The sequence below is a fragment of the Zonotrichia leucophrys genome, chromosome 2, assembly GCF_028769735.1.
Source record: "Zonotrichia leucophrys gambelii isolate GWCS_2022_RI chromosome 2, RI_Zleu_2.0, whole genome shotgun sequence".
Taxonomy (NCBI): domain Eukaryota; kingdom Metazoa; phylum Chordata; class Aves; order Passeriformes; family Passerellidae; genus Zonotrichia; species Zonotrichia leucophrys.
Genome location: NC_088171.1, coordinates 133,677,549 through 133,821,727, shown reverse-complemented (window position 1 = coordinate 133,821,727; position 144,179 = coordinate 133,677,549). Strand labels below are relative to the sequence as shown.

General features: G+C 40.2%; 3 protein-coding genes and 1 long non-coding RNA gene across 5 annotated transcripts; 1 reads left to right on the top strand and 3 right to left on the bottom strand.

Moving 5' to 3' along the window:
* Positions 1-30,198: 30,198 nt before the first annotated feature.
* TMEM64 (transmembrane protein 64) lies at positions 30,199-42,103 on the bottom strand. Its single transcript, XM_064706534.1, has 3 exons — positions 41,240-42,103; positions 35,531-35,686; positions 30,199-32,839 (listed from the first exon to the last, which is right to left on the bottom strand). Exons 1-3 carry the CDS (start codon positions 42,005-42,007, stop codon positions 32,645-32,647), a joined length of 1,119 nt encoding a protein of 372 aa, XP_064562604.1. The 5' UTR covers positions 42,008-42,103; the 3' UTR covers positions 30,199-32,644.
* Positions 42,104-47,801: 5,698 nt separating this feature from the next.
* On the bottom strand, positions 47,802-73,605 carry LOC135443369 (uncharacterized). The gene is made up of 5 exons (XR_010438981.1): positions 73,402-73,605; positions 72,731-72,791; positions 72,533-72,581; positions 71,118-71,175; positions 47,802-48,645 (listed from the first exon to the last, which is right to left on the bottom strand). It is a non-coding gene; the product is annotated as an uncharacterized LOC135443369 (long non-coding RNA).
* A 179-nt stretch (positions 73,606-73,784) lies between these two features.
* NECAB1 (N-terminal EF-hand calcium binding protein 1) lies at positions 73,785-130,318 on the top strand. The gene is made up of 13 exons (XM_064703214.1): positions 73,785-73,892; positions 77,147-77,171; positions 86,841-86,949; positions 99,067-99,092; positions 101,473-101,570; positions 111,654-111,810; positions 113,013-113,120; positions 118,726-118,802; positions 122,518-122,571; positions 123,999-124,111; positions 126,095-126,172; positions 127,151-127,242; positions 130,129-130,318. Exons 1-13 carry the CDS (start codon positions 73,785-73,787, stop codon positions 130,155-130,157), a joined length of 1,074 nt encoding a protein of 357 aa, XP_064559284.1. The 3' UTR covers positions 130,158-130,318.
* Positions 130,319-134,109: 3,791 nt separating this feature from the next.
* Positions 134,110-144,105, bottom strand: C2H8orf88 (chromosome 2 C8orf88 homolog). 2 transcript variants are annotated; one of them, XM_064703584.1, is made up of 6 exons: positions 144,049-144,105; positions 141,894-141,999; positions 140,995-141,071; positions 139,528-139,612; positions 135,965-136,071; positions 134,110-134,304 (listed from the first exon to the last, which is right to left on the bottom strand). In XM_064703584.1, exons 2-6 carry the CDS (start codon positions 141,979-141,981, stop codon positions 134,266-134,268), a joined length of 396 nt encoding a protein of 131 aa, XP_064559654.1. In that variant the 5' UTR covers positions 141,982-141,999; positions 144,049-144,105; the 3' UTR covers positions 134,110-134,265. The 2 variants fall into 2 exon arrangements, with proteins under 2 accessions (XP_064559654.1, XP_064559656.1); XM_064703586.1 differs by lacking the exon at positions 134,110-134,304 and adding an exon at positions 136,762-136,817 and having other exon boundaries at positions 135,973-136,071.
* Positions 144,106-144,179: the final 74 nt, after the last annotated feature.

Below are 144,179 nucleotides of genomic sequence, written 5' to 3'. Positions count from 1 at the left end.
ATAGCTTTTCATTTTAGGCTTCCTTTAATCCCCTATAGCATCCTATAAAATACATCTCCATTCTACTGTCTCTTTTAAGGGAAGTCTCTTGATGATACTTTTTCTCTATTTCTGCTCAATTGGATTGTATCATATTTTTGCTCTTCAAATTTTCTCTTCTCAGGCTTTCAGTCTCATACCTCTTTTATCTATACCCATCAATTTATTTTCTTTTACCTACCCAATGTCTCAAATTCTGTCTTTGAAACAAAGACAGCAATTCAATCTTTTCAAGTCCTTGGGTTTATGAAAATCTGTAAAAATTCACTCCCTCACCCTTGGTGCTTTTTGTGTTATCATTTAATTTGCAAAAGATTTCAATATGTATAAAAATTAGTTTAAATGGTAAATATTACTGCATTTTTGAAGGTCTAAAGCAAAGCAAAATATGAATGCTAAGAACCCTGAGAAAAATTAGAGACTTATCTTTGAGAGCAGCCCTGCCTGGGATTAAAAATTAGACTTAAGTTAGCAATGTGTGATTGCAACCAAGAAAGCAAATCATACCCTGAGCTGCATCAAAATAAGCAAAGATTTTCCCCCTCTACCTCTTTCTCATGAGAATTTTTTCTATGATTCTTTGATTCAAAGTAAAGATATTTGCCAATGGTAGAGTGAACTGGGTTTCTGCTACTCCTTTTCTTAAGATGAGGGGTTATCTTGTCTTACAGGGTCTAGCTTAGCTCCTTTTGGGGAGTCTCACAATTTATGGAAGATGCATGTGAGGCAGTGCAGACCATTAGTGTGTATGTAGTAATAACAGCATAGAATAAAAGCATCTCCACTGTTGTTAAGCTATGCCCCCATTTATCAGCTCTGATTCATAGAGAACTATCGGACATTTAGGGATTCCTGGCTGGTATCAGTTTCAAATGCCTGGACCAACTGTTACCTGATTTTCATATAGTTTTCCATCTGAATTCTTATACTAAACAATTAAGGTCAGAAAGTGGCCACTCTAGAGCTTCTGCTTCAGATAGCAGAATGAAAGAGGCAGTCAGAAAGTGGAACAGAAGTAACAAAAAAAATCCCTAAAATATATAAATAACATAGAAACAAAACCCAACATTTTTTTTCAATTTCTTACTGACTCTCATAAGAAAAATGTTGGGTTTATTGCATCTGAAATATAACAGGCATTAGCAAACAGATTCTTTGAATTTAATTAATGGAAAGCCCTACAGTAAAGGAGAATACCTTCCAGTTGACCCAACATAAGAACATCCTTCTTCATGCGCATTTGAGATAAAGCCTTGGTGTTCATGCAAATTACTATCTGAATAACAAAAATGTTTAATGCATATGTATGATGGCAATAGCAAACTTCAAAACAAAACCTCAAAACAATTTTACTGTGAAGCTGTTACAGCTTGTTTTGAATACACAGAGTTGAAAAGCATTAAAGAGCAAGATGCTTCATTCCGCTCTAGCTATTCTGTACACACTGCTTGGGTTGGTTTTGGTTTTTATTTTTCTTCCTTTTGCTTTTCTTCTGTTGTTAGAGTTAGACTCAAAATCATAACATTTTAATCTCAAAATAAATCTTCAGAAAATGTGTGGGTTTGTTAAAAGCAGTGTCAACATGCCATGTGGGAAAGGATAATCTGTCTCTGTATAAATATTTGGTGTAACACTCCTACATGTGAAGGCTAGTGCAACTGGGCAAAGGGAGATGGAGGGGAGGATAAGAATTTCACTCAAAATCTTTTTTTTCCCCTCTCAAACTGAATGGGAAACAAAGCACTCTGAATATAGTGAGAAATGTAGATATTTTAAGGTTTCTGTAAAAGCAGAATCATCAGTGTCAGATGATGAGGGGCAGCTCTTAAATGCTTTCCAGTCATCTAAAGTGAAAACATTAGAAGTGTGTGCTTTGGAGCAACCTGAGATCATAAGATGTTTCAACATCATTAAGTGTCTGAATTTACCACGGTCACATATTTTTAAGCTTACTCAAAACTTTTTCCCTTGTGTTGATGAATGTATCCACCCAATTCTTCCTCAATAGCTTCAGCTTCTCTGGAGCTGTGACATCTCAATCCCAAACCATTCTCTACCAGAATAAATGCAGATGGACACCTGGGTTCCACTGAAGAACCTGCCACTGGTTTTGGCCCAAAGCAAAATAAATTGGTGGTTTTTTTTGACTCTGTGCTGTAATAATAGAGTATCTGGATTATTTTTCTGCCAAATAGATATGTTAATGCAACAAAATCAAATATTAGAAAACCAAACATCATGATATAAAGACTTCCATCAACTCCTTGGACTGTTTCAAGAACTCATTTCTGAAAATAATTTGTCGCTATCTGGATACTCAGAAACACCAAATATTCTTCATAATAATTTCAGCAATTTTGGATGCATAAAATAGTTTCAGTAGCAGCAAATGAAAAATATTTCTCACCACTACTTCCAACTCCTCTTCACTGATGAGGAACTCAGGCTGTCTGGTTTCATGTGAAGAAGCAAAGGTTTGCTGCAATATAATGAGAATAAATCTTCCTGGAAAGAAGGACCTGAAAAAACCCCCAAGAAACAAAAACCAAACAAAAAACTCCCCCAGAAATCAAAACCCCAAACAAAGAAACAAAAAACCAAGTGCAAGAAAATATTCAGGGATTTTCATTGAATGTTTTGAAGGGCTTGTGACAATAATTCCACATATTATGTCCTTAACTGCTTTTTTCTCCATCAAATAGAATCTCTGACCTGAAATATTTAGTAGCTGATTTCAAGACTAACTAAAAAAAGAAAAGGTAATATCACCTGCACCTTAAAATGCAAAATGAAAAATATTTGCCTCTGCAAAGCATACTTAAAGACTACATTTCAAACTAGTTTCTATGACTACCAACAATGTGCTTCAGGATATTTGGTTTAAAATGTCATCATTCTGCCATCGTGTGCCAATTTGAGGTACTGCTCACTAAGTGTGCATTTAATTTTGAAATCTTGACTCAGTTTTACAACTTGGACATTCTATCACTAGAAAAATGAATGCTGCAATATAAAGATCAGGCTTCAAGGACTTGTAATTATAAAACTGCTGTTATGCTGAATGAGAATGATTAATGCATATATAAAAAGTGATAAAATGACTGGTTTTGCTTCTTTTACTTCAGGACAAATGCTATATAATATAAAACAATTGGGAAACCAACAGTTAAACTTCTTACATTGGTAACATTAGCACTTTACATGAAGAAAAAAGAACAATTTCAGTGTTGGACTTTTCCTGCTTTGTCCTAGTCTCATTCAATTCCAAGCTGTGCAGAAAATGGCTCACCTCACCCCCCAATTAAGTCAGCTGCATCAGGTATGCCACATCAGATTACTCAGTTTAGCAGACTCCATACAGCACAAGATGGGAAAAGGAGGGAAGTCTGCTCTTCTTTCTGCTTAGGCTGCAGAACCCCAAAGCTCTTTCAGGGTCTGGGTGCATCATGAGACAGCTCCCAGCTCTGTACCAGAGGCTGGTGTGCAGTGGGTAAGCACCAGCCTCTCTCTTCTCTTCCACAGGGAGGTATTTGAGCACACACTCTTAAATCCCAATAACCAAGCACACACACAATGTTTGGGTTTTTTTCCTTTTGTACCACTGAACATCTGTACAACTTCATCTGTATAAAGTACCAACTCCTCAGCTTCTATTGCAGCCTTGAAGTTGAAACCTTTCATGCCACATAAAGAGGCAGCAGCCTCTTTTCTCCTCTGCTCTATTATAGTGCTAGACTATGTTGAGTCTGCATGACCCTGATCCCCTTACTGACAGATGTCAGTTTGCTGTGTAAATGCATTGCCAACATGAAAATGAATTCACACAGCACTGCTCTGTACTCCTGAGGGTGCTGGTTTTGGCTAAGATAGAGTTAATTTTATTCACAGTAACAACTACAGGGCTGTGGTTTTGATTTGCGATGAAAATAGAGTTGACAATGCAAAGATGTTTTTGTTATTTCTGACGAGTGCTTACACAGCAGCAGGGAATTTTCTGTTTCTCACACTGCCTGGCCAGTGAGGAGGCTGGGGGTGCACAAAGAGTTGGAGGGGACATAGCTGGGACAAATGACCTCAGCTGACCAAAGCCATTTGTCTTCCCAATTCCCTGCTATGTGCAATGGAGCCCTGCTCCTCTGGAGATGGCTGAGAACTTCTGCCTGCCCATGAAAATGGTGAATGAACTCCCTCTTTTGCTTTGCTTCCCTGTGTGACTTTTGCTTCACCTGTTAGACTGCCTTTACCTCAGCCTAGAAGTTTTCTCACTTTTAGTCTTGGGATTCTTTTCTCCACCCTACCAGTGGAAAGGCAGCGAGCTTAGTTGCCAGCTGGGGTTAAACCACTACACCAAGCCACTAAGTATATCACTTTAATGAACAATATAGATTAAAAAAACCCCAAAACTAAAACAAACACCCCCAAAAAAACCAAACCCACAAACAAAACAAAAAAAAATACCCAAAGCAAACAAAAACAAACAAACAAAACCAACCAAACAAAACTTAAACAAATAAAACAAAAACCAGACCAAAACAAACAAACAAGGCCAAAAATTGTTTAGGACCCTGTCATGGTTTGACCAGGAAGAAGTTGGGAATTCTGGGAAGCTGTGGTCAAACCAATGAAGGTTTTGAGTTTCATACTGACACCTGGTGTAGCCAGTGGGGTTTGGACACACCTCCGAGAATACACAGGGGTTAAAAGCAGGGCACTGCCCTGGCACTTCCTCTTTGGACATCGTCGGGCGAGGAGTTCAGATCTCTCTCCCGACCAGCCTGTTGCTGCTGGGCGGGGGAGGGGCCAGCCATGCGGTAAGGCCTGGGGCCTGGACAGAGGGGGCTTCGGGGGGGGGCTCCAAGGATGGAAGGGTGGGGGAGCCCCAAGAGACATCGAGCCCTCGAGCAGCCAGCCCCCCCCTTCCCCCCCCCCAGGAGAGCAGCCAGCGAGAAGGGGGAGGAAGACTGCCCGGCCGCAGCGGCAGCGTGTGGGCAGCATGCGTGGGAGCCGTTCCGGGACCGACAGACAGAAACTGAAAACTTTTAACCCTTTCTTGCATGATTGGGGCCTTGCAAAAATGCTAATCCTCCTCGAAGCTGAATAAGAAGGGAGATAAGAGATGAGATGTGGAGATGATTGGATGGGGAGAGATGATTTGGAGTGGCCTTTTGGCTGGACTTTTTCTTGTAGCCATGGACTCAGTTGTTCCTGTGACACAGACTGCATTTAGGGGGAGGCAGTGCCTCAAAACCAGGAGGGTTCATTTGTGAGGACCCCCCGGCCCCAGGGGGTTGGAAAGATATGGGGGGGACAGTTGTCCCAAAAGCAGAGACTGTGCCTTTTTGGAGTGAGACAAGGCATCCTTGAAAGACCACCCTAAAAGCAGCTCTGGCCATGTCTCGGTGGTGAGAGCACTGAGCATGGAAGGAACATGTCACAAGCGGCAAATGGACTTTCCGGGCGGTGCCGAAGTGACAAGGAAGCATCCGGGATTTCAGTGTGCTTCCAGAAGCCTATGGAACAAGAAGGACTCCTTTTCCTCTTCATGAACTGCAGTTTGAGTATACTAAAGTGTCGTGCCGGGCTGGGCAGTTGGTATTTTTGAGAGAATGTATTGGATTGGGAAAGTCAGGGAGTGGGGAGGAGGAAAAGTGGTTTTTGTAAGGTTTTCAATTTTTTTTCTTTTCCTTATAGTCTTTCCTATTTTTTCCTGTAGTTTTAGGTAATAAAGTGTTATTTATGTTTAAGTTGGAGCCTGTTTTGCTTATTCCTGGTCACATCTCACAGCAGACACCAGGGTGAGGCATTTTCATGGGGGCACTGGCTCTGTGCCAGGCTCAAACCATGACAGACCCTGATGAAAAAGCCCTCATAACTTTCATAAAACCTCGAATTCAGAAGGTATGATTGAAAATAAATCACATAAACTGTCCAGCCAGCTGCTACAGATCAAGCAAAACATTCCCTAGAAAATTATTTTAAATCTCCACAAGGAATCTGGACTATCCCTGCTCCAGCTGAGGTGGGTTATAACTGCTGCGTATGCATGTATAACCTTGTCCAATAAAATAACTCAGAAATGGGAAGCTCTGCAGCCTCCAGAGCTGAGCAACTCAGTACTACTCAGGCTGGTAAAATGTTTTACACCTGCTGCCATCCCACCATTGCTCATATTTGGAACTTTCCATGGCAGTTAGCCCCTGGTAAGCTCAGTACAAAGTTTTCTCACCAAAATCAGTAATTTCTTCATTTAGTCTTCTGCCCTTATTCCCCTTATGATCAGAAATGAGTTACCACTCATCCCTGGCTCTGTATTAGGATGATTTAACAAACTTCCTTCAAGATATCAGCAGTAATGACCCTAACCTGTTTAGCAGAATTCCCTCATCCTCTCTGAAACCTCCAATCAAACAACTAAAGAGAGAATACTACATATCTGGACACATGGAGCTAACTCTCACAGAGATCCCAAAGAGATCCACTCAGCACAAGCCACTCACAAACACTCTGATCTAGAGCCAGGGTTCTGGACTGAACATAGCCTGGCTTTAGGCTAAGGTATGGCAGAATATCCACCCTAAACCCTGGCCTTATCTGAGAGCACTTAGTACTGCTGAGTGTAGGAATTATTGATCAAGAGTGGGGGCAGGAGACTCAGGAAATTCTTTAAATTGCATTCCATGTAGGAATGGAAGGAGATGAGATGCTCCTCAGTGGGGCCCTGGAGAGCTGTGCTGGCAAGCAACAGCTTCATCACCTGACTCAGGGCATTCTCATGAGTATCTAAACACTACAAACAGTAGGGTACAAACAGCAGCATTTCCAAACTTCTCCTTGTCCTTCACCACATACAACAATCCCCTTCATTGAGTGTATTGGATCAATTAATAGATGATTATCAGCTACCTAAATCTGAGGAAGAGTCAGTAGAGGGAAGGAAGCATAATGGAAAATGTGTAGCTACTGAGTGAAAAAGCCAGTTTTGCTGAAGGTAAAAGCTGACTTTGAGTGTACAGGCCTTTTCCAAAATATTGTATACCTGAAAAGACAATGTAAAGTTTCCACCACAGCATCCAGGAGCTTTTGGTCAAACCTTCAAAGAAAGAAGAGCTAATCCTCTGCAAGAGTAGATGCTGACCCAGCCCCAAGGCCTGCCTTCAACACTTACTGCCCAGACTGCCCTGGGACAGCAAAATACCCTGCACAATTCCCAGCATGTAACATGCTGCACAATCACAGTGTAACTGGCTGTAAATCATGGGGTGAATTATATTCAGGAAATATATTCCTACAACTAACATAACCCCCCCACCCCAAAAATAACCCAAATCCCAAATTAGTCTGTAAACTTTGGAGAGCAATAAAATATGTCTACAGTTTTGACATTGTTATTAACTTATTCTAAAGAACTGGAAAACAATTTCCTGTAGGCATGATCCATGATTGAGAAAATAGTTTAAAGGGAATTTTTCTTTCCATTTTACAGCAAATTTTTAAATATCTGTCAGGAAACCAGCCTCGGCTCGGTGGCATCAGTGAGCTGCTTCACTCCCCTACAGTCCAAGACCTCCTGGTGAGCTTAGCAAGCAACATGAGCTTCTTTCCTTTTTTACACCAACACTCCTTACTGCTGGAACTGCAAAACACTTTCAACCTTCAGCCAAATTAAAAACACCCAGATATTTTGATTTTTATCTTGAGAGATAACACAGACAAAAAGTCACCTGAACATTCTGAATTCCGGCTGAAATGTGAAGCTTCTATTTCACATGCAATTAGTGCTGTCTGAAATACACATTAGCTTTCTTTTTGCTTTTGGAGGTCACAGATTATCTTTGTTGCAATTTATCCTTTACTCCAGAGATATGCTGTTCTGTGAGATAATACACATAAACTTTATTTAATCAGCTGCAAAACTGCCACTGTAGCTAAAATTCCACTGAGAAAAACAAAACCAAACCAAAACAAAAACTCAAATCAAAACTGCCTTAGCTCTACAGCATATCATCAACACTTCCCAGTAAAGCGATCAAGGAACAAAAACTATTTGACCTTTGTGGAGGAAAACACCAAACTTTTTGATACTAGCATCACTCTCTGTTTCTCTGCAACTGCTTGAACAATGGTATTCCTACTCTCTGACCTGCTGTCTAAGTCTTATTTGGTTTTCTGCTGGCTCTATGTTATTTTTCTGTTCTATGTTAATAGGAAGTTTAAGGTGTTTGTTTCTGGAACCATATTTAAATGTGGTTTTGTTGGCACTCTTGCTTGAGGCTGATGTATGCTGACTGCTACTCTTTGTTATTTCAATCCTCACAGTAGTTCATATTGCTTTAGTTTGTGGGGTGGTTTGACCCTTGCTGGATTGCTGGGTGCCCACCAAGCTATCCTATCACTGTCCTCCTCAGATGGACAGGGAGGAGAATACACAACAAAAGGTTTGTGAGTCGAGAAAAGGGCAGGGAGAGATCAGTCACCAGTTACTATCATGGGCAGAACACACCTGACTTAGGGAAATTGGTCTAATTTATTACTAATCAAAATCAGAATGCAGTAATGAGAAGTAAAACAGATCTTAAAAGACCTTCCCTATATCCCTTTGTCTTTCCTGGGCTAAACTTTATTCCCAATATTTTACTTGCTCCCTACCAACAGTGCAGGGAGAGAGGGAATGGGTGTTACAGTCAGTTCATCACATTTTGGTTTTGCCATTGGTTCCTCCTCAGGGAGAGGACTCCTTTGCCTGCTCCAGTATGAGGTCTCTCTAATGGGAGACAGGTTCTCAACAAACTTCTCCACTGTCAGTCCTTCCTACAGGCTACAGTTCTTCACAAAATGCCCCCATGTGGGTCCCTTACCATGGTGTGTAGTCCTTCAAGAACAGCCTGCTCCAAGCATGGGTCCTGTGGGATCACAAGTCCTGCCAGCAAACCTGCTCCACATGGACTCCTCTCTCAAGGGGTTCCAGCACAGGCTTCCCACAGGGTCACAGCCACCTTCAGGAATCCGCCTGCTGTGGCGTGGGATCCTCCACAGTCTGCAGGTGCATCTTTGCTTCTCTGTGGACCCCCTTGGTTTGAGTACAACCCACATTTGAGACCTAGCACACTGAAAGGCAGAGAGGGAGGGCAATATTTGCACAGTCTGAAATCTGGACAACCAAAGAGAGTAGTACCAGACGCCCACAAGCCGTAAAGCCAGAAGCCTTCTTGGTGACACTGGTTACTCCCTGCAGCTAGGTTCACCTGAAGCTCAAAAAGAGGAGAAGAGGCACATTTGAAGGAATACTGTGATATATGACTTTTTACTCATATTCACTGAAAGATGAATTTAAAGGGAATTCAGAACTCTCTGTGGAGGCCACAAACCATTAGCAAAAAATAAAAACTGCTGAAGTCCTAGGCTTATGTATGTCAGGTAAAACTACATGGTAAAACTGGCCTATCATTGCATATATGGATCTGCAAGAAATAAGAGTAACCAACTCTTCTGATTTATTCAGATTATTTTTTTTTTTTTGGCTGAAAGACTGAATAATGTACTACAAATAATTCAAAATCAAACCCAGTGAATGAGCCCACCACACTGCACACTTTGCACTGAGCAAGACATGCACAGCAGTACTGAGGAACATGACCTGTGGTAGCATCAGTGTCCTACAAACTTTTATTACCATGGCATCTCTGGTACTTGGCGAATAGCACAGATAACGTGCAAAACTTCCACGCATATTAAGGCAATAAGGATAGAAATTATTGATTTTGTGAAAACACCATTTCCCAGACGCTCTATAAGAATTACTGCAAGTGTAGCTTTTCTTGTTACTGGGATCATTTCTGCTATAGTATTTGACATAACGAATAATTTATGAGAGTTCTAATATGCATACATGAGTGCAGTTATATAATAGCATTTGCTGAGCATTTTCCTTTGTTGTGCTAATGGAGTTTTTGGCTTTCTTCTATTTTCATTGTCAAGTCAGTCAGCGAAGACAGTCACAGCAGTCATTCACAGGGACTAAGTTTACACAGCAGTATGTGTCATGATGCAAGGGATCCTAGCTAGTGAGAGCTGCAAGGGCAATTTCTGCAAGCAGAATGCAATCAGTGAAGAGAAACATGCCCAGAAATTCGAGCAATGATAGTTATGGTTTCCCTGTCATTTACAGTGACCTATTTTATTTCTGATTATAGCTGCTTAGAGCAGCAGTTTCAATGATACAAGGCACTGATGCTGTCACCTGGTGCTTCTCAGCCTCAGGGTGCTCCTAGAGCACTCCTCACACCAGCAGAGAACAGGTCTGCAGATCTCTGTGTGGGTTTGGGGCACATCTCTTGCTTTGTCCTTTGTGGCAAAAAAAGCCAGTTTCAACACTAATGCTTCCAGGATAAGCTATGCAAAGATTTGGTGACCATCACAAGAGCAGTCTGTCTGTGCCTGTGTGAGAGGTGATGACCAGGACATGCTGTCCTGGATGACTGCTGATGCTCAGTACCTCCTGGCTTCTCTCTCCAAAGTTACTTTGTGTAAACCTCGAAACTCTGCAGTCAGTGGTTCTGTTGTGCCAGCAGGAAAATTACTGCGCAGTACTTAGGCTGCTGCACAGTCCAGCAGTGCCAAGGGCCCCACAGCCCTTCTGTCAGGCTGATGGATAATGACAATGCAAGTGAGAGGGAGCCTTGGCACTGCTCAGCTTCAGGTAACTCAGAACCTACTGCCTGCTCCAGGAGGCTGGTCTTCTCCTGATGTTGGTAAAGAGAGGGGCAAATCTTTCCAAAATGCAATCTGGAAGAGGAGCCAAAGTGAAATACATGAATTGCTATGTCCCTGCCAGCTGTTCACTTTGGAGAGAAGTCTACAGTATTTTACCTTCACCAGCACCTTTGTGTCTGAGGTAACACTGAGTCATTCTGAGGGAATGATGATGGCATTTTGGGGGATGAAATGAGGCCCTTGCTCTAGCAAGCCTTGTTATAATAACATCGTGCAATTGCATTTCCTTCCAAAACCAGCCTAATCTGCATCCAAATATCCAAGTCTCCAGATATAATGCTTCCACTCATATTCTCCAGTACTCATAACTATATATATACATGTGGGATGAATATTCAACACTGTAATCTTGGCATTCCCCAGACTAGTTTAGGGAAGACAAATATAACTTTTGATCACGCTCTGTTCATGTGGAAAAGTTAGAACAGCTGCTGCTATTTCAGTTCTCACAGGCATGGGGTTAAATTACCTGCAAATAGACACAGCAAGTATGACCCAGAAGGCAGAGAGCCCAGGGAGCTGTGCTGTGCCACCTGCCTCCCCACAGACACAAGGGCTTGCAAGGGAATACCTGGAAGACAAGCTACAAGGCTGCCCTCTGTGGTGCTCACATTAGGGAAAACACCTCCCTCTCACCCCTTTAGAGATGGAACAAAGCCTTCACGCTTTTTGTTTGTTGTTTTGTTTTATGCATCTTTAAGGACTAAAGAAGTAGAGATGAAAATCTTATCCAAGAAAATTATTTGACCATATGAAGAACTCAAGGTCAAAATGGGGTGAAATAGATAAACCTTGCTGTGACAATTCTGAAATATTATTCATATGGGTTAAAGACTGGGAGAGCAAAACACATTCATCTTGGCATTTAGAGTTTTATTCTGTTCCCCACATTTCCTTGACAGATCTCCTGGTCCTACCTCATAAACTGTAAATATTCATCTGCATAACAATAGTAGCTAAACTCCAGCAGCTGGGCAAAGAAATAAAAATTCTTCCACAGGGTCAGTGAGCTCATTTTTAATGGTATGTGGAATATTTTATTTCTGAAAAAGTAATTTATTTTCTTAGCAAAAATATGAAGATAAGGTCTTAGAAATACCTGTGCAAAGCTACCTTCTCACTTCTGCCCTTTTCCATTTTCCTACTGGCTTCTGTCCTGGCAGTCAGCAAAAATATCACAGTATTTATACAGCCAGCAGCACTATAGGCAATGCAAAATGAATTGCAATAGACAAACAGAGAAAAACCTTAAAAAGGAACTATATAGGACCCTTGGGAAAAAATTAAAGCAGACAACAATTTTAGAAAAGAGCACATTATTAAAAAAATAATACTATTCTGTAAGACAAAAAAGGACAAGACTTTTTGGAGAACTGAAAAAAAATTATTTGCTCAACAATAATTTGTGTCTTGAAGAAATTATTAATCATTAATAGAGAGTTGGAAAATAAAGATGGAAGAAATTTAGGAGGTCATCTTTCTCAGTTCCTTTATTCCCTGGTATTTTGAACTGTCTGAGCTCTTTCAGTACAAGAATTGCCTTTGAGATGAACTTCTAAGATTTTCTCTGCCAGAGATATTCATGTAACATGTCTGAACAGAATTAAAGAGATATCCAAAACTAAGCTGAAGATTTCATCCCTGGTGAGATTTAATTTAGAGTTGCATGTGTTCTATCAGGCAGGTCAGAATAAATATAACAATTAAGCCAAACAATATTTAGTCCAGTTTTACACCCCAGCTGTAATATTATTGCTCTAATTACTGTCAATTTGTATCATCCTACATGGCTTGCTAAAGAGTGACTTTCAGCTTGTCATTTTTTGCAGAAAGAGCTTGATTGCAAAGTTAAGAAGATATGTTTCTCACTACACAGCTCCCATTTTCCCATATTTCTTTGAGATGACAGCAGGTAACTCAACCTGCAAAAATGAATAGGAATACAAGTCATACAAATGTCAACCAGGTATTGCTTCAGCGCATTTCTGCAGCATCAGTGTTAAAAGCCATTCATTGTAAATGTTCTGCAACTCACTGGACTGTGAAACTACTTGGAAAGCAAGCCTTGAAATTTTGCTTATGAAACATTTACACTGATAAATTTAATTTAGTATGTCTTTCAGGTAACAAGAAATGTACATTAAAGTTTTGAAACAATGGTGAGTGCAGCAGAAATGACAAAATCAACAACATAAATCTTATTGACAGTTTCCTATCATCCTAGTTTTCGGCTCATTTTAGGTCTATTTTTCCATTTTGTGGAGATTGATATTTAGAAAATAACTTCAAGTTTTAATTCCACAAAATATATAGACAGCACAAACTTTTCTCAGGGATGCAGTTATTCTGTCAGGGAAGATATCAGTGGTTGGTTTAAAGTGTTTCAACACTGTCCATATTTATTCTTGCAGCAGAGAAGAAAATGCAGTAACATAAATACTTGCATAAACATAAATCAGTGGAGACATGATTTTTTTAAAAAAAGCAATCTTTAGAGGCAGGTAGTCTTTTGCTTTACCTGTTATTTTCCACTCTTTAATCAAAGAATGCATTCCAGAAATCTATATTAGATTCTGATCCTGCAAGTAGGTGCAATATGTTTAAGGTCAAGCATCTTGTTGCACTGATTAGTTAATTTAGTTCTGTGTAGAATGAAATTGCACGATGGGAATCCTTCCCAGTGCTCATCTTGCTGTTCTCTCAGGCTTTGATACAGAGATGAGACACAACCAAGTGCAATACAGCTCTAAGTCAGCATGTTCCCCCTGGAGGTCAAGAAAGAAAAGAATTTTTGTTCTTATGGGTAAAAGCAAAATTACTCTAAAAGTACTCTTAAATCATACTACTATTTTAGACCCCCCAAAGACCAACTGCAGAAGATGAGAAGAGAAGCTTTTGGGTTTCCTGTTTATCTTAGTGTTCTAAATTAATCACTATCCCAAAAACCATGGGGAAAACTGCTAAGAACCTAAAATGTTCTCTTATAGACTGGAAGTGCTCTTAAAAGTTGCACAGTCTGTAGTTTAAAGAAACTGGACCAGACTGATCAGATAAAAAAGACATCTATACTAACACCCTGGTTCCAGAGGCACCAGAAGACAATGAGCTGGAGCAACGTTTTTGACTCTGTGACATCCAAGTACCATTCTAAAAATGCATGACCTTTAATTAAGAGAAGGCAAATGTGTTTAAACTTACTACATAATGATCCAGAAGTTCTCAGTCTGAAAATCAAAAAATTGAAAATCACTACTCTGAAAATGTCCAGGCAGAAATATATCAAACATATATTCCAAGTTTGACAGAAACAGTGTCTCTGTGAATCACTACATGAAAAACAGTTAATGTTTTGACTTAGACCTCACTCCAAAAGTCAATCCAGTGTCCAGATATGAAAACTTCCTTCTACTAACTTGCCCAGCTTACATAGATACAAATATATTTGTCACTGCCTAATTCCCTGCCTGCTTTTGGAAGCATGAAACCATGAAACCATGGTTTCCTCTTGAGCGTCCTTGGTTCAGACTTTCAAAGGATTATTCTAAGAGGCAATAAAAGAAGATGTCATAAAAAAGATGTCATACTCTCTATCCTTATTTGTTCCCTAGATGGTGACCATTACATTATGGCATTGAGAAAACTGTGTAACATCAGAATGCCTTGATCCATAGGCAGAGCTAAAAACTCACTTGAACAATTTTTGCTCTGCATTACTGCTAATGTATAGAATGCATCATGAGTGTTCATGCTATTACCTGTGCAGAATATTAAGAAATATTTTACTGGGTTTGGTTTCCCTAGGATGGAAAAGCAGCTGATCTTGGGGCTATGTTTTGGATTTGTGGTAACAGTGTTGACATCACGCCAGTGCTTTGGCTGTGGCTGCGTGGTGCTTACACAGTGCTGAGGTTTTTCTGCTTCTCATGCTGCTCTGACAGCAAGTAGGCTGGTGGTGGGCGCAGTTCTGAGAGAGGACACAGACAGTTCCACTGAGCCTGAGTGGCCAAAGGGATATCCCGTAACCATATGGGATGCTGTGTGTTTGTCTTCCCAAGTCACTGCTACACATGATGGAGCCCTGTGCTCCTGGGGATGGATGAACATCTGAGGGCTCATGGGAAGTGGGAAATGAATTCCTTGCTTTGCTTTGCTTTTTGGGCATAACTTTAGCTTTACCTCTTATTCTGCCCTTATCTGAATTCACACTTTTATATCATCTTGAATACTGTGTGTAGTTTTGGTCAACACAATATAAGAAAGACATTAAGTTACTAGAGAGTGTCCAAAGGAGGGAATAAAGATGGCCTTGAGGGGAGGCTGAATGAAGAGCAGCTGAGGGTCGCTTGGTCTGTTCAGCCTGGAGAAGACAAGACTCAGGGGAGACCTCATTGCATTCTGCAGCTTCTGTGTGAGGGGAAAAGGAGGGACAGACACTGATCTTCTCTGGGATGACCAGTGACAGGACCCAGGAAAATGGCCTGAAGTTGTCTCAGAGGAGGTTTAGACTGGGTATTATGGGGTGGGTTCGGCACTGGAACAGCTCCCCAGGGAAGTGGTCACAGCACCAAGCCCAGCAGAGTAAAAGAGGAATTTGGACAAGCTCTCAGGCACCTGGCGTGACTCTTGGGGTGGTCCTGTGCAGAACCAGGAGTTGGACTCAATGATCCTTGTGGTCCCTTCCAACTCAGCTTATTCTGTGGGGGGAGCATATGAGCTCCTGGATGGGACTTGGCTGCCTGCTGGCATCAAACCATGACAAATATTCATGCTGCAGTGATGCTTGAGCTTTTTCTTCCTCATCCTGGTAAAGATCCATACACTCACAGGTATTCCAGCTCCTGACTCACAGCACAGTTGAGTCATGTATTGAAAACTAGACACCATTTAAAATCTGAGCCTTGGGCTCTTACTATTTTATATAAAAACCAAGAAAATCTCCTGTGGACATTAGATACTTTGTTAATTACAATTTTGGTTTCAAAACTTTTAAAATTAATATGAGAAAGATGGAAACACTTGTTTTGATCTCCAGGTCAAGTAATTTTTAAAAACCTATTTTTTCTCCCAAGCATTTGGCATATCCATACTGTAAAATACTCACAGATATTCTGACTTTAAAAGCCGCCCAAAGACAGAAACAGTACTTTGTTTTGCTGCTCCCTGCAAGAAAATCTTTGACATTTATCCTAACAGGGCTGTAACAGCCTTGCTGAAATCATGCTGACTGGAGAATGCAAACAGTGAAGCTGTACTGGCTGGAGATTCACATGAGCTGAACAGAAAAAAGATAACTTTAGAGCTGTATCCTGAAGTAAAATACCAATGTTACATACTTAAAAACTAAACTTGAGAAAAAAGTGAAATTACTGACATGGAGAACATGTGAAATGGACAAATCAGGCCACTGGATTCCTACAGTGTGCAAAATATTAATGGGTAAGGTTTTTCAGAGAGTAAGCATCATGAGTTTGAAATTAGGTTCTGATATGTTGTTTTAATCCACAGTGAAAGTTATCTTATGCTTTTCAAAGCCACAAACATAAGTCATATATGTAAAAAAGAAAATAATGAAGGGGCATGATATTGGTTTGACCTACATCACTTTGACTCAGAAGTGCTAAAAGTGACCTAAAAAAACAACCAAACAAACAACAAACAATCAGACAACAAGTAAAACAAAAAACCCAACAACGAACAAAACCAAACCAAAAAACCCCAGCCAAACAAAATCAAAAACAAACCAAACAAAAAAAACCAAAACAAACAAGCAAACACCACAAAAAAAACCCAAAAACACCAAACAAAACCACAAAAACAAAACAAAGAAGAAACAAAAACAACCTAAAGTCAGAAATATTTCCAGATGAGAGCTGGGAAAGGCTCTCACAATACTATCCAAAACAGTATCCAATATACGGTTGAGTTAAAAAAAACCCATAAAACAACAAAATCCAGCCCAAATCTAGATACCACCTTTCTAGTGGAAAAATAAAGTGCTGTAGTTTGAGAAAAAAACCCAACAAAACTCATAGTGACAAAAGTTATATGTCTACTGGCAATTATTAAACAGCATCAAGAAAAAATTCAATGTGATGGAATTCAATTTTTTGAATGTTTAAACATTAGGAAAGTTGCAAGCATTATTTTGACTTGGACCAACTAGCACCTTCACAAACATTTACAAGCACATCTCAGAAGTTAGCTCCTACCATGATTATTCCCTGCAGGCAGATTGGATGCAATCATCCCTTTTTTGGAGATTAAACTAGTGTAACAGTTGGACAAGGGCTATTCTGTGCTAGTTGGTCTCAGTGTTGGAGAACATTCCCAGACATGTTTATTTTATGAATACCAACATAGCCAAATATTGCAAGTTATGGGTAGCTGAAGCTGAAATTATTACAAGAATGTGACCTGCAGAGATTTAAAAGCAGTTGATAAACAACAGGAGTATATGAGCTGATAAGCAGTCCAAGTGATGGAAGAGACCCAAGGGAATCTACAAAATGTTTTCTCCTGCAAGAACAACTTCTTGGCAAATCATATATTTAGCTACAACATTGTTTTTGTCACTGCAGCTAAAAGGCAACAGATTAGGCTGTATTTGTGAAAATAGAAGGGGAAAATTAAGTCACCTAATGATCAAAAAACAAACTTCATATTTATCACATGGAAGGAAGGCATTAGAATCTCTTGAAAAATGCTTAGAAAAATACTTTTTTGTTGGTGTTGTTGTTAAATTTTTGTATTATTCCTACTCTCCTTTTTACATATGAGAGCTTTTTTTCCACATGTGCTTAATTCCTGGGTAATTTCTATCCAGAGGGACTAGGAAATCTGTGTCTATGAGATTGCACAAACTGCCAAGCAATATATCTGCTTAGTAAAGTTTCAGGACAGTTTGCTCTCTTAGAGACATTGGTTCTGTTTAGAGGAGACTAGTGAAACATAAACAGCACAACATATTTACTTAGAACATCAAAGAGTTCCTGCTTATGATGATGGCAGTCTAACCTTGTCTTTCAGATTGCTGAAAGCTATTGGCAGAAAAGACAGGGTTCAGGAATGTAGGTAGGAATTAGTCTGAATCAGTCAGATTAAAGAGGAGACAGGACTGGTTCCATTTCCAGTGGCACATTTACTCTGTGTTGTCAGCAGGTGAGCCCAGAAATAGGATCTCACATCTTTGATGTTGATTAAAAAGTTTACTCTACAGATCTCAAAGTTCCAGACAGCAAATGGTGGGATTCACTGAATCAGGTGTGAGTTATGTCTAGCAGACATCTGGGCCAAGTCACACAAGGATCCTTCCACAGTCCTGCAGAGAGCAAGGAGCTAGGCAGGAACAGCAAGAACAGGTCAGGGACTGCCTCATTACCTCCTCAAGGAAACATCTTTCCTATGATCAGGTGAACTGTACTTGAATTTCCACTGCTGGGACTCTGCTGGGAACCAAAACAACCAGACAATTCAAGTTGGGTGAGCTCAACCACAGTGATATTCTGGAGGGTCCCTGCAGTGCCAGCTGAGCCCAGGGCAACAAGTCAGGCCCTAGACCATGCTTCATGCTGCCCAGAAACAACATAAGGGTTAGGCACACCTTTTCTTAGCACAGCTCAGTTTAACTAGTACTAACCTACAGCCCCTAACCTGCAGCCACAAAAGCAGAAAAATAGACTGATAATCCTGATCAGTGTGAGCACTGGAAGTTTCAGGCACCTCAAGCAGTTTCAGACATTTGGAAAACAAAAATATTCCTGGCTTTATGAAGGATATGTGTTTTACATAAGAAATTTCTCATCTATAAGCACAAAGAGACCCTGTTTCTTCAGGCACTGGAGTTTGCAGTGTCTGTACACAACATGCCCAGGTAATAGTGTAACTGTGGATCTGACCTCCCAAAGTGGTTGCTTCACCTGCATTAAGTCTAGAGACATTTGACACCAACCAGCATCTTACAGGAACAATTAGTACCATGGTATGTGCAGAAAGGTCAGAACAGGGCTGGAGAGATAAAACTGAACTAGGCCTGCAGAGAGTACCACAGAGCACACACTGTGAGCTTTCACAGCAGGAAATGTACCCTGTGCCACAGAGCATACACCATGAGCTTTGACAGCAGGAAATGTACCCTGTGCCACAGAGCACACACCATGAGCTTTGACAGCAGGAAACCAGGCAGGTTGGGACAGCTGTTTGCATTTTCCCTTCATATTCCTGTGACTATTTAAAACAATGTGAGATGTGCTAGTACCATCGATGTGCATTCTGCTGTACACATGGCTGACACTGTTCATTATGTGGTTTTTGTGTCACAGCCAAAACTCAAAATACTTTTATTTGTAAAAAGTCAACAAAACGAGGAACTGTGAAGCTTCATCCTCTGAATCACACAGCACTTATTAAATCTGTTTGTGGGTTGTCACACAGGAAGACTGCACAATACTGCAAGGAAAAACAAGCTAGAGAAAGCAGATGCCTTAACAGCTACTAATTAGAATCTAATTACTCTTTCAATTACCTTTACTCAGCACTCTGGGTCCCCAAGCCACTCCTGACAGATATCAGCTGTCCATGTGGCATCCTCATCTGGCACAAACCGTATTGAGTGCAAAATCAAACGAGGCACTGTAACCCCAGCGTTAGCAGCAAGCCTTTCAAACTCCCTGTAGCAGCAAGGCATGCTGAATATTTCATAGCACACATTTAGAGCTCGTATCTCCTTCCTGAGGCAGTACAAATACCATATTTCTGCAGGATTGCAGTGCTGCAGAGCTGTAAGCCAGTGATTATATTCTATGTACAGAGACCAAATCACAGTCGTGCTGGACTAAACGTGGATTCCCCCATCCTTTTCACGTGAGTTTAGATCCCTGCTGTTACAAGTAATTTTGTCACAGGTTAATATCTAGCATTAATCCCTTCCTTAAAAACAGAGAAGGTTCCTTGCACACTGAAGGAATGAAACATAAATACAAACCTTATTCTCCAGAGTTTTCTTCTATATATTCTAAGGAATAGAAAATCACCAAATCCCTGTCATCTAGAGGTCTCTGTGTACCTGTTATTATTTTTCATAATTCATACAGCGCCTGGAGTCCTCCCACAGCTACAGAATCGCTCCAGAGTGGGGCTGTAGATGTTTATGCTGTGAACAAGACCACCCTGCCACAAGCACACAGCACAAGGGCACAAGAGAACAGAAATAATCTCTATTTATAGATGAGGAACAAAAGCTGAGAGACACTTCTCCCCAAACAGGAGAGACTCAACCTCAGATTTCCTCTTTTCAGCACAGTCTTTATTGTGGGTCTATCCTTCTTTCCCCAAAAGGATGAGCCAGCCTCCTTGCTTGTAGATAACCCCATCTTAATTTTATGAGAATGTGAATTTTTGAAGCACCCTGAGCAGTAAGACCTTTTGAGACATAAAGAATTAGTCAGCATTAAAAAGAGTATCTGAGTGTGGCTTTATCATGAGAATTAACATGGGAGTGTGTCAGAGACTGAATGTTATAATTTAAACATCTTCATGAAGGATATTTGCTTATTATATCAAAGCTGTATAAAAGCTGCAGAGAAGACCACCACACCTGAACAGGCCCTGACTGAGGCCCTGAACTCTGAAGATAACAAAAAGCCTCGGGTCTGGGCTGGGGGAAGAAGAATGCATTCTCAGAGGTATTGATCTCAGCACCTTTGGGTGAGACCAGAGCCGCAGGCTATGAGCTGCCAGGCTGGAACAGACCCTGGTGGGAGGAGGAGAGGTTTTGGGGGTGTGGTGAAAAAGCCTCTGCTCTGTGCAGAGCTCAGCTGTGGGTCTCCTTCACCCTGGGACAAGCTGCCTCCACCTCAAGGAGGGACAGAGGGACATCATGGCCCATCCAAGGCTCCCCCAAAGGGGTCCCCAGACCCTGCACCAGAGCCCTGTGATGGATCCACAGTGTTGCAAGGGACAATGTCACACTTGCCCTCCCCAGGGAAGGCAGGTGGGCATTCCCACCTGGCCAAAACATACATTAACCCCTGGGATTCTATACTTTTTGGTGCGGGACTCAGCCCTCAGTAGATGGAGGGCAGCTGTGAGTTGTCATTAGGACCCCCGGAAAGGTGCTATGTTTCCACCTAACCCTTGTCACTCTCCCCCTGTGCCCCCACCCTGCCATTCACAATCCTTCTTTCCTTCTTTCCTTCTTTCCTTCCTTCCTACCTACCTACCACAAGATCAAGAATTATTTCTTTTCCTTCACAAATGCCTCTTTGGGAAGAGGCAGCCAGGGAGACTACAAACTGTGTACTCTTACTCTTCATTCTGAGCACACTAATCAATCTCTCCTGTTAAGCAGCAAACTCAGTTATCAATATAAGGAAGCTCCTAACAAGACACAGAGTTTTCTTTTTAATTCTAAAGAGAAATGATTAGTGATGTGCACACAAATAGGTCAAGTTAATATAAAGAATACAGATAAAATATAAAGCAGTTTTCTATCCCAAAGCCACCCCTTTAATAAACCCCCACTGTCAGTCTTGAGTCAGGTTGTTTTCTTGTTACAGGCAAATGTGCATGTGGCAGCAAATCAGATCTTTGCCTTTTCTCCTGCTTCAAGTGAAAAGGCAGGCAAACAGCATTACAAAAGGAAAACAAGCTGCCAGAGGAGAAGATCCACTGAAGAGATGGGAACAACTCCTTCTGTCATTTTTTAAAGTTTTTAAAGATTCCTAAGTTTTTAAAGATTCCTAACCCTCAGAAATCACTATCCATTAAAAAAAAAAACCAAAAAAAAAACAAAAAAAAAAAAACAAAAAAACAAAACAAACAAAAAAAAACAACAAAAAAAAACCCACCCACACGTAAAACCAGATATTGACCTTGCCAATACAAAGAATCCATTTTGAGAATAGGAAAAGGGGAAAGAGAAAGATGTGCCAAAATAAGTGTTGTACAAAAAGCTACCTGTCTGCTTCCATGCCACCTAAAAACTTCCTTATATTTTCAGTGAACATTTTTCTTTTATTTATTCTGATCTAGACTATAACATACTGTTCTTCAAGAGGTTGACAGAGGGATTCACTTTCTGTAACCTACAATGTAACACCATATATTTTTATAATTTTGTAAATAGTTTTCTCCAGTGAATATTATTCTAATAGGAAAATGAGTAAAAATGTTTAATTTAATATACCATTTAAGAAAATACTTTTCTTAGGGGGATACTGCACTATTTTATTTAGCCACTGCTCTGTGACAATGCAGGAACTTACCTTGCTATACAGACCTCTCTGCAGAGTTCAAACCCCAATTATTTTTAAGTGAGACTTTAAAATTTTCCAGAAATTACCAGAAATTTTCTCCATGTATTCAAAGGGAGGATAGATGAAGGAAGAGAGGATTATTTTCTATTACTATTTTTTATTAATTATTAATATTGACTAAATATGTTTTAATTTTATTTGCCACCTATGAAGATGATTGTAAAGGGAAACTTTAAGCAGTTTTTCTGCATTCTATTGGAATTTTGAGATCTAAAACCCTTAAAAACATGAATACTCTTGGAAAATTAGGGGTTTTTTTTGGTTTACCAGAGCAAGGGGAGGATGTCAGATACAGTGGGGGAGTTCTCTCCCGATCCCTCCAGTCTGAAATATTTAGCATACTGATTTTTTCATCTAAGTATATTCTTAAGCCTTTAAGAAAGTTGGAGATTACTTAAGTAAGAGCTAGAGATTTAATGCATATGATTATGCATATTTAATGCATATATATGAACATACTGATATAAAACCTCAAATTTATATAATACTAAATTATAGTGAAATTATAAAATACAAGTAGTTTAGCTTTTATCTTCTCCAGTTCCAGTATCTTACAATGAGATAATCCATCTAGTTCCAGAGTGGGTGCCATCTGTATTTTAATTTATTATAAAATCCTGAAACTGTTAAGTATACATCAGAGAACACACATCTAAATATAACACAGAGTTCTTGGAATCAATGAGAAGTTAATATTTTAATAATAATGACACAAGATAATAAACCTTCCTTATTGATACTAATTTTTTATTGCAAAATTTTGGGCTTTCCAAATGGCAGCAGAAGAATATTCATGCAAGCAGCAGACTTCTGAATTAGCAGCATGGCTTCTTGGTGTTCCTCCCTGCAATAAACTAGTGCAGCATCTCAGAGTTAGCTTCACAAAATGACTCTCTGAGACCAGACTTTTAGGCTGGTTTTGCATGGATGAGATTTTGAGGAGTGGTTTTCAACCTGCAAGCACACAGACACAGCATCCCACAAAACCCTGTGTGCAAAACTGTTTTATAGATTGAAACTGCACTATTGCTGAGGTACTTTGTTCAGATTAAGAAGAAATGGACTCTGAAGTCCAGAATGTCTGTGTGCCTGAGATAACAAATCTGTGAGCCTATTTAATCTGCAGTCATATATGTATATATATGAATATATATAGTCATATAGATGTGTGTATATATATGTGTATGTGTGTATATATATATATATGAGAGCAACCAGTTTCCTGACCTCTTTGTTCCACGCCTCCTCTCTCTTCCTGTATGTAGTACAAAGAGTACGAGCAAAATGTGTCAGCACTATTTTCTTCAGGATTATCTCAGACATATGCTGAGGGATCTCTAGAGCAAAGTGAAACCATATATAGCAAGCAGTGCTTTTGCTTTGAATTGCATTGCAGCTCCAGCTAACAACCTACACATGATTTAGGTTGAGGAATTTAAGGTGATGGTAGGGAGCAGGTCTGGTTCACTCTCCAATATTTCAATACAGCTACAGCCTTCATTTGTGATTTATTTTAATGTTCTTCTGCGCTTGATCTGCAGTCTGCATTTATATGACAACATCTAGGTAGATTAGCGTTCAGCAATATTTCAAGAAAAGTACATAAAATTCTAATTCCTTTGTTCCAAACGAGAGGGAAGCATGCCTGAGGCAACTTAACAAGAGACTGTACCTCTCCAAGAGGTATGACACATTTATCACAGTATCTTGATTCATCAGAAGTGAAGATCTCCTAAAGCTGACAAGTTCAGAAATCAGTGGGAATCAGGATCAGGGAATTGCTGCTTTGCAGAAGACACCACAGCACTCCCATTCTGATCCTCTTGTGCCTCTCCAAACTCTGGACTGAGTAATACAGATGCAGCAGGTCACAAAAGGCCCCTTAAAAGCACTGGAAAACATCAGAAGTGTTCAGTGGAATTGGTGCTGAAATGCTTTGGAGACCCTTAGCACATGGCTTCAGGCATCTTTTAGGCACAAAGCTACTTTAGAGAAACTGCTTTCTGGATATCTAATACTTATATGTAACAGGACTTCTTTGAGAAATTCAGACAAATTATTTCCTTCTCTTGTATTGACAGCATTACTGTTGCCCTGCTACTGTTAAATACCCACTGCCAGTACAAAATAGGAAAAATAAAACAGTTGCCAAGACAGCATGAATCTGAAAATGACTCACAGTAATTTCACTGTACTTAAAATACTTATTTGCAAGTGTTTGGACATTTATCTTAATTGTCATTATTGTAGATACCTCTGGGAAGAAAAACACCCTGCTCTGAATAGCTGATATGCTGGTATCATTTTTACCAATATTACTATAAGCTGACACTTTGAAAAGTACACTTTAACAATTACCATGGTATTTAAGAGAAAAACTTGGAATCAAACCATGTACGATATAGATACTTAATTTAAGCACTTAAATGCAACAATTCAAAAAAATACAAGTTTTGAGGATGTGTCTAGGAAGCTATTGCATGAAATGGCAAAAATGCATATTCAGCAGCAGAATAAAACAAAATTAGTCTGAGATGTCACTTGGGATTTCATATTCTCTTTGCTCTCCAGCCATAACTTAGCCAGGTCAGCATTTGGATATGCCTTTTTCCTCATCCGTGATCTTCATGCACAAATAACTCTTTTGCAACATAAATATTCAAGTGCATGCATGTCACCACAATCACAGAGAAACAACAAATCCAAGGAATTGTGCATTTCTTCTACCTGCAGGGCTGAATGTAAGAACATGACCTTTTGCACCTCTGCTCTCTTTCCTTGTTGCAGCACCCGAGCCCTCAGCACCAGCCCCCCACCAGCATCTCCTGCTCATTCCTGCTGGGCTCCTGCATAGCAGAAGTGCCTCTGAGGGAGTTGTAGCCCCCAGCTTCCACTCAGCTGCTGTCCTTGACTACCTAATGGGCAGGAAGAGAAGACAGAGCCATAATCTTCCCAGAGGTGTTCAGTAACAGAAGCAATGGACAAAAATTGCAACACAAGAAAGTCCAACCAAGCATGAGGGAAAATTCTTTCGCCATAAGGTTGGTCAAAGATTAGACCAGGTCACCCAGGCCTCTGGATCCTCCACCCTTGGAGATATTTAAGCCTCAACCATACATTGCTCTCAGGAGAGCAGATCTAACTCAGCAAGGGCTAGACTGGATATCCTTTCCAATCTTCATTACTTTATAAAGCTAAAACCTGGAAGCAAACTGCACTTCTGGAGCTTTAGCTGGTCAAAATGATCTCATTTGTTCAAGGCAGAAGTTCCCAGCTTGGTTATGTTAATTCTTAAATATAGGGGAAGATAAGAGGTAGTTCTGTTTTGTTTGGGTTTTGTTTCATTTTTTAGGAGCAAACTCATCTTACACATTTAGGTAAATGTAATCACACAGTACACCTGTAAAGGGCTTCCATCAGAGGTACCTCAGCCATTGGAAATATCATTATGGCCAATGATATCCATTACCAGAAAGTGCAGGTGCATCTCCTTTATCAAGTTCTAAGCTGGTTAGACTTGCTGCTAAGGGGGAGGGATTATTTGCTCAGGCTTATGCCACATTATCACAGCTACACATTTGGCCAGTTCTGGGACACTGCAGTGGCTCACATACAATGTGGAGCATAGGAAGAGAACACCACCAGATACTTCTGCTCTGCAATAACTCCAAAGACTGAATAATCAAGGACTTTTCCCCAAGAGAATATAATCCATGTGATACAAATCTACCCATGCTTCACTACATGGTTACTTTTTAACCTCTGTTTATCAGAGCAGATATAATAGAAAAGTAGATTTGTACCAACATATTTGCTACTTAAAAAAGCAAATACCAGCCTTGTCTCAAGGTTAATATTCAGTAATCTGTACAAGTCAGTATTTTCTGCATTGTTAATACATTCTTCTGTGACTCCCTTTCCTTTTCCTATTCGGGTTTTAACAAGTAAAAAGGATTAAAAAATACATTTAATCCATTCTTTCTGGAATGACTCACTGAAAAGGAGAGAATAAAGTCCTCTAATTATAGCTGCCAGGGTTTTTACCTCTTGCTAAGTATACTAATATTCTTTTCACTAATTGCAACTTTCCCCTTCCTCCTCTAAATTTTAAATTCCCAAAATGCTTCTTTATGGAAACATTTTTGAAACTCATTACTACAAGACTTTTCTCCATTTCAAATGCCAGGGCTCTGAAGAGTTCAGAGTTATTTCTCCAGACCCTGCCATTTTCCCACCTCCAAGCTTGTTTGAAAGAACACTACCATGCCCAACTTAATTAAAGGAAGCATCCACTGCAAGACGAATGTCTGTCATTAGAATGAGTGAAGTAGGTGGAAAAAAGATGGATAGATTCCTCAGCTGAAAGGAGACAGCCACCAAAAAAAAAAACTGCCTAATGATGGACCAGCATGTATGCATAGCAGAGTCCTCTATTTGCCTGCAAACCAAATGATAACCATACAGCATCTGAGAAACTGCTGTGGCTGCTGTGGGGACAGGGGGAAAGAGGCATGCTGTTCAGAGAAATACATGTCAACTCACTGCACAAAAATCAACTGTGCCCTGGCTAAAACCTGGAAAGACAAACATTGTGTTACAAGCACTGCAGCCTTCCCACAGAACACACCACAAATGCAACACAAAATGCTTGTAAAGCACCAATCTATATGACCTTGGATATGGCTATGGCTTCCACAGCTGTGAAACCCTGAAATTCAGCACCACAAGAGAATGGGTGGAAATCAGTGATTCTGTCCAATGTCAGCTGCAAGGAAATCCCCGCATAGCTACCACAGCTCTGGTCCCTCTAAGCTCACTGACTGCAGAACCTCAGAGAGGAGCTGCTGAAAGTTCAAGGGATTACTACAGCTTTCTGAACAAAAAAAAAGCATAATTTTGTACCTCAATTTACATCCATGGTAGAATACATAGAATACTAATTTACTGGTATGAATTTTACCACTTCTGAAGTTTTCTTGAGTGGCAGTGTTTGGGTTTTTTTTTTTTTTAATTATAATTTATTTGGGTTTGCTTTTGTAACCTCTTCCTTTTTTTTTAGATCACAGGGAAAAGAAGTTATTTGTAGTGGTTTGGGGATGAAAGACAGAGCAACCTCTGGCTTCAGCTCAGCAATCTCTGCCTCCCCAGCTGGTGGAAAAGCAAATGGCAAGTGCACAGCACTTCCTCCCCCAGCCACCACCTGTGTCAGCCAAAGCAGAGCAAGGCGAAAAGGAAGCTTTTCAGGCAGGCAAACCATCTGCCATGTGCTGCTGCTGCTGCAGAAGACATCAAAAGGGCAGCAATAAATGTTCCACTTTTGATGAGATCTAGCCATTACTTCTGGTTTGCACTTCTCTAGCTCAAATTAAAAAAGCAGGTCCTGGAGGCAGAGGTGTGCATCCAGCAGCTCTCCAGAATCCGAGAAACTCTCTTTGAGTGTTTACCCCAGCTTCCTCTGAGGCTCTGTCCCCCATGACTGTAAAAGACACCTGGAACAGTGAAAAAAGTCAAGGTTTAAAGCTTCATACTGGTGCCATTTCAGTGTTATTTACTTCCAGTAGTACCACCCCCATCCCTCTCCACCCCCAAAAAGTCCAACCAAAAACAACCCTCTATCATCTGGGTACTTCATAATATATTCAAGCAAATTCCTACTCCCTCACAAAAATCAGAGAATTCATTAGTCTATTCCCCTCACCACCTACCATTTCTCACATTAAATGGAGAATATTTGTGATCTTAAGCAATCAAGTTTCTAAAGCACAGTGAAAATTTGTTATTAGAACAGTTCATCACCGCAGGCCTTTCCGTCCTTCCTCCCACCCACCCACGCACCCACCTACAGACTTTAAGGGAAACAGTTGCAGCTTACAGGGAACAGAGGGAAACACCTCACATTCAGCACACACAGATTTGTATCCCAGGTGATCTTACCCTGTTATTAGGACAAACTAAGCCTTTCTAATTTACAGAAAAGTCAGCAGAAGATTATTTCAGAAGTCAAGAGGTCTAAAAGCCAAAGCATGCTAGAATTCTCTAGAAGGGAAAATGTTGACCTGCCCCTGGGCCAGGCTACCCCAGCTGGTAAGAGGCAGAAGTTGCCGAAGGATGTGACAATTACAAAACCAAGGCACTTAGGTGTATTCAAAGGTCTGGCAACATTATGGTTAATTTAACTCTTCAAACAGTGTCCACAGTGCCCAGATGATAACTTCCCCTTCAGCTTGAACAACTTGCAGCTCTCTAAATTCCTCCTCCTGCAGAGGAGGGATGGGAAGCAATGCACTACACTCACCAATGCCAAACTGTGCTGGGCTGGAGATTGCATGATGTAAAAAGACTTGTCACACTAACTGAATACCCAAGTTTTACAGTCCTTTATTACCTCGACTGACATAAGCTTATGGGGCTACATCTTGGAAACACTGTCTTCCAAAAAGGACAGCACCTAATATTCAAGTCTCAGAACCAGGCAGAACAAACCCTACCACTACCTTCTAAATGACTTTTGCTCTAAAACAAAGTAAAACCTCCAGTACATTAAGCCTGTTCTGTCAATTTCTTTAGCAATGCATCTGAAGCTCTAAATAATTAGAAGGAAAATTAGAGGACTTTTCACCCTCACAAGAGCAAATTGGGCCCAGCTAATTTCCCAAATGAATCGAGAATCCAGAGCCAACCAACTACATATTAGTCACTTGGCTAGCAAGGAGGACTTTACTTACACTAATGAACTTAGGACTTCATTAAAATGTAATTTTAAGTTTAGCAATACACCAGGATAATATATTGTAGTAGGAAAGGGACAAGTTTGACACCGCAGACTCAGCTTCTTGCTACTTATCACTAATAAATTAATATAAATTAAAAATCAATGCAGCAGGGTAGTGCAAGACAAACGCTAATGTCCATGAAGAGAGAATTTGTTAGACTCATTGCCCCTGTGCTGCCAGGAACATCACTAATTCTGCAGGACTGGAGAGGATTGAGACAAGCTGCTTTGCACAGCACAGCCAGAATTTGCATCAGCTCCCCTTCTGCAATCGATTCCTATCCCCTCATGCCCAAACCATCATCTTACACAGACAGGACTAGTGCCAGCTTTAAATTATTGTGAGGAAGCCTGTCACAGAGCTACCCAAGTTCTTTACTTGCACCATTAAAAATGACCACAGTGTGAATGGGAACTCTTCTATATTTCATCTTAAGCATCCTATCCTAGATTATTTGCGAGACAACTGATTACTCCAGTTATCTCAGTCAGTCAAAGTCCAAACTGTATCAGCCTCCGGTGGAAAGCTGAAAATTAACACAAAGGATCCGGTAGGGGACAAAAGCCACACACAATCTAAGAGCAACTTCCCATTCTTCAAACTTGGCCTCAGCAATGCTTGCCTAAGTTGTTGTGCAAAAATCAGTATGAGAATAGTATATAAAGCTCTGGAACTAAAAAAAGGATTTTCACACAGATGCTTAGTCTAAAGTTAAATTTTAACAAATTTACTGCACAATTGCACTTACCACAATGAGGAAGAAAAAATGGTGCCATGCAGCTGAGAGTCTTTCTTTATGACCTGCCCTTTAGGTATCTTTCATATACAAAAAGCAGAAATGTCACCATCATGACAACCCAGAAAATATTCTTGAAGGTGACTTGCCACATACTGTTTAAACTAGATTCATACCTTTGTGGGTTTTAACTAGACTAGGTAGGGAGCTTATCTTAAAAAAATAATAATTACATCACTTTTATTACTATTATGTTCAGAAATATCAATCCTCTTGCAGTTTTGTAGTATGTTTCTCATAAACACATATATGCTTATTCTTCTATTAAAAAGGCAGCTGCAAATACCAAACCTTTAAAGCACCTAATAGAATTAAGCATGTATTTATTTAAATGAAAGTAAAAATTGAGTCTATTTCCCTTGTCAGTAACTCCCCACCCAAGGAATTAATCCTTATTGTTTCTCCTTTGATGCAGACAATTATCTTTGTATGACTGCATGAAGATGAGATTCCACTGCACCTTCTTTTCAACTGTGTCATAGCAATTTAAACATTTAATACATATTCCTTTAAAGAAATTTAAGTGAATTTATTGTATAAAATTATGATTGGCATGGTACAGAAAAGTTCCTTTTAATGCACATTTCCCATTAACTTGTACACAAATATTACAAGTATCAAGCAAAATGCAAAAGTCTTAAGAACTAATTCCATACTACAAAAGTGTTCACATAGTGAAGTTACTCTGGTTACAAAATGTCATGGAAATAAAAGCACTTCAAAATACATATTTGGGAAATGTTTCAAATAATCAACGCAACCTTAAGTTAGTTACAAAATGCAAAGAAAGAGCTACCCTCTTCAAAACACTATTGTTCATTTGGCAAGATAGAGCAAAGTTCAGATCAGTTCACTGAAGGACTGTTCTTCACAAGAAACAAACAAACAAAAAAAAACCCCTTTAATTAAGAAAGGACTCAATTATACTATGATGACAAATAACGCCATCAAAAAGTTATCAGGCTCTCTTGTTTTCACACAGGAGCTGTCAGAGGCAGAGATGTGTAAATGAACACTTCCAGGTAGATACAGATTGCCTTTTCAAAAACCAACCAATCAAAATTAATCCAAAACCAAATGAAACCAAACAAAAAACACACCAAAAAACCAAAACAAAACCCAACCAAAAGAGAAACCAAACCCAAGCCCCTAAACAACAGAAAGGAGACAATCTGAACTTTGTTGCTTTTACTGGACTAGCTCAGTTCTTTAGGCTGCAGGACCCAAGAACAGCAATCTGCAAAGGACAGGTATTTGAGGAACAAAATGGAACTCCCGCTGCGAAGGAGCGCGCGGGTGTTGGGCTGCGCGAGTGCTGCACGTCCTCTCGGTAAGGCTGTCAGAGGCTCTCACATCTCTGCTTCCCAATGGCCCTGAAGACCCACTGTTCCTAAGACAAAAATGCTTGGACCCTACAACCAACCTTAAAAAAAGGAGGCACAGTCATACAGTTAGGAAATAACACAAAATTTTGAAGACTGAAAGCATCCTTAAAAACTCACACAAAAGAACTACAAAAGAAGCCATACTTTACATTATGTTTGTATCAGATGACTTGCGTGTGTTTGAGCCATTGAACATTGGTATGTATATCTACATGAAACTCACGCATACAGAACATTGTGTTCAGGCATTATTGTTGTTTTTCTTTTAGACACACAAACAAGTTACTGCCAGGTTATCCAGTCTATTTAATGCAGTGAAAAACAGTCCACAGCAGGCGTAAAAGGAGCAGTATCCAATATAGTTTTGTCTTGCAAAAATGGAGTCAGAATTCCTGAGTCTCAGAGACATTGCTGTCCTCTCCATTACTGGATTATTTCTTTTTTCCAAGGAGAACCTCTAGTTTTCGTTTCTTCACTCTAATGAAATTTGTAATAGATTGCATCTTTTAAAAAATGTAAAACTAGTACAAAAGATGTGCCAACCAAAGTGAATTTTTAAAGCTTTTTAAAGGGAGAGGGGATTCACTTACAAAATAAAGGCCACCTTCTTGTAAAATTAGTACTGCTAATATCCCACCATTCTGTTTAGAGCAGAGATTTAACTCCCTGTTCTAGAAGCCTTACAACATGCAGTCATGTGAGCTGAAAAACTTCATCCTTAAAACAATTAAAAATATCATATATAGGACTAATGTGGAACAGCCCTTTGTTACTATCACCAAGGTGGCAAAACCAATTAAGTGTCATTCAAATAGTCATTGCAATCTAACTTCTGTATTTTCCCTTGTACTTTGCATATTACACAGTGTAACTTAAAATGTAATTTAAGAGCACTTCAGTCCCACAATGTAGGATTTAAGCTTGTATGAATACATTTGCATGGCTCTGCAACATTTGTAATGACTTAGAAAAATACATTCAACCAAAACTTTATATAGGGTTCTATTTTTTTAAATAAAAAAATGAAGAAAAAGCCAAATGGTCCCATCATTAGCTAAATAATACACTCCAAGTTCTGGAAGCAATTCCTAAGCAAAAGCACATTCAAGAATAACATACATTGAATTGTATACTTTCTCATTCACCTTTATCAGTAATAAAATTCTACTGTATATAATTATTTAGCCTTATAAATAATGCTAAGCAGAAAAATATTTACCTCTGTGCTACTTTTTTGTTTATAGAAGCATTTCTCAGTTTATAGGAGCAAAGGAAAAAAAAACTACTTAAAGTGCAGATTACAGGCCATGACAGGCATAATAAATGACCAAAGGTGCAGCCAAATTTGCATTTACATCTTAAGTTACTTTGCCATCTTCCGTATGTTGCTAGAAGTCACCCCATGTGCAATTAAAGAGCTGGTCAGTTGGTTTGTGCCACAGTACAACCTGTAATCACTTGTAATTTTTATAAAAATCCATTTCAATTGTCCATAGATATTTCTAGGCAAGGTTCAAGATATTTCTAGCTCAGGTTTACAAAACCTTACTTAGTCATTAACACTTGAAATCACACAATATTGACACCCCCTCCAGAGAATGCTACTGTCCTCTTGTTGCAGTATGTGGTTGAGCCATTGATGCTTGGCTGAGTGTCTTTAACAAGTGATGTCTTCATTTCCATTTCACACGCTACAATCGCTGCATTGAGTTCCACTTGAGCCCGGTGAACGACATAAAACGAGAGTCCTATGCTTATGACAATCTGCAAATAAAACAAGAGTGTTGTAGGCTCCACAGGCTGTGGGAACGAATACAAAGCAACTGATCTGAATGAAACAAAAACTTGTCAACGTAAAGATTCATGGAGGCATCTGTTGACTCAAAGCTTCACATGCAAGAGACCGGAAGGGAGATGAACTCAGCCCCTGAGTAGCTCTAAACCTGCATATGCCAACAATGTAACCAGCATGTCAGAACACAGACATCACACAGAGCTTAAACTATTTATATACACTGAAAAGATAAGTTTCTTTCTTTCTCTCTTCTGATAAAGCAATCCTTACACCTTCTCTCTTCACTACAACACCAGTCAAGTTTTTAGCTGAGATCCTCCTTATGGAAAAAAACAAACATAAAATCTTCAAATAAAAAGCAAGGTGTCTCATAGTGAGAATCCATTTGAAAGAAGCAAGTTCCTCTGCGTTTTTAAAAAAACATTAACTAGCTGGAATCTGCAGCTTCCTTTCAAAAAGGCAAAGAAGTTATATTACTTACAACAAAACCTAAAGTTCTGAGTCTAAAACCTGAACTTCCTTACTAACTGTAGGGCTGCTTCCTTTAACATTGAGTACTATTGCTTAAAACACCTGTCAGCATGGCAGACAGTGCTGGAATATCACTAAGACAACTGCAAGTATGAGCACAGGACAACTGCAGCTGGGAGGAACCCTGGCAGTCTCTAACCAACCCAGCTGCTCAGAGCAGGGCTGGCTGTAAGATCAGAACAGAACTTTTGTCCAGTCAGGTCTTGAAAACTTTTGTAAAAGAATAGAGATTTCACCACTTCTTTGGGCACTCTGCTCCAGTGCTTGACTACCCTTGGGGTTTAAATGACGTTCCTCATCAATTTATGCTACACATTTCAAAAGCTGGCTAATGTAAGATTCATAATGATATTATACACACTGATTTTTTGAATAGATAGGAAAATTTCTATTCTAGAAGCTTACTCAAATATTTAAATTTGCTTTGGTTTAGAAATATTGCTACCAGTAACCTAGTTCCCTAGATAAATAATTTGAAAAATATATTTATATACATAGACAACTATGAAATGTGAAGGATTTTCAGAGCTATTTACTAAATCGAAGTCCCATCAAAGCTCACCCAGTCAAAGCACTTAGCAGAAGCCTGAGAGACAGATGGAGAATGTAAATAATTTCTCCACTAAAGGCCTCCCCTTCAGTTATTCAGTCATGTCCCAAGGACTGGTCTCAAGGACGTCAGTACTCCTTTTAAAACATTCAGGCTACCCAGCTACCACTTACCTGAGAACCATTTATGTTACAACCTATATAATCTGCAAAGGAGAGTCAATGTCAATTAAAAAAAATAAATATATAAATGGGGAAAAAAAAGGAAAAGACCACTAAAAACTTCTACCCTGAAATAACATTTCATGACTAAAAATAGTAGCTGATCAAGAAATCATTTATTTTCTCTTTGATTTATCAAACTATCTATGCCACACTTACAAAGGCATTTTAACCATGTTTCATGAAAACTATAAATTATATAGCTTCTATTTCTATTCAGTAGAAATAGTTCTATTTAAGAGTGCACAAATTTCAGGGCAAGGGAGGAAGGTATGTTTAAAATGGTCCTAGACTTAGTTTTCTATGTTGGCATTGTTAAACATCAGCTTTATGACTGTAAAAACTGAGAAACCGAAATTACCGCAGTACCTACTGAAAGCCTGCAAACCATGGTAATTATTAGTCAAACACAGCCTGAAGTACTGTCACTGTCAGAGGAGGTTTTAATAGATAGTATAATTCGGAAATACCCATAACCTCTATGCTCATAATGGTCTCACACTTAAGGCTTATACCCAAAATTTACTGATAAATTATTTCAAGAGCTAAGGTCATGTAAAGGTACTTAACATACTTCTCATTAATTTACTCACTTGTAAAATTAGGATATTCTAATTTAGGCATTAGGAAAATAGTACTCTACAGCATTTTTAATATCTTTAATATTTATGCAAAATGGGTATGCTGAGTGCTAACAGTGAACAGTGCACAAGTCCTGGGTCCACACACACATATGCTTTTGTGTAGGGGTGGTTGACAAGTCTAAAATTCAGTAGGTTACCCTAGAAGGCAAGTGTTTTTCTGGATTTTCAGTCCAGAACAGGGCCAATGAGTTCCAAAAAAAAGAAAATCCATAATCTGGGGAAGTTCTCTGCCTTAGCTAGCTAAAAAAAAACTAACTAAAAGGAAAGGAGTGCTCTTTCCTGCTGTCTGTGCTGCAAACAACACAATCCATGAGAGGGAACAGAGGGGAGCAAGTGCAGCCTCTGAAAACAAACTGCGTGCTTCTTTTCCCCCTGCCCCCTTTGCTCTCAGAATCAGCCTTAAATGTGCAGAACTTAATATCCAGCATAAATAGAACAGCATACTGGGGATACAAGCATCATAAAGTCACCCTAGGACAGCAAGAGAAGAAAACTTTCTGAAAACTGTATCAGAAAAAGAGAACACTGAGTAAGTTCTGCTTTGTGTTATGGTGAGGTGTAAGAGAATTACACTTTTGCCAGATCATAAAACTAAACCTAAAGAAATCAGTACACTGGGAACCCATTTTTCTGGGTATCTAGCAATCAACAGAAATCACAAAGAGACAGACAGCACTGTTACCAAGGTCTATGAAAGCAGTTATTTTAACTGACCTGTAAACCGAATACAAAATAGCCACTAACACTTTGTTCTGCAATCACGTCCTCCATGGTGCGCAAGGTAGTGCCCAAGTATGAGTTCAGGAGCTGAGTAGGAAGCAGCCCAAGTGAAGAAGCCATCAGGTAGTTGGGTAGTGATAGATCTGTAATCTGAATTTAAAAAAAAAAGAGTAAGAAATCAAAAGCAGCTTCAACACAATCTATGTGTACAAACAACCAGACTACCACTTTCCACAACCATCCCTGCAAAAACATTAGAGAATATCCTACATTCCTTCACTGAAACTTTGATTCGTGCAGAGGGGAAGATAACAGAATGATATAGTATGCATCTAGTTTTCATCTGGCCTTTTAAAAGTTACTAGGTTTGATTTCACCTTACATTATGCAACATCTCTGTGCAACAGTCACTAACTAGGGGTGCAATTACCCTGTTCACTGAAGATATTTATTTCTACCTGGTGAACAGAGTCCTTGGACTTATGAGAATTTAATTGTGAGAAGAAATTATTTTATTGAATGTGAAAGTCTAACAAAAAAGTCTATCGGTTTTGCATTTATGCATATGGCAAATAATACAAAACATAATTGCTCAAAATGTCACTTTTAAATAGGATCCAGGTGAACAGAATGCCAGATACAATTTGTCTATGCAGGGCAAGTTATGAGCTTATTAAGACACACATCTCTTTCAGTGATCCCTGAATGATGAGCAATACCCATCTACATCTATACTGATATATAGGAGTATCATTAAGATTGTCTACCAAAGGTGTCTTGCATCTCACTTCAATTAATGAACAAATAGTATGCATAGCTACAGGTTTTATTAATTTATCTGGAGAAAACACTAAGAATACTTTGGTATCTTCTTCTCTTTGCCGTGAGGTTCCTGTTCTGTGTCAATAGGTGGACGAAGAAGCTCACACAGGAACAAAGTACACAGTACCAGCTAAATTAGCATCAGCAGCCATCGGGAAATACTAAAGGCAAGTGTCATGAGATCAAAAGATATTTACACAAGAAAAGAAGAAACTGGATTAAAAATGAGTATGAAAACAATGATTTTGAAAACAAGCAGTCCAAAAAAATTTCCAGATTAATTCGGTTGATAATAACAGAGATCTAATTAAGAACAGCTCTAACACTGAGAGCCTACATGGAAATTATTGACCTTGCCAGTTTTGTACAATGTTGAAGACCAAAGAATAGCAGCAACGTTACTCATTTCATCATGCTATTCTTAAAATAAACTTCAGTTACTGTGAAAGTCACAGTGCTGAATTCTCAGAGCTCTAACTACCATCAGTGGAAAGTTTTTGGGAGGAAGGGCAATGGAGGAGCAGAATGCAATGAAGCATAAAGATTAAAAATAATTCACTGGAACAAGATCCAATAAGCCATTTCCAAACTTCACACTGCATATTATACTTCCCACAGACTGAAATATATACCAGCACCACAAATATTATATTTCCTTCTCTAGATAAGGTTAATTTAGATTTATAATGAAAAAGGATTACATAATTATGTCAGAACTTCACATTTGATCAATACTTTCAAAAGACTTTTTTAAGCATTGTTGTAATCTGGGCCATGTAATAAGAATGCATAGTCCAAAGCTCCCATATTGCCAAGGGAATGAAGGAGCTGCTATTAAAAGTTTCTGAAATACTAACTCAGAGGCAAGCTTTGCTAAGTAGGACACTATCATTACATCTAATGGAGCTGGGAACGTTCCCAAAGATTGCTTTAACACTCTTGGCACCTCTCTCATTTCTGTAGAAGTATTAAGGACACTTCAGTTGCAGAGCAAAATGGCCCCACACCTGGATGAGTCCCGAAACAACTGGACCTCCTGAGTCACGAGAGAGATTGTTTCCAAATGAAGGGGAGACTGCCCCAGTGGATACACTTAATTTGCAGCTTGTGCTTTCCACTGCAATGAGAGCTAAGGAGAGGGTGGAAAAATTTTTGAGATGTCCTTTTAACTGAACTGTACGTTTAGAGCTACAGTTGTACCCCTTTCCCCAGAATGCACAGAATGGGCAGCATCCCTGCCTAAGAAACTTGAGAAATCATCAATAAAACTTACAGCTTTCCATACTTTTCTTTCTCGGAACTTTACTTGTTCTATGAACCTGCCAAATTGGTATCTGCATGGCCAGGCTGCCCAACAGAGCCCACCAGGGCTCTGTTTCTGGTGAAAGCTCAAGCCAGCAAAAATTAACCCTAAAATCCCAAACTAAGGACAGATGCAATTGTGTTAGAGGCCATAACAGAAACACATTTAAATTGTACTCAAATACAATTAAGAACTACCTAATTACACTGATAACAATAGTCAGAACCCCCCCACACACCCTCATGAAGCCTTAGATGGGCTTTGTCCCGTGGAACACTTGTGCATTCTTTGCAGCTGACACCTTTGGTCAAGGAATAAATGCTTCTGTCAAGATTTTGCTGGAGGCTGCCATGCCTTTAAGGATTGCAGCACAATGTTTCTTCCCTCACTTTACAAATTCCTGTGTTTCAGATCAGGTAGGCTTAGTGACCAAGGGCAAAGGATAACTGGTGCTTTTTTTCCTCAAAAAAAATGTCCAAAACAAAACCCCCCAGAAACACCTCTTCCTGCTCCAAAACAAAAAAAAAAGCCAACATCACCCCCTAAAAAAAATCCCAGTAATACAAAAGAAAAAACCAGCTGCCAACTTTCCAACAAGCAGAGGAAGTAGTTTGCATGTTCTTGCAAAGCAGGTACCATTTCTTCAATTCTGACTTCATTGTGTGCATTTCTGAACCCAGAGGTGCACACTTGAACATTCAGATTTTTTAAACCAGATTATTTCTTTCATGTAATATTCCCCTTAAAGAGGAGAGGGGAAGTATGAAATCCCATCTAACCTACATCTGGCACTGCAAATAACCAGGCTGCACAAATCTCACTCCAAGAACAAACTCGTGGGAAGGAGATGATAACCTGCATACCAGGCCTCTTACAGACCTGCCTTCAAAACACTCCAGAGCTGGCAAGGTGAGAGAGCTGTGCATGGGCAAACACATCAGTAAGAACTTTCAAACCCACCCCAGCAGCCCAGGCCACTCTGGCATCGGGAGTGACAGTTAAGCAAAACTTAAAAGAGAAATACAAACATACTTTCAGTTAGCAAGTGCTATATTCCAGAAAGGCAAGCAAATGCGTTGCCTCACTCCTCCACCAGCAGAACAATCTTTTAAGAAGCAAGATGCTCATGTCGGGCTGGTGACACACTAAGGAATTTGTGTTAACTTTCTTCTTATGCTGTTTCAATTGATATGATTCCATCACTAATCAAATCCTAAGAAGCTCTTCCATCTTTCTCTACACCCCCTACAAACCAACCTCCCAAAAGCCCTCAGCAGATGGTACATGCCACCAAACAAGTGCCTGTAGAAATCATTTAATCCCAGCCCTGCAGATGACCCTGCTCACATCAAGGTTATGCCTTTCCCCAAACCTCATGTGTCACTTCCTTCCTTCTCTCTCATTTAAGTATTCTTGGTATCTCCAGTTTACTTTAAAATATCCACATAGAAAACATGCATAGACTAGAGTACTGGAAAGTTAAAGATGTGCACTTTTTCTTAAGTTCACTGTTGTTTAAAAATTAATCCTTTTAAAATTAACTGCTGAAGTTGGTAGCATGGGGAAATGCATTTCAAACTTAAAACGAGTGTAAAGTTTTCAAATAAGTGAGATTTCAAGGGAATGACAGCTTGGTCTGTGTAGGCAGAAAACTGTACTTTTTACATAACTTAAATTTGACTCAAAATAAGAAAATTTCTTGAATTCCTACATGTGTATGCATCACTTTTTTGTGATCTAGTAGCTCATATTAAATGTTCTGAGTGAAAAACTGAGTATACACTGTGCATTATTTCACTATCCTATAAAGCAGTAAATCAGGAGTAATAAACATAACCAAACAGAAATTAGCCAAAAAATCCAAGTTACTTAGCATAACTCAAGCATCTGGTTTCAACACATTTCCTATCTATTATTTTAACACTGAAACCATCCACTTGGAAAGAAAATTATTTAGCCTGCAGAATATGGAGAATACAAACCACAATGATTTACAGCATCATTTTAATATTGAACTGGCCTGAATACTCTGCTGAATCGTGTTTCCAACAGAAGGGTTATGCCAGGAAGAAAATAATTTTAACTTGGTAATTCTCTGGTGTGTTGTTTAGATCCAATACTACTCTATATCATCTGCTGACTACTGCAAGTGACTTCCCAAAGCTGTGAACAAGCAGAGCACAACAGCTCTCCCCACTTTAGGAGGGTCACAGCACATCAGAAGCTTCATCTGCACCTGGACCTTGGGCTCCAGGAGGGACTCTGCTCTCCCTGCTGGACAGGTCTAAGCCCCTTCAGTAATACAGGTTAACAAATAAAATAGCAAAGGTTCAGCTGTTCAGTTTCTCATTCTTAACAAGAAAATGGTTAAAGGATTTCTTAAAAAGAAATCACAAGTTGCTACAGTTCTTATGGATAGAGATTACAGCTCTGGAGATGAATGCTCCAGTTCACACAGTTTTACATACAGCAATTTAAAATATTTGGTGTGGATGTTACAGCCCAAAACTGAATGGATTAAATTTTACTTAATAAACAAACTTGGTATTCGGTGACCTACTAATTGCAGCCAGATGATTCTGTCAAAATTAAGCAAATGCTTTGGAAGGGTACAGGATCAGGACTGCAGACAGGGTGGGCTATAAGAAAGTGTCAGATGAAAATGTGTGTTTAGATAGTCACTTGTTTTAAAGAATATACAAATTACTGATAACATTTGAAGTATTTCACAATCCGGTTTGCTTTGTTTTGACTTCACCCAGTTAGCAGATACAACTGAGGCATAACACAGCCAAAACCAGATCCTTCAGACAAAGTACTCAGGAAGAAAGGAGGGTCTGAAATTGTCATCAGAAGCACAATACTCAAACAAACCAACATCCATGTTCTTTACTTTTTTCCTTTAAGATGATCAAATGAATGTACCAATCTGCACCTGAAAATAGAAAGAAAAGCAAGACTAACCCTTTTCCAGACTCAAGTTTAAACTAACTTTCAGTGCCACTCCAGAATACAGTCCCTTTTCAGGTCTGAGGCTACATGCTGCTCTGCCCAAAACCTGCAACCTATCTTGTGTGCAAGGACTTAACATCCTGTATGGATTTGCCAGATGCATGGTACAAACACCGAGAAAGAATTTTAATCTGTCTACTTCTTTTTTTCCAATATGATTACTTATATTAAGTAGTTTAGGAAGACCTGGCAAGAATTTTCTTCAACTCTTGCCATGTTTTAAAGTGGATCACTTTAAAAGCAGAAACATATCATGTCTGTTGAGTTCTCCACAGATTTTGCTATGCGGCACCTTGGTGATTCTACACCAGGATACAGTTTTGAAGGACAAGAGAGCAACTCTAACACAACCCCAGTGAGCAAGGCATCTCAAAAATCGGCCTGTGTCCCTCTGCATGCACAGAAGAGCAGGCAGAGAGGGTTGTTTTTACTGTTGTTAAAAGAGAGAGAAACCACGGCTTGTTCCCAGGGAAGGAGGCAACCTCTACCAGTAGGAGCAGCCACTGTGCCGAAAGACATCCTTCCAGCACCTGTCTTCCTTCCGCACAGCCCAGGCAGGGACTCACCGCGAAGACGGCGTTCTGCAGCCCGAAGGGGATCAGCGTCAGCCGCGACAGAAACACCACCTTGAGGCCGCTGCCGCCCTCCACGACACGGACGATGGCACTGAGCGTCCCGCTGCCCTGGATCCTGGCCCGTGCCCAGCGGGCCAACAGCCGCCTGCAGGCCACGTGGGCGACAAAGGTGCCGACGAGGACGCCGAACACCATCAGCCCCATGCCCAGCACGAAGCCGTAGAGGTAGCCGGCGGCCACGTTGAGCAGGATGTAGCCCCAGCCGCACGGGAAGGACACGACGATGAAGCCCACGGTGAAGAGCAGCACGCCGGCCAGGCTGTCCAGGCTCTCGGCCCAGAGCAGCAGGTCCCGCAGGTACTGGCGCACCAGGGCCAGCGAGGCGAAGCAGACGGCGGCCAGGACGCACAGGCTGAAGCAGCTCTTGCACCAGCAGGTGCCCAGCAGGCAGCAGGAGCAGCGCCAGCCCCGGGCCTCGGCCAGCCCATGCCCGCCGCCGCCCGGCTCGGGCAGCTGGCAGAGCAGCAGCTCCGCGGGCGGCAGCCCGTCCTGGTCCGCGCAGGGCCCCAGCAGCAGCCCGCCGGCCCCCGCCGCCTCCGCCGGGACGAAGCCGATGGTGTCTCCGCTGCCGCCGCCTCCCGCTGCCGTCCCGGCGGCTCGGGACAGCCAGCGGCCCAGGTCCTGCCGGGCGCCCTGCGCCGCCGCCTGCTTCACGGCCCGGGAGAGGAGCTGCAGCGCCGCGGCCCCCGCGCCCAGCATCCCCCCGCCCCGCCGCCCGGCTCCAGCGCCGCCGAGCCGCGCAGCCCCTTCGCTCCCCGCCTCCCCACGCAGCCTGCGGGCAGGGGCGGCCGTTCCCTCATCGCCCCGCCATGGCCCGGCTGCCGAGCCCGGCCAAGGGCCGGGCGGGGGCGGGGAAGCGGCGGCGGGGAGGGCGGGGAGGAGGGGGCCGCGCTTCACCGCCGCCCGGCGGGCGGAGGGGCCGGAGAGGCTTCCGCGCCGCCTCCCACCTCGGCCGCGCCGCCGGGGCTACGGCGTTAGACGGCGGCGGGGCCGCTCTCTCCGTCCCGGCAGCGGCAGCAGCGGCCCTGGCGGAGCGCGAGTCCCGGGGGCCGGCGGCGGCGGCAGCACCGCGGCTCCATCTCCCCGCGCTGGGCTCCCGCTCCGCTCCGGGAAGCGCCTTCTCGGAACGGCGGTGCCGATGTGGCAAGCCCGGGAGGGAGGAGGCCAGGCGAAGCTCCGGCGGCACCAGCGCCCGGCCCCGCTGCGGGGCTCGGCCGCGGCGCCAAGGCTCCGCCTCCCGCCCCGCCCCGGGAGCGCCCCGCCGGCCGGGTGTGCCCCAGCGGGGCCCCGCCGCCCGCCTCGCCCGAGCCGCCCCGGGCCGCACACCCTCTCGGCCCCGGTGCCAGCCGCCCGCATTCCCGGCACAGCCGTGACCCGTAGGATTTGGAGGCAGCCGTGCTGGAAAGCGGGCTGTTTTCCATCAGGGGAGCGCAAGGTTCAAGCATCACTGACTGTACCGGTAGTCTTGCGCTCCCCTGACACGTCTCCCTCCCTTACGTGAGGGCTTTGTACCGCAAACACCCCGGCTTGCCGTCTCTGTCAGGGGAACGAGCCTTCCCCGACCAGCACCGGCTTTGAGCCGGGGGGCGGCAGCCGGTGCCCCCAGGCTCCGCGGCACCTCCGCGCCAGGTCAGCGTGGCTCACACGCCCCAAGGATCGGACCCACTTTGGCAAGGTTTGGGGTTGAGTTTTGAGGCATTGCCAGAAAGAAAGAAACAGCCTGGACATGGAGTGAGGGCTCCATTTAGAGGGGTGTTTTCTCGGGAGCCTCGCTGTGGCTCGATGGCTTCGGAGGTCGCTTTTGCTCTGGTGTTACTAATGGCAAGGTGCAGAAAGGGTTTGTTTTCTCTACAACGCTTATATATATACAACGTGTTCCAGGGGAGTTATACTCCCCTGCTGGGAAATTTGCAAGCGTGTATTAAACGAGAATACGTGTAGGTTGTAAGGTTAAAGGGTGATTGGAAACAAACAAACAGATATCAAAATTAAGAACATATCTTTAAGTACTGCAATTATGCACTTGCAAAATGCTATGGTAGAAACAATATAATCTGGGCAAACCAGCAAATCAGCCTAAGAAAATGACAGATGTCTTTGAGAGCCAACAGCAGAATAAAACCTCTGTACAGCAGAGAAATTGCAGGTAAATGTCTCCAGCATAACCTGCTTTCTTTGCTGTTACCTGTATCTGAGTGAGAGCATTTGATTTTGTCTTCACTCTTTGCTTGCATGCAAACACAGGCAGGGCATACATCCGGAATTGTAATAATAAAATAATGTCAACAAAACCCTGCACTAGAGCTTGTAAAGGATGATGGGCATGCTTGTACATTCAGTAAGGCATTTCAGCAAACAGGGCAGCTGGAAGGTCAGTAGAACAGGAAGACAAAATACTAATTTCTGGTTTTATACTAAGAGCACATATGTCTTTGATGTGGATTCAGCTTGTATATATTTTTGTTCAATATATTATGCTTTCATAAAACAGGAAAAAGTCTGTGTGGAAGTGTCTAACAGAGTTACAGCTTTTCACTGCCCCTCCCTTGCTGTATTTAAAGTGCCGAACCTTGTACTCTGAGCTGGAATGAATTTCTGGCTGTCACTCTAGAAGCTACAGGGTTCTGTATTTATAATTGCAGCAAATGTACTTGAAAAGTGACCACAAGAGAGTATGAAGAACATAATGGTCTATCTAAGTGACAGTTTTGATATTATACTCTAACCTATAAAAAAAAAAGTTAACTGGTTAGTGGATATGCTTTTCCAGTCCCTAGGAATATACAGGCTGAATCTCCTTGACCTTATCCATCACCTGGGCTCCCAAAAATAGCTAATCCTGGCATCCTTCTGTTCCCTGGAGCAATAGCTCAGGAAGGAAAGGCAACAAACAGTCTGATTTTGAGTGACACAGACCATGGTCATGGAGCATCTTTGGATAAACATCCAAGTGAGGCCACAGGAATTTATCAAGACTTGGGTGGAGCTGGCAGCTGCTCCCTCATGCACAGAGGATACAGCTACAGAGATGAGAGGCAGTGTCAGCTGGCTCCTCTGAGCCTTCCCAGCACGCTCTTACCATCTGAAGGGAAAAGCAACAACCTCACACACCCTTGAAAGTGTGCCAAATTGGCACATTGCTAGACAAAATGCCGGACAAAATGGTCTGCCTTTCAGACTTACTAGTCAGTGAATCACAGGATATTCCTGTACCATGGATGATGCAGTTGCAATGATACAAGCAAGCCAAGATCTCTAGGGAAAAGCAGTTATCTTTCCAATCACTACACTTAAAAAACTAGGCAAGCTCTTGAGCACACAGTTCCTGGACAAACACTTTTCCTTTTTCCCCAAGTAGATAGTTGATTTTGTGAATAATTTGCAGCAAATGCTGTCTAACCTGTTCTAAAAAGCACAGCTGTTACTTTTGGAAATTATTTGAAGTAATCAGAATAAGAATGATAGGTTTAGTTCATATGGGTTTAACTTATTGCATTACGTCAACTAACACTGCTCCTATACTTCCTTAGATGGATCTAATTACTTAGATTTTCATTATCTCATCTATCATGTAAGCTGTTTTCTTACCTATCTTAATATTTAATTTTGGTCTTTCTCAATGAATACCTGAGAGGCACAGGGTAGCAGCTGGAGTAGTGTTCTGCTTCAAGAAAAGGTGTTTCTGTAGAAAGATGCTCTCACAATTATATAGATGGTAGGGGATATTAAAGAATTTTTGCCATAGAAGAGTTTTTTCCAGGCCTGCAGTGTAGGCTGAGAATATTTCCTTGTCCTGGCACAAGCAACTGAGAAATGCTATTTTGTGTTTTGAAACTATGATTCTTCTGTCTCATTTTTTATTTGAAGGGCTATTATCATGCAAACACACCCAACTAAACATGTGAGTCAATTTGAAAGGAAAGGCATGACTCATTTAGGTCCATGCAACTGGTCCACAGTGAATAGGGATGCTGAAGATCGGAAGTAGGATACAGTAAACCACAAATCAGGACCTAAATTAATTCTGAAGTTCCTGAAAACTTGCCATAGTTATTTCTGAATTGCTCTTTGGGAGGGAGAAGCAGGACTTTTTTGAGAAAATGATATTAAGAACTGTAATGCCAGTGTACTTCTAAATGTCTGTTAGTCTGCCAGCATTATTGTGAAGATCCTTTGGTGGGAAGTGCAGCCTTGACTAATGTATGTTTATCTATCTATGTCAGGACTAATGTTTCTTAGGCCACAGCAGGCTCATTCATAGTGCCTCCATCTGGCCTGCAGTCTTCCTTGCTATAGATTCCTTTACATCCACTTGAAGGAAGGGGGATATAAACTCATGCAGGGAATACACTTTTTGCTGTTAAATAGAGGATGAGTTGCAAAGATGTGAGGGACAGTATTAGCAAGGAGCAAGCAATGACCAGAGAAATTATTCTGGTAGACCAAGGCAGGTCTGAAAACCGTAGCTTGGGCTCCGCTGATTTGGATTGTTGTGTTTCAAATACATGTGCATTCACAGTTTTGTCAAAGTGAATGACAGTTGTGCTGAAGGAAAACAAGGCATCATGTAGCATTTCATAACTGCTTGAATTCCCTGTGAAAGGTGATAGCTCTGAAGTTACTGCATCGGAACAGGAGATGTAAGAAGAGAAAGGGCACTATTTGCAACTTGGGATCATCTAATAGTATAATTTTTTGGACCAATATCTATCAAGATAGATAATAAATTTTGTGTTACTTTCACCAGGAGCTACCTAGTTTAGAAAAAATCTTTATATAAAATATACAAACATAAAAAATTAAAGAGCATAAATCTTATTTATCCCTGAAAGAGATTTTAAGTCCTGGGGTGAGAATCCAGATTGTGTTATTTTGCAGCTTGATTTATTAGGTGTCTACAGAAACTTTATTACTTGATATATAATCCCAATTTCCCACCTAAGTGTCATATAATCATGTTAAAAACACTGAAGGATTTGTTATACTATCATAAACTCATATAATTCAGAAAATGAATCTGTTTATTTTCAGACATGCTTCTACTTAAGAAATATGGTTTATACAATGATTTTACAAGAAACATTTCAAGCCAATTTGATTTCAACTCTATGTAAGGCATGAATAAAAATTAAATACAGTAAGCAATGTGCTGAAATATTTACATTGAAGAGAAAATTCTGAGGCATCACTCTAATATGACTTGCTATGTAAATAGTGACACATCAAAAACAAGTCCATTTCAGTGGAAGTGAGGATTTTTGATATTCATTAGAGTGTCCTAGACCAGAAAGAGGAAATGAGAAGCCTTTCCATATACATAAGGCAAAAACACAGCTGCATACTTGATCTATCTACAGTTGCCTTCACCTGTTGCAGCAATGGAAAAATTAAGCTAATTAATCTGAAAGACTCACAAGGAATTCTTCCTTGGACAAGGACATCCTTTGGTTGGGACAAAAAAATTCTGCCAGTTTTTCATTCCCTGAAATTACTGCTTTATTGCCCAAAAAATGCCTTAGTCAGGGGCTATTGGTGTAATGCAGAATAGCCTTAAGTTTGGAAGTTGCAAAATTCCTCTTGAGGATTAGGCTAACATTGGTTGCCCTAGGAAATGGCAGGCTATGGAAAAAGTCCAAGTATTAAATTAATTGTGCCCTCCTTAATTGCATAGTGCAATCATTAGATGCACCTCAAAATGTTAGCCAAGTAATTCCTTCTACCAGGACCACAAACTAGGAATCCTCATTTTCATGCAAGAGAATGCTTGAGGCAGTTCTTGAGAGCACTAAGATCTAGAAAGTGTATTTTCAAAAGGAATTTTGGGTATCATGAAACAAAATGCAGTGAGAAAAGCATATCTGAGAAACAGGAAATTCTCTTGGTGAAGTCGTTTATTGAGGCTGTTTACACCCAGATTCTCCTCCACTTTGTGACTAAAAGAGGAACTGTAGCTAAATATATACCATGCTCAGGGCACTTTTAATGGGAGGGCTGTAAGTAAATGGAAATGCTAGCACATCCTTAATGTCATGTTTTCATCAGTTCCCACACATCTGTGTCTTTTAATATAGTTTGATATTCAACAAGTTATCATATTCCCTTTGATACATCTGCAATCCCATATGTAAAAGATATATCTATCTCTTTCATATATTTGCTTTTAAGGTATATTTCACTAAGTTGCAAAGCACAGAAAAGTAGCCTGCATTTTCACTTTTTCCTCAGCAAGGGTACAGTCCTAGCAGGTTATGGATTGGAGGTCAGTTTCACCTAATATTTTTGGTTCAGTGATTTTGTAAAAGTATTTAGCATGAAAGGATAACCCAAGATGCAGAGACTGTTTTAATAACACAGTAACATTTGACTGAGTTTTATTACTAAGCTTTATTAAGCAGCTTTAAGGTTAGCTTCAAGTCAGCTCTGAAGCAGACAATCAAGTTTGTAGCTTGGATAAACAAATGTATTTAAGTTTGAGGGTATAAATCAGGCCATCAGTTACAGCAGTCTTAGATCAGAAGAAAAAAAAAAGCTTATAGATTAATTTCTTTGTGTTTTCTTGGTTTATAATTGGTTTTTACTGAGCAAAGCTTCAGCAGTCCTTCATCTTTGTTGTTATTTCTTTATTTAAGAAACCACAGTATGGTACTGGCAGACATTGAACATAGCAGGGGTTTATGCCTTTGTAGAAGCATGAGGATTTAAAAAAATCTCAGCTTCCAAAATCAAAGGCAGTGCTTATCTGAGTGTTTCCCTATATCAGGCACTGTTTATATCACTTTGCATGTTTATAATCCTTGTTGTAGCATATCTACTAAATTATTTATCATTCATAGTTTCAAGCTAGGCTAACTGATGAGTTACAAACATCCTCTGAGAGAACATTCACATTTTTTATTAAACACTGGTGAAAACATGATTTTAAGCCTAATTTGCCTCCCATTCTGACTCTTATGACCCTAGCCCCAGGCAAACGACCATTTTAACTAGAAGCCCCCAAAATCAGAGTTCAGTAGACAGCCTGGCTCTTCTCTACTGTGTAGTTTAAAGGAGATGTAGATTATGACTGGGCTTGGCAAAGTCTCTTCTTAATGGTCTCACCTCCTGAACTGGAAACTCCACTCCTTGTCTGTTTTTTCTTGGCTCTGGTGTCTGCACCCCTACTCTAGCAGCTGAGATTGGAGACACAATGTAGTTGCAATAACAGCCATCCATTAAATTTGCAGCAAAGATTTTGCCCAAGGCTTGGAGTGTCCTGTCTTTCTTTTGAAGCATTCAGTAGTCCTCAGCAGGTTTGGTGGGCACACAGGAACTTGTAAGAGGTGCTCAGTATCAAGCATCTGGGGAGAGAGACGTAGAATACAAATAAATGAATGATCAGATGAGATGGAGAGGGCTGAAAGGACTTAAAGGATGTTAGTCTTGATAGGGAATCACATGAAAAAAGGGCTGTGTGTTCTTTTTGGTTCTGTTCCTCTTCTCCTCCAGTCACAAGAGATGCTGTAAACATAAAAATGCTTTCTAGTCATACTTGAGGGGAGTTATACAGAAGAAGGATGAGAAACAGGGTAGAGGAACTAGGTCTGTGCATGAAGGAGCCTGCTCCCTCTGACCCCAAATCTGTTTCATCCATGGCAACCTCTGTGAACCCTTTCCTGCACTCGAGGGTAGCTTTTCCATAACAAGAAGAAGGAACCTGTGATGCTAGAAGAGACAGCTTTGCACATAGTAATTAAGATTAGGGTGTTTGCTAAATATAAGGCCTGTGTAGAGAGCAGATCTCTATTACAGGGCACACAGCTTAGGCAAGTAGGAGTCGAGGTGCATGGTATTTTGGACTTTTGAAAACAAATATTTCCAAATGGTACCTCTTAGCGGGTTCAACAGAGACAAAAATAGCTGTGTTGAAAATATTTAGATGTGTTGAAACTATTTATTGACTTTGAGACTGACTAAAAATGCTCATATATTGATACCCAAAAGCAAGTGTTTAAACTGAAGTTATTTAGTAAACCTGGTTCAAATTATATCATTAGATAACATCAGGAGGAGGTTTCCAAACTTGATCTTTCAAAGACTTAGCAGCACACAGGTGTTAGTCATGTAAGTAGATATATTGGTCTGCCCTCTTTGATGGTACTGTCGTCATAAACTCCAAAGGAATGTTGTAAATAGTTGCATACAACATTATTAAACACAGAGGAAAGGTAGACATGTCACTGGTAGAAATTTTCAGGCAAAGACATTCACAAAACCTGAAGGCATACAGAAATTTCCATGGATAAGCTCTATAGCTCATCCCTTCTTCAGTTCTTTACCTGGATTTAGAGTTTGTTTCTGGATGTGTTTGTTTGGAGGTTTGAGCCACCTATACCATTGCTTCTTAATCTTTATTATAACAATTTCAATTTTACCAGTTTTCACTGGGCACAATATTTTTTTTCAACTGTCTGGCTCTTGTGTACTTTCCATTCTCAAAACACTGTATAAGCATTTTATGTTGGATATATTGCCTCCAGCTGTCCCTTGAAGCACTTAAAATTGCATTTATAAAATATGTGTACTGTAAATCAAGCATATAGTTCCTTTGAATGAATCTGCTCTAGAGTGCTTTCCAAGTCATCAGGCAAAACAGACAGTCTGCAAACCCAGGTGTTGCTTTAGAAAATAAACACATCAGCAGCATATCAAAGCTCAGGAAGAAGTTCTCAGCCTCAAAATGGAGTCATTCCCCATTATTGCTCCCACAATAACAGAAATGTTGATGTGAACCATTGCGTCATGCTCCTTATTCCCTGATATGCAGCCCCAATTCACACACCAAGTTGAGGAATTTCAATTTTTTATTCTGGTTTGCACAGTGTAGGGAGATAACCCAAAAAGGCTGGCTCCCTTATTATCAAGACTATGCATTTTAACAAACAAAGGCATCAGCACTCACTGGTTACAGAATACATATTTATTTTACTAATTAGTACTCAAATTCCTATTAGTTGTATCTCTTGCTCCTCATGCTAATTAGTCTGCATGTGCAGTTCTTCCCTCCACTTGAATCTGGGATCTGCTTTAAGTAGGTGGTCAATGAGTCAATGGTCACAATCTGTCACAGCCAGAATTGTCTTTCCCCCAGTTACTGCTGAGTTCTGCTGACTTCACTCCTGGTGGCTCTCATCCAGACAGCCCATTCATCTTGGGATTGTCTTCCTTTTTTCTTAAAACAAAAGATTAGCCAAGCATACAACATTCGCAATGCAATTGCTTAATCATAACTGTCCAGCTAGAGCTACTGGGAAACAACCAAAAAACAAATTGCAAAATTTGATTCAAATCTTGAGCCACTCAGATCTTGGGGGCTTGATATCATTTGTCCTGACTTGACCAGAGAATTTCTTCTTCATTGAAAGAGCACAATAAAAGCTTTCTACAACATTGAACTAATTTGTAAAACATTGAACAATGTTTGCTTTCTTCACACTTCTTGTGATCACAAATAAAAGGGTTAAAGTACCAAAACTGGGATAAAAACCAGATATTTCTTTTCCTATTATACATATTTCTACTTTTGTGGGTACTTTTTTTTTTATCTTAAGAGATGTAAAGATGATTTTTTTAAAGTAAGTTTGTGCAACAGGAAGAGTTCCCAAAATTTTCTTCCTATTTTTCACAATTTTATTAGCATATTCTGAAATCTCTCTTTCAATGTTGTTTGTGTTGCTTCATGAAACATTTTTTAATATATAAACACCTTACACTGCTCTATGTTTAGAAAGCTGTTAGCTTTGTCATTCTGTATGGTCCCAGTGGTAACACTTATCATCCTTTATTCTGTTTCCAGTCAATAACAGTGGGAGGTTCAGCCCTGTCTCCCTTCCTCCTCTGCCTTCTTCCTGGCATTCTGCCTATGGCCATGGAGTAGCAGGTGTGTATTTTCAAGCAGTTACACCAGTTGCTTCAGGCATGCAGATCTCTTCAAATTACCTTCTTCATGCCTCTCATCAGCTGTTGCTGCTTTATCACTTTACTGTCAGATAGGCAGCAAGCATCAGTACTAATCCAGGACCAGCTGAGATGCCATTCTGTCCCTAGAGCAGCACCACCATTATATTCCTTACTGGAAACTGGATAACTGAATAAGATTTTTTTTAAATTTAGTTTAATTCTTCATTATGTGTGTTACTGATATTTGTCAAATAATAGAGGAGTCATTTAAGAGTGAAGGAAATATTGAAGAGCTATTATGCACAATTTTTAATGAATTTTGAATGAAACTCCATATCACTCCAGCAAAAATTTGCCTTAATGTGAAGTATTCCTAATTTTCTTCTTTAGGCATCAAGATCTTCCAGATTAGTCTCATATCTATCAAGACATACAAAACTATTGAAAAGTTTTGCTATGAAATTCATGTATTTTAAAGTGTAAATTCTACCTCACTCCCTATACAGTGCACAAAAATTTCCATAAAATAATTATTTTACTAGAAATAAAAAGACAAAAATCATTTGGAGTTGACTGTATGTGATACTTAATAACTTCAGCAAGTAGTTACGGTGCATGATGCTAATGTTATCCTTCAGTACAGAAAAGCAACCAAGTGCACCCAATATATGGACTTTGATGATAGTCTCTGACACACTATATGCTCTGTAGGAATTAACATGGCTGGAGTAAGACTCTGGCATGACCATGGCACCTCTGTATGACCCTTTCCATTCCACAATGACTTATTGCAATTGTAAGAAAAAGGTTATAGTGCCTGTGAAGCTACAGACTTTTTCTGTATCACATACCTTGACCTAAGGTGCCAGAAGAGAACTGCTGGATTCCAGGAGAAGCCTTTATGGCCCCACAAAATCAGATGTTAGGAATTTCCTTCATCTAGATCTAGAAAGATCTCCTCAAAGGATAGACATGCACACCAGTAATGACAGAGGCATAAATTACCTCCATTCTGAATCCATGGACAAACTGCCCCTGCTGTCCCTAAGGACCTATGCTGAGGAGCACTGACATGCAATGTGCAGAGATCCCAGACTGTGAAGACTTGGTTCAATATAGGTAACTGTCCTGATTTTAGCTGAGATAGAATTAATTTCTTTTCAGAAGCTGTTACAGTGCTGTGTTTTGGATTTGGAATGAGAATGGTGTTGATAACACAGTTTTGGTTCTTGCTAAATTATGTTTATCTAAGTCAAGGACTTTGATTTAGTTAATGGGATTTTGGTTTGGGATTTCGTGGTTTGTTTGGTGGGGTGTTTGTTTGTTTGGTGGTTTTTTGGGGGGGAGGAGGCATTTAGTGCTGGTTTGTGAGGTTTTTTTTATGGTTGGTTGGGTTGGGATTTTTTGGGTTTTGGGTTTTTTTTGTCTTATGCTCTGCCAGAGACAAGGTATGCAAAAGAAAATGGGAAGGAGCATAGCCAGGTGACTTGAACTGACCAAAGGGATATTCCACACCAGAGAACATCATGCCCAGTATATGAACTGGGGGAGTTACGCAGAAGGGGGGACCAGTCAGGGTTCAGGAAGGGGGATCTGACATCACTGAATGGTGAGCAATTGTACTGTGCATCCTTTGTTCTTCCCTTTTTATTGTCATGATTACTATAATTTACCACTATTACTGTGTTTTACTTTGGTTTTGATTCTTAAACTGTTTTTATTGCAACCTGCAAACTTTGCTTTGATTCTCCTCCCCATTCCACTGGGCTGAGGGGAGAGAAGGGGCTTCAAGTGAGCGGCTGCTTGGTGCCTAATTTCCAGATGGGTTTAAACTATGAGCAGTGTAATTTAATTGGCTAATTCCAGGGAAAACTGTGTTACAAATACAAACTACTTTCTCACTTACGCATGGTTATTATGCTAACAGAGGTTGACAAGTGTAAAAAAGAATCACATCTTTCTTATTTGAATCCATAGCATTAAAAAGTTATTTGGGGTTTTCATGTTTTTGTGGTTGATTTGTTTTGCAGTAGCTATGTTCTTTCTTTCTTTCTTTCTTTCTTTCTTTCTTTCTTTCTTTCTTTCTTTCTTTCTTTCTTTCTTTCTTTCTTTCTTTCTTTCTTTCTCCTTCTTTCATCTCATGAAGAGTCTAATGAAGCAGTTCTTTAAAGAAATCAGAAAACTGGCAAGAAAACTGCATGTGAGGTGTTGAGTTTCTGTTGAGAGCAACGATTGTGTATCTTGGGTCTCTGTAACACCTTTAGTCTTTATGATTTCACCTTATTGTTTCCTAGTTTCCCCTTTCTTTAAAAGTTGTCATGCACTTTAAGCTTTCAGCCCTTCAGATGCCTCATGTTACTTCATTGGTCACTACTCCTCCACTCCTCCATTTGCTGGGCAGAAGGCAGACTACATTTCTTAGGCAATACCTTTGAAGATTGCTTCAGAATTAAGACATCTGATGATAAACTTAGTTTGTTGTAATAAAGTTGATCCCAGTAGGGACTGACCTTAACCCAGGACACTTCTCAAGAGATAAGAGGAAGCTTTTTGTAAACTTACCCTTTAGAGACACACCAAATTGAGGAACAATTAATTGCACTGACAGTTTGAATCCACAAAGCTTTTTTTTTTTTATTGTCTTGATTTTTTAATACCGCTTTACTTATTTAAGTTTAAGTAGCCCTTTCCCATCTTTGTTGTTATTACTTTATTTCAGAAATTATAAATTGAGTCTATTCAAGATAATGGAGTTGCTCAGGGAGGATTTTCCTTTGGCAAGTCCATGATGACTGCTCCCGTATATGTTCTTCATGTTCTCAGAAGACTTTACTTGCAATGTGTATCTTTCAGATAGCATACAGAAAATATTTAATCAGAATATATTTTTACTTTGAATACATTTCTTCCTCATTTCTCTGCTACAAATTTCTCACTATATATTTTCTGGCTCAGTACATATACCATGATCATCATGTTTGTGGACAGCAAACACAAACAGGGCTGGATCCAGCCTTTATCTAGATCTGGGGACTGTGTTGTGTGTGGGGCTTCACACACTGTGTCTGAATCCATGTGCATGCTGGAAGAGCCTAAAGAAGGATGGACCAGGAGAAGGTTAAGGGCCATGTTACCTGACTCCCCTCCCTGTCTCTTCTTCAGGTTATTGTCCCATCATTAGGAATTATTTCTCTAAACAGGTAACAAACTGGAGGAGGGAGATTAATAAAATTCTATACCACAAGTAGTTACACAGCTAGAAACTTGATCTGATTCAATAGGACATTACAGTAGCTGTAGAAGAAATTATCCTCTTTGGCATCAGAGATTTTGCATATGCAGAATAGGAGACACAGAAGCAGTCAGGCTTACTTAGGCTTCAGTGTAACAGAAGGCTGCTTCAGGTGATAAAGTAGTTGTAACTCTTCTGCATCCAATTACAAGGTTTCTAATTATGCAGAATTATTTAGGATTTCCCCAAGGAGTTAATTTTAGAGAGTACCAGAGATTGCCTCTGAAGACCTCTTCTAACCTGTCGCACTTAAAAGCATTCCAGCTTCTCAGATGTGCTGCTCAAGGGAGCTCTTTCTATTTTATTGGCATCCACTAGAGAAAAATAAGCAACAGCCAAGTCATAAAAAGGTTGGGGTTTATTACTTAACATTACAGCAATTTGCTGTTTCTAACCTCGTTGGGAAATTGCAGGGAGGTGAAGATGAGTGGATGAGCTGATTCACTGGGGAGTATGATTGATTGGTGGTGGGAAATAATGACAAGTCCCAAGGAAACACACAGGAGAGAGAAACTTCAGCAAAAGGAGAGCTTTAAAGAGAAGTGTTCTATTTTTCCTTTTTTTTTTTCTTTTTAACAAAAGCACCCAGTATCTTTATGATATGCTTTGATGTGCAAAATTTTGATGAGGTTATTTTCAGAGCACAGGAAGCTCTCCTTCCTTTGGGAATGTGAAAAGGCTGTGCTTGCCACCCCTGGAAACAGCTGTGGGATTCACAGCTCACCCAGAACTCCTAAGAAAGTAGATTCACATTTTTAGCCTGTATTTCCTTTTGTTAACATAAAACCAGCTGGTTCGAAGTAGTTTGTTAAGATGAGTCTGGAGTAGGTCACCTGTGGCTGGTGGTGGATGTACAGCACATTTGAGTGGATGCTGAACAGGTCCTCTTCATCTCAGCATTTAGTTCAGAACAAAGTACATGTAAAAAGCCCCAGAATATTTCCCCATGTTTCCTGCCCTCCCACAGACTGTAACCATCTCTGTGGTTTGGAAACAAAGTTGAAGAGGGAAGCTGTGATTTCAAAGCAACACAACAGGAGGGAAATGATCAGTGTGGCCGCAGGGTCTGCTGTGCCTGCTGTCCTGGGGGAGAGTGATGGAATTGTGCTGCTGGTGGCAAATACTTGCAGATGCAGCACAGGGATCTGCAAGAGATCTCCACTGTGTCTGCAACAGCATCTCTGCCCTTAGCATGAGGGCAAAAGAAGAGAAAATTGGTCAGCTGGGGAGGAAAACTACACAGCCAAGAGATTTCTTCTTTCTCAGAGCTCAAGCAAGAGGAAACCATAGCAAGAGAATAGGGGAAGAGAGAGGAGGGGAGGAGAGGGGAGAGGAGAGGAGAACCACACTGAGGGAAGGCAAGCAGCCTGTCTCTAACACATCTTTGCTTTTAGGGGAACTCAGGACATGGGTACATGGGTAAATTTTTTGGCTCTTCCTCATTGTTGGCATATATGGCCAGTACAGCATTAAGTCCTCTGCTTTAAGATACAGATTATCACATAAACATGATCCTCCATTTTCAGACTTTTTGGAATTAAACATACACTGTACTAGCATGGGTAATATTGCTACCACAGTGGTTATTTTTTATTTCCTATATTTCTGCAGCAGCATAATTCAAAATTAAAAGAATGAACATGACTTTAAGACAGAAGAAGCCCCTGTAAAGGAAATAATCTTATCAGGCTTCTGAACTGAAGCAGTTCTGTTTTTGCAGAACTGAAACAGTCCTGTTTAACTGCAGAGGAGACCAAAACTAGTATGTGCTAGAGAGTCTGCATGGCTTATGCAGCTTCAGGAAAGGGGAGCTGCCACAAAGGGATTATTCCTGGTGCTTACTTCAGACATCACTTTTCAACCTAGGTAACCAAAAAAATTACAAAAAAAAAAAGTAAAGAAAATAAGGACTGTATCATTATTAAGATTTTAATTAAGGAATGAGAAAGGTTAAAAATAAAACAGAAAATTCTTCTTTTTTTTTTACTTCCTGAGCTTTTATTAGGCAGCCAACACAGGCCAGCTTCTGGAAAAACACTTGTTTAACAATTGCACAAAAATCAAAAGATATATTTGAAGGACATCTCTTTGGCAGCTCTCTTCAGCATGCAGTAAGGCTCCTTTAAAAATGTTACAAGCCAGTCAATCTAAAGATGCCACGTATCTTTTAAGAGAGATTTCAAAGTGAAACTAATCTGCTTAGGGCCATCATGACCCCGTAATAATGTATATTGTCTGTCCTTGCCTCATGTTCAGAATACCAGCATGACAATCAGATTTTCCTAGAGAGCATATTATTAATCTTTGCCCTTTATAATAAACTGTTGGTTTTATCTGTATGATATACAATAGGAGCCCAGGACCCTGTCAAATACTCATCCTTTATGGAACTCTCACTGCCCAGCGACATGGGAGTGGGAGTCTCTTCTGAGACCACTGAAAATATGTCTATTGTGAATTCCCTTAGCTTCCTTCCTTCCCTTAGGAGAAGGAAAATGCAAATAACTCCAGAGAAAGAAGTGCAAATTGCACAGACTACAGTACCCTGCATGGGCCCAGCTCTGTGCTGGCTTCAGGCAGGCAGTTGGATGGATGCACACACTGCAGCAGGTGAGACTCCCTCCCACTTGGCTCTGCGGGTGCAGCTCCGTCAGTTCCTGAATTAGGCCAGGTTCCCTCTTGGGAAACCCTCAGGAATTAGCAACTCTAATTGCATTACCCAGAGAGATTTTGGCCAAGAGTGAGACCTTGATGAAAACTATCTGTCTTTTGCCCATCTCCAGGTATTTCTTAGCAAGTTTACCCCCTTTAAGTGGATATAATTTAGCAAAATTATAGCTCTTTATAACCTGTATAGCTTTAAACAGCCAGCTTGAGGCCCAGGGACTCAAGGAAAAGGCAATAGGAATACTTAGGGCTGAAGAGCCTAAGAGAAAGAGCAGTGCAAATACAGCCATCCAATAAAAGAAGTGCTTGTGTTTTATCTAGATTCTCTTGCCATTTATACTTAAAATAATCTGATTAGTTCAGGTTATTCAGCACTTGGAATGTTCCCTTTGCTGCTTGCCAAAAATAAATTACTAAGCTTTATTCTTTCTGCTAGAGGGCATTGGAAAGGGAAGCCACAGAGAAAAATACAAGAGAGTGGGCTTTTCTCTATTGAGAAATACTCAGAATACTCAGCATGTATTTATAATGTGTTTATAATTTCTAAGTACACCTGAAGCCTACAAGAGATCAGAATTTTGAGACCACAAACAGGAGAGAATTCAGGAGCTGCTTAGTCAGAAATGATGGGAAGAACATGTCTCACAAGAGTGCCATACAGTGAGGATTGCTGCACCCTGCTCATAACCTTAGCAAAGGAGAAAATGAATATTTCTGTAATTTTGCCCCTGATTAAGTATGAAGTCCTGAGGGAAACAGTGTCTTAATGCTGTTTCCCTGCTCACAGAGGATATTTCTATGCATAATTCTGTTAATATTCACTGCTATGCCAACAAATGTGCATCAAATTCCTTTCCACTGATTTTTTTTTCAGAACCTCTGCCAAACCATCCAATCCATGGGGGTTTTTTTCAGCGTTGATGTACAGTTTGAGAGACTATAAACTTTAGTTCCTCCAAGATACACACAAAAGGGAAGTAAAGAGAGGAATCAAAATCTCTTGCCTGCTTTGATGGCAAAATTGTCTGTACAACAAGGAAGTATAAATTCTTTTGTTCTTTTCTTTTAAGTTTGTACAGCTGCCAAACTCATCCTCTGCTAAATTTCAGTATTTCAAAAATGCAGTGACTTAACTCCAAGGGGTTTTGCTGATGAATTGAAATCCCATCCCTCTAGTTTTGAAGCTAACTTTTCCAAACCAGCACATGCAGCCATTTTTGTACCTGGGTGTAGAGGTTATCCCAGTTCCAACCTCAGACCCTTTCTTCTGTATGCAAAGATCTTTCTTCATACTCACTTCCTTACCCAATCAAGAACCACTTTCATCCTTCAAACTAAAGATGGAGCTGTTAATGAGTACTAGTTAGATTAATCTTCTTCTAGTGTCTTCTAAGTAGACAAAGGACTTGTCAGTGGAACCTGGGGAAAGGAAGGGGGAAGGAAGAAGAGGGAAAGAGAAGAAAGAGTTTATTAGGGAAACCCACTTCATAAGTACCAAGGATACTTCTGATTCCTATTTCTGAAGTACAAAACCAAAGCAAAAACTTGCATTTAGACCTATAAGTTTGAAACCACTACAGCTACCAACCAATGTAGCTAGCTTGGGACAATTTCATAGGCAGCACTCTCCATTATGCTGTTGTTTCCTCATGTGAGTTACATTGTCAGTAAAGTGAGCAGAAGGAAAGGATCACTGAGTTAAAGAGAGAGACAATGTCCAATAAGAACTCAGTTCCCATTATTACTGTTAATTGATATATAGTGAAAATGAATAAACAGTTACCATCTTGATAATTAAAAGGTAATTGTCTAAACCTGTGGCTGTAGTGTAAATGGAGATGTGCTAACACAACTGAAATTTGTGCAAGTATCATCAGCAACTAATCACACCCTTCTTCTCTATAGGCTTGCTTGAATTTGCTTATTTTGGAAACAAAGCAAAGCTTTAACCTCATTTGTTAAAAGTGTATAGGCAGCAGAACTAGCCAGTGTTTTACTCTGTCCCATGACCTGCTAGTAAAGTTCCCAGAATCAGCAGATTTCCAGGTGCAGAAGGTTTGACTGGTGGCAATATACATGATGGCAGTGACTCATGGGTTGTAAGATTAATAATGAAGTACCTAGCTCTGATGTGTGTCCCAGTAATGTATTCCAGTGGTACATATTTAGCATTTTACACCAGCATTTCTGTGAGGTGGTCTGAAGGTCACCAGCATTAAACATGGTGACACAGTCAGGTTCAATCAGCATTTACAATAATATAGGTCTACACTGACATCAGTATTAAGACATCAGCAAGAGTAAGGGAGAGATCAAGAGCACTTGGCTTTTCTTCTGGAAAGACACAGAAAAAATAACATGGCACTACCTTTCCCACAAAATTTTACATGTGCAGAGGTGATGGGAGCGCGTAGGTACTAATTCATAATCCTTGGAATTAATTTCTAAATTTTCCTATCATATCCACTGAGACTCTCAAATTATTTTTGTTATAACATCACTCCAGTTATAATATGTAGGGAAGTTCTGACTCCTTGAAAATTGTGCTCATTCTGAATGAGAAGAAAATCAACTTTTTATAGTTTCTTAAAAGAGTTTCTAGAAGAGATGCTGTTTCAGGAAATTTGAAATGCATTACCCTAAGATAATTACCTAGTAAAGAGGTTTCAGTTTCAATCATGAAAAAATTTATTCTGAAAAGGATCCAAATTAATCACACTGACATTGTTAAAATGCTTTTCAATTCTTTTCATCGTAGAAATTCATGAAAAGCAGTGCATTTTTCAGGTAGTTTAGTTTTTAATGAAGCTTCATTTCCCAAAGGAGAAATTAAAATAAATTTCTTACCTTTCTAAATTTCTTACCTTTTTAACTTTATCCTTTGTTTTCTATACTCTGTTCATCTGACACAATTGTACAAATGCTGGACAGACCCTTGCACCACTACCACTACCACTACCACTACCACTACCACTACCACTACCACAGTTTCTAGGCATGAGTCTCTTACTCCATCTGTCAGTACAAAAGTGTATTACAAGACAGGCACTACAGCTTAATGTATTTGACAGATGGAAAGTTGCCTAAGGGTTAAATATTGATATCAAACTATACTGGTAAGTGCTATAAACCTACAGCACACCCCAGCTTTAATCTAGTTTTTCATATTGGATGTGAGTGCTGGCTAAATGAGGCCCTTCTGCTTTTAAAGAGGTGATCAGAGGGAAATGGGTAGATTAAGAAAAGAAGCTTATCTAAAAAAATTAAGAGGGAGGAGTAAGGCCTGAAGTTGAAAAATACATAGACAGTATCTCAATTAACAAGAAAAAGCTTTCCAAAGAATGGATGTACTTGAAGCATGGTAAAAAAATTAATTGGTTCTCTTGAGGTTAATAGGGAATTAGAGGGAGGATGGAGTCGCATTGCAGACCTGTTGTGTAATTTCCCTGCCTGCTTTTACAATTGAATTGGATGGAGATTTGCTTTAGCTGGAAGCCCATTTTCACGAACACAAAGAAAAGCACTAAAAAATAATGCTCAGCTTGCAAGACAGGCAGGACACAGCAGGGCCAAAGGGAGCTGAAGCAAAAGATTTGTGGGTAGGAAACTGTCAGAGGTAACTACTGACAAATATTTGTCAGGGTGGTTTTGGTTGATTCTAAAAGCAACAAACGTTCTGAAGGACGGAAAAAAAATGTAAAACAAATATCAATACGAGAATCAAGGCTTATTTGCCAGAGATTAGCACGCTTTTATTACTGAGCACACATATGAAAATCTGACCTTTGGCAAGGAGGTGTAATTAGACAGTGTGCACACTGCAGGCAGCGTGGCTTTCCCCCAAAGGACAGCACGAGAAGCAGCAGGGGCTGAGGTGCTCCGGGGTTATAATGAGGAGACCTGCACATTCTGGGCAGATGTCTCCTGTGTAGCAAATATTGCCCATGTGGGAGGAGAAGAGGGTGCACACACTCTGTGCAGCTCAGAACCTCACCAGGTCAGTGAGACAAGATCTGGCTACAGCCTCCCTAGGTGCTCGGTCTTCTGCAGATGTACTTTTGCCCCTTCTCCAGATAGTACAGAGTTGGCTGAAGAGTTATTCCCAGGCTGCAGGGGGCTGTGGTAATGTTCCTTTACTAAGGGCTGCTTTAGTGTCTTTGACATGTCTTACACATAACTTGCTTCCTTATCAAGTGAGATCCATCTGATAAATACTTCTGTTTACTGTTTAACTGCCTTGCGTTCCTCATTGTTGGCAACACCAAGCAAGTAAGGCTGGTAAATCTTAGCTGTTAATTAAGGCTATGCTGAGTCAAGGACTCTGTCATAAATACCCACTTTATTGCCACGTGCAAGAAGCTAGGAGAGCAGTGCAGACTGTTTGAGTGTGAGCTGCAAATCAGGGAGGGAGAATTTACCTAACTCATCCACCAGCTATCCTTAAATTCAGCTCTGATTTTCCTCTAGTGCATGCCACCTCCCAGGACAGGCAGACTCCTGTTCCCCATTTGTGTCTGCTGAGCAGGGAGGCGGGATAGCCAGGACCCAGATGGACCATCCAGTGCTCTGCAAGGTGCAAAGCAAGAAGGTTTGTGGGAAGGAAGCTGGCATGGGAATAACATGACTGTAGAGGCAACTGCAGAGAAAGACTACTCTGGACCAAGACCCTGGGGCTATGAAGATCTTGTCTCTTAGAGATAAAAGAGACCTCAGCTGGGTTCCTGTGAATATTTACAAAAATAATAATAGAAGGGGAAAATTACATCTGCTACACATCTCCATAAATGTTATTCTCTCTCCAAAGGTTTCAGACTTTAAATCCTCACTCAGTCAAGAAACTGGAATTGCCTAAGAATAATCATATTGACAAATCAAAAACAAATGGGGAATTTATGGAATCTGCTGTATTTTTAATTTTTTATGCATTGTATCCACCACAGGATTTCGTCTCAAACTCATCAAAATTAAAGCTACCTCCTTGTAATCTCTTCTGAAAATAAATCACTTTCTACCTTAAGAAACAGAATCAAGAGCTAACAGCTTTGAGTTGTTAAAGATGCTGCAGTTAAACACAGAGTGCTATTCAGCAGACAGGAGTGTTCAACAGACCATGCCAGCTTCTGCAAACACTGCCCATGTCTCTCTCTCTCTCTCTCTAAGCACTTTCCCTGCTTTAATTTGTGGCTTGCAGGAATTGATAGCCCATTAGTAGGTATCTTTGGGCATCATCCTGTTAATAGCTTCCATGGTTTAATCAAATACACAACAAATGCTACTAACCCTTGTTAATTCCCAAATTCTTATCCATGAGAAAGGCTTAGTGTGGGCAATGCTCTTTGTGCAGATGGAGTTTGTACATGCATGCATTTTATTTCTGCTGCTCTCATTTAACCTGTTCACCTCCTTTGAATTTTAGGAATTGAAATACAAAATAGAGGGAAAGAAGATAAATGGGGGCCAGATGTGACTGTTAAAGCTCTTTCCATGCACTGCAGCTTTCTAAATACTAGACAAAATTGCTGAATATCATGCAGAGGGAAATAGGAGACTAGCTTTGCACAGCTTTAAAACTCTAGTTTTAATGACTTGTTAGGCAAGATTCAGAATTTCTGAAGTGTTCCATGTCAGAAACTCACTGGCAATGACAATGCAAATAAACCAAGGAAGAATGTTATTGAAGAATGTTATAAAAACAACCTTGATGCTGTTTCATCATATGACAATTTTGATTTTTATCTAAATGTGATAAGTTCAAAATGAGTTAAAATTAATATAAGCATCATGTTTATTCTCCAAAATATAAATAATATAAACTCTGTTTTCTAAAAAGAGTCACATATATTTTCTGTCCCTTTTACATGTTAAGGTAGAATATTTGTCAATGTCATTTTTATGTTTTAAAACTTCTGTCAAATCATTATTCACAAACATCTTTGATAATTTATTTTTTAGTTCTGAGCAAATACTTTAATGTGGAAAGTTGGAAAGATTATTCAAATATTATTACTCTATTCAACTAATTCTGGTTTAGAGCCATCAGAAGGCATGTTTGCTGAAAATATACTGTTCTAGCACTTTAATTCAGAGAAACTGGAGAAAATGACCTAAAGCTTTTGGTTATATAGTATTAGGCTGTAGTGTAAAAAATAAAATCTAAAATGAAGGAGGAGTGTTTGTCTCCTGGCAGATCTGTGTTCAAATGGGAAACCAGAGTGTGCCGGCAGCTTGGTTCATTTTGCTAAAGGTGAAAATCTTTAAGATTTTGTGTGCTTTTTACAGCAAAATTGCACCAGATGAGAAGAGAAAAATAGCAGATCCATGAAAGTTAAGACAAGAGTCAGGTACTGAAAATTAAAACCTTAGAGCCACATGCTGTTCTGACTCCATAGCAGGGCCCTCGGTGTGCAGAGCACTTGTCCCCGTGGCCAGAGGACAGCCCATGGCTGTGCCCAAGCCACCCAGCTGGGCAGGGGAGAGCTCTAGGTCTGGACCCTTTGCATGAGCTATTCCTGCCCTGACTTCTCCAGAGAAGCAGCATTTCTGAAGGCTGTAGCTTGTGCTGCACCTGATCTGTAGATTAATGGAGTTCAGCAATCTCAGCTGTTGATCTCCCGCTTTTCAGGAACATGATATGTATACTTATTTACACTTGCATTGCTACTCATGAATGTATAAGCAACTGTGAAGGGAACAAAAATAAAAATAAAAAATGAGACTCATGGGAACTCTGAATTCTGATTAGAAACACTGCACATCTCTTATAATTTTGGCTCACAGAAGTTAATAGAAAATGACATCAAAGGCAGCTTGTGTTTACCAATGGTAGATCAAGCCAGACCAAGCTTCTTTGATGTGCTGAGAGATATGAATAGGAAATGCAGATCTCATCTATCTGAACTCCAGGAAAACATTTAATGTGCTGTCACTTGGGACCATATCTGCTAGATAAATGGTAAAGGAGCTCACAAAAAAAATGAAAAATGCATGAAGTTTGGAACAAGACAGATGACAAACTGATTCTGTTGGAAATCTTCTGTATGCTGGAAGGAGGTTAGTAGTAGAGACTCTTGTGGGTTTGGGGTGGGTTAGTCATTTTCTGTACCAGCACTTCTGCTCTTACTCCCCGCTGAACCCGATATGTTCCCAAGGGATTTTCCTGCCAGGTGCTCCAGGGCTGCACACCAAATGAACACAGTGCTGCCCTGGACCCTGAGCTGCATTACCCAGCCAGTGTTACAAGGCAGTTCCCTTCCTCCTTCCAGGGCAAATCCTCTCCTGGGCTGCAGGTGTATGCCCCAGGGAGGGCTTCAGTACCAAGCAAGTGCAGGGAAGGGGATGCCTCCCCCTTCCCTTCAGCACGGACACTTTCAGAAGAGTTTTCAGGGCTGCACAAACACATCAAAATCTTCCGGACTCAAGTCCAATTGACAGCACTGCCAAGTCATCTGTGAACTCATTAAGAAAGCAAGTTCCTGTGCTGAGCAGAAACAAACAATAAACACAGAAAGACAGTTTTCATCTACTTTGTTACTTTTAATTGATACTGTCATGAGGTGACAAAGCAGAAGGCTGCAATATCATTCAGGAGGATCTAGGGAACCTTAGGGAATGGAGTCAAAATAGTGTGATGATCTTTCATCAAATATGTTGTAAGATCTTGCCCCTTGGACTTGCAATAAGATTTGTGTTGCAAACTGCAAGTGGACCATTTGAAGAGATGATGAACCAGGGATTTATTTTCAAAGAAACAAAAGTATTGTCTGAGCTCCTAGAGCAGGTCCAGCAGAGGATGAAGATGATGAGGGGATGGGAGCACCTCACTTATGAGGAAAAGCTGAGAGAACTGGGCTTATTCAGCCTTGAGAAGAGACAACTGAGAGGGGACCTCATCAATATCTATCAGTATCTAAAGGGAGGATGTCAAGAGGATGAAGCCAGGCTCTTCTCAGTGGTGCCAAGCTAGGGCACAAGAAGCAACAGGCCAAAAACGATGCACAGGAAGTTCCACCTGAGTATGAAGAAGAAATTCTATACTGTGCAGGTGACCTTTCTGGAACAGATTGCCCAGAGATGTGGTAGAGTCTCCCTCACTGGAGATATCCAAGAACCATCTGGACACAATCCAGTGCCAGGTGCTCTGGGATGGCCCTGCTTGAGCAGGGAGGTTGGACCAGGTGACCAACTGTGGTCCTTTCCAACCTGACCCATTCTGTGATTCTGCACTAATTTCAGCAAAGAGGTCAGGACATATTAATGACATTTTCCTAGTGAGCCCTTTCTGGAAGGTGGCATAAAAGCCTTGTCCCTTACTTTGAAAAAGAGAAGCAAATGAGTACCAGTGCACAGAAGCAGACATGATGCAGGAGCTTACTGCTTCTTTTAATGAGAGAAACATTAAAAAGTTTAACGTAATTAGCTCAGCAGAATCAAAGCTGGAAGAAGAAACAATTATTCTCTGTAAAGCTATCAAGACCAAACCTCAGGGAAGGAAAAGGACTTTTAGCTGACACAGCAAGACATGGAAATAAAGTGGCCATGAATATGTTTAGTCTGGAAGATAGAGAGGAGAATAACTAGCAGGAAGCAGGGTTGTCTCTCATTAAAGGGAAAAAGCATATGCAATTTTAGAACAGCAGCTACTAAAAATATGGAAGGGCCACCTGGAGCACCACCATCCTGCAGCAGGAAAAAGAAAGCATGAGCAGTCAAAAGGCACTTCTTGTTTGCAGCTGGACATACAGAAGCCAAAGGGATACCAAATTGCATGGCAGTTAAATAAAACCACTTATCTCTCAATGGAAGAGACTGCTCTCAAAGCAGTATGCTAATGCTGGGATTAAGAGGCCAGTCCTACATCAGAGCAAGCAATTCCTCAGCTCTGGGGTCATAAGTGAAACAGTAATCATATCTATCTGGCCCTTTTTGGACCCTCCTGCTCCTGAAAGCAAAGAAGGAAAAGACTGGCAAGAAGAGCAGCAAGCCCACAATAAGGAACTTCAGCCAACATTCAGATCCACAGCTAAAGCTGAATTGCAATGGCAGAGGGTTGGTTATAAATCCTCTGCGTTGGAAAATGAAGGATCATATAGAAAATCTTATATGTACTTTTGCTATGAGTTACTGAAACTCCAGGTAGGAAATAAACACAATTTGAAGATGAAAAGAGCTCTGGACATTACCACAATGACATCCTGGCATGCCTTGCTCTCTGTGCCTGCCAACCAGCAGCCTGCAGACCTGAAACATAGTTTTGAGCATGTGTCTGTCTGTGAAGGATCCTCTCCTTAGCAGAGCAATTGGATCTCTGCATACAGGTGTGCCATCCCCCTTTGGCTGTTGCACTTCTGATTAATTCCCAAAGTAAAAATCATTACAAGCTTTGTGCAGACCACAAGATGGCACAGATGCAGTAGTTATATAGAACTGCACGAGGCAGCCCAGCATGAATAGATTAGAAATAAAAATTAAGATAGAGTATAATATCAATTCAGAGTTGGAGTGGAGTAAAAAATGTCCTATTTTGGTGAGAAAACTCTAATTCATACATGAAGGACAGTGTTCCCTGAGCCAACAACAATGCTGAAATCTTTTCTTTACAGTAAACAACTGCCTATATATTTAGAATTAAATAACTGAAAGCAGAATTTACTTTTGAACAAGATAATCAGTTTTTTTTGAGATCTAACAGAATCTTGTGATTTTAGATTCTTTTCAGTCAAATGATACAATCATTATAGAATGGCTTTTGACTATCTATTTTCTTAAGCTTAATTTTCTTAAAATTCTTTAATACCAACGAAGCCTGTCTATCCTACAATTCAATTTACAACCAATTTCAATTTTTGAATAGCAAAGGAGTTTGAGAACAATCCCTAATTAGATGTCACATACAGATGACCTTTTGAAAACAGCCATTTTATGGCACAACCACAGGGCAATGAATGCACTCCATGATACAATACAGTAAGTGATATGGATTTGTAGGTTTCAGATTCACTGCTCTGAAGGCATGTCACAAGGGACTGGACAGTATAGGAGTACTGTCTGCAGGATATTTGCTTTTATTGTCCCTTAACTACTGAGAACATTATTTGAGGTAAAGAGAAGCAGACTTATATCAAAAACTATGCAGGGAGGAGGAATTTCATTACATCTCTGTAATGGATCTTCTAAACAAAAATTATGTGACTGATATTATTCACCAGTGAGTTTTGCCATTTGTCTTGCAGCTGTCAAGCATCCAGTATAACAGACTGATATTCCCTGGTTAAGATTTCTAGAAACATCTGCAATAAAAATACTTACTTTCTGTCTATGTGCTGCCATGTTTGTCAATAATTTTCACAAGTGTCAGGGATTTTGGGAGGTCCCTTTATGGTAGAATGATGGAAATGTAAACATAAAGTCATCTAAATAGTGATATGTATCTATAGATAGATATGGATGATATAGATATGCTCCAGAAATATCTAAATCTAGTCATCTAATCTATATCCAAAGAGAAGAAAACTAATAACTTTATTATTCAGTTCTGTAGTAAATCAGAATTCCTGATTAGCATTCAAATGAAAAACTGGTCTTTCAAAATTTGCTACATTAAACTGTTCTCTGATTTGGACAGGAGACTCACAGAAGCCAGTGTTTTTTTTAAAGTAAGATCTGAAACTTTAATTAACATTATTTTATTTGAGTTGACAGCCTTCCTTATGTAAGTAACTAGGAAATGCATATGACTGTTCTTGCTATGCCTGGAGTAATATTTATAAGGAATATCCTAGTAAGTAAGTGATTTGTACAATCAGTCTCTGAAAGTTAAAAAAAAACCTCTCTCAGTGAAACACATAGAATGTCCCTGTCATTTATTGTATCCATTGATGATTGTGTTTTAGCTTTGGTAGAGAATACACATCCTAAAATCTTGTCTTTGAGTTGGGCTAGCACTGGGGCATTGAACCAGGCCCACAAGTCTGGCACCAGAATAATGGGATTAGTGGGATATGTCTGTCCAAATCACTTACTGTTATGCTCCATCTCAAATCCCATCTGTAAGTAGAAATTCTCTGGGAGTATTTTAAGTAGAATTTCTCCAAATAAGCACATTGTTGAGAAGCAAGCCAAAACTTCAACATTCGCACCCAGAAATTATTTCAGTTTCTCATACAGAGTTGCATTTGGATAGAAATGTCTCCAAAATTATGCTCTGTTTGGATTAAGGCTTTTGGTTCTGTAAAATAGCAGAAGGGATTCCTTATTTCAAGTAGACAGTTATTAATTCTTATGTTAGATATTTAACTATTAATTATTGGTAAAATCAAGAACAGATAAAATCACATCTCACTCTCCTGCTTTTACATTTATTTGCATTATTCTCCTTAGCCTAGGATTGAGCACAATAACAGCTGGAGAGCAGACAGTACTTGGCACTGAATTCTCTGGCAATATAAAATTGCTAGAGACTTTTTCTAAAATAGATGGTGACATGTTTGCTCTTTCTGCAAGAATTCAGCTCCCCCCCCAAAGATCCACTGAAAGCAAAACAGAGTCTCATCTACAGTTGTAGCAATATGATCAAAACATCAGTCCAAAAGGCCTTGAAGAGCCCTTTGCTTTCCCTAAGGTAGGAAGCAGCAGGAGATGTTCCACTAGGCTGTGAGCACTGCCAGGCTGGGGAGAGGGGCTTGCCTGCATGTTCTGAGCTGTCAGCATGGCTGCAAGAGGTGAAATCACTGAATTACTGTAAGCCAGGAGGTCATTTCAAAAAGCAGAATTTCAACTGACAAGGATTTTCAAACTGAAAAGCAAAGAAAAGAGCTGGAATCATCTCATGAGGTATTGTTTCATGGGAGATATATATCTGAGGATCGGCCTGGGAAAGGTAGGGAGGTAGGGAGAAAATTCTTCAGTTCAAAAAACTATTGGAATAATACAGTTTTTCTTTTAAAAAAATCTCAAATCTAGCTACAGAAATGAGTTTGAGATTATCTTATCAGATCCATGATCTTTTTATTGGATTCATGCAATTAAAGCCAGTTGAACAGGAAGGACAATGGCCAACACATAGTTAAATATTTGGGCACCTAAAGCAGAGCTCAGGCACGGAGGTTTTGCCAAAGTGAAAACCACGACTCCATGTCACAGGTCTCAGACACTCTCCCAGATTGCTGCACTGTCTGTTATCAGTGTGTATGTGCTCATTTCTGGCCCAGGAATGAGGCACAAGGCTTTTGGCATTTTTCTCAGTGACAGCCACAGTAACAAAATAAATTACATATAGGTTGCCATTTGGCAGGAGGGCACATACACATGGAAGAAACTGTAGTTATTTACACACTCCAACTAGCCTCAAGACCTTGAATAAATTGACCAGACTCCTACCTAAAAGTACTCTGTAGTCAATGGCTCCTTCTGAGCTCTTAAGGACCAGGACCCTGAAGACTGGAATTAACTCTTTGTGGGAACCTCATTCCCCATCTTCAGCTGTGTGGGAAACTGTTCTTCCAGGCCTGATGAACAATGAGTGACTAGCTTTGCAATACAAATAACCTTATGATTCTCCCTCTTAGGGGGAACAGAGCAGGGATGGATGGACTGCTCAGGACTATTGCTTATACCTGAGCATGGCAGGTACCGTGAACTGAACTTCTTTGGGTCTGGATTAATATCTGTCAGGTTTAGAAACAGTACTTCCAATTTACTGTCCCCTCCAAGGCTCTCCAAAACCACACACCCATTCCCCTTTGCCCTTCCTCCCTTCCCCTTCCCAATTCACTGAGGTGGCATTGAGAATTGGAAGCACAAAAGGCAAAGGTCATGGGTTAAGGTAAGAACAATTTACTGGAAAAAGAGATGAGATAAGAAAATGAGCAGAAACAGCAACAATACTAATGACAGAGATTATAAGAAAAGAAACTACTCACACGGAGGAAAAAAGCCCCAGTAATAGAATACACTATGTTTTCTCAATATGAAGGAATCCCCTCTCCTTGAAAAAGAGAGTGTCACTTTCCCCAGCAATGGCATGAGGTGGCTCAGAAAAACCTCAGTGCCCTAGCCATGCCTCCTCCCAGCTACTGCAAAAAATTAACCCTGTCCTGACCAGAACAAGGACATTATTAAATCATTTTAGCTGCAGACTAACAATAGCAGTTTTCTTCTACCTTTTTTTTTTTTTTGTGGGAATGTTGCAAATATAAAGAATAAAAGTACATTGTGCTTTCACATTGTTTTGCTTCTGACCCTTATGCCTTGATCCTCTACTTAATTCTTTTTCTTAGATCTTATGATTAAATATCTGCCTTATCTATCCAGTCGCACAGCAGGCTTTTTCTCAACATGAGCCACAGTTGCTGCTGGGTGCCCCTTTACGCTCCCTCCTCCCCTTGGCCAGGGATGCAAACCCTGCCTCAGTAAAGCACCCTGCTGCCTCCACAAGTGGCTGATTGTTTTGAGTCATTAACCTCTAACATATCAGTTTCTGACAATGGCTTTACATTATATTTATTCTCCTGGTGGTTTAGGAAAGAGCTCCAATCCATGCAGCATTCAGGCTCACCTGCTGGTGCTCATGCCTGTTGTCTGCACTGGCCTGCCATTGAACTGCCCTGTGGCTCCAGCACTGCCTGTGTCTGGTTTTCCTTTGCACCACCAAGTGGACATGGGGCCAGAGGGAAAGGAGGAGGGCAGGAAAGCCATGGGAGCAGACTCAGGCCTTGTCCCAGGAGGGATCCCAATGAGGTTCCCAGAGCTGGGAACCCTGAGGTGATTTTCATCTGATGAGCTGTACCTAGCCACACCCTCCTGCAGAGGTGGCTGACCTAATGGTTTTCCAGGCACACCAACATTCCTTCTGAGATTTTGTAGATCCACCCTTGCTGTCACTGGCACAGTTAGCATATGTTATAGAAGAGGACTTACTTTTTCATCATCAGAGTCCTTCCTAGGAACACCGAGCTGCAGAAATACAGGATCCTCCCTTGGGTCAGATGAGTCCACGTGTGAGACACAAAGGGAAGGAAAAGAAAGATGGCCTTTTGCTTCCTCTGTTTCTGCCCACAAGCCATGGCAACAAACATACTAAATCTGAATTTTCTCTATTTTTACTTTATGATGAAGAAAAGTTATGAGGGAGCAACGACAGGGGCAGCATTTGAGTACCCGAACCAGAGGCTGGTTTGGGGTTGGCCTACAGAGCACCAGACCAGATGGTCAAACCATGACAAAACAACAGGTTTTGAAAGCTGAGGGGGGACTCTGTATAATACTGACTCAGCCCTTTGGATACATACCAGTCAGCTCCTGCAGCAGAGAAAAAAGACCATAAAGCAGATCCATTCCCTTAGCCAAGTGCAAATAGTGCTGTTCTTCTGCTGGAAAGGTTATATTTTGACAAGAGCATTACAAAGTGTTTTTCCTGTCAGTTAGAGGCCACACACATAGAGAGTGGAATCATGGAGTGGCTCAGTAACTCAATTAGACACTTGGACAGCTTGCATTTCCTCAGTAAAAAGGAAGTTTTGCTGTTTATCTATCTCAGCGCTGATGGCTCTTGCACATCACAGTCCACTGCACAGTAAGTGGAAGGTAGCTCTTGCTGCCAGCTTTAATTTGTTTGTTTTTCCCAGATGAAAGGGCAAAATCATTACACATTGGCTGACCAATTCATTTCACATGAGCAAAGATGTTAGTAAAGTACCTGGTTTCCAAATAAAAGTAATGATTTGACACACAGCAAGAAAAAAACAGGCTCTTTTAGGTTTTATCCTCAGACACATACAGAAAAACTTTTATTTCTTGTAATAGGAGGTGAGCAGCACAGGTCAGTGGCTGCAGAGGGGAGCATGTCACTGAGTGCTGACCTTTGCTAACCTCACCCGGGCAGGTTACAAAGCCATTATCCTCCCAGTAAAATTCAGAGCTCTGGTTCTGCTTATGGTGTAAAAATTGAGGTATTGCTTCAGGTAATTTTAAAGCAGTACAAAAACTATCATCAGTAAGTTTCACATATACTCTACTCACAACTTTCTCATGTAATAAAAGTCCTGTGAGACATTTTTGATTCTTATGTTTTCATTTTTACCCTAAAAATATCAAGATGGCACAATATTTTTTCTTACAATTTTGAAGGAAGGTTCCTCTAGACAAACAAAATATTCTTGGTGAATGTTAAGGCTAATAAAAAAGGAAAGATACTGGGTCTTCATCAAAGGTCTTTTTATAGATAGAAATTAGTAAAAAAGTTAAATATGTAAATTATTAATGTTGTTGCTGTAAAAGTTTAAAAAAACAAGCCTCTCTATAGTCTAAAGAAACTTGTTCTTATTTCTACTCACCCCCCTGGCTCTTGAGACTACCTTTGGAATTTCTTCTTCTTTCCTCTCTCTGGAAAAAAATATATTCCCATATTATCATCATAAAAATCAGATTAAATAAAAGCTTTTCAGTATTATTAAAAAGCAAAAATAGCCTGAGATGATCTTTCCATCTCTTTTTTAAAGCCATCTTTATGAATTGAGATAAAAATTGCTCACCCTGTGAAATGCCTTGTCTTTCCAATTGGACAGTTCTCTCTTCCATCTCTCAGGTTTTCCTCTGAAATGTTGAAAGGGAGGTGAGAGAAGCAGAAACTTTCAAGTCACACCACGGCCGAGGCTTTTCATCCATGAAAGTGTTTTAAAACAAAAACTTCACTCTAGTATTTGTTTAGAAGCATAGTATTGATATAGTGATCACTAGCAGCAGTATATAACCTATCCCACTGCTGTAACACGATGTAAAATGGCAATGCCGTCTGCCCGTGGTGGGAGCACAGTCACAGCCGCTGTTACAGGATTTCCATGCGAGAACTCCTCCTTGGATTTCCATGCGACAACTCCTCCTTGGCTCGGATGTGCAGGAGCTGGGGCATCTCCCCTCAGAGCTGCCTTCCCCTCCCTGACCCCGGACCCTCCTCCTCCTCCCTGCCCTGACCCCGCCGGGCCCGCTCCTGCCCCATCCCCTGCTCCCCGCTTGCTTCCCCGCAGAGCACCGCCGCTACACGTCCCTGCAGCCCCTGGTTTTTGGCCGGGACACTTTCAGGGATATATTATATACAAGCATCATCTTATTATCATGCCCGAGGCTTTTGGGGAGCGCAGCTGCTGGCGGTGCCCGCAGCGCGGTGTGGAACGCAGAGCCGCCCGTCACCCCTGCACTGCCTCACCTTACACCTTATCTCTTACAGCCCATCTTCGAAACGGGCTCTCGTGGCTTTCCTGGGAAACATCTCCCCAGAGTGACTGTGCTGAAGGGGGAGGCAGCCAAAACGACGGTGCACACGTGTCCTGACAGACCGCAAGTTTCCTTCATGGAGACAACGCAAGTGTCGCCAGAGCCCGCCCTAAGGATGCAACAGGGAGTGTGTGCCCCTCACGGCACGGCCGGCCCTGCTCCTGCTCCTGCCCTCGCTGGGGCGGGCTCCCGGGGCCGGGCGGGCGGCTCGGTCCCCGCAGGGACCCCGGCTCGGCCCCGCAGGGACCCCGGCCCGGCCCCCGCAGGGACCCCGGCCCGGCCCCGGGCGGGCGCTGAGGCGGCTGAGGCGGGCGGATGGCGGCGGAGCGGGGAGCGGGGCTGCGCATCTTCCGCGATGTGAGTACGGGCACGGAACCCATCCTTCGCACCGGGCATCTGCGAGTGTTTGGGGAGGGGCACCTGGTTTGTTATGTTTTGCCTTTTTCTCTTGTCTTTTTTCCTCTCCATACTTCGCCCCTCCCCGCTTTTATTTCTTCTTTTCCTTCTTTTTTTTTTTCCCTTTTTTTTTTTTCTGACCTATTATCTCCTCCCTCGGTGGAAGGGGGTGAAGCCCAGTGAGGCTGTGAATCTTCCCCCTTTCCCTTTCCCTTTCCCTTTCCCTTTCCCTTTCCCTTCCCCGTATCCTTTCCCCTTCCCCTTTCCCCTTCCCCTTTTGTTTCTAATGGCTGCATGAGTGAGGAGAGCAGGTTAGTCTTTGGGGGTGGCTAGAAGAGGCTCTGTCACTATTCTAAACGAGTGAAAACAGTCTAAACAGTCACCTTTCTAAATAAGTTACTTCAAATTTTATTGTTTTTATTGGGGCGGGGGGATGGGGGTGCTTTTCACTAAAGTTTCTCACCCTATAAAAGTTTTTGGGGTTTTTTCCCTAACCATGCAGGTTCTTCCCATCCCTTCAGACCCTGATGAATTTGAGGAGCCCAAGGTCAATGTGCAGAGAATCCTGGGCCCCTCAGCCCTTTGAGGGTGAGCTCCGGGAGGTGTCCTGATGAACATCTGGCCACACAGTCCTGAGAGGTGCTGTGCTAGGCTGTCCCCAAGGGCATCTTGCAAGGTGCAGCTGTAAAGTTGTCTTGTCCAAATTTGTGCAGCACAGAGTATTTCTTTGTTCCAAGGCAAACTGTGGTAAAAGGCAAACTCCCACCCAAAGACCTTCAAAGTATCCCCTGACCTTGGTGAGACCTGCAAATCTTGAGACCAACTCAACCACCAACTCTGATCCACTTCAGACCAGCTCTAGTATTGGCATTATTCCACAAATCAGCTGGAATGGCATAGCCTGTATTAAAGGACTCTTTATCTAGATGTTTTCTCTAATATGCCCACTTCAACTTCCCCAGCCTTTCTCCAGTTTCAAGTGAACCTCATCTGCTCATCTCCTGATTTCTCTAGCCTCCACAGAAAATTGTTTAAATAAGACTTTTTATTGACTTTTCCATTCAATTAAATTTTCATTTCAGTTCAAGTGTATATTGAAAATGCAGGGTTTTTTCTTTGGTTGGGTATTTTTTTGGGTTTTTTTCCTTTTGCCTCAGAGATACCACTTGTAAAAGAAATGGGAGAATTACAATCATACATCACAAAAACAGAAGAGAAATCCAAGTTGTCAGGAAAGAGTTAAAAAACATTAAATGCAGCCAGCTCCCCAGTTTAACTTAGCACACTGGATTGGGAAATTGCACATGGTCAGATTACCTGATAAACTGAAAACTTTTGATTTCACTAAAGTAGAAAAGATAATTCAAAATAAAAATATTTGTTTAATTTTCAGCATTTTCTTAAACCCACGACACGTTCATATTTATAGGAAAGCAGATACCTTTCACAAACCCACAAATAGGAGGAGGCTGTTTCTGTGATTTTCCTCTTATATCTGGAGGAAAACTTTAAATCCAAGCCATGCCTGCTTCAAAGCAGGGACCGGACCCTGGGGGCCCTTCTGCTGTGAGAGCACATTCATGTCACAAATATTTTAGATATTTGGGGGTGTGCAGGTGTGTGATTACTCCTCAGTGAAGTACCCCCACCTATATAAACACATTTAAATTAGATGAGGCAGCAAGAGGTTTGTTGTAAGGCTGCACAGAAAGGGCGGCACTGAGGTCCTGATCCCCCTGAGGAATAGAATTATAGAATGATAAAATGGCATGGTTGGAAGGGATCTTAAAAATCATCCAGTTCTAAAGCCCTGCCATTGGCAGGGACACCTTCCACTAGACCAGGTTGCTCAGAGCTTCATCCAGCCTGGCCTCAAACTCTCCCATCCACAACCTCCCTGGGCTGCCGCTACCAGTGCCTCAGCACCCATACAGTAAAGATTGTTTTCCTTTCATCTAATCTAAACCTAATCTCTTACAGTTTGAAATCATTCCCCATTATTCTGTCACTAAATGTTCTTATAAATAATCTCTCTCCAGAGAGAGAGACCTAATGAGAGTGATTTATGATTGCTAAAACAACCTCTTCTGTGGTCTTCTGTCAAACTCCCTCTCAAGTGTCTAAAGGATTTTAATACTAGCTTAAGGTTGGGGCAGGGGGGTTAATTAATTAAAACAAATTAATATAAATTTTAAATAATAATTATAAAAATAATAAATACATAAAATAATTGATTTAAAATCAATTTTTAAAATTACTTAAGCAGAAAATTTTACCACTCTTGACCTATGGTTATGGGACATTTCTATTTTATTGAAACTCCACTGCTACATCCCTTCAAAAGTCCAATCCTTATACTGAAAATTGAGTGTATCATTTATTTGTATAAAGAGGGAGGGAAAGTGTCATCTTACTAAGTATATTTCATATTTTATGTGCTGTAAATTTGGTTCAATGCAAAGTTCACCATCAGTGAAGTCCTGGATGTGGGTCACAACTCTGTTGGTTTCCCTGCCAACACCACCCTCCACAAAACAATCATGAAGGTGCTCCAAGAGAGCTGGGCACTTGGATCCATCTTGTCTGGTTTCACTTCTAGGAGCAGAGCAGCCATGGCATGTGCTGGAGAAGCTGTTTAAATGCTGCTAACATTTTAATAAACCAGAGAATGTTTCCATTGCTGTCAACTCTCAAAGATATATGTGCCAAAACATATTTTGAAACACTTCAGTGATATTTGCTGCAGCAATAGAAACTAGGTTTGGAAGATTTGCTTTCTTGCTTTGTCTACACTTGTGGCAGCATTTCCTGGATGATTCTCCATTGCAGTGACACCGAGTCTGATCCCTTTGTGCCACCCTGACTTACCCTTTGCTTCCTCCACCCACACAAACCAGGAGTCTTTCTCACCATCTCACATCCTCCCAGCCATCATTCTTGCTCTGCTTCTTTAAGCCACTTCTCTCAAACCTGAATCCAGTATCATGGTAGCCATGTGGTACCAGGTTTTGTGCCTGAACATCATCCTTGTAATCCATAAACAAACTAGAAAATAAAGCTGGTTCTTGCTATGGTCTTGGTTGTCAGTGCACACAGCAATGAAGGAGTTAAAAAAGCTCAGAGGGGCACATGAAGATGTATTAATAACTTTAAAATTCTATGCAGCTTTGTGAAAATGTGATGTAGAGCCCAAACTATAAATCTGTACTAAGAAGAACATTGTTTGTTATTAACCCATACAAAAGAAAAATTTGATTCTGCTCTGTCTCTCTTTTTTTAAGATATTAAGAAGAGCAGACAAGAATGGTAAGATTTCTTGCATGTCTTGCCTCTTTCCTTTGGAAAAAAAGAATCCATCATTAATTCAGCATTTTAAGTCATGATTTAAACATCCTAACAGAAAAATCCCTCATGTCATTTTATGTTTCCTGCAGATTCAGTGCCATTTATTATGTTGTGTTATGATCTGATCTTCCCTTCTTTAAGGACAGATCTTATGCTTTCACAATTTGACATTTGTGTTTGATTCGCACTTTGGGTACATGTGAGTGTTTTCTAGTGACACTGACTGAAGAAGGTCTGAAATACTTGTAAGAAGCTCCATCTTATCTTTTTTTAACCATCATAGGCTACATCCAGAAATCAGCTTGGTTTTGTATTTTTTCAGTGTGTCAGTTGGAAGAATAAACCCTTGAATCCAATGCACATATTTATATTACGAAGTCATAAGTTTTTTATTAACAAGAGAAGCATTGAACAGTGTCAAGACCACAGATGAGATAGGTTTAACCCTGAAAAGTAATTCCCAGTCCAGTCAATCCTCAGAAAACAGATACTGGGTGCATTCAATAAAGAGAAGGCAAATTTATACCATTGAGAAAATCAGTGCTAACTTACAAGGAAGAGCTCTTGGACAGCAAGTGGCTACTGTACAGTTTGGTGGTATAACTGAGCATGTGGAATAACTGTACTGTTGCTGAGAGAGAAATCTCAGCTCCACAACCCACTTCTGTTTGCTATTCCTGCCCCAGCTCAAGTGCAGCAACTGGCACTTCCCACAAGACCATGGTAGGCTCCTTCAGAGGGCTCAGGAGCCACAGAATCCATCACTGTGAGAGTTTTTTGGTAGTGTTTTCTTTGTTATCTCCCTCAGTCAGCTAGCTTGCCCGTGGTTTGCATGGACAGTGATTGTGTAAGGAGAATTCCAAGGTGAGGGCTGGCGTGGGAAGAGGAGGAGGACTCCCTGCACCTGCAATGTGCATCTCTAGCTTTGTTACCTGCCAACCACAGCACAGCTGTGCTGGCATCCCCCTCAGACCTGCTCGTGGTGTTTGGAATAATGTGTGTTCATCTGCCCTGAAGATTGATAAGGGTCAGAGCACGTGGTACAGAGCAGAACTCATCAACACCCTGGAGACCAAAAGAGATCCTGGAGCTTTGTGTCCATGCCCTGGACTTTGGGCTCGTGCTGTGCCAGCCCTGGTGGATCCACTTTGGTGCTTAGGAGCACTTCAGTCCTCATTTGGGTTTCCCCACAGCTCATTACCATACATTGCTGTGAAAACAGGGGGAACAGCTCCCAGTATTGGGGACAAACCAGAGCAATACAAAACCCAGAGGTATTGGTCACTGGTATTCCTACCTGTATACGTTTTTTTACAACATATTATTGGCAGAAAAGTGGCTAAGTTCAGTCACTTCTGTTCTGTTAATGTCCATGAACTTAAAATTATTTCAGCTTTTAGGCTTTAATTGTGTTTGCTCAACCATCAATTGCCCATGGGACTTCCACTTTGTTTATCTAGCAATGCACAGGCTTGTGCCCCATTGATAGGGAGATTTGTTTCAAGACTGTGAAGTTAAGTTCATTTTCAGCAAGGTTATTGGATATGTGACTACTTACTGAAAATGCTTACACTGTTGTCACCATAAATTATTGGTTTTGGTTAATGACTGGTCTACTTGCACTTTCAGTGTCTCCTTTCTGTGCTACAGGAAATCAGCTATTGGCTTTCAGTAACAAATGCTACATTACTGTCCATGACACAGCCCTGTTAAATTCTCTTGTATACTTTTAATAGAACCTCCTCTGCTGTATTTATTCGTTTTGTGAGATTAAAATACCCTCAGAGAAAATATCATCAAAAACTTTGCTAAATTCTTGCTAGACAGCACGGAAAAAAATATATTAAAAAAAAGTGGATGGAGCTGATAAGTAGGAGTATTGTATAAGCATTTTTACTATGAATTCGTGGACTGTGGGACTTCAGGTAAGCCTTCCACCACAAGGAAAGATAAATATTCTTGCAAAGGCAGTATAAAATGAAAGATCAAAAGAGCCAAGACATTCTACTGAACTGCTGGTACTCAAAATTGCTACAATAATTTATGGCATTTATGGTCAATTAAGAAAGTCCTTTAGCAAACAGCCATGTGAATGAAGTCATACAAATGGCTTCTTTCTTTGCCAGCCCAGGTACATATTTCACTCTGTTACTGTCCTATTTCTGGAAATATCAGCTATGCAGAAATTCCATGAGAGGATCAGCTTCATAAACTCTCTCTGTAGTTCTTATTTCATGACTCTGCTTTTTGTGGAGCTGATCCACATATCTCCCACAAATGAAAAGGTCATATGATTTTTTCTGAAGGGAGAACAAGGCACAGGGAAGGATTTTAAAGAACTATATGGTTCATAATATTGACAGAAGCAACAGAAAATCCTGAGGGGGGAAAAAAGCAATTTCATAAAGGTGAGATGCTGCACATTGACCTTTTTGGAAAGGAGATGTTTCAGGTCTGTATGTCAAAATGAAATTTTGGTAAGGTTTACTTTATAGAACACCACATACTCAAAGGAAAGCATGTGGATTTCACACAGAACTAATTTGGGAAAAAAAATCCAGCTAAAAGGAAAAATCTTCATTTTTAAAATTTCTTTTGCTATTTCAAAACAAAATCAAATTCATTAAATTCCTCACGGAAAATAAAATTTTGTCCCTAGCCTGCAATGGAGGGAGTGAAGAAAAAATGGGAAACTGGAACTGCCAAATGCAATCTTTTCTAACCCCTCCAAAAAAATTCACTTCCCTCATCTCTCAAGAAACAGTGGTTGCCTCACACACATGTGAATGCAGTACCTGCATGTGCTTGTCTGCATGAGGTGTCTCTCTTATCCCCTGATATGCCAGGAGGGACATGGGGCACCCCATCAGCCTTGCAGTGAAATGATATCAGTTGTTGGTGAATGTCACCCAGGGGCCTCTTGTGACCATGCAGCTGTGACATGTGCCCAATTAGAATTGCCTCCTGCCAGAATTCCCTCCTCTTAGCACAGGAATGGAATTTCAAATACAGATTACATTGCAGAAGTCCAATCACAAACAGTCTGACTGTCAAATAGATGGGGGGAAAAAGGTAATATTGTACTGAGAATGCAACACTTAATCTTGCAAGAGTAACAAGGGAAAGGTGCCTTGACACTGATGGTTCAACACTGATGGTTCAACACAGACCAAAGTCAAGGAGCACCACAAAATAACTAGAGAAAAGTGCGCTGCCTTTGCTGGCATCATGGTGGGGGTCATTTTTCTTCCCATCCCACTGGGGAAGAGGACCATTGCCTTTGCCTTTTACCAGAGTCTATCTATCATCTCCAGCTCCGGATCTCCTCTCCTGCTCTGGAAACTTGGCATGCTCTGGCGTTTGAGACTTCCCTTGGCACTTTTCAGTGTCCATCCAGTCAAACCTGCAGGGAGTGACTCCTAGCCCTATCCCCCCAGGGGGAGTAGCTCTCAGCTGTCTCTCCACAAAATTCAAATTGGTATTTGATTATGGCTTTAACAAAGGCCATAACTTAACAGCTCCTGCCCCTAAGCTCTTGGATGCCTCTAGGCCCTAAGGAGGGCAACTGTAATATGACAGGTTTGGAAAAGGTGGTTTGTATATAGATGTTTTCATTGATTTGCAGATACAAGTAAGCTGTTAAGAAAAAGCACTGAATGAAACTACACCTCAAACACTCTTAAAGCTCCTAAGAGGAAGATATTTAAAAACATCATTGGTAATATCTGCCACAGAAGCAGACATTTTTGTAAAAAGCCAAAAAGCCTGAACCATAAGGAACACTGTAAACAGCTTGCTTCAGGCATGACTGCAAACAAATGAGGGAAAATTTAAAAAACTGACTAAACAAACGAAGACTAAAGCTCCATAGTTGACGAACCTGAATATCAAACAACCAGCAGACTTGCAGCAGCATGTTATTGATGTCAGAATCGCTGCATTTATGTTTGGTTTAATTTTTTTTCTCTGACATTTCAAACAAGCACTCACTGAAAGCTTTTTTCCCCTAAAATATATATATATCTTTTTTAATGTATTTGAACTAGGATCTGTGAAATGAAAAATAGTCAGATGAGATAATCTTTGAATTCTGTCATATTCAGTACCCCTGATGTCCATGATACAGAGCAGGCACACTAGGCTTTTAGATGTAGAATTCTGAAACTGTATAAAATACTGTGATTATATATGCAGCATATTGATTACAATAATCTGAGGATTTCAGCCCAGCTCTAAAACCGTGCTAACATTGGCCTAACAAAAACTGTGGGTCATAAATAAAGGATTCCTTAAAATAAGGTGAGTGCAGCAGTAGCACCCCGTCCCTTTCACTGGTGTCAGTGACCAAATGGATTGATAAATGGATTGATTCACAGATCATAGGCTTTTGAGTGACCAACAAGATTTCCAGAAAATAACCAGAACATCTCTGAAGTGCACCTGTATGATCATCAGGAGGAAATCTTGCAATGTCTACTCCAGAGTCAGCTTTGCAGAGACCAGAATAGATGTTTTCCTATTCATTATTTATTGACAGTGCCTTTTCAGAATAAACACTGACTTTTCAGGTGAGTCTTCTACCATCTGTGCTGGCTCATGTGTCTGCAGGTGAGCCCTGGCAAGGTGAAAGCTGCCTCACTGCAGCAGTCCTCAGACTGGGATTTCTCAGTGGCTCTATCTAGTTTACCAGAGTGCTGGTTCATACTGTGCCTGAGGAATAAGGGAATATGCCTCTGAGAGGCAGAGAAAGCACTTTGGAAAAGGGATCTCTGGAAGCTTCCCTAAAGTGAACCGTCAGAGTTGGCCTGCAGGCTCTCAAGATTGCCACTTAGTGGGTTAAACTTTTTTCCTAAGAAAAATTTTGGAGTTATACCAAAGCAAAGAATGCAAAGTCCTTGATTTCAACATTTTTTATCTAGGCCAGTATCTCCTAACCTGTGGCTATAACATCCTGTCATCTCATGAGGTCTTCAGCTAACCCAGAGACTACCCCAGAAGCTCTGCTCAGTGGCAGCTGCATCAGTGCACAGGCTCTCCCCTCCATATGGTCTGGCCAGAGAGGTCACAGCATGACAGGGTCACACAGCTCTTGTGTGACCTCCCTGGAGAAAAACAGCAATGTGCAGGAATCCCTTGGGGAAGCTCCACGCACCACGATACCCAGAAGAGTCAGGGCTGAGTGGCCCAAAGTGGCCATGTTTGAGCTAGAGATTTACTGAATGACTTTGCAAAGCACATTTTCTAAACAGAAGCCAGAGGACAGAAATTCTCTGAACTGTAGCATCCCTGATTTAAGCTCCCAAGTTACTCAGTGAATGGATTAGTAGGACAAAACCCTTGCAGTACATCCCATGAACTCTTACCATGTTGCTGTTTGCTTCCTGACCATCTGGATCCACTGCAGACATGATCCTGCATCCTGTTCCAGAGCCCAGGCTCAGCCTGGGGTGGGATTCCCCATCCACCCCCCGCATCCTTCAAGTGCTGCATGGCTGGAGTCTGTGCTACAGATCCCCAGAAACATTTCTGTAGAAATAACCTAAACCCTCTCCCTGTTAGCCTTGGAATCACTTGGTTACTTGTGCGAAGCTTTTCTAGCATAAAAGATGGAATAATGGCTCAAAATGCCTATTTCTGATTTTATCAACATACAATATAGATCAGTCAATAAAAGCTTTGTGCACTTGCCCAGACTCTTTAAATTTGCATCCATGTCTGTGCTTTTTTTGATGCAGCCCCCTTATGATTGGGACCTAGTGGATATTATTGGCATGCTCACCTTGGCACACTGAAATTTGTTATTTTGGCAGATCTTTCTTGCTCTGATTCCAGCCTGTGTGCCATATGTTAATAAACCACGTGGGTTTCATCTTTTTGCATCTGGTTCAGTCCATCTATGTCTGTTGTGATGTGCCCCCCGGCACTACTTTGTTTTCTCTGTGCGTAGGCCAATAGCACTTCAGTAATCTGTTCCAAGCCCTTTACAATAGGTGGGGACTGTCAGTGCCTTCCAAAGGACAGGTCCCACTGCAGGTCCCCAGGAGCAGGTGAGCTCGGAGGAGGACCCACGTTCACACTGCCTTCCCAGTGTATTTGCTTCATCCACACAGGCTCTGTGGCTCACGTGAAACACTTGAAGGCTTTAGGTTCTAAAAACACAGATGGATTCAAAAATCCATAAAGGGCTGTCACAACACCCACAAGAGAAACTGAGCTCCCATTGAGAATTGTGAGGGCCTGAATGGGTCTGTGTTTTGCCCTTGGCTTTCCCATGGCAGAAGTGACTTTGAGTACTTTGAGTAATTTCCTAATCCCTGTTGTACCTTCCTGGTGAATAAATACTTTCTGCCACAGGGAGTTTTTCCATTTATTAATATCATTTGTTGTTATCTCTTCTTCCTTTCCTAATTGTTGGCCTACAGGGACAGAGATCTGTTCTTATTGATCTATGCCTATAAACAACCTCACTGCCCTGATAGAGTGCATGCTGCCAGCCTGGAGGCAGGTTTGGTGTGGCCACAGCTCTCTTCACAGAGAGCAGCAGGCACAACTTCCCAAGGATTTTTCCTGGGAAGGCAGTGAGAAACACAGAACGAAGAAGAGAAAACAATTCTTATCTCTATTCACTGCTCCTGTTGTTGCACATGTGGAATGTGTTATGGAGATTGCTTACCCAAAGTGATTTGGTTATTGGACACTGGTGAACGTTGTTTTGATTCCTTGGCCAGTTGGGTCAAAGCTGTGTCCTGGCTGTCTCAGACAGTCACGGATTTTTCTGTAGTATAGTACAGTATCTCTTTAGTATAGTTTTAATATAGTATTAGTGTAATATAGTATCATTTATTAAAGCAATTGTTCAGCATTCTGAATCATGGAGTCAGAGCACATTATTCCCAGCTTCAGGGGCTCCCTACAATATTAGGCTTGGCACTGTCTGATTGGGCCAAGACAGCTATGAGGGCTCAGTTATCTAAATCACATCCTCTTAGGTGAACCCCAGGATGAGCTTCAGCCAAGAGTGGTTCTCTCCTATAGTTGCCAAAACCTCCTACATGTGGCTCTTCCACGTGCCATAAGTGCTAGGGCTGCCATTCAGCCATATGAACTCCATCTGATGTGGCTCCTGCTATGAAAAAGCTCTTTTTAAACTACTTAGAAAGGCTCAGAATCCTAACAGGATGCCCAAAATAGGGGAGAGTGGAAATGGTTTAGTTGTCCTCCAGCATTTGCTGGCATCTCTGTGAGACATCCTTCTTCTCCACATCACTGTAACTTCCTTCACCAGCTGTAGTCTCACCATTTGCCATTATCTTTGTGCACACAGTCTCCAAATACCTCTGTGCCCTTGTCCATTATTTGCTCGATACATTTTAGCTCGCTGAAATCATCTTTCAACTGAGATACTGTGTGTGATTTTCCTCTGTCAGATATGCTGTTCTCTACTGAAGGCATCAGCTATCTAAAGAATATCCTGGAGATTATATTAACATTTCTGCAGCCAACTGGCTGGGGGATATCCCTTGGGCATATTTTACACAGAAAGACATCTACTCAATAGACAGGTGAATGTTACTGAAATAAATGTGAGAATGCAATTGTAACATGGACGAAGGCTCCTGTAAACCACTGTGTGAATCTGTTTCTAAATTTGCAAGTGCAATGTGGGGAAATTTATTTTATTGCTTATATTTTCATTTTATTTACTTGTCTGCCGGTTGAGAGACAAAGGAGAACGGGTGACTGTGCCTGCTTGTGAAGAAGCCCTTCTTTTGAAAGATGTCAGAGAAGACAGACAAAAGCAAGCAGGTCTTGCAAAACAGCTTCTTAAATAACATTGCCAAGGCAAATACAGCTGAAGGTTGATTTCCCTGATGGATGCATAGCTTCAGAGAAGTTTATTTCATTACTCATCCTTCCCCTGTCACTTTGCCAGTGGCAAGGATTGAAGAATCTCTAATAGAGGTTTCTGCTCAGAGCTTAAACCAGATAGCATTTATCTGGGCACTCCAAGGGCACTGAGGTGTGCCCAGGGCAGTGGTGCTGAGGCCACATGACACAGCCTTTAAAATAAAAGCTATTCTTGACAATAAAAGCTATTTTTGACAGTTGAGGGGGGAAAAAACTAAACTGTCTAGGCAAAAGCACTTGTTCAGCGTTGGGTCTGAGCTTCATGTGAGCACTGAGGAAGCACAAGGATGGCCACTGGCAATGAAACCTGCCCCAGCTGCTCTGGCAAAACAGTTACACAAAATCAGAGCAATGCCCTGGATAATCAGAGCTGTTTTTTGGTGAAAGTAACTCTATGAAGTCTGTAAGTACCAAATAGGTTCAAAAAGTCCTTGTGTTTTGCCAGAAACAATCTCAGTGATTTGTCACTCAATGTCAATAACATTCAGGATGTTATTAAGAATAAACAGCAATGAACCAAAAGGCAAGGTCTGCTCTTGGATGACAAAAAAATAAAGAAAATAGCTAAAGTACCCAGTCTGTTGGTGGATCAGTGATTTTCTGTATTAAGATAAAGCCAATGATCCTGAAGGGCTGAAACAGACTTGCTTTGTATTTACCCCAGGCTGTTCTATGGGTAAACTCGTGTGTTTATCTCAGAAAAGTTGCCAGAAGTCACTGAGTATTCTCAGTCACAAGTATTCTTGAGTATGTGTATAACTTGCATGCAAATCAGCCTTCCCAGCAAAGGATAAAGCTGCAGAGATAGTTTGATTAAGCAATTGATTGTATCTGTAAGAGCCAAAGGAAGCTTATCTGTGAGAACACTCAGCTCAACACACTCAATATTTGATATTCCTTTTCTGTAACCAGAGCCAAATGGCAAATGTATTTAGATTCTCAGCTAGGTAATCATTGCAGTTTTGTGCCATCTTGGGTTCTGGCTCTTAAAGATCTTGACATTTTATTTTGATTGTAATGATGATCATCTCCAGCTACACTCTGTCTTTTCATATTAAACATTTCAAAATGGTTTTGTTGAAACAGACGTTTAATTTGAACAATTTTAAACCTCTTCACAATATCTGAAGCCATATATTCCAGACAAATTATGAAATAATAGCAAGTAAAAGAAGGAGGAAATTTCTCAGCTCTACTCTTCAAATCTGCCTGCTGTAGTACAGCATGTAGTCAGAGGAATTAGATACTGCCTTTACAATAGATTCTTCACCACTATAAAATGAAGTCACAATACACTGTAGATTAGTCTGATGCTTAGAACATCTTAGTCTTATCTTCTACAGTTTTCTTTTGTGCCCTGTGAGGGATTCAGTATGTTACTGAGGGAAAGAAAGAAACATGTGAACTTACATTTAGTGCTACCCAAAAAAAGTTGTGAAGTGTTAGGCTATAATCTTTATGCTTCATGCAAAGGCTCAATCAATTTAGATAAATCATTACTTAAGTACAATTTAATCTTTCAGATTTCTTCTAAATAACAGGAAAAGGTGTATGTTTATTTGACTTTTTTTGCTGATTATCATCCCTGCATTTAAAATATAAAATTTCTACATTTAAGCTAAAGACCTAGAGGCTTTTAATACTTTCCTCTTTTACTGCATTGAATAAACAAGTAAAAGCATGAATGAAATTAAGTCAATTTCCATTTCTTCATCGTTTCAGATGATGGAAAACTGTCCTTTGATGAATTCAAAGCTTACTTTGCTGATGGAGTTCTGAGTGGAGAAGAGCTGCATGAGCTTTTTCGCACCATTGATACACACAATACTGAGTAAGTGCCCCCTTCTTACAATTCCAGTGCCACTTTCTGCACCTGCAAATGGAAAACAGACCTCAGGCTGATTTTAGGAAACAAGTTTATGTAGAAAGTTGCTTGAAGGAAGCCAGGCTGTGTCATATGGCTATAAACTGTATAAGTGAAGAGTTTTGAAAAATCATTGAAATATTTGCATATTTCAATAGATGTGATATGGGTACTGAGAACACAGGGTGGAAATTGGATGCTTTCTGCATTCCCCCACCGTGGAAAGCAAAGGAGCTGGGACCTCCTTCAGGCTTAACTGTGAATTCCTCAATTCTCAATTCCACTGAGTCATACTGAGATGAATACTTGGAGCAGATGTTGAGAAGGAAATAAAATAAATGAAGCAATTCTATATAGTAAAGAGTTGTGCTGGTGTGTCCTTGGGATATTCCCATTATGGTTGGGTTTAACAAGGCCAAGGGGAAATAAGCTGACAGGAACTTCATGAAGTTCAGCAAGGAGAAGTGCAAAGTCCTGCTTCTGGGGAGAAACAAGCCCTAGCTTTTGTGGGAAATGGAATCAAATTAAATGTAGCAGAGTTCACAATATTTCAGAGTTTTTACCAAAATAATGTCCTGAAGTAAGCAGAAGAAATGGCACTCGATCTGTTGGATTTGTGGGGAATAAAAAATACTACAGGATTTATGATGTGGTTAAGGGATGGGGTGATGGAGACAAGGAGGAGGAGTCACCAACCTGGAGGTGTTTGGGGGATTTGGCAGTGCTGGGTTAACAGTTGGACTCAATGGTTTTAGAGGTCTGTTCTAACCCAAACAATGCTATGATTCTGTGGTTCTATGCACCAATAAGTGCTGGGGCCCACTCAGCTGCAAAACAGCTTGGCAGAAAAGGATATTGGGTGGACACCAAATTCAACATGAGCTAACAATGTGCCCTTATGGCCAAGAAGGCCAATGAATGACCCAGAGTCAAAAACTCATTTCAGAGCCAGACTCATTCCCACAGCTTTGGACTTCGTCATATGTACCACATATCTGTGTAAGTGGTTTTATTTTACCATAATTCCATTTGTCTGCAAGCATCCTGATAATGGCAGAAATTCTTGACACTAAGCAAGATTTCTAAGAAAAAAATACATTTATATTTCCTTCCTTTTTATTTGTAAAGCTTTTTAAATTAATGTATTATTATTATTATTATTATTATTATTATTATTATTATTGTTATTGTTATTGTTATTACACCGTTTTCTCTTTAACAGGGAATATATAAATCTAAAAAATATGTAGAAAAATGAGGATAACATTATGCTTTTCCTCCTGGTAGATAGGCACACCTGAAGAATTGGTGCAATTGTTGAATGCTGCTGCTATTAATTGAAAATAGGTAATTAAACTGTCATGGCAGCCATCTGAGAGAGAGATCATTTTCACTGTCCAGAAAAAGCCTGGCAAAAATCTGGGCACAAAAGTTTCAGAGTAAATGCTGTGAAGAGTTCAGTTTTCATGTATTTCAGGGAATGGAGCAGGTGGAAGATTAAGACAAGCTACTAAATTACCTTTTTGAACCAGAAGAAAGGGTGCCCTGTATTGATGGATTAACATTTGTTACAGGAGGAGGAGAATCTAGATATGGGTAAGAAAATGTACTTGAGACTTGGATTTGAAACAGCAACAAGAAGCTTTTTGAGTATTTTTTTCATGGAGTCTTGAACTGATAAAAGGCTTTAGGGTGACTTTGCAGCTGAAAAGTATTATACCATACTTGATATATAATAGAGGCAAATACATTTTAAAAGCTTTCCCCTACCTCTTTGTAAGCTTTTGAGAAACAGGTCAGCAAGATGTCACAGGCCAAATATCGGATGGATATAGCAAAGAGAGACAGCTTGGCCAGTATAATATAATTTCCTTGTTAACATAACTTTCAAAAAGAAAAAAAAATCACATGAAGCAGATATGATGAAGCAAAAACTTTACTCATTGGCATTTCCTGAAAAGGGCAAGTTATGGTAACATGTCTCAAATTAATGAGCTAGCTGAGAAAAGTAGCAAAATGTTCATTAAACCTTGGAAAGTATTTTAATGTAAGCATTAGGAGAATCATGTACATATCAAAAAATCCCCAAACCACCTATTTTAAGATAGTTTCACTTCCAAATTATCCAAGGGAATGAAATGAAAATTATGCAATTCAGAAGTATTTTATGGCTAGTTTTCAGGAGGGGAGGGCAAAGAATTCTGCTCAATTTTGTACCTGGTGGGAGAAGATTTGCACAGATTATTTTGTTTCTCTTATCCAGTTAAAATGCAGACACTGTCAAACTCTGGGCAAATCTTTTATCTTCTCTCTGCTTCACTTCACTATTTACAAATTGCAGACTCTAGCTCCCTATCCCAGGAATACTTCATAAGCATTGTGATTATGCAATGATTTACACTACACATAAATGCCTAGGACAGATGTCTAGGGAAGCATGTCATGATCCCTTTGTTCATTTCTTGGAGTATCTCAAGATTTCATAACCATCTTGTCACAACAGCAGACTTTGGGTTGTTTCCACCTGCGTTAAATCCTTTAGCTCTGCCAACATTCAAAACCTTACTGTCTGTGTGCACAAGTCTTTGTGCTTTAAAGCCTCAAGACGAAAAAGGAGATGTGCCCTTGGGGTGAGAGCCATGGACCACAAACTCAGGCGCTTTGAATTCCCTTCTCAGCTGTGCTGCAGCAATTTTCCAATAAAAGATTCAAAGCATGAAAAACTTACACTGGCTTAAGACTTCTAAGGAAACTAAATTAAGCAGGTATTAAACCCCACTATTACACGGGCCCTAATGTCAGTCTGGTTGAAGTGAGACTTAGATTATTAACTTTTAAAAAGACCAATCCAAGCCAATGCAACATGCTTGTCACAAAGCAGATAGGCTGTGGAAGACTGCTGAAATGGGTAATTACCATTTCCACTGTGATAGCAGGGAAAATAACAGAGGGTTTAACCTCCCAATAATTCAGGCTGTGTCTGCCTGACTGACTAGGATCTCTGCACCTTGGTATTTGAAGCAGTCAGGTGTTCTCTTTTTACAGAGTAAAAGGAGTCAATTAGTGCCTAATCAGCAGGAAAAATACAGATGAGTAAGAATTAGTTACTGCTGCACCAAGTTTCCAAGACATATGTTGAATAGGAGTCTATTATGACAGGATGAATTTAAATGTACTTTTTTTCCTAGACCCTAAAGTACAGGTTATTAATTCAGGGCAGATCATTGCTTGTACTGAAAATTTGCATTAGCTGAGGGTATTTCCTCAGTTTGGAATACATAATTTGGACATATATTTAGCAGTTTAGGAAGGTACTTCCAAGTATACTATTTTTCTTTCTTTTTAAAAATATGTACCTTACCTTTTTATGACATTTGATATATTAAATAAATACTGTTAAAGACACAGTGTACAAATTGATTGCCTTAATTTTTTAGCTTCTTTTTTTCTTTGGACACAGCCAGAAACAAATGCATAAGACAACCAAATTAGGTGAAGTAGTGTATTGATGAAAAAAGGAAAATTTTTTTTTTCCATCTTTTAGTACTGCTATGATATTTTACCATTCTTGAAGGTAAGCTTTGATTAGGCAACACATTGCTGACATGTAATTACAAGGTGACAGTTCTAGGAGGGTAGCAGTTAACCATTCTTCTGTAAGTGCTGTTTCCAGTATTGTCATTGCTTTAGAGTGAAGCTGAAAGCCAATTAAGCATTTGACTGCCACTGAGAGTCACTTCTATTTGTTCTTTCCAGGATCTCATGAATCCTTTGGGCAATCACATACCATTAAATGGTATAAATCAGCAGCTGTGGAGGATCCACACTCAGATGCCCTCACACTGACAGTGGAAGGAAAGGCTTTGCATTGATGCAGAATTGATGCTTTGCACTGATGCAGAAGGGATCAGGTCAAGGCTGTTACAGCCACATCTCCAGGTTCTTGTTTCCTAGCATGCATTTCTTTCTGCTGCAGTGTCCTGTACTTAAAGACCTGTAAAAAACCCCCAACCAAACAAATACAGGTAGGAAATCAAGAGTTTTGACTTAAGCTTCAGCCTGAAGTTTGTACAGTGATTCTCCTCCCCTTTTCATAATTGTTTTGCAGGTAGCCCCAATATAAACACACTCTAAGCATCTGGGCAGCATCTTAGGCTCTTCTTAAGTTATCAGGAAGCCAAGGTAGATCCCCACAGTTTCTTGAGTAGGAGCCAAGCCCTCAGAGTAAGAGTTGGACCAACATGAGTGCGTATCTGTGAGCAGGGAAGGGGCAAGAGGAAGAGTTTAACTTTCTGTCCTGATTTGACATATATTTGACATGCCATCCATGTTATACATCTGTAATGTCAGTTTGGGCCTTGGTCAGTGCTTGTCCTAACACTTCAAAAAATCTCAATGCACTCTATTTGAAATCTAAGTTAACCTTTTTGGAGTTTGTGAGGGTGAAGGAAATGCAGTGTGGTTCCTCACCCCTCTCTCCTCCCCCAGTCTGAGCTCCAAGCTCCACATGCTCAGTGAGGCTCTGCGGGGCTGGTGGGAGCAATGGGAAGGCTGTTGGAGCAAATGTGAGTGCTGCAAAAGCACCAGAAGATTTTCTTTGTGCTGACATGGAGGGTCATGAGGAACATGGTCTGCAGGTTGTAGTCATTTTGGGGCTGAAGACCCACATACTCTGCTATCTGAGAGCATTCTGGTTATTAACTGAATGAAAAACATCCTTCATGTGAAACAGCATTGAAGCACAGTTGAGGAAGCTCTGCAGAAATACTGCTGTTTTGTTTATATGTGTTATTGTATGAATAAATGTACTGAAAGTAGAGAAAGGTATCAGAAGCACAGGTCTTTTTGTACGTGGAGAGAGAAACATACAGGAAGAATTTGAAATTAGTGGTTTAAGGGGTGAAGGCTGTTACCACTCATTTCTTTGGTAAATCATCTCCTACCTAATTTTAATGTGAACTCTGTCAAGCTTGTGTTTCAGCAGAGCAAGAATCCTTGACATGGTTAATGGTTTAGAGAATAAGTCTTCACAAAAATCATTGCAAATGCAACCTTCCTCTTACCCTAATCCTTTACCCTCCCCCCACTCATGACTTCCATGGAAATTGTTTTAGCATAATGGCATCCTCTGGGAAAGGTGTCAGAAGATAATGAGAATATTTGGCAAAGTTACAAACTAAGAGATACACAGAAGGTCTCAAGGGGATTTAGTCTGCAGCACTGCCAGAGAGATAGTGCAATAAATGCTTCACTGATTACTGACTCACAGGAGTCTGTGGGGGATCAGACTTATTTTTCTCCCTTTATGCATTGGTAAAATGAAGTCCTTAGTCAAGACCCTAGTTACAAGGTGCTGGAGCTATTGAGGGCCTGGGGCACAGGCAGGCTCCCAAAGGTAGAGAGGCCCCATTAAACCTTTGTGTGTGGCCTAAGCTGAACTATGCACAAGCCACAGATGAGTTTGGTGAGGATCTGAGAGCCTTGGCCAGCTGCAGCACTGAGCTTAGGCTGGGCTTTTGGGGAGTGTGTCATGCTGCATGCACAGCAGATAGAGAGGGATGGGACATGGCACTATGGAGACGTCTACACTTGCATGCCTGTGTGTCAGCAGGGTGTCTAAGGCTCCCTCATGCTCAGGGAAGTCACTGGCACCTAAGATGTGGTACTGTTCTCATGGGCTTCAGCTCAGTTGCCCAGGCTTTAGGCATTTGAGATGTTCACACTTGAAAATCAGCCCAAGTGGAAAGTGTAACACAGTAGTAGTTGGGACATGGATGATGGGAGAAATGCTAGAGCATTTGAAGCAACACTAGATGCCTGTGTTGTATCAAATTACTTCTGAGTCTCCTCCTAGCTGGTCTGTTAAACCCTCTCACTCCACTGAATTCTCTGGGGCTCCTTTGCCTGGCAGGGAAGGTTGGACAGCTGGCACCCATATGGACATCTATATTTGGGACTAATTCCCAAATGGAACAAACCTTCCTCCCACCTGCCCAGGTCTCCATTAGCAGAGCCCTAGTTCCTCCCTTGGGTCAAAAGAGAAATGCTGAGATCATCTGCCCTAGCAGCAAACTCCCAAAGGTGGCAACTGGATGTTGAGAGGCTGGTTAGCAATCTTTGCAGCCAGCAAGGATGGGAACCTGTGAGCCTGGAGCCCAGTGCTGGGCACTGGAACTAAAATAAAGGACATGTTTATATGGACCAGAATGCTTCCTTCAAGGTTCTGCTTGTAAACTCAATAATTACAAGTCCTCAGCAATTTAAGGGTATTCTAAGTGTACTAAGTATCTCTGCCTTGGATGGTTTCCTTTTGTTTTAGTTGGAAGGTATATTTCAGTCTCATGCTGTTACTGATCTTTCACAGTTCAATACAAGAAAAGAATAATTAACTTTTAAGTAAAACAAGAAAAAAAATGTATTAAGAACAATATACATACAGACAGGATCTTTAATTAGGGGAATTGCAGGTGAGTTATTTTTTTAAAAGGAATTTTTGAATGCAAATTTGCAAGAGGAAAATAATATATTAGGGTTTGACCATTTTTTAAAACCTGGTTCTTTTAGATTTAATTAGAATTTCAGGCACATGGTGCAGCATTGGCATCAGAAAGGTGTGTTTGTTAATATTTAAGACATGTAATTGCAGCTATTGGCTTTAACACAGTTTTCTCATTATCATAGCTATAGAAATCAGTTTGGAAATGAAGCACAGAGACAAAGGCAAGATACTGGTCAGAGTGAGCTGATTATACATTTTAGTATTTCACAACTGACCAAACAAGTTCACCAAGAATTATTTACAACATCCTGATGCTAACAGATCTTCTGGTCAGACAGACAAGCTGCAAATAGAATTTTGCTTGGAAATTTTCCATGTGAGTGGTTATTTTTAATGTGAAATTCAGCTTTCTGCAGAAACAACTGGCAGTCTCTCTCAGTGAAAAAATCAAACAGTAATGACTATTTTCAGTTGCCTTTAACTAAATGGAGCTGACTTAAAGTGTTTCATTTCAGTTCTGCAGTAGATATAGTAAGCTGCCTGCTTAATGGTAGGTGTAGTTTGGAGGCCTGGTCCCTTCTATAACTGGGTTTCCCAGAGAACCACAAGATTTTTAATACCACTCAAAAATCACCTAGAGAGGTTTTGCAATGACATCAGATAGCTCTGGGGTTTCTTACATGAGTCCCACCAGGCCCCGTATATTTGTAGGGATCCAGCTGAAGCAGCAGATCCCACAAAATTTTAGGGTCTACTGGGAGTCAAACATTCTCACAGCCATGGTCCTCCAGCTCAGGGCACCGAGACCCCCTTGGTCCATCATTTGTGTTGAAGGCAGAGACAAAGAATGCATTAAACACCTCTGCCTTGTCCATGTCCCTGTTTGTGAGGTGCCCATCTTCATCCTGTAACAGATGATGTTATTTCTATGCTGCCTTTTGCCATTAATATATTCAAAATAACTTTTTCTTTTCTCTCACATTTCTGGGCAGCTTTAACTCCAGTTGATCTTTGGCTGTATGAATTTTCTCCTACACTGTCAAGCTGTGGTTCAGTATTCTTCCCATGTCACCTGACTTTGCTTACAGTGGGCACACACTTTCCTTTTCCAAAAGAAGATGCCTGTTCAGCAAAACTGACCTTCTGCTTTGTTCACTTGATTTCTGAAATTTTGGAATTGCCTGCTTTCCATTTTGGAATTGTGCATTTCCAAGGAGTGTAAGAAACCAAAGTAAACATTTTATTTTGTATAAGAATAAATAATTTAATCTCAGGGTTGTTTTGGTTTTTTGTTTTCTTTAAATCATTTTGTGACAAAACCAGAAATTGAAACATTATCCCCTCCTATGGGGTGAAAATTCTGAAATTTGCTCTCTGTGGCAAAAGAGCCACCGTGATGCTGCATTTCATTTCCTCATTTAGGTTTGTATCATTCAGACTCTGCCAAAAAAAAAAATCATAGCTCTGCAGCCCTTGTACAGTGTTATACAAATTTTAGCACACACTACAAGTTTTAATAGCATTATTAAGCCTCTTTTAGCAACACAAAGGCTGTTACAGCTGGGATGATTAAGGTGACTTGTCAGCTGTGTAGTCATCGCATCCCTGTGAGTCACTGCTGAATGTAAAGGACTAGAGGGTTGTTTTTTCAGATGAGTTCTTAGTCAGGAAAAAACCCTTTATTCTCTCCTTCAGTCCTGCCACAGGCAGAGCAGTAAGTGATGATTTTGAAGTAATCACTTAGCCTGGAGCTAAGCAAACTAGGCAATTATTTAGTGAAGCAAAATGTGGGATAGTAACAGAGCTGAGCCCACTGCCCATGTCAGAGCCCAGAGAGCCAAACTGGCTGCTGCCTTTGGGAGCCCAGAGGGTGCACAGTCCACATGGATCTGGAACTGAAGAGCAGCAGTGTCCTCAGGCCAGCAGGAAATTTGTCTCCCCAGGGACAGAAGCTCTGTCTCCCTTCTGCCCCCTTTTTCCTCTCCCTTTTCTGTGGCCAGAGGCCAACACCTGAGCTGCTTATAGCACTGCATCCTACTGGAAGCAGTTTTGCCTCCACTGGTAAGATACCTTGAACAAACCTGAAACAAAAGGTGTTTTTTGCTGTTGCGGAGGAGCTGTGAGGCAGAAAATCCTTAAAATGGAAGTGCACACATAAGACTCCTATGCAAAACACCCTCAGTAGTGTTGGAGCAGTTAACCTCATTTTGCTGACAAAGTGAGATGGTACACAGGCTTTCTTGTTGCAAAGACCCTACAGCTTTTTGGCTGAGGTTGTCCATGGATTCCTATTCAGTTACCCTTGCACAGTTTATGTAGTGCTTAATTCCTTTCACTCACCAATTACATGCTTCTACATAACAATAGGCGATACTACCTTCAAACTTTCATCCCTAAAACCAAATTTAGCAAAAAGACATGCAAAAAATAGTTAGTTCAAGCTTTTGAGATAAATCCTTCTCATATCTGAGAATGAAGAGAGATCTCAAAAGAGTTATCCTTCTCCACCTGCAATACATGGCAATGATTTTCCTAAATTAAGTTAGTTCACAAAGTCTTTCATATAGTATTGGATTCTTCAACAAAATAACTGCTTTATATTTCAGACTCCATGCTCTGTAAGATATTGCCTTTTCTCATTGTCCAGGGAAAATAAACAGATCTTCTGCTGGTTCCCCTGCCTGGAGGTGCCTTTTGTACCATAGAACAGTGTGTGTCACGTCAGTGGATCCATGGACCCACAGCAGTGATGAGTGGAATAGCTTTAACCTTCTCTCCTCCCTGGCTGCCCCCAGTCCACAGCTAACATAAGTGGGCAGAACAAAAGCACAGCTGCTTTGCAATTCTGCATTTTGGACCACTTCCAGAGGTACCACAAATAAGCCCTTTTGCCATAGTTCAGTCAAGTGAATTTGCTTATTTTTTCTGTCACTGACCAATAGCTATGATCAACTTTTCAGTGATCAGGACTGCTCAGTATATTAGTTCTTTAAAAATAGCTCATATTTTTTAGGTAGAGAACATTTTAGACACAGACAAGTAGAAGGACTGGATCTAGTAGTCAGAAAGAAAATTGAGAATTATCATTCTGATGTGATGTGAATGCATTTGCCTCACCCTATGCTTTGGTTGCTTATCATGAGTGGAGGGCTGGTGCCTGGATGTGAGTCACCCAGCAAATATTGTTAAAAACGTGTTCAGCATTGCCAGATTATGGGTCTAGGCAGAAGCATCCTTGGTATATGTACACACTGAAATGAGGAATATGTGCTGCTGTAAACCTGAGTACTGAGTTACAGAAACAGCTCTCTGGTGTGCACCTCACTCCTGTACTATTAAATACATGCCAAACTTCTTTAATTATTTCTGTAACATCTTGCAGGGAGTTTAGAATTGTTTGTATGCAGCAAAAGAATTCTGACATTTATTCACAACTGCTTTTGAAGCGTCATGTCATTATTTCAGAGAAAATGAAATAATGACTGACAAAATTACAGCTTCCCTGCCTAGAACAGCATCCCCTTCAAACAGGATGCTGAGAACAATGAAGTCTCCAAGGGTATTTATAACAGAAGGAAATACTGAGTATGCTAGACAGAAATCCATGTTCTTTATGTCTTTTCTGTGCTTTTTCACAGGCTTGCTGCACAAAATGCTTTGGGTAATATTTTCTGGTTATTCATGTGTCCAGTTCTAACTGAAAATGAATTCAGCACCTGAATACTTGTCCATTTTCACTGGTAGTCCATTTGCAGCTGTGCTACTGCTGTCAAAAGGACAAACAGCATGTTGAAAACAGGGGTGCTGAAAGCCTCTGAGCCACTCCCCTTGTCACTGACAGGGGGCTGAGGATGTTGCAAAAGAACACAGACCAGAAGGGATTTAAATATAAAATTTGAAAAGAGTGCATGAATTTGACTGGCTGACAATGTGAAAGGCTGTTTTAAACACAGTTATCAAGCTGTGCATTAAGAAATGCAGAAGTCTTTTACATTAAATCATTAGGGCAGATGATGTGAAGGAGCAGAAAATGCAGGGATAATGAGAAAAGAGTAGGCATTATAACAGCAAACTCCTGTCCTTTGACCTCATCATATCCTACCAAGGCTTTTTAGCTCAGGAAATTTTCCAGCTTTCAGGATTTCAGTTTGCATTTAAGAGGTGAACATCTGCACTGTTCCAAAATCAACTGCTGAACTGCAGAAGAGTTGGCCAGACACATTTGATCATAGATACCATAGTGATCTGTGGTAAACAGCCTTAAGGGGTTGCAGACACTTCCCCATCACATGGTTTGTTTACCTAAGAGTTGAGTTTCACAGCTTCAGCACCAGTTCTTGCAGACTGTGAATTCCTTTATACCTGCCACAAAGGTCATTGGAGAAATCAGGTGCAAATCTCATTTGCAGCCATCTCACTTGGCCTGTTCTAATGCAGATAAGAATCACCTTCAATTAATAAATGTTGTGTGAAAAGCTCATTTACATTATCAATTAAAAGTGTTCAGAAGTTTGTATAGCCCTGAGTATGGAAGTTTGTGATGATCCAGGATCCTGCAATTTCAGTTTCTCTCCCTTGTGAAATAAAAGCCAGATGTATGGAAGTTAGCAATGGAGAAAGTGATTTTAAGATAGTACTGTGTCATCATTTTATTAAAAGGTCAATTAAAAATTCTATTAAAAAGATAAGTGAAAAAATAGTAAGTGAAATCAGCCATTCAATATTCACCCCTCAGCAAGATTCAAAGAGGACATTCATGCTTTTAAGTTTCCTTAATAATCTGTTTCTTTTCATCCTTGGAAGAAAAGCAATATACTAACTTTCAGTAATGAGCTGTAGGTCAAATGTGTTTTTCTTTTAACTATTAAAGCCTTGCTTATGAGAGAAAATATCTCTTCAAAGTTGATCAAGATGAAATCTGCTTCTAGCAAACAGGTTTGAATTGAATAGAATATTTCCCTGCCTTTATGTATTTATATAACGATGGCATATGAGTAGGGCAGTACATCTGTATTTTTCACATTATTAATTTTGCCAAAATTTCAGTAGCGGTGAAATGGTCTGGCATGGCCAGAAAGTCTTAGGAATTATGTGTGCTCTTGGGCTATGTCTGGTTTTATCCTCCTTCTGCAAGGCTCTCCCACAGAACACTATTGCACAGCAAGGATTGCAAACAGGAGAAAGTTATTGGCTCTTTTCTTCTTTAGCATGGAAGGCCAATATCTATCTCTGAGCCTTGCTGTCCAGCATGACAGCCACAGAAGGGGAGTACAGGCAGAAAGGTGGAGGAAGAAACGCCAAACCAAAAAATTCTGGTGTTTAGATGTATTTCTGCGAGAACTGGGGCCAAATGTGTAAGGCCTGAGGAGCAGCAGCTGCAGCATGATGCACAAAGGCTGAACTTGAGAGACTTGCAGTGAGTAGGAAAGTGCCTGTGGGAATGGGCTCAGGAATGGAGGCTGAACCTGCAGCCAGCTTTAGTAAGGCTGCAGCCTTCTGCCCTAACAAAAAAAAAAAAAACAAAAAAAAAAACAAAAAACAAGCCATTACCAACCTCACTAACCTTTTATACTCTTATCTTTCAGCAATCTTGACACAGAAGGGCTCTGTGGTAAATTCTTTTTTGGGAAAGAACATAATCTATGCCCGCAGCAGCCCTGTGCAAATAAACATGCCATGTGATTATTTTTTTCTGTTTAATCTTTGTAGCTCAAACACAAAATAATTTCCACTCAGAGAACTCCTGGGAAAATGCAGATGGCTTATAATCTTTTCAGACTCTGTCATCCCCTTTGTGCAGAATTTACTTTGAAAATATTTTTCCTAATCAGTATTTCACACTCTCTGAGACTCAAGATCTGTTCTGACATAAGGATAGATAGATAGATAGATAGATAGATAGATAGATAGATAGATAGATAGATAGATAGATAGGTGGATGGATAGATGACTAGTATTTTATTCCCCCTTAGTGTGAGATATCTTTTCTAGTTAGTTCCTCACTTTAAAACTTGTCATATACCCCCACTAAAAGAAAATTCACTCATATACCTCCACTAAAAGAAAATTCATTACTTTCCTCCTACTTGAGCCAGGGAGAACAGCAAGTTTGACAAGCTCTATCATCCTTTGTCACAATAAAACTCCTGCAAGGCCTAGATTTTGGCCCAATTACCCATTTCTGTACCTCATTCTGAGCTGTGAGTCATTGCCCCAACACCCTGTTTGCTCTCCAGCTTATCTAACAGCACCTGATCTAGGAGTGCTTCTTGCAGCAGAAGACAATTTACAAATGTTTTTGCAGGTTCTCCCACAATATGTCAGGAAAAAAAATCCTACTTGTCAACACCAGACAGTTTCTGAGGAAAACATGGCATCCTGAGAAGTTTTCCAGTGGTCAGCAATGTTGAAGAGCTTTAAGAGATGAACACATTGTCAAGTTGAATACCAGCTCATTTACTCACCCACAGGGTGACATGGCCAAGAACCCCCTAAAAACCCCCTCACCCTGTGGCTTATAAATATGTGACAAGGGGCTTATCTGAAGTGAACTGGGCTGTGACAATTTCTGCTGGTTGAGCATCTGGCCAAAATTGTACAAACCTGGCTGAGGAAGAGAGGTGGTTTTGTTCCACATGGGATTTACTGCAGCTGATGTCGCACAGGCTTGCTGGCCTGGGGGGGTCAGTCCAGCACTGACTCTGTTTATTGTCTGTTTTGATTAAATACAGGCTGCTTCAAATGCCTTTTTAAATCCTTCAAATATTGCCACTAGGGTGTTTCTCATCTGTAAATCTGGCACTGAATTTACTCAATCCATATTTAAGCTTGTGATTATACAGCTCTTTCTGAGCTATATGAGTTCATCTCAGAAATGAAGCTAAAAAACATCCAGGGTACTAATTAATAATACATTTTAATTCCAAATAATTCCATTCAAACTCTCAGCAACATGAGGTCACATCACAGTGTTCCTGGTAACTTGTGTTTTGATGATTCCCCTAAGAAGCTCATGATGACCTCTTAAAAGCCCTGAAGGGTTGCTATTTATTATTTCAAAAAGCTCCTATCTAACCTTGTTCTTCCTGTCTGTCACTTAGATGTTGATTTTTGTGCTCTTCCAGGTGATCTGATGTCTAAATGCCTTGTCTAACACAGTATCTAAGCTTTAACATAATTTTATTTATTTATTTTTCACACTACTTCTTTCCTGTGCTTCCCTCTATTGTATTTCACCACATCAACCAAATGGGAACTCGGGTCATCATTTCCCAGGTTTGCTTCCTCCTCTTGCTGTAATCCCTCTGATTTACATCAGCTCTTTCTGTTAAGAAGTCCTTTGCTTTGAGAAGCTACACAGGGACATCCTGCAACTTGTTATTTCCATGATTTTCATTAAAATTAATTTTGCATGCATTGTATTTTTTGAAAATGTCACAGCACCTGGGACTAGAAGCTGATCTGGCCAACTCATGGTCTCTTCATTTCTCAGAGAAACAGCTGCTCTCAACCAACTCTGCCTCACAACAGCCCCCCCTTGATATTATCTCCTCCAAGGGCTCTACCAGAATTACTAATTTTCATATCAATATAATCAAATTCGCCACATACATATGAAAACTTCATTTGCTGCTAGTAATTGAAGACAGACTGAAATTTCAATTTACAAAGATGTAGATATTTTGAAAATAAGTTTGTTTCATCTGTCAAAATGATATTTACATTTTTTTGTGATTTTGACAGATCATTTATTGAAAGAAAAAGTTTTGAAATACTGGTTTTGGTATTTTAAGTATGCCAGGAATGATTTTACAGAGAGAGAAGACAAAATTTAAAAAGAAAATGATCCTTTTCATTGTAACTCCTTCTCATTTTGCATTTAGATATTCAATAATGCTGTAACTTAATTCAGACTTGATAAAGCTGATATTTAATGAGACACTGATTTTTGAGGACATTTGTAGGTGATGTGAGGTTTTTTCTTCTTTTAGATTGTTTTTCAAAGCACTTAGGAGAGTATGAAAATGTTCTATCTGTCTTGGAAGACTTAAACATAACCATACTGAAGGCAATGGACAAAACAAAGAAAGTAAGTAAAGATTGTGAAATTTTCCTTACACTGTATGTTTGGTTTGTTTGGAGTATTTCTTGTGGTTTTCTTATCAGAATTTACTAATTCATATTTAAGTTCTTCCAAATATGCATGTTTGTAGCAAAATCCAGTCAGAAAAGGCTTGTCAAAATGGTTGTGTACAAAATCATTTAAGTCCTGTCTGCAAACTGTTGCAGTTTGGATATAGCCAAAATCTTTGTGAATGGTCCGAAGAATGGTCTTTGCATTGTTGTGTGAAGAGGCTTCTATGTCCCCTGCCAAACGTGGGTAAGTATCAACACCAACATTTGGAAATAGACCAAATTTGAAAAAAATAACCTGGGGGTGGGTTAAGGGAAACCTCCTGGCCAAGAACAAGACTTCATTTCCATCTGAGGCCTTTTGAACAAAAGCAGTGGTGACAGAGCCTGCCAAGAGGAGCTGTCAGGGCTGTTGCCCACCAGCACAGCAAGGGAGCCTTTACCCTGGAGGGAGGAACTGTTTCCCAGGGGAGGAAGGTTGGTTTGTCCACCTGCACGTCTCCCCAGGGATGTGGCAGGGCTGCAGGACATGCCAGGCAGCCAATCCACCTGGCACTCAGTTCACTGTGGCTGTAACTGCTCCTGTGTTCAGACCACATCCCAGCTGTGTGGGTGACCAAAAGGGCATCAGTACATCGGGTAATTCCCTCCTCTTTCCTGGCTGAACAGTTAAATGTCCTGTGCAAGGTGGAACAGCTTCAAAAGGTGAGGGAAGTGAACCCAGATCCTCCAAACCCAGCCACAGACCCACACCAGGCTAGTCATCAAAACCAGAAATTTCAGCCAAAGTTATTCAGTGAGATCCCCAGGAGTCAAAAAACCCTGGGCTTTTTTTTCAGTCAATCAGTGGAGAGATGAATGTGGAAAGCTGTGCTTCTTCAGTGAAGCTGTTATCTTTGGTATTCGGGTGTTTGCAGGAGTAAAGTACTCATACATTTTACATAACCTGCCAAAATAAAAACCCAAAAGTGTACCTTATTTATTTAGAGCTTGAGCCAGGAAGCTGAATGTCTGTTCATTCATGCTGTGCATCTTCCACTCATAATGAACGGGCACTGACTCACTGTCTTGTTGAGCTGGATATTAAAAAGTAACAGATTGGTTCATTTTAGCTATGCATAATTTTTAAAAAATAGCCATGTGTATCAAATACTGCTGCTAAAGGGCAGGATGTCATCTCATAGCAACTGGAAGTAAATAAAAGACTGCATTTAAGAATTACTTCAGAAAGGTAATTACGAGGAGAAGTCCCAGCAGAGTAATGAGATTATAAAAGATATGTACTGGCCTGACTACAAATATGGATAAGTGTCACAGACATCTTTTCATTAAAATCCTTTCGTTAGGATTTTTCCTGCTGAAGCTGAGAAGTTTCAGCAACAAATGTAAACAATTGTTATCTGCTGCTGTGGAATGCAACAGGTGGATCTGTGATTGGTCTCCTGTGGATGTTTGACCACTCACGGCAGAGCTGTTCTCACTTTCTGCCAGGACACAGAATTTTGTTATTAATTCCTTTTCTAATCTTAGCTTAGCTAGCTTTCTGAGAACTTCCTCTTCTATTCTTTTTAGTGTAGTTATAATGTAATATATATAATAAAATAATAAATCAAGCCTTTGAATATGAGGTCAACGTTCTCGCCTCTCTCTTCATCCTGCAACCCTTGCAAGCCCTGTAACAGATAAGAAAATCTGGAATAATAATAAGTGTTTCATATGTCTACTTGAAGAACCCATCTAAAATATAACCAAACAACAATTTCTTTGAATTTTATTTTCTTAACTGAGGATTCAAGCCTAATGGGTTTTCTGTCTTTCAGGAATACTTCAGCTATTTGTTAGAGGTGGCAGAAATAGAGCAAGGCTAAAATTGGAAAAGCACTTTTAATTCCGTTTAGTAGAAACTCTGTGTGAACACAGTCAAACAAAAAAAGGTGTTCTCAAATATGCTAAAATAGAGCTTTCTGCCAAGGATATGCTCCGACACTACATCTTTGTTTGGAAATTAAATTTTCAATTTAAAGTTTGGATTGTTTTCAATAGGAACTCAGTTCTCAGGAAACAGATAGGTTATGTGACCTCATTGTCTGATAAATCATTGGAGTGCAAATATTAAAATTTCTGTCTTAAATAGTTCAAGTTTTACTTAAGTTCGTGGTCTAAAATCCGGACTTCAGCCATCTGAAATCAGAGCTGGATGTGCAGCAAAAGTTAGTTATCACATTGAGGTAGCATAATAAATGATGTTCGTCACCAGTGACACACAAGATGTGAGGCAGCTCATAGCTCGAGCTGACTCCCTGCTCAGGTTGGTGTGGTTTTAAATGGCCATGGACGTGCATCCCAGGCAAGACTTGGGTTTTTTCTCCTAGTGCAGCATAAAACTTTGTCACCAGTCTGCCACTGCAGCCACTGAGTCTCTTGAACTGTCAGTGAGTACTAGCAGCATTTATTACCCTTTTCTAAGTGATGTGCTAATTGGAAAATTCATATATAGAAAAGAATTCTGGAATTGAAGGCCTGCGCTGTGGGACCCACCTGCACACAGTGTATCTACAGTGGCTCAGTCAGTTTTCAATGACCCAGAGCAGCATGATTTCTGTGTACTTTATTGCCCTCTGTAGTTTGAAAGAGCTGTCAGCACAGCTTTTTTGAACTGAGTTTTCTCCAGCCTTCCAGTCCTCTGCTATCTGAAAGTGAAACCATCATCATCTGTGGCAGAAAACATTCCAGTGTGTTAGCAGGTTCAAGAAGCTTTGACTTACTTTCACTGTTCTGAGGCCAGATCCCTCCTGCCAAACCAAACTAAACTGCACCTGGGAAGCTCTCAGGAGTGTAGGAACTGTTTGTGCTCCATTGCTTGATGGGAGGTCTGAAGCTAAAAATGGAGAGGGTTTGATTTCTCCAGGAACATCTTTCAGCAGGGAAAAGACTGAATTGTATTTGGAAGCAATATACTTCAATACAAATCCCATCTAACCAGAAGACGACTTTCTGTTTCAGTACTGTTTCGAAGGAAAGTGATGATCTCTGACTGCACACCTCTCCTGTAAATGCTGAGGTACAGCTCTTCTTTTGGAGACAAAAGCAAAGCAGGCTTGCATGGAAAGGAATGGCAGACAGCACAGGAAAAGAGGGATGGAACATTGCAAATTTTCCTTTTTTCAGACTCTGCAAAAGTCTGATTCTTTGCTTTGGAGGGACATTCTTCCCTCCTTTGCAGCTCTTTTATGAAAGACACCTAACAATCTGTCTGTGATAGCAAAGGACCAGACTAGCAAAATGCATTTGAGCAGTAGTGATCAAAACTTATTTATTTAAGACTGGTTTTAATGCAGTACTTACATACACAAAACATAAACATTAATTCTAAGATGAAAACAAGACAATTCTTCAGTGGAGCTACAAAGTTCTCAAATTGCCCTCCAAGTCTTTTGGGGGGGAAAAACCCTTACTGCTTTTTACATGTTGCTTGTCAAAACATAGAAAGGAAAGTGTGTGGTGTGCAACAGCAAGGATTCAATGACAAACATAGCATGTCTAATTATCTGCCTCTATGAAATCATTAATTTTTCTGCTTTGCTCAGAAAAACCCAAAGCTAAAAGTCAGTGCATCCTTATCATTACTTGAAAATTTCTTGATTAGTCTAAAAATAGGAGCCAGTAAAGTAAAAGAGAAGATAATAGGAGCTGAGAGAGTAACACAGGGCTTGAAGTTTAGTTACTGATAGTGCATTTATGGTAATTATGTAAATCACCGCAATCTTGAGGGTTGATACCCATTATAAACCAGAATGCCTAGATTTTTTTTTACTTGCATATTTGACTAATAGTAACAGTAGCATTTATGTAAATTTTATCTCAAAACAAATTGTCTGGTAAGAAAGTTAGATAAGTCCTTGTTGACAATGGTCTTCCACAACTAACATTATTTTTGAGCAAAAATGAAATTTTAAATTGCTGTTTTGTTTTCATAAAACTGTTAAATTGGCTGGCACCCATTTTTGCATGAGGTTAGAATTTATTAGCATTTTTCACAGAATAGAGTCTTGTTCTCTTTGAAATTACACTTTTTACAAATGCACCTTTCACAGAATTAATGCAATGAATAGCTGCTGCACAAGAAAAACAGGTATTGCTGTTTATCCTGAGTATTAATTTTCATGCATTGACTTGGAAAACAGTTCATTTGTTCCTTTATATTTATAGCTTTTTTTTAACGTCAATCAAAAATCATGGCATCATTAAGGTTTAGAATCATTGAAGTTGGAAAAAATCCTTAAATTCATCAAGTCCAACCATTAACCTCTTGACACTGCCAAATCCACCACTCAGCCAAGTCCCCAGGTGCCACATCTGCACATCTTTTAAATACCTCCAAGGATGATGACTCCACCACTTCCCAGAGAAGCCTGTTCCAGCCAGTAACTGAACTGACTGTCTCCCAGCTGAAGAGAGAAATGCTGGTGATAGTGCTCAATATATCACCAGGTCCACCCTGATACAAGGCAGAGAGGACCCTACAGATAAATGCTGTTTTTATCTGGGAACATTATTAAATTATGTTTTGGACTTTTTATTTTGTTTATTTTAAGATTGTGACTGTTAGTGCAAGTCACAATCCTAAAAAGATAAGATAAATGCAAAATGCAAGCAATTCTGAGGAGTCACGCAAGGATATTCCAGACATTCATGCCTTTCCTCTTCTAGCTCCTTATCAGAGTAATGAAAACTCTTGGGAACTTTGATTTTTTGGGGGGGAAGTTTTTTACCTACTGGGTCAGAAAGAGACAATACTCAAATTTTTGCCAGCAGCAGAGAAGATGTGTTTAGTCAAAAATAAAGATAAAAACAAAACAAAACCCCCTTTAATTTAATATTCATACCTGTAAATAGAAATTTTTTCACAGCAGAAAAATAAACCTTTAACTAGCCATTCTCCTCTTGATACCTGTCAAAACCACCAGAGGCTTTGATGTTTTATGTGTAGCAGTGCAACCTTCTCCCTGGAGCAAGGGTGTTACCCATTTCCCGGCTACCTGCTAATATCAACCACAGCCAAAACAGTTTCTCATCTCTAAGCTGCCTGATGCCCCTAATAGCACTTAAATAGGAGTTACTTTTTATCCATGCATGGATTTTGTACCCCCTATTATTGCAACAACAGCGCGTTACTCCTTCAGCAATCCCAGCAGAGTGATAGAGTGTTCTGAGAGGTGCTGTTACAAATGTGTGACAATCTACTTGCTAATCAGCCATGGCTGCCTATTTAATTTCATTGCTACTATGTCAGCACTGCAGATGGTTGGTAGAAATAGTCACTGTTCTAAAGAATTTAAACACATAATTTATGCTAAATATAATATTTGGATAAACTTGTAAAGCTTGTGCCGTATTCAAAGTTGAATCTAATAATTGGGCACATCTTGCCTTTGATCACTTTTACAGTGAGGATGCTGTAAAAGTTACATTTGTGTGACATCAATACATTGAGCATCTCTCAATATGACTTCTAGTGAAAATTATTATTTTATCCTGATGCTGTTTTGATTTCTTCCTACAGTCTGAAGAATTAGATCTTAGTGATTTAATTTTAGTGAAGTTATTCTGACCAATTTTATATCCTCAATTTAAAGTTGTAACCCAGGCCATTGCCCCTCTAATTTGGGATCTAAATATAGCAGGGCAGGAGACATTCCAAGATAAAGGGAAATTTAAATAGAGTATTTCTTACTGAGTTCTACTCAGTGATAACTGCTTTTCAGTTGACTTGAGGGTACTTTCTGTAAAGATAAGAATAAATATTTTTGGAAATTATGTTTAATATGACATCTAGATAGGAAACAGAAAATTGCTAAGTAATATATCAGTCAGAAATGTCCCACTCCATCTCAAGGAGCTGCTAATGGAGCAGCAGGGTCAAGGGGAGAGGGGTGAGGCTGGCACCAAAGACTGAGAGGATCAAGAGTTGCTGAACCTTGGTAACTCTGACATGGGGACTGCACCAGGACATTCCTAAACCCTGCCTCCTCTGCCTTTGTAAAAGGAGAACCTCTTCTGCACTCTTCAAGATGGCCTTTAGACACTTCTAAAGATCACAGTCACCTTTTCCACAGTGAAATCACTAATTATGTGCATTTTCAGTTTCATTAAACAAATCTTTGCTGCTTGCAAAGGTCACAGTTGCCTCTTGATGAGGAAAATGTGGAAAATTACCCTCATTCATTCACACTCAGTAAAACTAACAAGCAGAACAATATGTTAACACAGACTTATTTCATCTGGACTGCCCAGGCTGTGGTGTAGTGTAATGTGTATGCTAATGAACAGTAACTTACAGCTAATGAAATTCAAGAAATGGGACATTTTCCTGATTTATGTTCAGACACCATCCATGGTGTCCCATTACTGATTGGTGGCACGATGCACTGGCAGCAAAAATGCTGGGCATGCCAGTTGAGCTGATTTTACCTTAAGATAAACTTAATAAATTGATACAAAAATGTTGTATCAGTGTGCCTCTCGTAAAACACAAAATAAGGTAATTTTCAAAGGAAATAGAGTGGTGAAATTATTCCAAAGCATAGCTACTAATTCTTCAGTGCTGAGAGCTGGGTTTGAGGTTTAAATTGAATTGTAATGGACAATCTTTTACCCTCAATTACTTAAATTACAATTATTCAGATAATTTATATATCCTGAATACCTTCTTCTGTGATCTTTGAAGAACTTTAGCAAGACAGGTAGTAGCTATTTTTCACTGGGCAGGAGTTGAAGCTGCCCAACATTGCTGTGAGCTCAGAATTCTCAGAACTTCTTGACTCATAAATTCTTCAAAGAAAACAGTAAATAATTTGTAATTATTTGCTCAAATACGTGCATTAAGAGTTAAGTAATTCCACATAAAATAGTTGTAAGCACTAATATTTGGGTAAAATATACATAAGGAAAGGGTATTTGATAATTCTAGGTTGCCAAAGATGATGTTAGCATCCTACCTACCTTTCCCATCTTCAAAAATAGCTCTGTAAATCTGATAAGGAAACTCTAACACATATCTAAAGATCACAAGGACCTTTTTCATAGGGAACCCTTAAATATAGAAGTTATGGGACAGGAATTAAAGAAAAAAAGACTAAATCCTATAGTAGAAACAGACAATCCCCCAGCCGGGGAATAATGTGCTCTGACTCCATGAATCAGAAGGCTGAACAATTGCTTTATTAAGCTGTACTATATTGCACTAATACTGTACTAAATTACATACTAAAGAGATACTATACTAAGGAATACTATACTAAAATACTACAGATATTATACTAAAAAGATATTAAAGAAAAACCCGTGACTCTCTGCAGACAGCCAGGACACAGCTTTGACCCAATTGGCCAAGGAATCAAAACAACCTTCAGCAGTGTCCAATAACCAAATCACTTTGGGTAAACAATCTCCACAACACATTCCACATGTGCAAAACAACAGGAGCAGCAAGTAGAGATAATAATGGTTTTCTCTTCTTCTCTGAGCTTCTCACTGCCTTCTCTAGGAAAAATCCTATGGGAAAGTTGTGCCTGCTGCTCTCTGTGAAGAGAGCGGCGGCCACAAAATCCCAGTGCAATGCACAAACTTGGAGTAGTTCTAATGAAAAAAAATCTTACTTTAAGATGCAGGAAAACTTTTCTAGGTAATTTTTTTCTCAAGGAGTTAGAAAGCAGAAGCCTCAGACAGCAGCAAGCATTACACAGCTAATGTTTATATGATCCCCATATCTGTGAGAGGCCACCTGAACTGTTTGCAAAATGAAACAATACTGATGTTACATTTAGGTTATAATTCAGCATGCCTGTATCAGACTTACCATGAGTATCACCAGGAAGCAATATCGACATATTTGCAACATTTACTTTCTGAATGCCCAGAATTTTAAAACACAGTTCAAAAACTTACAAGAAACAGTCAGTTCCGGGATGATTTCTTCACTTATTTCCAAGAGCAATGGCAAAAGCTGAAAAACAAATGAAAGTATACCTTGGATTTCCACTGAAAGGTTTCAGGTATCTGTCCATGCTGCACAGATTCACACATGTTGTTCTAACATGCCAGAAAATCAAAATTTTTGGAAATGAAATGATCTCTCAGGTTCACTGAAGTTTTAAATCAATTACAATGGAGACAGTTTAGAAGAAGAATAAAATAACAGCTTTCCTATTGCACAAAAAGATTAATCATGGAAAGGTTGTCATAAACATATTTATGGACTGGTGTGAGTCCTTCAGGTAGACTGACAATCTCTCATGAGTATCTATTTTAAAATTGTATCAATGACAAGTTATTTGTTGGAAAGTGACCCACGGCTGATCAGTCTGAAGACAGAATAAGTAAATGTAGAAGACCGTGAAGTTTCTGGCTACATAAGTAACTTCTGATAATTCATGGGTGGTTTAACACCTGAGATTTCTGTAGCAGAAGTATTCCAACAAGAACTAACTTACTAACAGATGTTGTGGAAAGATTGCTCTCATTTGAGAGCAAAATGCTTTTAAAGCTATTATCTGACAATCTTTCATTTTACATTCAAATTTCTAAACATCTTCTATTTGTGTTCTGATTGCAAACACATACATGGAAAAATTCTAAGAGAAGCCTAAAAATCAGAAAGGCATTTCAGCTGTAATTCACATTGGAAAGAACATGGAATACCTTAAGAATACCAAAAATACTCAAATGAGTTCTCAGATAGTGTAGGAGGCCACACCATTTAAGTGATAGGTCTTCTTTAAAGCTTGGAGGTGGGGGACCAGCATCTCTCTTCAGATGTGGTGACTAGGGAAATTTCTCATATTTTATGAAACTGTTTTAGATGAAATTGTGCCCAAAGGTTTTCAAGATCAACTAAGTGAGGAGCCAACAAATTCATTCAGAGCATAAGAGATGTAAATCTATTTCCTATCTCTGTTCCTGATGTGACCTCAACACAGTAAGTAGAGGCTCTAGGGGTCTCTTCTATCCTCTCTGTTACATTTATTAATGAGAAAAAAAATAAAGAGGGTGTTCATATTATTGTAAAGGTGGCCCCCTCACAAAGAATTACCTACATATTACTGCAGAACTGCCAAATCACAGAATCACATAATGGGCATGGTTGGAAGGGAACAGGGTGTTTTTGCAGATTTGGGCTTGCCAGAAACATCAAATTTGACACAAGCCATGGAAATATGATGTATTGGGCCAGGGAGACAACAGGCATAAAGACTGATTTCTGAAATGATCTGCAAAAAAAAAAAAAAAAGCATAAATATTTTTTTATACATACAATAAATTGGAAATGTCTTTATTCAAAGAAACACTACAAATTGCTACGCATAGGCGCAAACTTTTATAATAACCAAACTCTAGTTTAAATTACATTTAGATACATTTTTTGAAATTGTGAAATATACAGATTTATGGTTTCAAAAGTAGTTAAACAAATTAAAGGAACAAAAATCAGTCAAAGAGTGTTAAATTCAGAATGCAACCTCTCTCACACAGCCCTTCAGCCAACTGCTGGTGGGATTTTTCAGGGGTGTATCTTAAGCATATGCTCTGTTCAAAGACTATTCCCATAATCAATGTCTGAGGCCAGTGGGCTTGAGAAACATCTTTTCACAAGAATGGATCTGAATTAAAACTTTAAATTCAGTTCTGCAGCTGTCAGTCTTACTTTGGCTTTTCCACATTTCAGAAGTAATGTGGTGCTGCCATCAACTGGAGTTAAGGATTTAAAGAAATGGGTCTTTTTGAGTAGAAACTGTGTTGTGTCACTGTGTACTTGAGCCTCTCAGTTTGAGTGGGAGCTGTGCCTACACCTGGAAATTCAGAGGGCTTTTTGCCCATCAGCAAAGGTTGTTTGTGTGGTTTACATTTATAAACATGGAAACATCCAACCCGCTTGCTTCCCTCCTGAATGAAGTCTGAACCTTCCCTTGTGTATTTCTAACTTAGCAAGTAAAGCCTGACTTTTTGGTTGTTTTTTTTTTTTTTTTCATTTAATCCTTAGGACTATCAGGAGGCTTCCAGTTTGGAGCAGTTTGTGACTCGCTTTGCCCTGAAGGAGACCCTGACCCAGCTGCAGTCCCTGGAGCGTGCCGTGGAAAGCACGGAGGAGCAGGGCCGGCAGGAGAGGGGAGCAAAGCCCTCTGCAGCTGCAGGGAGGGGTCAGGAGCGAGGTCACAGGGAAACTCCACAGCTGCTGTACATTTCACCCGGAAATCTGATAGAGGGAATAACAGGAGAAATAGGGATACACTTTTGATTCCCTATAGGAACCTGCTAATGGGAGTTTTCCTGAAACTGAATGCATGATGTGGGGTTGCCTGTAGGACAATAATTTAAGTACCTGCTAGGTTCTGCTGACTTATTTTTAAATCCCTGGACAGTTTAATATCAAATGGAGAAATCAAACCACTGCAATACAAAGAGCTCTGAAATTACTAAGATGACTGACTGTTTTGTTTATTTTTTTCCAGCTTTATAATTTATCTTTTTTTGATACGCAATGCAAAAATGTCAAAGGAAGAAAATAGCCAGGCTTTTGCTTGTCACAGCTTGTTCTTAGAATATATGGCCATATTTTTGGTTAACTTCTAGCTCTATAAACTCTCAATCGCCTGGGTAGCCTTCATCCCTCCAAGGGTTTTAGCTTGATCTCCGTAATGAGGGTTTGTAGAATCAAGGGTCAAAATATTTTTGAATAGTTACTTGGTTATATGGAATTTTTTCCTTAGTATGCTATTGTTAAAGACAATAGGGAAAGCAAAATACAAACTGTTGTATTTTATGGACAAAGAAGATCTTAAGACCTTTCTGTTGGAAATGTGATTTTTTTTCTTGTTGGAAATGTAATTTTCTTGTTTGTTTTGCTGTTGGGTTTGAGATCCCCTGAAGTACAGGAGTAATACCTGATTTTGTGCCAGCATCTTGACTGTAGGAATCAACCAGGTTTTAAAAGTCTGAGGGTGCACCAACCATGCACAGTGTCTGTGCTCCTCTATTCATGCCAGTTCCTCTGCAGTGATGCTACAAAACTCCTGTGAATGAAGAAACTGTGAATGATTACTTAGGCCAGGTCAGAACCACAGCATGCACAGATACTGACCTTGAATGTCTCCCTCAAAGATTTAGGTTTATGCCAGCTTAACCCTCTTCTTTTTTTTTTTTTTTCTTTTAACTTCTTTAACAACCTAATCAAAACTAATGAGTTATAGTGAAAATCCAGAAAATAATTCAGTCCTCTCAACAGGTATTTCTTTTTATTTAATTCAAAAGGGAAGGTAGAAGCACACTTTTTGAGAACAGAGAGAGAAGAGCTCTCCCTTATTTTTTCTTAAGAAGTCTCCTGTGTTTTTGTGCAGAGAAGATCCAACAAAACCAGAAGTGCTCTCAGTCCAGTGGCCAGGAAAACGCTCAGCTCGAAGGCTTCAGAGGAACAACAGCTTGTCATCAAATAACTCTTTTTCCAGCACAGGTATGGTATTTCACATTTTAAACACATAGACATATATACAGAAAAATACACACAAATCTTCCTCTCAAGAATTTAATTTAGACACTTAACTAAGATGCTTTACTGACAGAAGACAATTTCAATTTAATACAGAAGATACTAAATGAAACCTGAGGAAAATTAATGCACGTCCATAGATCTGAAATTATAAAAGATAAAAATTTAATTGTGGGCACAAATTAAATTGTGTATTTTGGATTGATTCAACATTTTTTAGGTAATCTGTACTGCCTGCAGATATGAATGAAAATGTGAAGGCGTGATTTAAATGCAACCAAGTTCTCTGCCATGACTCATATCTCAGCTGAGGGGAATAAATAATAAACAGAAAAGGAAAACACAAAACCAGAAAGAAAAGAATATTTCATTTAAGATAATGCAGACAAAAAAACCATCTGCACCAGCATTTCTGCTTTGGAGAATGATGGAGTACTTTGGTAAATGGAATTCTTTGGAAGCAGTGACATTAAGCATGAAGCTGCAGCGAAGACATCTTCGTGCTGAGTTACATGTCCCAGAATCAAGGCATGAAGGTGACTGAAACAACAAAATATCTAGTGGGTCTATCTCACTTCTTGACCATGTGCTGGCCTCTTCCTTTTAAAGCCTCTGCTGAGGACCTTCTGTCCCTCACATTCATGACTCACTCCACTCACTCCCTGCCACTCACCAAATGATGCTGCTCTTTGGGAGCAGTGATGCAGGATGATGTTTGGTCCCTTGTGAGTTGGTGTTCCTAACAGGGAAGGTCACAGAGCCTCGTAGCTGCACTCCTGACTCAGAAGGAGCCCAAACAAATGCAACTCTACCAAATCCACTTACTATACTGGTGTAATCTTAAAAGAGCTAACATTTTCCTCCACAGCTCTACTAATAGCTGACAGCTGTCTACTTTCCTACACAAGGTTTGTGTTTGTCTTGGCACTTTCCTGCTTACTGCCAGCTGCCCACAGTAACACTGTGGTGTGTGTACGCACCCAAGGCTCAGGCCAACATTCCTTCAGCCTATGTACCTGTTCAGGTAAAGCCATACCCTGCCTCCTCTACAGACCACAGCTGTGGTATGTTCTCAGCATTAGGGCTTCTTTCTTTGGTCAAAATATATGCAAATGACACAAGACTCTCAGCTGGGAAATGAGAAGGTTGATGAATGTGGATAACTGTGGGATCCCAGGATTTGAATCCTGGCATGCCGAGCCCCCGGGACCACCCTTGGGGGGCCCGGGAGTCCTGGAATGTTGCCAGAAGTGTCTGGTGGCAGGACTTTGACCCTACACGGGAGACGACACCTTTATGAAGATAAGAGGGCCTCACCGGGGTGAAGGGTGGAAAGATTAGCTAATTAGAGGGTGAGAAACAGGGTTTAGGATTTATGTACAGGGGGTTTAGAGAAGTAAGATGGAGGAATTGGGGTGTGTCCTACCCTCCTTCTTCTTCCTTCTCTCCTCCATCTTCTTTGGCCACGGTGGCACCTTTGGATTGGTTATTACTAAGAGTACACCGAGTTATAAGAATAGATGGTATTGGGGAAAAATGATAAATATTGTATACGTAACAAGGGGTATAAAGATACGTGGCGGTCAGGGGGACGACACAGTGTGCCCATGGCTGACTGCTGTGCGGATCTCTGTTGAGCTGAAAGAACATCTTTTAGATAAACAATTAATAAACATAAAACCAGAAAGAAGAACTGAAGCCTCTTCTCGTCCTTTGATACGCGGGCTGCGTCAAGGCCACCTCCGGGCCACCTCCGGGCCACCTCCGGGCCTCCCAGGCCCCTCAAACAGCCGAGATAAACCCAGACTTGGCGTCCCTGGACGGACCACGAACCACCACAACCTTTTGGGGGAAGATAAACCGGACATTTGGCTTCCACTGGGTGAGCTCTGACCACCACAACCTTTCGGGGGGGCCACCACCACCTTCAAAGCCCTGAAGAAAAAGAGAGAAGAAGAGAAAAAAAGCCAGCAGAGACTGCAAAAAAAAAAAACAGCAGTCACTGAGAATTCCACCTCTCAGTTTCTGCCGAAGAGAATTCGTAGCAGAACAGCCCGGACTGGAACCAGAAGGCGCCCTGGGTCCACCTCTCGTGATCTGCTGGACAGATCGAGACGTCCAGACTGCTCTGGCGACAGATTTGGTAAGAAAGCCTGAAAATAAGAACATGGGAGGCACACCTTCCCAGGAACAACGGGAAATTTTGTCCACCTTATAAGGTGTGACACAAACATACAAAAATTAATTAGCTCTGGCCTTAAAAGGCCAGGAAGACCCCCGAGACGCACCAGACGTCCGGGGGGGGGCCCTCAAAAGAGGGGGGAGCAATGCAAGACTCCGGAAAAAATTAGCTCTGGCCTTAAAAGGCCAGGAAGGTAGACCCCCGAGACGCACCAGACGTCCGGGGGGGGGACTCTCTGAAAGAGAGGGGGGAGCAAGGCTCCAGGAAAGAAAAAATTAGCTCTGGCCTTAAAAGGCCGAGAAGAAAAATGCTCTTGGAGAAAAAAGAGCAAGAAATATTATTAAAACACCCGGTCCCGAAACCCAGAAACCCTGAGAAACTCCCAGAAAGCGTCCAGAAAGCCCAGAGAGCATGGAGGACTCAGGACCGAGGGGGGAGAGCAGGGGGGGGAAGAAAAAGGGATCGGGGGAGGCGCTTTTTCGCGGCAGCCACGCGGCGGCGGAGCAGGCGGGGAGCGCGGCTGAAGAAAAAACAAAAGACGCGTGTTCAGATACGGCTTTGCTAAGCTCAGAGCCGGGGGGTGCAGCGGCCCCGGGGGCCGGCAAGGTAGCAGAAATGCGCGCGGTTGTGACGCAAAAAACCCGGGACGCAGATCGGAGCGAGTCGCGGCGGGCGCGGGTGCCGGCGGGGACGGCCGCACACACCGACAAAGGGCCACACACACACACAGCTTCGGAGGAGGCGGAGACAGAGTCGGGGCAGACTGAGGGGGGAAAATTCAGAGGCGGAATAAAAAGGGAGAGAAAAAAATTACCTCGGGAGAGACACAGAGCAGCTCGGAAAGCACGCATGCGCCGAGCGCGGGCGGGGGCGGGCCAGACCCCCGGTGACGTCTCAGGCGAGGAGGGGCCCTCTCCAGACTTGGTGCCTTTGGTAAAAAACCCTCGGGGTCCTAAGCCTCTCCCCTCCCGGGGAGGCTTGTGTGTTTTCTAACCCTATTGTCAGTTGAATCAAAAACTAGGTAACCCCGAAGTGCACAACATGCCGGATGCAACTATGCAACGATTTTCCTCAACAAGATATAAGAAGAAACGAATACTCAGACAAAAGTCGGGACTCAGACTGCAAAGGACAACTCAGAAGAGAAACAAGAGGAACGGAAAGACTCTGGGGGTTTTTTTTCTCTTTGGGGTCTTGAATATTTCTGTATAAGAACGAAAGACTGGGAAGTTTTCTCCTTAAAGTCTTGAATTACAATAGGCAATGGAGTAAATTTACCTATTATAGGGAAAACTGACAAAGGATCATAAATTGATCAGCTGGTAGGATTTCTTTGACATTTCTCCCATTTGGAGAAGAATTTTAAGGGTAGATTTCTTTGACATTTCTCCCATTTGGAGAAGAATTTTAAGGGCAAATTTCTTTGACATTTCTCCTATTTGGAGAAGAATCTTAAGGATAGGGTTTTATGTTTTAATAGTCCTACTAGTCCTCATGATTGTCGTCCCGTGCATTTTTGTATGTCTGAAGCGCGCCATGAATCGGGTGATAAAAGAGGTCTTCTTGGTGCAAACAGAAGGGGGAGATGTGGGATCCCAGGATTTGAATCCTGGCATGCCGAGCCCCCGGGACCACCCTTGGGGGGCCCGGGAGTCCTGGAATGTTGCCAGAAGTGTCTGGTGGCAGGACTTTGACCCTACACGGGAGACGACACCTTTATGAAGATAAGAGGGCCTCACCGGGGTGAAGGGTGGAAAGATTAGCTAATTAGAGGGTGAGAAACAGGGTTTAGGATTTATGTACAGGGGGGTTTAGAGGAGTAAGATGGAGGAATTGGGGTGTGTCCTACCCTCCTTCTTCTTCCTTCTCTCCTCCATCTTCTTTGGCCACGGTGGCACCTTTGGATTGGTTATTACTAAGAGTACACCGAGTTATAAGAATAGATGGTATTGGGGAAAAATGATAAATATTGTATACGTAACAAGGGGTATAAAGATACGTGGCGGTCAGGGGGACGACACAGTGTGCCCATGGCTGACTGCTGTGCGGATCTCTGTTGAGCTGAAAGAACATCTTTTAGATAAACAATTAATAAACATAAAACCAGAAAGAAGAACTGAAGCCTCTTCTCGTCCTTTGATACGCGGGCTGCGTCAAGGCCACCTCCGGGCCACCTCCGGGCCACCTCCGGGCCTCCCAGGCCCCTCAAACAGCCGAGATAAAACCCAGAGATAACAAGAGCATTTACTGAAAAATCTTCCATTTCTGATAAATAGCCTTCCTCTCTCCTTAAAGCAACCACTCACACATTTACATGATGGGTGATTTCAGAAACTTCTTTAATAATGCAAATGTTTGTTTCCTTGAGTGTTGTCATTTTCATTTGGCAGTCAATTTCCACAATACTTTAGCAAAGCAAAACTTTCCAGAGGCATTAGAGGGACTCACAGAATCACAGAATATCCTGAATGGGAAGGGACTCATAAGGATCATCAAAGTCCAACTCTTGCCCTGTGTAGTGTCATCCCCAAGAATCCATGTGCCTGAGAGCATTGTCCAAATGCTTCTTGAACTCTTGATGTTGTGACCACTTCCCTGTGGAGCCTGATCCAGTGCCCAGACAGCCTCTGGCTGAAGAACCTTTTCCTGATATCCAGCTTAATTCTCCCCTGACACAGCTGGATGGCATTCCCTGTCACTTGTCACTCTGAGAGAAGAGATGGGTACCTGTCTCTCCTCTTCCCCTCACAAGGAAGTTGCAGACTGTGATGGGGTCTCACCTCAGCCTTCTCTTCTGCAAAGTGAACGAGCCAGGTGACCTCAGCTGCTCCTTTTATGCTTCCCCTCAAGAGCCTTCACCACCTTCATAGCCCAGATGCTTGTGCCTGTCTAGAACAGTATTGTCTAGATCTAGCCTTGCTATATGACATCAGATTGGGTTGGATGGGGCCCTGAGCAATCTGATCTAGTGGAAGATTTCCTGCCTATGGCACGGGAGTTGAAATTTGATGATCTTTGTAGTCCCTTCCAACACAAACCATTCTATGATTCTATGATCAGGTCACTACACAGACAGGAATATACCTGCAGTGGAGATGGAGAACTTTCTTCTGTTACCAGCATTATTTCAAAAGCACTGGCATTAAGCTATAATGTAGTTTTGATTCTGTCTTGGATTTCTATTTAATCTTAAAAAGAAAGAAAATAATCCATTGAGTCAAATCATGTTTTCCTTTAGTTCCACCCAAATGAACATGGAACTAGTTGCAGCACAATCTTTGAAAAGCCAAAAAATTTGCAGGGTAATTTTTTTTAAAGACAGGAATACACTATCTACCAGCAACTTAGCAACGTTTTATTAATGTTTATCTTTTCTCTTTTTCAAAGGTTGGATTGAGGAAGACAGCCAATGGGTGATCCAGATAAACAGACTCCAGAGGCTAATTGATAGACTGGAAAAGAAGGTGTGTGTGATTTGTCACCTGTTTCTTTTTTCACTTTCAGCAAATTAGTCCTTAAACCACAAATGTTTTCAATGTCCCAGTCACAACATTACCTAAGAGAGCTAACACTCATTAAAGGCCTACATTTTCTTCCACCTTCACCTTTCCTATTCATGACATTGTTTTTCCATGCTTCCTTTTCCCCCTCCCATCACCACAGATTGAACTTTTCATAAAGATGTGAAAAATTGTATTATTCTATGACTGGAGTGCTTGTTTGGGAGAGCATGCTACAACTTTACAATTTTCCTCTTCCTCTCCCTCTCTAAACTTTTCCATGAAGCTTGGTAGAAAGTTTTGTTTCCTCCTTTCCCATCAGAGAATCTTCATTTATAAAGATTAAACTGCTTTCCTTGTCAGTACAGTACAACCAAAGTCTGATGCAAATCTTTTTGGGAGCCTGCTGCAGCTGCCCCCGAGCCCAGAAACCACCTGTGGTTCCCACACCAAAGCAGAGCCCTCCAGGACTCTGACAAATCACCCATCTGATCAACAATGCCAGGGCTTCCCAGCGCTTGTAAAATACTGAGCCACATCTGTCAGTACAGAAAATATCTATTCTTCATTATTATTCTGACTTGATTGTTACTCTGGTGTTCAAAAGTTGTCTTAAAATCTGTGTGTGATGATTTCTTTTTTTCTTTTTTTAAGAAAGAACAGCAGATGAAAAAGTAAGGTTATAAATTCCTGAGTTTTTCTCTGCATTAAATTTCCCTATTGAAGGACAGACAGTTTCAGATACGCCCTAGGGGAGTGGCTGAATTTGGTGGATTTTGGGACCCAGGGTGTTTCTTCCTCCTTGTCCACTAGAGGTGAGGTTTTGAGTTGTGCTCTCAGAGCCAGGAGTAGCTCCAGTCCCAGCTGGTGCTGCTCCTCCCCACAGGTCAGTGCTCACCAGCAGTGACACTGCCTGCACTCCAAAGACACTGGCATGGGTCTCTTCACCAGCCCACACAGGCAGCACTCACAGGGACATAAACAGCCTGATCCTGTTCTTTCTTTCTAGCTGATTGGGATATTCCCCGGTGAATATTGTCATCTAGTATTTGTGGCTGGACCCATGTCCCTTACCCAGGCACTGGCTCAGACCTTGGGTCAAGGCAGAAAAACATCTCCTGTTAGTCAACCACTAGTCCAGCTTGAGTTCAGTAGCAATTTACACACAGAAAATAGTTAAGTAAGGGTTTTAACAAAAAACCCCAATAAATGGTGGTGACTTGGCACAGGCCTCAGCAAGAGAAGCACACTGACCTTTCTCTGCCGTTTCTCCCTCCCAAATTAATAAAATGCCCCTAATTACCTTTCCCCTTTGGTCCCAGTTTAGTGTTTCTCTTATCTCAGCCTAATTACTGATTAGCTGCATGTGGCCACCCCCAGCACTGCTGGCCTTGCTCCAAAAGGAGCCCAGTATTCCCTTTGGTTATCCCTGCAGTCTGACAGTCTCTCGCATCACTTCTCCTTAACCAGCTGTGAAATGTGGCCATTCCTTGTGGCGCTGTCCATGACTTCTGTCAGCCTCTCCCTCTGCTCTTGCCGCGCTCTGCAGCTCCTCGTGGTGTGCTCAGTGCCATCAGCATTCCCTGCTCCGGCCAGGGATACCCGTGAGCCTCTGCCCAGACCTTCCTCCTGGAGGCCATTTCTGCATGGGAAAGGCAATTACACAGCAGCTGCCACATTAATGACATTTTAGTAGCAACTTGATCTTTTTCTGAATGGATATAAATTGGATTTTGAAATGTCAAAGTCCACCATGAAAGGTAAGTCTGGCTTTACTCCCCACTCGGCTTTGGAAACAGCAGCTCACTGCCCTACCACAATTGCCACCTGACATGGACTGATGCCAAAACAAAAACATTTAAAAGAATGTTACTTTAAAAATAAATAAACATGTCATTCAGCAATAAAGCAGTTCAAATGTTACAGAAAGCAGCCAAACATTTTGTGGTAAATAAACTTATAACAAGGGTGTTATAAAATGATCATATTTCCTACAGACAAATGACAGAGAACCTGAGTCTGAAAAGGAGCTTGGTGTCAAAGGGAAGCAGTGGCAGGGCATAAACCTCCCATAATTACCTCCTTGTCAATATAAAACCTGATTAATAAAACACAGCAATTACATAAGTCTAATTTTTCCAGTAGACAACCTCTCTATATTCACCTTTGTCTAACTTTGCATCTACTTGAATTTGTATCTCACAGCCATGTCTGACTGGGAGAGGCATTAAATATCAGCTGCCTGTCAGACTAAAACCCCTCTTTTTGACTTTGCCCTGAAAAGGTAAGAAAGGATTGTACAATCATTCTAAAAGGCAATTTCAGAAGCCACTACTTCTCAGCTGAGGAGAGGTAGGATTGAAAAGGCATTTTAAAGCCTCTGAGCTGCATCCATTTTTATTTCCAGGCTTTATTTACATATACTGGCAAAGAAAACAATTATTTTCTTCCTACATTTAGAGAAACTTTGCAGTACTTCCTGGAGTCATTCCTTTCCTCTCTTTTTCCATATGTTTCCTGACCAAAAAAAAAAAAAAAAAAAAGGCAGTGAAAGTGAACTTTTACTTCAGGAATACACATTTTTTCCCTCATTTTTTTTTTATCCGAAGTGTCTGCACTGACAATAAAGCCGGCTGTCTTTCCCTTCCCACACACATTTCATGACTTTAGTTCGCAGCAGCTTCTGAACACTTCCCTCCTGCCTTGCTCTGCCACCTGCTGCTGGTGGAGGTGCTCTGCTCATTTGGATTCTACCTGCGCGTCTCTTGCTGGCTTTCAGCGAGTACAGCATCTGTGCTGGCAGAACAGCTGCTACCTCAGGTTAATCAATCCTCACCCACGCTGGGAGTGGAAGGAGATTTTTCTCTTTGTTGCACAAGAACTGTGTTCAGTGAGACGTGAAGCACCACTAACAGAGCGTGTTTTGCTCCAGCTGCTTATTGCAAATCAATCTGCTTTCTTTTCTCAGGTACGTGGGTATTTTTCAGAATATCATAATGACACTGGGTTAGGAGGTACTGCATGTGCCTGGCAAGTAAAGAACGATTTTGTGTGTGTTGCAGGTTGGTGTTTGTGTGAATCACTGATTCCTGAAGTGCACATCAAGTTTGGGTACCAGGTGCACTCACAGACACATCTCTTTGCTGCTGCCCAGCCCATTCTTACAGCAAGGGCTGAGCACAGGTTCAGAGACCTGACTTGGACCATCAGGCACATCTCTTCCAGTGCTAGAAAACAGCCCCTTGCAACCACAGAGTCCCTGCAGGGAAGTTTCTTCTGTGTCAAGTTTTAAGATTGCACAACAGTAGCTGATAGTTCATTTCAAATTGCCATTCTTGCTCATCTCCACAGTCCATGAGACAATTTGAGAGGATGTCTGTCTTTTCTCAATTAAGTCCAACATACATTTGGGAACAAGCAGATTTGTTAAAATGAAAAATCACCTGCCAAGCACTATAAATAAAACTTTACAAGACAGCCTGGGCTGGAATTAACCACTGAGGCATGCAGGGTCATGTAAAACTTGTGTTTGACTTAGAAGTAACAAAGAAGGGATTTAACTTCTTGGCGTAGAACAGAATCTAGTTATTGGAATAGTTTGTAAAATATGTAAGAACAGAATACATCTATATTATTGACTCTTCTTACAATTTCTATTTCCTTTTCAGTTGCCTCAAAGGACCTCAAGCTTGAGCCACTTGAAGAGGAAGTTTTGGAAGAAAATGCAAGATCTGTAAGTACTGTTCAAGATAATGATTTTGACATTTTATTTTAAGCACCAGGCACTGAGACCACACCAGGTTTCTTTTGTTAAAAATAATTTTAAAAATCTTTATCCTCACTTTTTCCAGTGATAAGAATCCATTTTAGTTAGCAGAATACACTGTGCAAAAGGCAACAACAAAATTTAGAATATGTGAGTAAAACTTTTATATTAACTTTTTACATTGTTTTTAAAGGACAGAGTGAGCCAAAACCTTAACACACATAAGGAGAAAAATTAAAGGAGAAAAATTAATAAGATTTATCAAATTTAGCAGCAGTGTTTATGGGGTGGTAGCTTCTCTGCTCCAAATGCTGGATGCATGCTTTAACCATTGTTGTACAGCCTCCCTCCCTCCCAAAACTGCAATAGGAAATCTTATGAGGTAAAATGGAAGAGTATCTTGTGCTCATTACAATCTACAAAACCAAAATTGTGACCAGAAATAAACTTACTGTTAACCAAGCTTATGTCCCAAGATTGATATACTAGCATTCCTAAATTCATAAACCTAACATTCATTCACTTGAACCTAAGAAAATGCAAATCAAATATACGTGAAAAAAATTATTTAATCACAGGAGTTGCATTAGATTTTTTTAAAAATGAGATTATGCAGTATTGCTACACAAACTGCTTATAATCCATGATTTACCAGTATTCATTATCAAGGCAGAAACAAGTCAAAAACCTGCATGTAGTGATTAAGAAGCACATAGTGTTGCTTTAAATGTTCCATTAGTAAAGTTGACAAGCTTCAATAGGTTAATCAGTAAATAAACAACTTGAAAGAGATAAATGATGATTATTTTAATTCAGGATAGAAGGTCTTCTGCACTGCTGACGGTTTCCATAGTCCTGTTTATAAAGACTGTTCATTTTCCTGCTGGGTTATGGAGGGAAGACCCCCTCTCTCTTCATCACTTAATGTGGGCTATCTTAGGCCTCTCAGTCAGGCGAGGGTCAGGGCTCTAAAAGGTAAAAACTCTGAAAGCACCTTTACAAAAGCAACAATCCAGTGCAGGTTGTGGGGATATTCTCTTACCCCAAAACTCACTGCTGGCATACAGCTTCATCCAAGGAAACGCACTGACTTTATTACTGAGCATCTCAAAGTCCAGCCTGTGCTTTGCCCTCTTCTGAAAAGACTCAGAAGAGGGCAAAGCACAGAGTTAGGACAACAGGCTGAAGGGGACACTCATGCCCAGGCACAAAAGCCATGCTTGAGCATTTCTACTTCTCCACTCCAGATCACTAAAACAGGGACTGCAAACTTCAAGGGAACTTTTGTGGGTTTTCTTCTGTGATTTATTGTTTCATGATAGACTTTTCTATGTTTAAAGTACAAGGAATTCAGAGGAAGCTGTGGCAGCAATATTGTCGTGGTTTTGTATCAGCAGATAATGATTGTGCAGCACCAAATGTCTGTGAAAGAAGAAAAAGTGGAAGAATTCTGTCTTGCCCTGAAGCAGTACCTGGAATCTGCTTCTGCTCCAGGTGGCTGCTTGCAGTAAGTACAGGGTTATTGTCCTTCGGCTGAAGGAAGAAATGTAGCCTTTTTTCTTTAGTAACTCAGATTATTCATGAAGAGGGAACCTATGACACCTTTCTTGGTGGGTTATGTGTGTGTGTAATACAAAGCTTCCTAAAGACACCTAGAACTAGAAAGAGATGTGAGAATGTGCAGATTTCAGGTACTGTCACAAAATGACTGTACATCCCAAAGATGCTAAACAGTCTTTTCAGGCTTGTTAGCTCTGCACGTCATCAATTCATGAAGCTAGAAGCTTCTGGAAGCTTCTAGGCTGACATTCTTCATTGGAAAACTCATTTGCCATCCTTCACTTATGCTTACCTGGAGAAGGAGCAACTTATCAATTGTTCACCAGTTATTTGCTTGGAAGTTTTCAGAATCTTCCCTTTAGGCTGTTATTGTAAAATTTTAATTCATAATAAATAATTGGAAAAATTAAAAAGCAAAATTTTCAATGAAACTGTGTTTGTGCTTTGTTCCTTTTAGAATTAATAAAACATTAGAGCTGGATTAAGAATAAATTTTAGTGGCTTACCAGTGTACTTAATTTTTGAATTTAACATACTAGAGAGATCTACTATCATACATTATGAAAAAGATATTTTTGTAATGTGTACACGTCACAGAATCTTCCCATCTAGTCAAGGGCTTCAAAGATTGCCTATCACACCCCTAATTTATGAGTCTTGTTGCTATGAGATTATCACAATTAGGATTTTATCAGTAGTGTTCACATAGACCAGAAAAATTAAGCTGGAAGAGTGATCTTTCTGCAGTGGTTCACTTGTAAGGGCAGACTGATGAGGAAAATAAAATTCTCTAGTTGGCCAAGAGATGGAAAAAAAGCCCAATAAGAAGTTCTCCCAGCCTCCTCCCAGAAATGAACATCCAGCAAAGCACTGCAGTGACTGCAGGTTTGTTGGGGAAGACAGGTGACATGACTTCAGAATGCAAGTTAGCAAATGGTGGCAGAAAGTTCCTTTCTTTCCAAGTGTACAGGCATTTGTTAAGTCTGTAATGCCACCTAATGGATGGGTTTTGCTGTAGCTCTAATTGACAGGGACTTGTTTTTTCCAACAGCTTTTGATATTTTGGCCATTTTACCATGCACTTTCACATGCAGCAGGAAAAAAACAATAAATCACAAAATACTGCTGACTACAATATGAAGCAAAAGCTGAGACCAGTTTTCAAGCACAGCAGTAGTGAGGTCAGCATCCTCACACTTGGGCACATGGAAAAATCTGTATATATATTTTCTCTGCTATTTATCTAAGCATCATTTTGATTACCCAAGTGAATAAATACCCTACACACTATAAAGCTTTTATGCTCAGGACAATAAGCAGGATGATTCTGTGTAGAAGATCAACGGATATCCTTGTGGGTCATTTTTCACTCCTGAGAAACTGTTACTTGAATAACTTAAGAACAAGTAACTAGTAGGCAAAATATTATTTTAAAAGTGTATCTGCAGCAGATGTCAGCCTATATGGCTTTTTACTCCATAATATGTGCACTATTTGATTTACTCCATTTGCTTTCAAAGCACTTAAATTCTATGACACTTGGATGCATCTCTCATACAAAAGGACAACTTCTACTTATTAGATTATCTTCCCTGAGCAGCTGTTTGATTAATTTTCTGTTTAGCATTTGTTTAGATAAATGACACTATTGGAGCAATATGAAAAATTATTTTCATAAAAATATTACATAATAAAAATAAACATACAAGGATTTTTATTTTTAAAAGCTCAGACAATTTGAAGTATGTGATCACTATGATCAATCATTTGTTAAGTTTATTAATTGGGTTGGTATTGGGTTTGATTTTCTGTGGGTTTTTTTTAAAAAATCATTGCATTTGTTCCTACTGATAAGCAGTTAGGAATAAAATGTATATGTCCAATAATTTTGTTTTGTTTCAATAAATTAGTTCTATCGTGAAATTCTTAGTGTTTCCATACAGAAGATTCCGAGCAATTTCCACTTCATTGTTTATGAGTTCTGGGAAAACAGCAATGCCTGGAATAGGTAAGTGTCAGGACTTTGGTGGCTTTCATTTTTTTTTTTTTGGTAATACATAAATTTTGAAGGTTAGAAATCAATTGTGTGGAAAGACCGAGTACAAATTACTTTAAATACTGCTAACTGATCTTTTGCTAAATACATCACAATTAATATTTCAGAACAATACTTTGGTTGCTAAAGACTTGAATATACTGAAACATAAATAAAAATCCCAGAAAGACAACGGAGATTATTTATAGCAGAAAGAGTCTGAAAGTGAGTACATAAGGATATAGCATCAGGTGGACATTAGTTCATCAGAGACAGAAAACCAGGAAGACAGCAATAGCACCAGTTTCATGATAAGGAAGAAAAAAAAGACACAATTATTGAAACAGAAGATGTGCCAGCCTGCAGCACACATCAGTAGTTATGGAGAACTCTCCCAAAACTTCCTAATCCACATCACAGGAACCCATCCAACAGACTCCCAGAGTGTCTCTTTTGGGCCCAAAATAGAAATTATTAAACATCCTACCAGCTGAATTCTAGCCTCTGGCAGGCAGATGACAAAAGGATTGTCCTTACCTATATTAAGTTACAGCACTCAAATACACCAATCCTGTGATCCTAAATCTGTAGAGAGAGCCTGTTCTTAGGGAGATGGAGAAGTCTCTTGCAGCTTTGTTGCTTTCCCGTCAAACAAAACCCCAGTTTTACTGGGTTTCCTGTCACAAAGACTCAGGAACACTGGTAACACGTGTCAACACTGTACTGGGTCACAGCCAGGAGATGAGCATCAAACTGACAGCGAGCTGCACTGAAGAAAACCTGGGTTTCATATATCTGCAGGCCCTTCATAGCTTATCTGGTCTCCTCTCCCACTATCACTGTAAGTTTTTAAGCACAGAATCTTTGTACAGCATTAATTGTGAAATTTCTTATGCTCATTTAAAAACTTGAAAAAAATATGTCACATTTTTATTTTTTACAATTATTTAGCCACCTTCAAATTAATTACAGCAAGACATTCCAGAGAAGTAATGTGGATTTCTTGGAAAGTCCAGAGCTCATCACAACAGTGCTAGTCCCTGGTAAATATCAACTTTTCACTTCTTTTTTTTTTTTTTTTTTTTTTAATATGTGAATGGTTCTATTAGTGTGTTGCATCTCCAAGACCACTGTATAATATCACCATAATATCACCCTTATTCAGATCTTCTTTGGTAAAGTATGGAGGAGAAAAGGACTCCAAATATTTCTATTTTAACCACATAAACATGAAATGCATCAGCAAGGAGAAGACCCACAGTGCTTTATTTTACATAGTGTGAAGGTACACCAACATACACTATTTAAGAAAATATTTAGAATCAACAATACTATTTGTGAATGGTAAAATAGATCCCATTTAAGATTTTCAAGGAAATAAATGCTTTCTGATTAGGACTTCAATTTATTCCTACTTACATTGACTGAATGGAGCCTTATTTACCAATAATTGATATTCACTCACCAACTTGTTGTATGGACTTCCTGCTATGTTAAAAAAAAAAACCAAGCTGGTAAAGATTCTGAATTTTTATTCTTAATACAAACCAATGAGCATGTAACATCTTTCTCCTAGAAATAAGAGTTAAAATACACAGTGCAGGTGCAGGATGAGGCAAAGAAAGCATCAGTCCCATATTTACAGAGAGAGGACAGTAATTATTTTTTTATTTTAGGGAGCACAATCTATTACAATGAAGCCCTAATTTCCTATGTGTCTGAGTACAGACTAAATTTAAAATAATAAAACCCCACTTAGTAGAAAAATAAATGTTGTCCTGTACCTGGGGTTTGTTCTTAAAATAAACCAGCCAAGACATCTTCAGATCTCATGAGCCTGATGTGGACACAAAATTATATGCCAGGGACTCCTGCAGAATTCAGAGATTGAAGTTAATGAACCAAGCATTTCTGTAAATCTTGTATCTACTGGGATGTTGCTGGATTTAAGAGAAACTTGATTTGGAAACAATGGAGCCTTTTTCCAAAATTCTTTCTGTCCAAGAGACTGCACATGATCCAGCAGTGTTCCAGAATAGTTTACATATGAGTAAAGTGCAATTTACATAAAATAAAATGTAAACATAATTTTTAAGTGACTAAATATGGAAGTGTCTGAAATTGGATTCCAAGTACTCATTACAGCATTTACTGTGCCTGCTAAGAAGGATTTCAGTCTGCAGCACTCTGTCCTGGCAGACAGTTACCATAGAAACAGCATTTCTCACTGTGCACTCCTTGCTGGGGCAGGGGCAATGGGAATTAATGCATTCACACTTCTTTGTACAATATAATACATTACCTGTAATTTAGAAATCTGTGCAATGATTTGAACTCTGTTTCATGGAAAGAGCTTCCTGCAATTTATCTATACAAATTGTATTTTTGTTTGAAAGACAGAAAATGATCTTGAAGTAAAAAATGATGGCTGCAACCCCACCAGTACACTTTACAAAAGAATTTTAGACATATTTTATCACATAAAGTGATATCGCTATAAAATCAGAAGGAAAAAATCCTAAACCTGTCTGCAGTTAGAACACAGATAGGCTCTATTCTAAAAAAAAATTTACCCTAGCTGAGAAACTTCCGAACTTCTTTTACACATCTGGGTAGATAAGAACTGAATCAATTGCAAATTGTAACCTGAATCTGATTCATTCAAAGTTTACAACCTGTAAGTCTTTACCAATTAACTAAAATTAGTAAGGATGCACTTATGTGGCCAAGAATGATTCAGGAAGACAAGTTTTCAAGACTGTTTGATCCAGTATTATCCCAAAGAAAATTAATTTACCATCAGTTAAGAGGAACCACAAGCTATTATAACCACTCACACACCTGTTAACTCACCCAGTTTTTCAGCCAATCTACGAGGGTGGCATGAATCATTTAGTTCTTTTTCAGTGAATGTCTCATTTTTATACAAGATCTGGACTTAAGGACTCTAGAGAACATTTGGGTGAAGAAAACAAGATAAAGGGAAACCACTGAACACTTATAACACTATAACCCATGAAATAAATCATTAACTTGGCATTTTTAGGGATTGAAACATCCACTGATGTTTCAAAGACTACTAGGCTCATAGCCTGAATTCAGGTGGGACTCTTGAGTATTTTCTCATCATGTTTCTTCATGAATAATAATTTTCATTAAAATACCATTAATGGAAGCATTTGTGGATACATACATAAGAAATAAGTTCTGTTAATGAATTTGTGTAATGTGACACCTATGTAGCCTTGAACACCCCTTTACTAAGGGCACTTGGCATCTCAGATACAGTCCCAATTCCTTTCCCTCCTCTCTCCATAAATCCTGTGGTTCCTCTCTGCCTAAGGTTCCATTTCAAAAGGTCAAAGGCTAGAGATTGTGGGGAAGAAATACAAATTGGTTTCACCCCAGCACTGCCTATAATCTGGTGATTACAGAACTTTTTATGGGAATGACATTTCACAAGCCCATCAATTCTCCTACTTTTGAGGACAGAAAGTTATTAATTCCTAGAGTTGTATAAAAAACCCATCAGATTTGAATAATGTCACTAGGAAAGCAAGTCATTAAAGCTAACACAACCACCCAGGGAACACAGAGCTTGGGTCAAAAACTGACACACACAGCAGCACAGGACTGAGGATTTATTTGATTTACTCTCAGGGCGCTTAATTCTATGCAGCTGCACCTATGACACATAAATGTGTCTTTGGATGTTATCAAAAAGGGATATAATTATTGTGATAAAGCCTTCCCACCACTTAGACTCAACTCTCCCAGTATCCTGAGTATTTTTCTCACCAGTATTAGCTGCATATATAAACAAGCATTTAAATATATATATTATGGGTCTTTTATTTAGAATTTTTACCAGAGGTCAAAAAAGAAATGCAATTTATGCTAAAAAATAAATAAACTCTGTTCTCTTTCAGCATCATGGTGTGTCCTCAATAACAACTAGAAGCTGTGGTTCCAAGTAATGTTAATGTTGTATTGCCTTTCATTACACTAACATTGCAGTGTGAAATTATGATGTGATAAAGTTTGTTATTATGGATGGGATCTTTCCCGCTTTATCAATTCTAAGATCTGGAGAACTGTGCATTTACTACCTTTTCTTCTTGTGACTAGTTCAGTGAAATGATGCATTCTAAAAACTGAAATAAGACAACTATGATAAACTATTTATTTCTGTGACAGTCCAAACTGTCACAGAAAAGTGTGTCTTGAATGCATGACTAAATATTTGTGAAAAGTTTTACTACTGCATTAATAAACAACTGTTACTTAATGCTGCTGTGTTCTCCTTTTACAAAAGAAAGAAGTATGAACCTGAACACACATGTTCATACATGTCTGCAGAGAAGCTGTAAGTCATTAATGAAAAGAATAAACAGGGAAAACTCTTTGTGCTAATAAAGAACTTCCCCTAGGATATTTTCCACTCACGGCAAGACAAGGCAGCACTACCTTCTCATAACAGACTCTTAGCCCTTACCCTCCCAAGAGGAAAAATATCTGCCTATCTCTCATCACTGTAGGTCCCCAGACTGAACACTGCACAACCTCTATGTTCTGACCACTCAGGAAATATTTTCTTTGGATCTCTGGCAGGTCACTGCAAAATCATTAGAGAAACTGCAGTTACAATATAAATAGCCATAAACCTTGAGCTTGTTTGGAGGCTGGTTCTAGCAGGGGGCAGGGCTGCTGTATACCCTTGACCGATGAACAGCACCATCTCCATGGGGAAGATCACCCTCTTCAACCAGGGTGCAGCTTTGGTAGGGATGCACACGGAGCATTGAGGGGGAAGTGGACACCCCCTGGGCCAGCCGGGTCAGCTCAATCAGCCTGGTACCTGGTCATCAGTGGGTGACAGGGGTGGAGCCAGACTGCCCTCACATCCAGGGGTCTGGGGATCCTGGTTGATTGAATGTGAGCCAGCAGTGCCCTGGCAGCCAGGAGGAACAGTCCTGTCCTGGGGGGCATCAGGCACGGCATTGCCAGCAGGGCAAGGGAGGGGATTGTCCTGCTCTGCTCTGAGCTGGGGCAGCCTCACCTCGAGTGCTGGGGGCAGTTTTGGGCACAAAATATAAAAGAGATAAAAAGCTATTTAAGAATATCCAAAGGAGGGCCATGTAAAGCTATTTAAGAGTGCCCAAAGGAGGGCCCTGAGGATCATGAAGGGCCTACAGGCATAGCCATACAAGGAGTGGCTGAGGTCGCTTGGTTCAAACTGGAGGAGACTGAGGGGAGACGTCATTGCAGCCTGCAACTCCCTCATGAGAAGAAGAGAAGCAGGCACTGATCCTTTCTCTCTGGTGACCTGTGACAGGACCCAAGGAAATGGCATCAAGTTGTATGAGGGGAAAGTTGTATGAGGGGAAACTGAGGTTCGGCAATAAGAAAAGTCCTTTACCCAGAGGGTGGAGGAACACTGGACCAGGGCAGTGGTCACAGCACCAAGCCTGACAGAGTTCAAGCAGCATTTGGACAATGCTCACAGGCACATGGTTTGAGTCTAAGTGTACTGAGTCTAAGGGCCAGGAGCTGGACTCAATGATGCTGTTGAGTCCCTTCTAGGTGAGGATATTCTGTCATGCTGTAAGACCTGGAAGTAGCAATACTTGATTCCCTAGCAAGTCATGGTGTTGTCTCCTGCATCTGAGGTGTGCCCTCCAGCCCAAGAACGGGCAAGCAACCACTGTAACCTCACACCTCCACAGCAGGCTGACAAACTCTACATGCTACATGACCACTCTCTCCATCCATTTAGCAGTCTAAGCTTACAAACAGTACCCAAAAAGAAACTTAAATGCCATGTTCAATAAAATACCATCTTGTTTAGTTTTATTTCTTCTCACCAAAAAGTTATCATGTATAATTGAAAAGGGGGAACTCCAACTACAGTCTTCATTGCAGTAAGGTCCTGTGTTCCAGAAATCACAAGGTCTAAGCTCAATAGGTTCCTATTTTATCAGTAGAGTTCTGAGGTGAGTTATTTGTCTGAACAAAGGCAAATGTAGTGCATGTGAGTTACAGTAGGGGACCCCAGCTGGTCTCCAGCTCCCAGCTGAGGATGAGCTGTAGTTTGTCTGTCATTCAGGCCAGGCCCATGCAGCATGTGGGCTGGAATTCCAGGTGACTCTCAGATGACACCAGATGCTTACCGTTAAGCAACTGAATCAAGCCCTTTGCCAATAAAGTTCACGAGGTCTTGGTTCTCCACACAAATGTGGATGTCAGAGAGGGATACATGCACATCTGAATTTATGTGCCCATATTACAGAAAAATTTCACCGTTATCTCTCTCACAGTAACTCAGTGAAAGTGAATACTTTTAACACCAAAGTCCAAGGCTTTCCTTTATTGACATGATCCAGATCCTACAGATCTGTCCATTTGTAAAAGGGCACTGAAATTATCCTCACAAATGACATCAGTATAAGTTTAAAGGTTTTTTGTCTTAATTAAAGTAAATCTACACATACTTCTGAACAACTGGCTGCTGTTTTTAGCATGCCAAGATGTTAAGCTACTGTATAGCATGGGGTTTTTTTGTCACTACTGACCTACCAACAAAGGAAATAGTGACATATGACACAGAATCAGGGAAAACCCCTAAAAATTACATACTACACTAAGGTTTGTGACATTTTTTTCTTTTCACTGTGAAAAATGTATTAAAATCATTCTTACAATCACCTGCCTTAGAACTACATGTCAATTAGGTGCTGGAAGGGTGAAAAAAGTTGTAGCAGGTCCTATATCCTTATAAGAGTTACTCACCTTTGTATATATACTAGTAAAAAAACACTTTGATGAATCATACACAAGAAGTTTGAGAAGTTTCACTTAGGAGTTTTGAGAGCTACACACAGAAACTGTCTGAAAATATGTTTCCCCAACATATTGGGAAAATAGGTCCATATGACTCACTCTAAGAAACTCCCAGTGATTAAAAACTAACCAACAAAAAGATTTATTTGCATCATTCAGGAAAAGAAAGCCAGTGCCAATCCAGTGAAACTTGACAGTTTTTGCATTACTGCAATTGCCATTTAGCACATCCTCATTTAGCTTTCGTTATCATTTGTGACAGAGGGTAAAAAATTGCCTGCAGTACCGAAATGATATTATTATGGGTCTAAATAGACATTTATAAGTTAATTATATTCATACAAAATATTTGTTATTGATGCCTGTCGACTGATGGATGCTTTCAGGAAGTACTTGAACTACTGCTTTCCACTTCAGTATTGGATACCAGACTCATTGAAGGGAAAAAAGAGAGAATTAACTCTACATTGGTACACCCATTTACCCATATAAGACATAGGATTAAAATCTGTCTTGTTCCTCAGTTTTTCCTTGACTTTCACTTTTCAACATCAAGAACACTGGACAATTATTTACAAAGAACTTTAAGGAATACAATGCATATGCAGGTCTCCTGTTCTGATGCAGGATGAGAGAAAATGTCCCTTGTTAGTGAAATTACTACTAATAAGAGACTTCATACCTTGAAAAAAGGTATGGGTATCCACAAGATATTAAAGAACATCTTGTGTCAAGATGAAGATTTCAAATTAAGAAGAAACAAGTCAAGTTTTGTCAAAAAAAAAAAGCCTAAAAAAACCCTCTCTACTACTAGAGGAGTAGATACCCTAAGACATCTGAGAATTGACACAGCCACTACTTGTTCCATCTTTACTTGAGGAAGGGAGTTAGGAGCAATCAAAAAGTCCAAGTCAAGTATTTATTTAGAATTTATGGTCAGGCAGCATATCTGGCTACATAACACAAACAATTCAATGACAAAATTCTGCCACACCAATATGCAAAATTATTTATTTTCACTTTAATCATATTGCCATTTCAGGCATTACAAATTAAAGGTTTGTCTCTTAAAGCATTCAGGCAATTACAGGAAGAAACAGGCATTTTCATAGGTTTCACAGGGTCGTACTTCCATCTGCAGGCACCCAAGTACCTTCAAAAATCTTGAAGACCTACATCAAATGTAGCTCCCTCAGTGACGGACTCTGGATCTTCCAAACAACATGTCACTTCTTGCAGATGTCCATGAAAGGTTTGTTCTTTACCTGTGAGACAAACCAACCCTCAAATTACTTCCGTTATAAGAGATCACTTAAGAGTTTTCATTTCAGCTTGTAACTCTTTTTTACTTCACATACATTTCACAATTTGGAACTTTTTTTATTATAGCAAACAGTTCTATTTTCATTAATCATAGGGACTTCATCTAAAAGTTTCCTATTGTGTGTCAAGCACTAACAGTACTAACATCTGTTTGAATGCTGAGCTATGTATTGGTAGCCCTGATCCCCACATCTGAAAAAACCTCCAGAGTCCTTTGGGACAAATGCAGTCCACAGTTCACCAACCCTAACTGTATCTTCCTTCTAACAAGTCATTCTAGGAAGTTTTCTTCATCTGACAATACAACTTTTACTCATAAATGGGCACACACTTCAGCAGTGGCTTCAAAAATTCAGAACTAGTAAAGTCTTAGATAGGCATGAACTATCTGAATACTCAGTTCAGCAGCAAACTGTTGAAAACCCCCTGCTCCAAAATACAAGCTCACTGACACTGTAGGATTGTCTGTCATAAGAAATTTATTTGTAGGCCACCTTCTGCCACTTTTAAGCATCAATTATTTGATTTACACATGATCTCATCAATTCCTCTGGTTTCTGTGCAGAAAAACAGATGACATGATCAATCAATAGCCCAGAATTTTGGCTGAACTAGGTGATCTCAGTGATTTCTGTATAGGGACCCTCCTTTTCCCTAGGAATGTAAACATCTGAAAGCACACAGATTATCAAAATTTGCCAATTTTAGAAACCCAGGTGGTGGGAGAGGGGAGAAAGTTAGGAAATTAAAGAGCTGAGACTTCCCAATCTGAAAGCAGATTTTCAAACAAGCAAAACTTTCATCTTGACGGCACATAGAAAGATATAGAAAGATCAGGGAAAGGTGATTATGATCATATATTAGTTAATTTTTGTTTTTTTCAAAGGACAGAAATTTTTAAAGTTTAAAAATGCCTCCAAATGTGGCCAACAAAGTAACCATGTGGACATACTTTTCCATAATAGGAATCCTATTTCTAGCAGAACTACATCCCAATGGTCTCAAAAGCAGCCTAGTTATGTAGCCTAATTTGATATGATGTTTACAGAGAAGCTTTACCCACACTTGGGGTCCAGAATGTGATCCAGTAGATGTTTTTTCCTAGCATATGAAGTTTTTGAGGATTATTTCATCACAAACATTAAGGTAGCACACATGGATATCCTTCACATTCATTTCTATTAATTTCTCCCCAAAACCAAAGACCAAAGATAATGATAATACAAACTGCAATGAGCTCATTAATGGTTTTGTGGTGGACACTGATGCATGAACACCTCAAACAGTGGATTAAGATTTTTACCAAGCTGGAAATGTATCAAGATTGTTCTCTTCTATTTTGAAAACATGAAAACATACCTGATTTTTTCCTGAAAACAAATTTAAAACTCTTTCCCTTTATAGGGTAATACTCAGGGTAAGATGTCAAGTATCAACTGGAGAAGTAACATACAAAAGTTGTGTTGAATTGCTCAATCTGTCCTTTGAAGGTTTGACCAATTTGACAGGCCATTTTGAAGGTAAATGTTTCCTGTCAAATGGTTTCTCAAAACATCCATGAATGATTTTGTAACTTCATTTACCACAAAAGAATGCACTTACTGGCTTTTCAAGTACAATTGGATGATCAGGAAGAAACTCTGGTTTCTTCTGAGAGAGAGAAACATTTGAAAGCTTCAGAAGGAAATCTCTGCTGTATTGGATCCTTTCTGTGAATACAGAAAATCACTAAGTTTAACATTCTTGTTTAAGGAATTAAGATTGGAAATTCAGAAAAATTATTTTGTAACTTATAGAAGAAATGCTACACAAGGAATATAAAAATCAATTTTAAAAACAGAAGTAATTTAGCTCATATCTTGCATCAGGAAATTCTGAAGTAAATTACAGAGCATTTCACTTTAACGGTATCAAACTGACACAGTAAATCAACACAAAAGACGAAAAAAGCTGAATCCAACCTTACAACAGACAGACTCCCTGTATCTTGTTCTAATTAGCAGAAACACCATAAACTGGTCTTGAAACCCACAAGAAAATCTGTTTATAACTCACTCCAAAGTGGCACCTATTTCTAAGTGACAGATAACAAAAACAGGGTGTCTCTTTTCTTGGAGCTAATAAGTTAAATGTCTTTCAACACCTAAAAGTAATGACAAGATCTGCTGTATGCAAAATGGCAAACAGATTAATAGCAGTGAAATACTTTTGAGGGATTATGTTGGATCAACAAGTGTCAGAGCCTTTGCTCAGAACATGTGGGTTTCTCATTCAAGTTGACAGCACTATGTCTACTATGGCATAGCTTTGGATACAGTATATCTAGCAATGTCTGGTTTTAAGCTGATATTCTCAAGCAAGAAACAAGAGGAAAGGAATTAGGCAAACAAAGAACAAACCTTATCTCTGGTCCTTGATGACAAAGAAGCATATTGCTTTAGCAATAATGGGCTTCCTGCAAGATTGTTACACTGTCACCTGATGGACAACAGTTTTTGCTTCTCAGACTGTGGGATGTTGAAAAGAGAGAAGCTGATATCAACGATGACACAAATTTTTTCTTGCCTTTGAACACAAATGATGCAGTAACTGGTGAACCTGAGAGAGGGCATGTGGGTAACTTTGAAAAAGAAACAGTTTAAAGAATACAAGCATACTTGAAAACTAATGTCTTCTTTTTACCTCCCTTTGATTAAAACCTATGAAGATGATTTTTGTAAGCCTTTAACACAATCCCCCACAACATCCTTCTCTCTAAATTGGGGAGATGTGGATTAGATTGGGGGATTGTTCACTGGATGAGGAACTGGTTGGACAGCTGCATCTGATCTCATGTTGGAACAAGTGCAGAGGAGAGCGCCTAAGCTGATCACAGGGTTGGAACACCCCTCCTATGAAGACAGGCTCAGATAGTTGAAGTTGTTCAGCCTGGAGAAGTATCTTGGGATACTTTGGGACAGCCTGCCAGTACTTCCAGATGGGGGCCTACAAGAAGCTACAGAGGGACTTTTCAGAGGCATATAGTGATAGGAAAAGAGGCCTTAAGCTGAGGGACAGTAGGTTTAGGCTAGACAGGAGAACAAAATTCGTTACTCTGAGGATGGTGAGGCACTGGAAAAGGCTGCACAGAGAAGTTATGGATGCCCCATCCCTGGAAGTGTTCATCATCAGGCTGGATGGGGCTTTGAGTAACGTGGTCTCCTGGCAGGTGCCCCCACTCATAGCAGGGGGTTAGGACTTAATGGATTTTTAGTCCCCTACAACCCAAACCATCCTATGATCCAAAGAGTAGTGGTCATGTCTGGATGCAGATCAGTGAATGATGAATGGGATCCCTCAGGGTTCCATATCTGGACCAATTCTATTGAGTATCTTCAGCAATGGCAGACAGTGGGATCAACGGCACCCTCAGCAAATCTGCAGGTAACACCAAACTGAGTGGTGCAGTTGGCACACCTGAGGGACAGGATACCATCCAGAGAGACCTGGAAAAGCTCAACAAGTGGGCCCATGAAAACCCCATGCTGCACTTAAGAACTGCTGAGACAGATAATTGAAAGCACAGTACTGCTGAAGAGATATTAAATAGAAATTATTATCTGGAACTTAAAGTACAGCTGAATATAAACAGAGCTCTAGAAGAAATGTTACTGTGCAAGAAAAAAAAAAAGAAAACAAAAGACTTATTTATAAGAAGTAGCTGAATAGTAGGACCTCTAAAGTTGTGCAACTCGGAAGGAAAAGATTACAACTATCAGCAAGCAAACAAAAGCCCTTTGAAAACAAGTGTGAGAAAAAGTTTGACAATGGGGAGAATTGTGGAGCAGATTCACAGAGGCATCACAGAGCAAGTAACCACTGAAAATGATCCAAAGGGTTGGATTATATAAGAGACCAGGATCTGATGAGAAGCTGTTTAAGACCTTGTAGAACAAAACAATCTCTACTCACCACAAGCAGAATCGATGACAAAGGATCAGAAAGAAACCACTAAATGGACAGAACTTGACAAGTCTGTCATCTAACTAGATCAAAAGAAAACAACTCTCTTCTATTTATCAAGATCAAAAATAGAAGAAATGAGCCTGAGCTTTAAAGAAAATACATGGAGGACTTATTTTTAAGTCAGTAACACACAACAGAACCAAACTAATGCCCAAGAACGTGTGAGATGGTAACCTCAGACTGACAAAAATATGAAAGCCTCATTAAAACCTAACAGAATTCTTTCAAATTTTGAATACAAATAGCAAAAGGACAAACTACATCTTCAGAGATTACTTAAGGATTGGAAATTACAGATGGATGCCTGATTACAGGCAGACACAGACAAATGAAATTGTCTCAATAAACTGGTGACCTAACCTGGGTAACTGATGCAGTTTCTGTGACATGTTTAAAAATGAAGAATTAGGTAGGAAGCAGGGCAGGGAAGTATTGTGAGAATGCATTTGAACTCTGAGATTATCCCTTAATGAAAAAAAGGAGCAAAATTTTGACTTGGTTAAACTACCATTTCTCTATGAGTACAGTGGCAGGCAGTACAGAGAGAAAAGCACAAGGAGCAAACCTTAAGGACAATACTGACACAGAAACAAATAGTGCAGGATTAATAATAAAAAAAGTTAATTCATATCTAACCACCCAAATACTATTATTTCAGAACCACCGTAGTAAGAGCAGGACAAGGAAGCCAAAATGCTGAGTTCTTAACTTGTTTACATTCAATAGTCTGTGTGCCACAGCTGAGCCCTGCAGCAGGCTAAAGGGTGCAACTCAAATGTGTACTTCTACACACACAAGCAATCTATATAAACTCAGGATTTAGTGTGAAGAATTTTTTTTAATGTTTGGGATCTGTTTTTTCAGGGAGTTGGCTGCGGTTTTTTGTTTGTTTGTTTTGTTGGGTTTGTTTGGGTTTTTTTAAGTTATATCCGCATATGCAAGCAGCTCTACCAGTGGAAGTTTTCTACCTCAGTTATGGTGAATTTTTACACTTTCTCTAGAGTGCTATGTAAAAAGCAGGAAAGTTTCATACTGCTCTCCAAACTATCAATCCACTGGCTGATCAGAAAAAATAAAGTGCAGCCCACATCACTTCAAAGTTCAGTTGTCCTTCATCCAGAAAATAAAATCCTGACACAGCTCCACATGCAGTATTTTACCTTTTTTTTCTCCTGATTCATGTTGCTTTGGTTGACAGAGCATCATAGTTTGAGTTAAGATCTTCACTTCAGTCATTTCAGATGACTAAGATAGGAAGGAAAGTTATGAAGCTTATTTCCTTTAAGCATATTAAAACAAGGATACATGTTTCTTAGGTAAAGTAACAGTTGTAGTACAGTTTAATTTGAACCTGTAGAATGTTACTGCTGATTACATACAATAAAGGAATAAGACAATACAGATGAACATATTTGAGAGATATTTTTATACAGAACTTTACAGTTCTACTGTAATTCTTTAAAAACAATACAATTATCCCTTTCTTTACTATTATCCCACCTAAAACACAGCCACAAGCTGCTACATTTGGGAATAATAAAAGCAGGAAGGACTTTTCTTAAAGACAAAAGGATGGACTTGGATTCTTTCATTTAGCAGAAAGGAGATGGTCAAAAGTCTTATTGAAAAGTCTTTTCCATATGCTACATTAAAGAAAAAGTCAAAAAAATATAAAAAAAACCAGCTATACCTATATCAAACAAAGGCAAAGTGCAGCTACATGCAGCTAAATACTGATGAAACTGAATATTACAGCACTGATGACCAGAGGCTTATTTAAAAGTGAGTAGTTTGTTCTCTTCAGTAATTACTGCTCAAGAGACGAGGGTGTTAATTTCCCTGTGTTGGATCAAAGATAGGCTCCCAAGACCTTAACTTTTTTTTTTTAAATGTTAAAGTCAAAGGCAGCTTGCAGAAGCTCCATACAATAAAGAATGCTTACTGGATTACTGAAACTCTTCTAAAATAATAAAAAAATAAAGTAAAAATTAAGGGACAGGTATTTGTTCTCAAAAAAAAAAAACCCCATTTATCAACACTCTGAAAAAACATTCAAATCAGAATCAACAGAAAGTTCAGGCTATGAAACATGAAGCAGGCTATGAAACATGAAGCATTCCATTTGGAAGACTTCAAACTTCATCTTCCAGCACACAGCTACAACCAATTTCAAGTCTGAAAAACAGATCTGTACTATGTCCAAAGTCAAGCACTTCTAGCAATAAAGCATAAAGTTTTATGATGTTTGCTGTCTCAAATGAATTTGTACATGTGCTAACAACAAAAAAAAATTCTAATTTTATTATTTACACATAATAAGTGAAGACAGAATACATGTATTCTAAGTTTAAAAGAACTGACTTAAATTCAGGAAGACTAAAGAAATGCCACACAGATTTTTTGTAAGAATCTTAAATTCCTAAGCTGCATTTTTCAGCTATTAGTGCATGCAAATACCAGGGAAAGGCATTCCTGAAACTCATAATTCTTTTCAACAGTTCTGACACTGCTGGTTTAAAACATTCAGAGTCAAGGACACTCCAAGCTGGAAACAGTTTTCATTTAGTTACTCAACAGATCTGCTGACCTCCAATTTATAAATAATTACATATTTCCTCAATACTCACCCAGTTAACCTTACTCTGCAAACATACTTCAGTGCTGCTGGGTAATTCAGTCCGAATGTTTAATGCAATGGGTGATGCTGGTGAGCATAAAACATTAAGAAAAAATAATTTCAATAGACACCACAGTATTATTTTGTGATACTTGCCCCAAGAACATTCCTTGCTGCACAGAGATTTTACAGGCATTTATTCACAACTTAGAAGCTCCACATCACCACAGGACCCCTTTTCCGTTTCTTCCATAAATTTCATACAAAGTAAAAGTTTATGATGTCACTTAGCTTCAGTCCACATCAGCACAGCTGATGACTTTCTGCTGGAACAAAAATTTCTAACTTAACAATAGCAACTGTAGTACTGCAATAGCTAGGCTTTAATCTATAGAAATTTAAAAATTAAAGCAAAATATTCCCACCTGACATAAATACTTCATGATTTCTTTTCTAGAAGTTTTTTGGGTTTTTTGTTTTGAATTTGTGTGAAAGCTAGATAAGAACAATGCAGTGCAGTGTACTGTACCTGAGGCATCAGCACTTGCAATAAAACCCAAATAATCTGTTAAATTATGTGTATCTTATGTTATCAATAGCAGGATCAGTCACCCCAAGAAATCCAAATTTAACGGAGAAGCCTGATTCAGCTTTCTGAAGCTACATTTCAGATGCCAAGCTAGAAGAGCAGCACCAAAGAGCTCTGCATAAATCTAATACAGTTTAAATTCAGATTTTATCACAGAAATTATGTGCTAAGACCAACACACAGCAAGCTATTTTCTCGCTGTAATTTAATGAAGTAATTTAAAAACAAAACAAAACCAGACACCTCACACATCCTTGTTACTTCCCAAAACATAACCCAAACTTTGGTAAAGTGAACTGCACCTTAGCCATGCTACTCACCTTGTTTAGAAGACAGCTGATGCACAGGTCGTGCTGGCTGAAGGGATTTACCAATAAACTTTTTTGCTTCTGTAACATTTTGAAACATCGCACTTCAAAAAAGCAGCTGAAATCATTAGCATTCAGTTTCACATATGGATGTTAAACAAGAAGAGCAATCTACCTACTCCCTGTTAGTTGCATTTGACAAGGCAATATTATATCTGGGCAGGAAAAAGCAGAAAGGTCTGATTCATCAGTTTTTTTAGATGATTGAACATGCTGGATAAAATTTGCATGAAGACAGAATCAGACACTCCTCTCATTCTTCCTTCCAACTGAGCTACCCTAGCTTCTTCTTAAGATTCTTTCCCTGTATGTCAATGTACACATTTGGAGAAAGGAGATGGGGACATGATGGAAATAAGGGAGTTTCTAACATAGTTCAACAGGTTTTTAATTAATTGGCATCAGCATACCCCTTATCAATCTGTTGTCTGCACAGGAGTTCCTTACATATCTATATAAACTTAGAGGACTGATTTTTAATAGCTACTTTAGTTAAAGTAATACAGTTTTGTATCTTCCCACTCAGTTTAGCTACTATAGAAGCTTCAAAAACTGTGAAGGTGGTGCTGGGCTGAAAAATCTCACACTTTAAGCAAGCAATCAGTTGGAAAATGTTCATTTGTAGTATCTGTATCCTAATGGATATCCCTCTCATTCCCATCTCTTGTCAACTGGGAGATTTTATGATCTGAAGGAATTTCAGCTATTTTTAGAGAAAAAGAATACCAGAAAGAATAACTGCCACAATATAAATGATACTGATTTTTTTTTCTCTAAGAAACTTTACAAGACAAGGGAATAATTGTTATAACAAAAAAAATTCAAGAAATACTCATGACTGCAAGAGTTACAACTACATGATCCATTTCCTGTACAACACAGGAAAAGAGAAGCTAGGCTGTTAGACCCAGTATCAGACACAACTTCAGTTGGTCTTTGTGTAGGAAGAAAACTAAATATCACCTTAGAATTTTCTACACTATAATTTTTGAACACTTCTAACACAGTCAAATAACAATTTTCCAAAATACGAAGTTGGAACCAGGTCTAGAAACCAACTGTTTCATGGTTACTGTCTGAATTAGAACAACTGAACTAAAGCTAGGAAAAAAAAATCTGGTTTGATTCTCTGATTTTCCTACCCGCTCATCTTAAAAAAGAAAGACTTCAAAGCTGTAGTCAAAAGAAGCAATGAAAATTCCTGCAAGTGAATTAACTAAGACTACACATAGGGATGACATATTTCATTTAACCCAAATTATGAATGCTTGCATAAAACACATTTATCCTAGATAGTGAACTTCCACAGAAAGCAATGCAGCAATTATACACATTTGCATCAGAAGAGTGAAAAAATCCCCAACAAACAGGCAAGTTTTCCTTCATGCCCTGACGACAAATTATATGCACGCTTTTTAAAAACAGGAAAACCTGTTAAAGAGACTGCCTAGCTTCTAGAATGCAGCATACTTCTATTTTATCATAGTGTTCTGACAATAAAAACAAGTTGTGTGGTGACAGCAAAACACATTTTGCCGCTCTTCCCTCATCCTCCTCCAGGAAGCCTCCAGAAAATACCAAGTTATCTAGCCCAACCTCAATTAATAGTGTTCTTTCTGACCAGTGTCAAGGAAAGTGGAAAAGGAGTCGTTTTAATAGCAGAGGAATAAACTGCTTCCATGAGAGACTATTGCAGTAGGGGTGGCATCCCAAGAACTGTCCCTTCCAAGGCCACACTGCTTCTCTGGGGACATTCCCATGGGAGCCCTGCCCAGCAGAAGGGAAGCCCTGTGGCACCAGCAAGCGGGCCTAGAAGCAGTTCTGTAGAACCCAGGATTTTTTTTTTTTTAGTATATTAATAAGCTGGACATTGACAGCAGCCATTTCTCAAGAGCTTGGAAGGCTCTTTCCTAAATGCGTGAAGAGGATTTCACGCTATTTTCGTGAAAAGTCCCCACGAGTAACCGGAAACTGACCGTCCCCCCTCGCCCGAAATGGCACCGCACTGGGAGCCCCACAAAGAAACAAAACCCCGCACGGCCGCCCGGCGCCTCGCCCCCAGCCCAGCCCCCGTGCCCTGCCGTGGGCCGGGGGATGCCCAGCCCACCTCCAGCCGCCGGCAGCGCCCCTGCCCCGCGATGCCGCTGGTCGTGGTCCCGCTGAGCCCGCTCCGTCCCTCAGCGCGGCCGGGCGGGGCGGCCTTCGCGCGGCGCCTCGGCCGCGGCCGCGTGCCGGGCG

Excerpts from the sequence above, each read along its gene's own strand:
- TMEM64 (XM_064706534.1), bottom strand. The coding sequence starts at position 42,007 with ATGCTGGGCGCGGGGGCCGCGGCGCTGCAGCTCCTCTCCCGGGCCGTG. Across the intron at positions 35,687-41,239 it reads TGCAGAACGCCGTCTTCGCG|ATTACAGATCTATCACTACC; the intron begins GTGAGTCCCTGC and ends TTTTAAATTCAG. Across the intron at positions 32,840-35,530 it reads ATTTTGTATTCGGTTTACAG|ATTGTCATAAGCATAGGACT; the intron begins GTCAGTTAAAAT and ends TTTTATTTGCAG.
- NECAB1 (XM_064703214.1), top strand. The coding sequence starts at position 73,785 with ATGGCGGCGGAGCGGGGAGCGGGGCTGCGCATCTTCCGCGATGTGAGT. Across the intron at positions 99,093-101,472 it reads TGACACAGAAGGGCTCTGTG|ATTGTTTTTCAAAGCACTTA; the intron begins GTAAATTCTTTT and ends TTCTTCTTTTAG. Across the intron at positions 101,571-111,653 it reads CAATGGACAAAACAAAGAAA|GACTATCAGGAGGCTTCCAG; the intron begins GTAAGTAAAGAT and ends TTTAATCCTTAG.
- C2H8orf88 (XM_064703584.1), bottom strand. The coding sequence starts at position 141,981 with ATGTTTCAAAATGTTACAGAAGCAAAAAAGTTTATTGGTAAATCCCTT. Across the intron at positions 139,613-140,994 it reads TGCAGAGTAAGGTTAACTGG|TCATCTGAAATGACTGAAGT; the intron begins GTGAGTATTGAG and ends TTCCTATCTTAG. Across the intron at positions 134,305-135,964 it reads CAATTGTACTTGAAAAGCCA|GTAAAGAACAAACCTTTCAT; the intron begins GTAAGTGCATTC and ends TTTGTCTCACAG.